Source organism: Capra hircus, chromosome 16 (genome assembly GCF_001704415.2).
Source record: "Capra hircus breed San Clemente chromosome 16, ASM170441v1, whole genome shotgun sequence".
In the NCBI taxonomy this organism is placed as follows: domain Eukaryota; kingdom Metazoa; phylum Chordata; class Mammalia; order Artiodactyla; family Bovidae; genus Capra; species Capra hircus.
The window spans coordinates 44,037,747-44,150,595 of NC_030823.1; the positions used below are offsets into that span (position 1 = coordinate 44,037,747).

At 43.2% G+C, this 112,849-nt stretch overlaps 2 protein-coding genes across 6 annotated transcripts; one reads left to right on the forward strand and one right to left on the reverse strand.

The window, feature by feature from the left end:
- Positions 32,252-38,829, forward strand: UTS2 (urotensin 2). Of its 2 annotated transcripts, XM_018060407.1 has the most exons (4): positions 32,252-32,870; positions 35,674-35,781; positions 36,574-36,615; positions 38,524-38,829. In XM_018060407.1, exons 1-4 carry the CDS (start codon positions 32,768-32,770, stop codon positions 38,643-38,645), a joined length of 375 nt encoding a protein of 124 aa, XP_017915896.1. In that variant the 5' UTR covers positions 32,252-32,767; the 3' UTR covers positions 38,646-38,829. The 2 variants fall into 2 exon arrangements, with proteins under 2 accessions (XP_017915896.1, XP_017915895.1); XM_018060406.1 differs by lacking the exons at positions 36,574-36,615; positions 38,524-38,829 and having other exon boundaries at positions 35,674-36,055.
- On the reverse strand, positions 41,971-111,641 carry PER3 (period circadian clock 3). 4 transcript variants are annotated; one of them, XR_001919294.1, is made up of 24 exons: positions 111,558-111,641; positions 110,914-111,300; positions 110,342-110,487; positions 109,193-109,308; positions 107,061-107,262; positions 102,299-102,350; positions 97,584-97,726; positions 92,059-92,137; positions 89,414-89,520; positions 88,784-88,940; positions 80,709-80,814; positions 78,935-79,063; positions 78,239-78,365; positions 68,309-68,441; positions 67,731-67,855; positions 66,977-67,144; positions 60,617-60,862; positions 59,279-59,934; positions 57,765-57,873; positions 47,228-47,411; positions 46,506-46,656; positions 44,731-45,091; positions 43,661-43,723; positions 41,971-43,346 (listed from the first exon to the last, which is right to left on the reverse strand). XR_001919294.1 is itself a non-coding variant. In XM_005690741.3 (21 exons), exons 1-21 carry the CDS (start codon positions 111,090-111,092, stop codon positions 44,939-44,941), a joined length of 3,468 nt encoding a protein of 1,155 aa, XP_005690798.2. In that variant the 5' UTR covers positions 111,093-111,634; the 3' UTR covers positions 44,160-44,938. The 4 variants fall into 4 exon arrangements, 1 of the variants encoding a protein (XP_005690798.2); XR_001296649.2 differs by having other exon boundaries at positions 80,772-80,814; positions 110,914-111,634; XR_001919295.1 differs by lacking the exon at positions 60,617-60,862 and having other exon boundaries at positions 110,914-111,634.

Below are 112,849 nucleotides of genomic sequence, written 5' to 3' on the forward strand. Positions count from 1 at the left end.
GGATGGGGTGGGGAGGGAAGTGGGGGGGGGGTTCAGGATGGGGAGACACATGTATACCTGTGACTGATTCATGTCAATCTATGGCAAAAACCACCACAATATTGTAAAGCAATTAGCCTCCAATTAAAATATATAAATTAATTTTTTTTAAGTCATGCCTAAATCTCTCACTTAACAAGTGGTCTAGTGAGGCAGAAGCACAGCACTTTCACCTCCTTCGTCTTAGACACTGAGTCTTGGGTGAGATGGCTGGGGGATTTTTAGCAGCCGGGTTGTCCTGTTGGCTCTGGCAGCTGATAAAAACCTTGGCGTAGAGACAGCGCTGAGAATGGAGAAGGGATGAAAAGAGGAGTACAGCCTTTTTCGGGAAGAGCTACCTCAACCTCGTTATTGAAAGAACAGAAGAGCAGTGACTCAGAGATGATGCATCAAAGGCCAAGGCTGGTCCCTATGGGTGGGGGTGGGGGCAGGGAACAGAACCTGCCGGAGGGTGGGGAGAAGGCCGTGGAGACTGCTGAGTGCTTTTCGGGAATTGCTGCATTTCAGAGGAAAGTTGTCTATGTGAAAGGGAACTGTGAGCTGGAAGTGTGGTTTAGGTGAAAAAAGTTATTAAAGAGATAGATGAGGATCACAAATACAGATGTATAAGTTAAGCTTCAAGGCTAGCCTGACAAAGCAATGAATGAATCCAAGAGTCAGGACTGTTTCGGGCTCTTCCTTCATTGGATGGAGAGAAGCGACTGTTTAACGTCTGAAGTCTTTAAATGTGCTCATTTCCTCATTGATCCCCTAAATTCCTAGGCCCCTTATGCTCAAGCCAGGGCAAGAATTCTCAGCATCTTCTTTCTACACGTCCACTTTAGGCTGCTCATGGCAGGTCATTTCTGCTTTTGAGCCTAGCTGCAGTCAAACCTATAAAATGTCAATCTAAATGGTTTCATGAATATCCCAATGAATATCCCAAGTTCACTTCTAATCTAATCTGTTTTAAATTTCAGGTATTTTTAAAGTAATGTGTTTCTTGCTGCAGATAAAGTTAATGCTTCCACTTGATGCCATGTGTGATCATATTCATTACCAGGAAGAAGAATTTTGTCCTTCTGCTTCCCCAGTCTCTGCTTTAGCAACCAGATTGTAAGTATGCCCCCAGTCCCAAAGGCAACGGAGAAGTCCTTCTGGACATTGGCACCCTACTATGTGAGACCCCACGCTATGGTGAGAAACACATTCTAGGGTGTGGCCATTATGAAAGGCCACTGCAGGGCCCCACAAATGGAAAAGGCCACTCCAGCAATTTAATTCCATTATGGAATCTCTTAAGAACTGGAAAAAAACAGAATGATGATTTTTGTGACATTACCATGGCCATGTTGATGGAATCATACCACCTGCTACTTGGCAGTCAAGAACAGGGACAGTTCAGAGAAAAAGAAATAAAAGCTGAAATACAGCCTGTAAGAATGGCCAAATTTGGACTTTAAAGCTGCAGAAGAGTTACTGTGTAATATAATGGCTGTATTGATGTATTGAACTGAAGCCCAAAGTGAGAGAAGGGCAAGAAAAAATGCCCGGTTTCCCTGGTGGCTCAGTGGTGAAAAATGCGCCTGCCAATGCAGGAGATGCAAGAGACACAGGTTCGATTCCTGGATTTCCATTTCCCTGAAAAGGAAATGGCAACGACTCCATTATTCCTGCATGGGAAATCCTATGGACAGAGGAGCCTGGCGGGCTATAGTCCATGGGGTCGCAAAAGAGTCTGACATGACTTAGCGACTAAACAACAACAAAGTTGTGTTGGTTTCTGCCATACAACAATGTGAATCAGTCATAAATATAAAAAATTATGAATTAAATAGAGTGAAGTAAGTCAGAAAGAGAAAAAAATATTGTATATCAATATAAACTAGAAAAACATCTACTTCTGCTTCATTGACTAAGCTAAAGCCTTTGACTGTGTGGATCACAACAAACTGAAAAACTCTTCAAGAGATGGGAAAGCAGACCACTTTACCTGTCTCCTGAGAAATCTGTATGCAGGTGACGAAGCAACAGTTAGAACTGGACATGGAATAATGGACTGGTTCAAAATTGGGAAAGGAGTAAGTCAAGACTGTATATTGTCACCCTGCTTATTTAACTTCTATGCAGAGCACATCATGTGAAATGCCAGGCTGAATGAAGCACAAGCTGGAATCAAGATTGCTGGGAGAAATGTCAATAACCTCAGATATGCAGATGACACCACCCTTATAGCAGAAAGTGAAGAACTAAAGAGCCTCTTGATGAAGGTGAAAGAGAAGTGAAAAAGCTGGCTTAAAACTCAATATTCAAAAAATGAAGATTATGGCATCTGGTCCCATCACTTCATGGCAAATAGATGGGGAAACAATGGAAACAGTGACAGACTTTATTTTCTTGGGCTCTAATATCACTGCAGCCATGAAATGAAAAGATGCTTTCTCCTTGGAAGAAAAGCTATGACCAACCTAGACAGCATATTAAAAAGCAGAGACATTATTTTGCCAACAAAGGTCTGTCTAGTCAAAGCTATGGTTTTTCCAGTAGTCATGTGTGGATGTGAGAGTTGGACCATAAAGAAGGATTAGCAACAAAGAATTGATGCTTTTGAACTGTGGTGTTGGAGAAGGCTCTTGGGAGTCCCTTAGAATGCCAAGAAATCAAACCAGTCCATCCTAAAGGAAATCAGTCCTGAATATTCATTGGAAGGACTTATGCTGAAGCTGAAGCTCCAATACTTTGGCCACCTGATGCAAAGAGCCACCTCACTGGAATAGACCCTGATGCTGGGAAAGACTGAGGAAGGAAGAGAAGGTGACGACAGAAGATGAGATGGTTGGATGGCATCACCTACTCAATGGATATGAGTTTGAGCAATCTCCAAGGGATGGTGAAGGACCTGGCATGGTGCAGTCCATGGGGTAGCAAAGAGTTGGACATGACTGAGCAACTGAACAACAGGAACAACAATTATCCTCTAAGTAAAGATAAAAAATAAAAATTTAAAAAAGCAAAAATACCCATTGGCAAAACAAAACAAACAAAAAAAGTTATGATGCTTTTTGTAAAGTGTTTGTTCTAAGCACATTAAATGTCTTTCAAGGGTTAAAAAATATAACATGTTCATGGATTACGGAATTCAGACAAGGGTGGCTTGTCCCTGCTCCACAAAGCCTTGACCTTTAGCTGGAGAGATCTGGTGCCTGGAAGCAACGCAATTGCTGGGGTTAGACTCACCCCAGAATCACCTTCACTGCCAGGCCGCGGTGGCGCCTGGTGGTTTGTGGAAACCCAGCTGGGGCCGTCAGTGAGAATGCCTATGCATGGCTCTCCTTGTGGTCTGGGTTTCTCATGATTTGGTGGCTTCAGGGCGGTAGCTGCTTACACAGTGACTTAGGTCTCCAGAGGTGAGTGTCCCAGTGAAGGATTACCTTCTATGACCTAACTGCAGAAACCACACAGGGTCTCTTCCCCACATTACGTCCGTTGCAAGTCACAAGGTGGAGGAGTTTTGTTTTATTTTGGATGCACCGAGTCTCTGTTGCGGTGCACAGGCTTCTCCAGTTGTGGCAAGCGGGCTTCGCTGCAGCATATGGGATCTTAGTTCCCCAACCAGGGATCAAACCTGGGCCCCTGCACTGGGAGTGCAGAGTTTCAGGGAAATCCCAGTAGTATTTTTTTTTTTTAAATAAAGCATTCCTTTTTAAAATTTTTTTAAATTATTTATTTTTGTCTGGGATGGATCTTCGATGGGCTTGCATGGGCTTTCTCTAGTTGCAGAGAGTGGGGTTACTCTTCCTTATGGTATGCGGGCTTCTCCTGTTTCGGAGTACAGACTTCAGGCACGCAGGCTTCCGTAGTAGCAGCAGGCAGGCTCCAGGGCATGCAGGCTCAGTAGTAGGGTTAGGGTTAGGGTTAGGGTTAGGGTTAGGGTTAGGGTTAGGGTTAGAGTTTGCCCAGCTCCGGAGCTTTAGCGCAGTAGTTGTGGTTCATGGGTTTAGTTGCCATGTGGCACATGGCATTTTCCCAGGCCAGGGATTGAACCCTGGCCCCCTGCATTGGGAATGCAGAGGCTTAACCACTGTACCACCAGGGAAGTCCCTAGATGCTATCTTGTTCACACAGTTTGTTCATACAGTTGGCTCTTGAGATTACTGAAGGGGAAGCTAAAGAAGGGATCTGGTGATCTCTTAGCTACTTATTCTTCATCTCTACTGCTTTGATCTAGGGAGAGAACCAAGGGGTTAGGCAAGATTATTGCTTAATCAAAAGATTTGAAAGGTGTGTTTTGGACCAGAGATGAGTAGAGCAAGGGGATGCCTGGTTTAAGGTCAGTGATAATATAACTTTGCCAAAGTGACAGGACAAAAGGGGACCTCTGCAGAGAAGTCTTTCCTGTAGAGAGCTCTCTCCTGTCCAAAACTGCTTATGAGAGGGACCACCCACCCCCTCACAAGATACATCAGACCCCAGAACCTGAGCTGCTACCACAATTCTATATTGAATTCTATATTTTCAATCCAAGTAAAACAAGTTCTGGTAGTCATGATTCTTAGAATGAAATAATGTCTCGACTTTCCTGGTGATCCAGTGGTTAAGAATCTATCTGCCAAAGAAGGGGACACGGGTCGATTCCCTGGTCCAGGAAGTTCCCACATGCCACAGGGCAACTAAGCCCGTGTACCACAACTACTAAACCCATGTGCCCTAGAGCCCCTGCTCCACAGCGAGAGAAGCCACCACAATGAGAAGCCCACGCACAGCTAGAGACCTTCATCCCTGCAAATAGAGAAAGCCTGCCTGCAGCAACAAAGACCCAGCACAACCAAACAGCAACAGAAGAATAGATCAATTAATTTAAAAAAAGAAACAATGTCTCAGAATATAAACGCTAGTTTATTAATGTGTGCCATACTAACAGTGGTAAAGAAGAGGAAGAGAGAGAATAAAGCCCAATATAATCAATTTCATAACAGGTTTAGCTCATCTTTCAGTAAAATGTATATAAAAAGATTCAGTCATAAATCAGTTTGAAGGACATTCTTTGAACTGTAAGACCTACCGACACGGAGAAACTTCCAGTCTCACTGACTAGGAAAGAAACCATCAAATTCCCTCAGCTACAATCTAACCTTTCAAATCAATGAAAACGACTTTCCCTTTAAAAACTGTGACCTTGCCAAATTAACAGAACTAATCTACCTACAGAGAGATCCAGAGGGTGAACCTCCAATCCTAACACTCACGTGATAGAGACTTTAAGACAGATCTCACGAAAGAGTAGAAGTTGTATTTAATGAAAATGGAATCTCCCATTGTAATGTAATTACACTCTACTGCTGGCAAAACGCTTTCTCTAAAATGCAATTCAGTTCACACTGATTAAGTTATACTGCCCCATATATTTAAGCCAACAAGATGAAGGGTACAGGATACAGACCAACCACGATACCAACCTTGTGAAGGTCAAAAGAACGACAGACACGCCCTCCAGGCTTAGTTTTTAAAAACTGTTCGCGTAACAGGCTTCTACTGAGGGCCTGAATCTGGTCTACAGTTCAGCAAAAGAGGATGAAGCTCTGGGTGGTGTATTCCCTGGTGTTTTGAATGCAAATGTTACCATTTAAAGATTGGCCTAAAGTGAGACATTGAGACATCTATGAAGGAAAAAGAAGGAAAAGAACAATCTGTAGCCTAAGTTGTGTTATTATTTAGTCAGAGTTTCAACTCCAGTGACAAGTCCTCCTGCTTTAAAAATCTTTTCATTTTATATTGGAGTATAATTGATTAACAATGTTGTGTTAGTTTCCGGTCTACAGGGGTTCAGTTACATATACATCTATTCTTTATAAAGGAGAGGGAAATGGCAACCCACTCCTGTACTCTTACCTGGAGTATCCCCAGAACAGAGGAGCCTGGTGGGTTGCCTTCCATGGGGTTGCACAGAGTTGGACACGACTGAAGGCACTGGCACCCCACTCCAGCACTCTTGCCTGGAAACTCCCATGGACGCAGGAGCCTGGTGGGCTGCAGTCCATGGGGTCGCTAAGAGTCGGACATGACTGAGCGACTTCCTTTTCACTTTAAACTTTCATGCATTGGAGAAGGAAATGGCAACCCACTCCAGTGTTCTTGCCTGGAGAATCCCAGGGACGGAGGAGCCTGATGGCCTGCCATCTATGGGGTCGCACAGAGTCGGACATGACTGAAGAGACTTAGCAGTAGCAGCAGAAGTGACTTAGCAGCAGCAGCAGCATTCTTTTTAAAATTCTTTTCCCATTTAGGTTGTTACATAATATTGAGCAGAGTTCTCTGTGCTATACAGTAGGTCTTTGTTGGTTATCTATTTTAAATGTAGCAGTGTGTATTGGTCAATTCCAAAATACCTAACTATCCCTCCCCTTCTTCCCCACCCCTCTGCCCTCCCCCCACCGCCCATAACCCTAAGTGTGTTCTCTAAGTCTGTGAGTCTGATCCTGTTTTGTAAATAAATTCATTGGTATCTTTTTTTTTTTTTAGATTCCCCATGTTTTTTCCTTTTTCTGACTTACTTCACTCAGTATGGTCATCTCTAGGTCCACTCACATTGCTGCCAATGGCATTATTTCATTCTCTTTCATAGCTGGGTAGTATTCCATTGCATATCTGTACCACATCTTCTTTATCCGTTCCTCTATTCACTGACATTTAGGTTGCTTCCATATCTCGGCTACTGTAAACAGCGCTGTAATGAACATTGGGGTACTTGTATCCCTTTGAACCATAGCAACCCATCTGGAAGGGAAGAAATCAAAGTATAAAGAGCAACTACTTGGGACCTCTGAGAAGTAAATGATAGATGAACTGGTAGGGAAATCAAACTTGAATGAGAGGTAGAAGATTTTCTGTTTTATTTCCCCCCCTTTTCTTTCTGATTTTAGGCCAAGGGAAGCCCCAATCACAGAATAGGTCAGAAAAGATCCCCTCTTTTTTGGGGGGAGTCAAAGAACCAAGAAAAGGGGCCTATATGAACCACAGCATAGAAGAATTCCTGTTTTGTTTTTCCTTTCTCTCTCTCTCTTTTTTCTCTCCAATCCCTGCCCTGAGACCCCCAGCAGCAGACCTATAAAGTGCCAAGGGAAAGCAGCTGGATTTCTAGCCGAAGGACTGAGAAAGGGACCCATGGGAATCAGCAGAGAGAGAAGAGAGTTGGAGAAGGGATCTTCTAAGTCTGTGTATGAATAAATGCTTGCCCTTGAACATTAATATATATATATATATATATATATATATATAGTTGCTGTTCGTTCATGAAGTCATGTCTGATTCTTTGTGACGCCTTTGGCTATAAACTGCCAGGCTCCTCTGTCCATGGGATTTTCCAGGCAAGAATACTGGAGTGGGTTGCCATTTCCTTATCCATGGAGTCTTCCCAACCCAGGGATCGAACCTGTGTCTTCTGCATTGGCAGGTTCTCTACCACTGATCCACCAGGGAAGCCCTGTATCACTTTGCTGTACTCTTGAAACCAGCACAGCACTGTACATCAGTTATACTTCAATAAGAAACAAATACCTCCCAGCTCTCCCCGCAACAAACAAATGAAATAGCAATCACACACACAGAGTCATTTCTATAGCACCACTAATACACTCCTTCTCCCAAGTGAAAAAATTTAGATCTGCACAAAATCTGCATGTTGGCATTCACAGCAGTGTTACTCATAATCACCAGAGACTGCTCTTCCAATAGCGGATGAATAAACAAATTGTGGAACACAAGTTAATGTAATACTTCAAGATAATGAAAAAACTGGAATATTGACTCAGATGAATCTCAAATGCTTTACGCTGAATGAAAGAAGCCAGAACCGAAAAGTTCTGTACTGCATGATTCTGTTGAGCGGACATTCGTGCAAAGGCACACTTTAGGGATGGGAAAAGGATTTCCAAGATGTGGGTGGGAAGAAGCACTGACCACAAAGGGTCCTGAGCTGTAGATAGAACTATTCTGCACCTTGATTATGGTGGTGGTTACATGGCTACATAACTATCAAATTGTCAAATCTCATAGAACTGTATAGCAAAGATCGTTCACTGCATACTAATTAAAAATCAGAGAAATGAAAAAATATAAAGAACTTTACATTTATCCAAGTGCAATCTGAGCTATCAGTCCAGTTTCAGAAGATGGTGGGGATTGCAAAAGAGAAGTTGTAAATCAATAAGGACATGGGAGAAAATCCCCTTTCATCATTGCTTTATTCTGATAAAATAAAGAAGGGAAATAAATGTTCTGTATCATATTATTAAAATACCAACATAGTCAACAACTGTCAATGGATTTTTTTAAAAGATGAGGATAGGGACTTCCCTGGTGCTCTATTGGTTAAAACAGCAGGCTTCCAATGGAGGGGGCATGGGTTTGATCCCTGGTGGGGGAACTAAGATTCCACATGCTGCCTGGAGAGGCCAAAAGAAAAAAAAGGCAGAATAAAATAGGATATTTCCTTTCAGAAGAAAAATATTCATGAGGTCAATAAAGCGATGTCAAGTTTCCTCAAATAACACGTATCATCGATTTCTCCCTCCAGAATGCACAAAACTTTGGATCATTCTGGCATTTTTTTCCCTTAATTTCAGGAGGGCTACTGAAATCCCTACATTCATTCCCTGCACCTGAAATAAAAATATAAAAAGCAAAATATAGGTCAAGTGCAAAAATAAAATTTCCTTATTGTCATACAACTCCATCTTCAGCAGGGAATGACAAACACATCAAAGCATATTTTAGCTGTTTTCTCTGAATGTCATGCTGTTGTTGGAGCAGCATTTTGTTTTGAAAACTATAGACTAGATTGATGTGCATCTCTTCAGGGGAGTGTCCTATATGTAAGGCTTCCCAGCAGGAATGACAATGAATTGGTCTGCAACTGTGTCCAGTTGTGTGTGAAAACATAAGCCCATTACATGGCTCAGAACATTAAGAACAAATATTTCTCAATACTTTGTAAATGGGAATATTTGTAAGTACTGCTGCTGCTGTTGCCGAGTCACTTCAGCGCAACTCCACAGACGGCAGCCCGTCGGGCTCCTCCAGCCCTGGGATTTTCCAGGCAAGAATACTGGAGTGGGTTGCCATGTCCTTCTCCATTGTAAGTACTGAATATTTTTAAAAATATGTTATAACAATGTCTTTTCAATGCCAAACAAAACCATGCAATTTTCTTCAGCAATTTCTCAAAAAGAATTTTTATTCCCATGTGGTGACTCAAAATCTTAATTAGGTGCAAAAACACAACTAAATATCAAGTTTAAAAATTCTTTCATAAGGTAAAAATACATCTTCCTATAATTCAGACTGTGAAATTAATCCATTTTATTAACCTTCAATTCCTGGAGCCATAGGGTATTCTTATGATCATACTTAACTTCTATTACAAAATCCAGAAATGGGCTTCAGAATTAACTTTCTAAATAATACTGATTTAATTCCTTTAAAAAAGTTTATTTGTGATAAAACTGTGGAGTTGTTTAAAATCTGATATAAGGAAGCTGTATTAGAACCCATTTCTTTTATTTTGGGCGTTCTTGTAAATGACAAGTCTGTTCAAAGCCCTCAATCTGATCCAGCATTTACTGATGCAGCTTGGGTTTGGAGCCTATGAATTAACATGGAAATAATTTCTGATACATTTCTTTAAAATTAACACTAGCTTGAAAGCATCTTGAGCATCTCTGTCTGAGTTGGATACAGCTACCTAGAAAGGGCAAAAAACCTTTCTTTTTTCAATTTGATAAATATTAGCCATTGGTGTCACAGGTGGCACTAGTGGTTAAAGAAGCCTCCTGTCAATACTGGAGATTTAGAGATGTGGGTTTGATCCCTGGGTCAGGAAGATCCCCTGTAGGGAGGGCATGATAACCACTCCAGTATTCTTGCCTGGAGAAGCCCATGGACAGAGAAGCCCAGGCTACAGTCACAAAGAGTCATATATGAGTGAAGCAACACAGCATGCATGCACACACAGCAATTGGTGTTATTTGGGGCAAACTGCCATCTGTTTCAGAGAAGGCAATGGCACCCCACTCCAGTACTCTTGCTTGGAAATCCATGGATGGAGGAGCCTGGTAGGCTGCAATCTATGGGGTCGCGAAGAGTAGGACACGGCTGAGTGACTTCACTTTCACTTTTCTCTTTCATGCGTTGGAGAGGGAAATGGCAACCACTCCAGTGTTCTTGCCTGGAGAATCCCAGGGACGGGGGAGCCTGGTGGGCTGCCGTCTATGGGGTCACACAGAGTCGGACACGGCTGAAGCGACTTAGCAGCAGCAGCAGCAGCAGCAGCAGCTGCAGTCATCTGTTTCCTCAGTCTGGAGGAACTCAGAGATGAGTTTGGACCATAGGAAAGGGTAGAAGCTTGAAAGTCTCTGGTTCCCAAAGAGCCAACGTGGGGATGAAGCACTCAGTGTCAAACCTGCACAGGGGGAGCTTGGCCTGCAGAAACAGAGACTTAACACCTGTGCACCTTATGCCTCAGAACAGGTGTGGGGCAGGTGACTCCTGATGGCCCGGGAGACAGACCCCTTGATCTCAGGGATGGGACGTGAAGCTGGGGCCCATCCAGCCTCACCAGTCAGGGGCTGTGATTTCACCATATCATCCCCAGCTCGGGCCTGACAAGCCCCCTGAGTTCCTAACCAGGAGTCTTTTTCTGCCCTCACAGTCCTGGGAGGCCTTGTCCAGCCTTGACTTGGTGCACCTAGCTCCTTCCCACCACAAAGACCATGCTCCCTTCCAGCCCTGCATTCAGTTCAGTTCAATCGCTCAGTCATGTCTGACTATTTGTGACCCCATGCACTGCAGCAGTTCCAGTCCAGGCTTCCTTGTCTATTACCAAGTCCAGAAGCTTGCTCAAACTCACATCCATCGAGCCGGTGATGCCATCCAACCATCTCCCCCTCTGTCAGCCCCTTCTCCTCCTGCCCTCAATCTTTCCCAGCATCACAGTCTTTTCTAGTGAGTTGGCTCTTTGCATCAGGTGGCCAAACTATTGGAGCTTCAGCCTCAGCATCAGTCCTTCCAATGAATACTCAGGACTGATTTCCTTTAGGATGAACTGGTTTGATCTTGCAGATCCAGGGACTCTCGAGGGTCTTCTCCAACACCACAGTTCTTAAAGCATCAATTCTTCGGTGCTCAGCTTTCTTTATAGTCCAACTCTTACATCCATACACGACTACTGGAAAAACCATAGCTTTGGTTAGATGGACCTGTGTTGGTAAAGTAATGTCTCTGCTTTTTAATATGCTGTCTAGATTTGTCATAGTTTTTCTTCCAAGGAGCAAGCATCTTTTCATTTCATGGCTGCAGTCACCATCTGAAGTGACTTTGGAGCCGAAGAAGATAAATTCTCTCACTGTTTCCATTGCTTCCCCATCTATTTGCCATGAAGTGATGGGACCAATGCCACAATCTTGGTTTTTTTGAATATTGAGTTTTAAGCCAGCCTTTTCACTCTCCTCTTTCACTTTCATCAAGAGGTTCTTTCGTTCGCTTTCTGCCATAAGGGTGGTGTCATCTGCATATCTGAGGTTATTGATATTTCTCCCAGCAATCTTGATTCCGGTTTGTGTTTATCCAGCCCAGCATTTCACATGATGTACTCTGCATATAAGTTAAATAAGCAGGGTGACAGTATACAGCCTTGACTTACTCCTTTCCCAATTTGGAAACAGTCTGTTGTTCCATGTTCAGTTCTAACTGTTGCTTTTTGACATGCATACAGATTTCTCAGGAGGCAGGGAATGTGGTCTGGAATCTCCATCTCTTTAAGAATTTTCCAGTTTGTTGTGATCCACACAGTCAAAGGCTTTGGTGTAGTCAATAAAGAAGTAGATGTCTTTCTGGAACTCTCTTGCTTTTTCCATGATCCAGTGGATGTTGGCAATTTGACCTCTGGTTCCTCTGCCTTTTCTAAATCCAACCTGAATATCTGGAAGTTCTCGGTTCGTGTACTGCTGAAGCCTTGCTTGGAGAATTTTGAGCAGTACTTTTCTAGCCTGCAGGATGAGTGCAATTGTGTGGTAGTTTGAGCATTCTTCGACATTGCCTTTCTTTGGAATTGGAATGAAAACTGACCTTTTCCAGACCTGTGACCACTGCAGCATTGACCCCACCTTTTTCGCCTGGGCTATGCCTCTCATCACACCATGCACCACTAACAGATCCTGCTGAGCCTTGGCCTCTTGGCCCAGTCGGGTCACTGCCCTCACCCTACCACTCCAGATGCCACCTAGACTTGGCCAGGTTTTGCCAGGCTCCACTACACTCACATACATCGACACGCCTCCAGACCGGCCTATTCCAGGCACTTCCCCACCCTGGCCTACAGAACTCCCGTGCCAAGGTGTTGGCTGCTGGTGCAGGTGGCAGCACCCTCCTGTGGACCCGAGTCTCCCTTCCCAGCTCTGCTCCCAAGGTTGCTCTATGCCTGGTCTTCTCCTGCACTTCCAGGACAAGAAGACCTCGTCCTTAGCAAGACTTGAGGGAAACCCAGTCTCACACCACCAGTGTCAGCTTCCCTGACCCACTGGCCCAGCCCAGGTGTTAACCAAACACTTGACAAAGGGACTGCCCAGGATGTGGACACACAGACAAGGAGGAAACAGAAAGAAAAACTTACCTTTGGGAAACTTTCCAAAGATATCCACTTTCTAAATAAAAATGATGTACAAACCCATAAAAGCTGGTGGTAGATGGATGGATGAAAATGTGAAACTTAAATAAAATAACTGACCAATTATTAAAGCAGACTCAAATTTAATTGGGAATAGTCTCCTAAGAAACCTGTATATGGGTCAAGAAGAAACAGAACCTGACATGGAACAGCTGACTAGAGTACATCAAGACTGCATATTGTCACCCAGCTTATTTAATTTACATGCAGAATATATCATGTGAATTGCTGGGCAAACGAAACACAAACTGGAATCAAGATTGCCAAGAGAAATGTCAACAACCTTGGATATGCCGATGATACCACTTTAATGTAAGAAAGCCAAGAGGAACTAAAGAAAAAGCCTCTTTTAAAAATTTTATTTATTTTAATTGGAGGCTAATTACAATATTGTAGTGGTTTTTAAGAAAGAGCCTCTTGATGAGGGTGAAAGAGGAGGGTGAGAAAGATGGCTTAAAACTCAAAATTCAAAATACAAAGACCATGGCATCCAGTCTCATCACTTCATGGCAAATAGATGGGGAAACAATGGAAACAGTGATAGACTTTATTTTCTTGCTCTCCAAAATCCCTGTGAATGGTGACTGCAGCCATAAAATTAAAAGACGCTTGCTCCTTGAAAGAAAAACTTTGACAAACCTGGACACCCTACTGAAAGGCAGAGACATCACTTTGCTAACAAATGTCTGTATAGTCAAAGCTATGTTTTTCCAGTAGTGACATACAGATGTGAGAGGTGGACCATAAGGCTGAGCCCCGAAGAATTGATGCTTTCAAATTGTGGTGCTGGAGAAGACTCTTGAGAGTCCCTAGGACTGCAAGGAGATCAAACGAGTCCATCTATAGGAAATCAACCCTGAATATTCACTGGAAGTACTGATGCTGAAGCTCCAGTACACTGGCCACCTGATGAAAAGAGTCAATGCATTAGAAAAGACCCTGATGCTAGCAAAGACTGAAGGCAAAAGGAGAAAGGGGCAGCAGAGGATGAGATGATTAGATAACATCACTGACTCAATGAATATGAATCTGAACGAACTCCAGGAGATAGTCAAGGATAGGGGAAGCCTGGCTTGCTGGGCAAAGAGTTGGACATGTTTTAATGACTCAACAACAACAATAATAAGTGGAAAAATTACAATTGGTGGCAAACAAGCTATGGCAAGCGGAGCCATAGAACAGTCTGAAGAGACAAAAGGAAGGTTAGCTTTTAATAAAACCTAATAGGTTTTAGGAGGAAATAGTGGAGGTTTGCTTTGAAAAACAGTTCACTGGAGAAAAACAAAAATTTGAGATTGTGAGGGTTTCTCATTGGCTGCAATTGGACTGGGGCAGGGAGGGATCTTCTTTCCTCTTCTTTAACAAGAGATGAAATTCCTGTGTGAAAATGTCGTTTCTTATCAAAATAACTCTTCGTCTGTCTTTCTTTTGGTTATGTGGTTTGCCATGAGTTGGTACCCATATGAGAGCTCTTCATTCAGGACTTCCTGACCCCATTTCAAATGAGGTAAATGAATGAATGAATGGTGAGTGGGTGGATAGATGGATTAATGGGTGAGTGGATGGGTGAATGGTAGATGAGTGGATGGTAAATGAATGGATAGTGGATGAGTGGATGGTGAAGAGATAAATAGATGAAGTGTAGATATATGTTTGGAATGTTGGATGAGTAGGTGGATGGAAAGATGAATAGAGAGGTAGATGGGTGGATGGGTGGGTAGGTGGGTGGATGGATGGCAGATGGATGGGTGAGTGGATGAATGGGTGGGTAAATGAATGGATAGATGATGGGTATGTGGGTGGATTAATGCTTGAAGTGTATATGGTTTGATGGTTTAATGGGTGGATGGATGATGGATGGATGGTGGATGGCAGCTATTCCTAATTGTCTTTTTAAATTTTTTATTTATTTTTAATTGAAGGATAATTGCTTTATAGAATTTTGTTGTTGTCTGTCAAACATCAAGATGAATCAACCATAGGTATACATGTGTCCCTTCCCGCTTGACCCTCCCTCCCATCTCCCTCCCCATCCCACCCCTCCAGGTTGATACAGAGCCCCTGTTTGAGTTCCCTCCATCATACAGCAAATTCCCATTGGCTGTCTGTTTTACACAGTAATGTAAGTTTCCATGTTACTCTCCAAACATCTCACCCTCTCCTCCCCGTCCCCCATGTCCATCAGTCTTTTCTCCATGCTGCCATGCAAATAAATTCATTGGTACCATCTTTCTAGATTCCATATATATGTGTTAGTATATGATATTTATCTTTCTCTTTCTGACTTACTTCACTCAGTATAGTAGGCTCTAGGTTCATCCACCTCACTAGAACTGACTCAAATGCGTTCCTTTTTATGACTGAGTAATATTCCATTGTGTATATGTACCACAACTTCTTTATTCACTCATGTCGATGGACATCTAGGTTGCTTCCACGTCCTAGCTATTGTAACTAGTCCTGCAATGAACATTGAGATACATGTGTCTTTTTCAATTTTGGTTTCCTCAGGGTATACGCCTAGGAGTGTGATTGCTGGGTCATATCCTAATTGTTTTTTGAAGAGTGGCCCCAGGGATCAGTGGAGCATACCATTAGGGAAAAAAAGGCGTGTTTTGGCCAGTCATGTCTTTATCATACAGATATGTGCTTTAACTAATGGCCAACAAATATTTATTGAGCACCTGTTATGTTCCAGGCAGTGAGAATACAGGAATGAACAAAATAGATAGCCCTGCCTTTTCATGGAGCTTACAGACACTAAATAAACCAGAAGTGAATAAAGCCCCCTGTTGGAGGGCTGTGGAGAATAGCCATCGTGGGGTGAGGGGAACAGGAGGTGAGGGAGGGTCCTAAGGCAGCCTTTGTTGAAATGCATTCCTGCTTATAAATCACTGAGTGTCCATTATAGAGAGAGCAACTGTATTACATGTTGGATGAAACGAGTACATGGATGAATGGCAGGAAGAAATGGACCATGGGGTAGCCTGGCCCTCACAGCTAGGCGCTGGTGTTCTTCCATTGAACACTGATGATTTCATGGGACACCATCAGACAAGGGTACCCTGTGTCCATGCTGGACCAAAGCAAAAACAAGAGCACTCCAAAGTCACATCTCCTCAAACAAAAGCAGGAATATTATGGGAACCACAAAAATGGTCCGATGTCTCTTATCCTGACTAATATAATAGATGGCTGCTGCTTTTCCAGTTATGAGTTGGTCTCCCAATCTTCTGGATAAGAATTAATAAAACATCAGGATTTCCCCACTGGTACAGTGGATAAGAATCCATCTTCCAATGCAGGGGACAGCAGTTCAATCCCTAGTCTGGGACGATCTCACAAGCCTCGGAGCAGCTAAGCCTGTGCACCACAGCTACTGAAGCCTGCGCGCTGTAGAGCCAGTGCTCCACAACAAGAGACGCCACCACAATGAGAAGCCTGCGCACCACAAGGAAGAGCAGCCTCCACTTGCTGCAACTAGAGAAAGCCTGTGCTCAGCACTGAAGACCCAGTACAGCCAAGAATAAAGCAGTAAAGGAATTAGAAAGATATCCAAACACAAAATCATCACTGCTTCTTGACAGCATCCAACCCCACGCAAAGCCTTGCCTCCTTGGACACCACCTCCCCATCACCCAACTCAGATCCTTAAAGTCCTTTCCAATTCCTCTTGTTTCTCATGATGTAGGGTTCTATGGAACAACTAAAATAACCCAACCTTTTCTGGCTGCAGGTGTGTTCTTGTTGGTTGTTGGAAAGAAGACATTGACAGTCAAGAAGCAACAAAATGAAATTATTTGAACTGAAACAACAATTCAATATTCTGTGGTTTTTGAAACTTGAGAGATCCTCTCCTGACCCCCACTCCCTACCGTTTTTACACTGGAGGACCTGAATAAGCTAAATTCTCTGATTTCAGAAAAAGCCTCCAGGAAACACAAGGAGAACTCTGGAAATCAAAGTTTAATTACTGTTCCAGGGAACAAGAGGGCTTTCTTGACTGAAAAATCCAGTACCCCTGTGAATCAGGGATTCTGATGACTTGTGCAAAATTTGGTTTTAATGATTAGATTTGAAATGCAATGGAAGTATGAACAGTATAGCTAGCCTTCTATTACATGTGAGTTAAGGATGGAAAGTAAAAATAATCATTAAATAAAGTCACCCAGTTGACCCAGCTCCTTTAGCACCAATTCTCTTCATCAATCCATCATCTGTGAATCTTTTCTGAACTTTTCATTTCTGTTCAACTTTACACCCTGCTCTCAGTCATGATTAATATTCTCCAGCTGAAATTCTCCTCTAATATCAGAAATATGACAAAAATGCTGGCGGAAGCTCTTTGGGCATCATTCAGGTGACACTTGAGTCATTCTCCTGAACCTCTCTGAAATGAGCTTCTTGTGTAATTGGATGAATCAAATCAATAAATAGAGCGGATATTTATCCATCACCCTCCCTCTTCCGCCATCACTTGTGGGGCGTGACGCATGCCCTCGTGGATTAAATCCAGACCCAGAGTGTTGTAACTTTGGCAGCTCATCCTTCTTTGAGAAATGGTTTTCTAGGTCACAGGCTGGAGATGGACGTCTCTGAAAGAAAAATGATGCCTGAAAGAGAAGCAGCAGCCCATCTGTCACTGCCCAGAAGGTCCCACAGAAATTCATCATTTTTCAGGCAAATGCATGGACTTGTTTTTCAAAGTACTTTACAAAAAAGTCTAGGCCTGTTGAATTGTGCTCTTGTCATTGGGAATATAGCCATTTTCTCATGTAGTCACCCCCGTTGCAGGGTAGGGGTGGGCAAGTCATACTAGTCCAATTCCATTAAGCCAGTTCTCTTGGGTACCCTGCAGTGGAGGGACTCCTGAGGCCCAGGGCTCCCTTAGAAAGAGGTTCTCCACATACTCACCACCTTCCAGCAATGTTGGGAGTGGGACATTCGAGGGGTGTTACATACAGAGAACCAGCTCAGCCCGATCTGGGTTCCCATGACAGGCACAGTGCTGACCAGCTGGGAACTTGGGCAGCCCCACTTCCATTATATGAAGAGCAGGAGTGTCGCTGTGGCTCTGTACCTCCTTCCTGGACACCTGGCCATGTGCTGCCCACAATTCACAGAGCCTGGGGCATCAGCATAAACCTTGGCATCATTTTTATTATCCCACTTATAGAGAAAGTGCCAAGCTTCCCTAGTCTGTTTGCAGAGATGTGGGCTTGCTGTCACTGGGAGGCTTGTCCCCAAGCCCGGGGACTCTGCTGGTCTGGCTAGGCCCTGGCTTCCCCCAGAGCAATGTCCACACTCCCATGATGGGACCAGGCACGCACATGCTGCTTCAACAGATGCTGGTGGAATAACATAAGATTTGCATCCTCTGAGTCTGGAAATTAGATGTACAAAGTTCAATATAATCCTCCTGCAACTGGATGGGGCTTCATTCCTGGGCCTGATAAAATGTGTGCCCACAAGGGAGAACCAGCTCCCCATCTGCAATAACTCAGTTGAGGGTATTAACATACTCAGTCTGCTGTAAAGTAGAGATGGGTACACATTAGGTGATGCTCAATCAGAAGCGTGCATGTATGTGCAGTCACTCCAATTGTGTCCAACTCTTTGTGACCCCATGGACCGTAGCCCACCAGGCTCCTCTGTCCATGGAATTCTCCTGGCAGGAATACTGGAGTAGGTTGTCATGCCCTCCTCCAGGGGATCTTTCTGATCCAGGGAGCAAACTCACAATTCCTGCTTTTCAGGCAGATTCTTTACCACTGAGCTATTGGGGAAGCCCCAGTCTGGAAGACCGCTTTGTTAATAAACCCACTAGAACTCAAAAAAGCATGAGGAAGATTACTCTTAGGAGACTAGTTGGCAGGTCTTTAAGTTTGTTTTCAGATCGTGGAAACTATTGTACTGGGAAGAAGCAAAATTTTGGACAGCTGGGTTATTTTGTGTTAATTTCTCTTCTAAATCTTTTTCCTGGGTATGATTCAATACATCTTTCCTATAATCAACCAATATCCACTTGTGTTAAGTTCTTCATATTTTAAGGGTCTCCCCATTTTTTCACAACAAGAATTGATGATGTGTTTTGAACTTCATCTGATCATTGCTGCCAGAACTCTGATTCTGAGTCTGGCACTGTGGTCAGCCCTGAAGATGAAGATAATCTGTGGGATTCAATGGGATGACACATGAAAGCTCTGGCAAGTGCCTGGCATGGTTGACCAATATCTTCCATACATGTCTAGGATGCCCTGGACTGGGTTGTTTAAACAACAGATGCTTATTTACAGTACTGGAGGCTGGAAATTTAAGAAGGATGCCAGTTTGGCCAGGTTCAGATGAGGGCTCTTTTCCTGATTTGCAGGCAGCCACCTTCTTGCTGTGTCCTTACATGATAGAGAGAGATCATCTCTCTCATGTTTCTTTTCAGAAGGGCACTAATTGCATTCACGAGAGCTCCATCCTAATGACCTAATCACCTCCCCAAAAGGTCCCACCTCCCAACACCATCACCTTGGAGGTTAGGGCTTCAAAATATGGATTTGGGGGGCACAAGTGTTCATGTCATAGGTGGGTACATTACTTGATACATCTTTTTCCCCTGGGCTCCCCGAGGAGGGGAGCAAGCACAGGGAGCCTTCAGGCTGGGTCTTGGGGATGAGTTCAATGTCTACAAGGCAAAGAGCATCATGAGCAAAGAAGAAACTTCAGAGACACGGGACGGTGTCCATCCAGAGGTCGGTCCTAAGGAGCTCATGCTGTGGGGAGGTGGTCCCAAGAGTTGGGGGAAAACCAGATTAGGAGCGGGCTGGAGCCTCCCTTGGAAGGGAAGGAGTGGACTTTCTCCTGAGAGCCCTATCCCACAAGCATTTGGCTTTCTGATTCTGTTCCTTTGCTCCTGGTGCTCCACCATGGCCAGAAATTCCTCCTGGGGGGCTGAGTGGAAGCACTTCTAAACCAGCCCCAAGTCTGATTTCCTGTCCACTCTGAGCTGAGAAGGGCTCTGGAGGCAGATGTCTTCTACATTGGGCAAGCAGACGGTGGCCAGTGTGGTAAGTGGGTAGACTGCAATAGTTCCTCTACTGAGAAGTGGGGTTTCTCTCTGCTCTTGCTACAGGTTGAATTATGTGCCTCCTCCCCACCCCCATATTTATAAGTTGAAGTCTTAAATCCAGGACCTTAGAATGTGATGTATTTGGAGCCAGAGCCTTTAAAGAGATGGTTAAATGAGGTCATATGGGTGGGTTCGAATCCAGTGGGACGTGTGTCCTTACAAGAAGAGATTAGGACACAGACCCACGCAGAGGAAAGGCCTTGTGAAGACACAGGGAGAAGGCAGATATCTACATGCCAAGGAGGGAGGCCTCAGACATAACCATCTCTGTGGACAACTTGAACTTCCAGCCTCCAGGACTGTGAAACAATAAATTTCTGTTGTGTAAACACCCCAGCAAACTATTACAGGACCCTTTGAAGCTAGGCTGGCTAGGCTTAGATGAAAGGAATTTGGTGTAAGTGACCTTAAGGGCTTCCAAGTTAGGTCGAGGTCTCAAGAGCCCCAGAGCTTTCACTCTTGCCCTTGTGCTGCCCTGAGACACTGTGTAAAGGCTTCAGGACCAGGTGGATGAGCACGTGGAGAGGGAGGCCTGGCTGCCAGCCAGTACCAGCCCCCAGCCAGATGGGTGAGGTCCTCTTAGAAGCCAGGGCAATGTGAGTGACCAGAACAACACCAGCACATTCCTTACCCTCTGTGAACAATGCAGTCCAAATTGCTGACCCCCATACTCAGGAGCCAATAAAATGGTGTTGTCTTAAGCTAATGGCGTTGTCTTAAGTTAAATTTTGGGGTGATTTCTTGCACAGTAACAAACGACTGAGACAATAAGCTTCACCTGGGATAATAAACACAGAGCTCATGAACCAGGTGAAAGGATTTCCAAAAATTCACTCATTTAGCAAATTGTGTTTGAGACCCAGTGTGTGCCAGCCTCTGTTCTAGGGACTTGGGATACATTGGTGAGCAAAACAGAGTCCTTGCCTTCATAATATTGCTAATAAATAGAATAAGTAAATAAGATATGATAAGTGAAAACACATTAAAGAGCCTTGGTAAGGGGATAGGAGACACAGGGGGAGGAAATGGCAGGGTTTCATTTTAAACAAAGATTGTCAAGCAGGACCCATGAGCAGAGGCAAAGTTTTGTTTGTTGTTTTTTTTTTTTTTTTGGCTGTGCACAGGTTTTCTCTAGTTGCAGCAAGCAGGGTTACTGTCTAGTTAAGGTTCAAGGGTACAGTAGTTGCAGCTCATGGCCTCTAGACGGAGGGGCTCAGTGATTGTGGCCCACGGGCTTAGTTGCCTGTGGCATGTGGAATCTTCCCATGGACTAGAGATTGAACCCATGTTCCCTGCATTGGCAGGCAGATTCTCAACCTCTGGACCACTGCTGCTGCTGCTGCTGCTAAGTCGCTTCAGTCGTGTCCGACTCTGTGACCCCATAGACAGCAGCCCACCAGGTTCCCCCAGCCCTGGGATTCTCTAGGCAAGAACACTGGAATGGATTGCCATTTCCTTCTCCAATGCATAAAAGTGAAAAGTCAAAATGAAGTTGCTCAGTCATGTCCAACTCTTAGCAACCCCATGGACTGCAGCCTACCAGGCTCCTCTGTCCATGGGATTTTCCAGGCAAGAGTACCAGAAGTCCAAATTTTTTAAATAATATCTTTTTAATCAGGCATAGGAAATGTTTTCTTTCTTCTGTTTTGAAAAAAATGCTCTTCCTTTTTTAAAGAGCTGTTATTATTCTGTTTATTTTTGGCTGGGCTGGGTCTTCATTGCTGCACAGGCTTTGCTCTAGTTGTAGCGAACAGGGGCTGCTCTAGTTGCAGAGTGTGGGCTTCTCATTGTGGTGGTTTTTCTCATTGTGGAGCATGGGCTCTAGGGCACACGGGTTCAGCAGTTGTGGTTCCCCAGCTCTAGGGCACAGGCTCAATAGTTGTGGTGTGTCAGTTTAGTTGCATGTGGGATCTTCCTGGATCAGGGATGGAACCCGTGTCCCTGGCATTGGCAGGCAAATTCTAGACACTGAGCTACCAGGGAAGTCCTCTGTTTTTTTAAAAAAACATTTATTTGGCTGTGTGGGGTCTCAAGTTTGGCATGTGGAATCTTAGTTCCCCAAGCAAGGATCAAACTCACATCCCTTGCTTTGCAAGGCAGGTACTTAACAACTGGACCACCAGGGAAGTCCCAGAGACTCAACCTTGATGAACGAGCTGGCCATGTAGATATCTGGGGTGAGCCTTCCAGGCAGAGGGAGCAGCCAGTGCCAAGTCCCTGAGGTGGAAGCCTGCTTGGAGGATAGCGAGCAAGGCAGAGAGAGGACCATAGGCGAGGAGGGATGGCCCACTGAGCCACTGTGAAGACTTTTCTCAGAATGGAGTGTTTTTTGTTTTTGTTTTTTAATAATAATAAACCAGTATGTGGGTGAGTGAGACCCAAGGGAAGCCTGAAGTGCAGAACTGGCTGCTTACCACCGAGAAGAACTGAACAACTCTTCTTGCTGTCAAAAGCTCTCCACACTCACACACCTGCTAGGAGCTGTGCACAGTCACGCCTGTGGGTCCTCCTGATTCTATCCCGTTCCCCAGGAAGGGGGCTTTGTGTGGCCAGTAGAGGTGGGATGGGGCAGTGGTCAGGCACCAGGTGCTCTGCTTTGCAGCCTAGGTCACCATGTGAAGACCCCATGTGAGGACCCCATGTGAGGTCATTGTCACCAAGAAGACCACCTGTGGCACCCCCTTCTCTAACCATTTGTCTCCTGACCTTGGGACCTTATCAGCTGCTGCTGCCATTTCTCTGCCCGCCCCTCCACCCCACCCCCGCCCCCACAGCAAGATTCCTTCAAAGAGCTCCTCATTCATGGGCTCTGCTTCTTTCCCTCATTCTTACTTGAACCCACTCCTATTGTCGTTTCAGCGCTATAAGCCACCAAAACTGCTCCAGTCAAAACTGCTAGACCTCTGTGTTGCTCCCTTGATCCCCTAGTCATTCCTCATCTGCGATCTTTGATGTGGTCTAATCCTCCCTCCTCCTAGAAACATTGACTTCATCAGGCCTCTTCCTTGATCTCTTCTCTCTCACTCCCCCTGCCCTCCATGGACCCTCTGCTAGCTCCTTCAGTCTCCCCGTGGGGCTCCTGGCCCCGAATCCTCCTCTCTTTTCTCCACCTTCACTTCCTTGGTGATTCATGCACCTGATGCCTTTAGATACCATCTGATGACCCCCATATTTTACCTGCAGCCCAGGTCTTCCCCCTGGACCCCACGTGCATCCAGACACCCTCCTGTCCTCTTCACTGGGAGTCTAAGAAGTACCCTCAAATTAACATATCCAAATCACTCTGGACATCCCCTGCAGACCTGCTCTTGCCTTTTAATTGCAGGTGACGTCACCCTTCCAGGTTCTCAGGCCAATAACTTTGGGGTCATCCTCAACGTATCCTCTCACCTCCACTTCACCAGCAAATCTCGTTGGCTCTTCCATCCAAATAGTTGCAGAGTCTGTTCTTTCTCACCATCCCTAGTTCCCATCTCTACTGAGTGGTCCCCACACACTTTTACCCTGCCCCCTTGCAGTCTCCTTCCCACACAGTGGCCAGAGTAAACCTTTTAAAAAGGAATTCACAGGGACTTCCCTGGTGGTACTGTGGTTAAGAATCTGCCTTGCAATGCAGGAGATGAGGGTTCAGTCCTTACTTGGGGGACTCAGATTCAACATGTGGCTGAGCGAATAAATCTACCTGCCACAACTAGAGAATCAGAGCACTGCCTCAGAAGGTCTTGCATGATGCAACAAAGACCCTGCCTGTGTGCCGCAACTAAGACCCGATGCAGCCAAATAAATAAACAAAATAATTACATTGTGCCATATTTTTGCTCCAAATGAGTTTCCTGTTCTACTCACTCTAAGTGGGACTTCCCTGGTGGCTCAGATGGTAAAAATGCAGGAGACCGAGATTTGATCCCTGGATTGGGAAGATTCCCCAGAGAACGGAATGGCTACCACTCCAGTATTCTTGCCTGGAGAATCCCATGGACAGAGCAGCCTGGTAGGCTATAGTCCATGGGGTCGAAAGCAGTAGGACACAACTGAAAACTAAACACTTTCACTCACTTTAAAACAGCAAGTCTTGAAGAGCCTAGATCTGTCCTACCATCCTTCTGTCCTCAACTCCCACTTTCTCCCCCTTGACCACTCTGCTTGAGCACTGAATTCCTGCATGTGGCTCAAACAGGCATAGCCCAGTCCTACCCCAGGGCCTTTACCCTTGCTATTCCCATGGCCTGGAACATTCTTGTTCTCAGATGGCCACATGATATGCGGCTCATGCCTTCTATGCTGACTACCTGTATGGAGTACATCTATATGTAGTCAGCATCACCCTCCAAAGCGTACTTCCTTTTTGATGGCACTTGTCATCACCTGGTGTAAACTGAGGCTTTGTTTATTTTTATATCACCAGTATCTTGACCAGTACCTGGCATATCCTAGGTGCTCAATAAATATTATTGAATGAACAAGGGAATGACATGACTCCCTTGTTTAAAGCCCTCATTGTGTCCTCATGGTTATTAAAGTGAAGTGAAGTGAAAGTCACTCAATCCTGTCCAACTCTTTGTGATCCTATGGGTTATACAGTCCATGGAATTCTCTAGGCCAGAATACTGGAGTGGGTAACCGTTCCCTTCTCCAGGGGATCTTCCTAACCCAGGGATTGAACCCAGGCCTCCCGCATTGCAGGTGGATTCTTTACCAGTTGAGCAACAAAGAAAGACCAAGAATGCTGGAGTGGGTAGCCTATCCCTTCTCCAGCAGATCTTCCCAGCCCAGGAATCAAACCAGGGTCTCTCGTGTTGCAGGAGGATTTTTTTTTATCAACTGAGCAATCAGGGTTACTAAAGGATAATCCAAATTCATTGATGTGGTGATGTGATCCATCCTGTTGATCTCTCTAGTCTTTGCTAGCTGTGTCCAGGTTTTGAAAACATGTGAGGCACATCCTCTAGGCCCTGGTTTAGGCTGGTCTCTCACCTGTGCCTTGCTCACCTCTCCTGCAAAGCCCTCCTGATTCCCCTGGGAGGCCTTTGATTCCCACAGGTTATTGTTGTGGAATTGACAAGGGAGGCATTCAGTAACTGTTTATAAGAAATGGCTGCCTGCATGCATCTGTGCTCAGTCGCTCAGTTGTGCCCTGCTCTTTGCAGCCCCATGGACTATAGCCTGCCCGGCTCCTCTGTACATGGGATTTTTTTCTTTTAACAGGCAGGAATACTGGTGTGTTTTGCCATTTCCTCCTCCAGGAGATTTCCCCACCAGGGACAGAACCTGCATCTCTTGCATCTCCTGCATTGGCTGGCAGATTCTTTACCACCATGCCACTTGGGAATATAAATTGTTGTTGCTGATGTTCAGTCACTAAATCACGTCTGACTCTGCAATCCCATGGACTGCAGCACATCAGGCTTCCATGTCTTTCACTATCTCCTGGAGTTTGCTCAAATTCGTGTCCACTGAGTCAGAGATACAGATTAAACCTACAACTAACATAGATGAGGGTAAATATAGAATTTTAATTAGAATAAAATTAATCTATCTCTGAGCATATGACACATTTTTTTTAACTTTTTATTGCTGTTTTTATTATTTTTACTTGGCTGCACCTCGAGGCATATAGGATTTTAGTTCCCCAACCAGAGATTGAGCCCATGCCCCTGCATTGAAAGCATGTCATCATAACTGCTGGACAACCAGGCAAGTCCTGACGTATGATTTGTACATAAATAGAAATAAGAGTGGACCCTATGACATCTGAAACATCAGATGGATGTCTGATTCTGAACTTCCACAAACCAACATAGGCCCAAAAAACAGCATGATATAGCAGTATTTGAAGGGCACAAGCACATTCCTATTGGATCATCCTAAATTAGGAGTTAGTCATCGCCAAGAAAGAACTGAACAGGCTTGAAACTTTTGGCAAAGTCACTTCCCATCAATTTCTCCTCATTGAGCTCTCACAACTGGGGACAGTCACTATAAATACTACATTCAAAAGTTCTGCTCACATTATAAAAAGGTAAAGATGGAGCAGAGAGGGTGAACTTAGATCAGCTTCAAAACAAGAACTAAAAGGAGGTTTTTGACTTGGTGCTCCATGGGCCCAAGTCACCCAAAACATGTCCTGTTAACTGTTTGCTTCTACGTGACACAAAAGCAACATCCTTCTGTTTAATAAAGGGGATTTGCAACTAACAGAAGCAGTCCCACTGGTGATGATCAAACCAGTCCATCCTAAAGGAAATCAACCCTGAATATTCATTGGAATGACTGATGCTGAAGTGGAAGCTCCAATACTTTGGCCACTTGATGTGAAGAGCTGACTCACTGGAAAAGACCCTGATGCTAGGAAAGATTGAGGACAGAAGGGAAGGGAGTGACAAAGGATGAGATGGTTTCACTGACTCAATGGACATGAGTTCGAGCGAGCTCTGGGAGATAATGGAGGACAGGAAAGCCTGGTGTGCTGCAGTCCATGAGGTCACAAAGAGCCAGACATGACTTAGCAACTGAACAACAACAACATGGGTTATGAAAGGTGGTCGTTGTTTATACGTGTTCATGAATGTGAAGTCGTGATGCCTAGCACAGGGACTGTTAGGACTGAATGACGCACTTGGGACATTTCTGGGACAAGGTGACATTGTCATTGACAGTCTGCTGAAGGAAAGAGGCTAATTTTCTTTTAAGCTTAAGCTTGAGTAGTAACTTAATTAGGCCAGGCTGTAAAAATCATCACTAATAACTGTCCGAAGTACCCCTGAGTCACCAGAGAATGACAAACTTGGCAGACGGCCTCCTCCACAGAGGAGAGGAACAGTCTGGTGTTTCCCCCTCTCTAAAAGCCCTCAGGGGGTGCCAGCAAGGCCCTAGTCTCAGCTTGAATGCTTCTCATCTCTTGAAAGGAATTTACTTCATGAGTTCCTACATGCACACACACATGCATGTAAGCACACACACATCACACATATATACTGTGTAATAGACATATACTATGTAATATATATATACTATATATACTTTTTACAAATATATTTTACATCTATGTGCAAAATAGCATTTTAAGAAAAGAAAAAAATCTTGTACCCTCACACAACTACTTTCAATTTTATATTATATATTTTTATATACATAACAGTTCTTATCCAGAGTCACCTTTTTTACATAGTGTCAGTCATCTTATATTCTAATTCTTTAAACTGGGAAAGGAGAACATCAAGGCTGTATTTTGTCACTAGGCAGAGTATATCATGCAAAATGCCAAGCTGGATGAAGCAGTAGCTGGAATCAAGATTGCTGGGAGAAATATCAATAACTTCAGATATACAGATGACACCACCCTTATGACAGAAAGCAAAAGAGAACTAAAGAGCCTCTTGATGAAGGTCAAAGAGGAAAATGAAAAAGCTGGCTTAAAACTCAGCATTCAAAAACTGAAGATCATGGCATCTGGTCTCATCACTTCATGGCAAGTAGATGGGGGAAACAGCGACAGACTTTATTTTCCTGGGCTCCAAAATCACTGCAGATGGTGACTGCAGCCATGAAATTAAAAGATGCTTTCTCCTTGGAAGAAAAGTTATGACAAACCTAGACTCAGGGGCTTAGTCGTGTCTGATTGTTTGTGACCCCATGAACTATACAGGCCATGGAATTCTCTAGGCCAGAATACTGGAGTGGGTAACCTCTCCCTTCTCTAGGGGATCTTCCCAACCCAGGGATCAAACCCAGGTCTCCCATATTTCAGGCAGATTCTTTACCAGCTGAGCCACAAAGGAAGCTCACAAACCTAGACAGCATATTAAAAAATAGAGACATTACTTGGCTGACAAAGGTCTGCCTAGTCAAAGCTTTGGTTATTCCAGTAGTCATATATGGATGTGAGAGTTGGACCATAAAGAAAGCTGAACACCAAAGAATTGATGCTTTTGAACTGTGGTGTTGGAGAAGACTCTTGAGAGTCCCTTGGACTGCAAGGAGATCAAACCAGTCAATCCTAAAGGAAATCAGTCCTGAAATATTCATTAGAAGGACTGATGCTGAAGCTGAAGCTCCAATACTTTGGCCACCTGATGCAAAGAACTGACTCACTGGGAAAGATCCTGATTGTGGGGAAAGATTGAAGGCAGGAGGAGAAGGGGATGACAGAGGATGAAATGGTTGGATGGCATCACCTACTCAACAGACATGAGTTTGAGCAGGCTCCGGGAGTTGGTGATGGACAGGGAAGCCTGGCATGCTGCAGTCCATGGGATAACAAAGAGTCGGACACAACTGAGCGACTGAACAACAATACTATTGTATTGCCCAAGTCCTATAATCTTTTAGTTACTATTTTAATGATTACTAAAATCTTATGTTTATAACCTCTTTCAGCTACTAACTCAGTCACTTGTGTTGGGCATTTGGGCCAGAAATGGGGTCATGCAGGTTGAGTTATGGGGCTTCCCTGCTGGCTCAGTGGTCGAGAACCCACCTGCCAACACAGGAGAAGCAGATTCGATTCCTGGGTCGGGAAGATCATCTGGAAGAGGAGATGGCAGCCCACTCCAGTCTTCTTACCTGGGAGATCCCATGGCTCCCTGAGAAGCCTGGAGGGCTACAGTCCATGGGGTTGCAAAAGAGTCGGACATGACTTAGTGACTGAACAACAACAGGTTGAGTTATGCTGTGGATATGTTTGCTTTGAAAAAGCAAACAAAAGTCCTAGCATTAGCTATGATTTGTGGTAGTTCTTGATTTTTGTTTTTCAAGATTTTAATTAGTTGCCAAGGGGAAATCATGGATCACCCTTAAAATCAGATTTATAACCTTTAAGCTTGGTCCCTAGCAGCTGCAGTCCACCCTCCTTTAGAGAGAACACATGTTCTCCACCTTGTTACAGATACCACCACTCCCTGTAGTCATTCTCCAAGCCAGCATCACTCATCTACATGATCACGTCTTGATTCCTAGATGCACTTGAGTTTGCAGCCTTTGGTTTAATCTCTTTCCCACTCTAGGCAATCGTTTGCTTCTGCTGTATTATTTCCTTAGGGTGTATCTCTGAAACAAGCTTCATGGGTACAAACACATTTTTACTCTTGCTATAATATACTCCATTTGGGATGTCTGTTGAGGTCACAGTCCTCTCTTTTGGGAATAACTCTCCTAGATCCTCTCCTGTAAGGTAGCTCAGCAAAAGCCCAGCTTTCCCACCATCCCCCACCCAGGGAGAGTCTGCTTCCTGCTCCTGCAAAGTTCTTTCTCATTCTGGAAGCTACCCTGTGACTTCCAAATACACTTTATTTTCTTAAGCTGGATCTAAGTGGTTTCTGGTGGCCCCATTCTGCATGTCAGTTTCTTTTTAAAAATACTTTATTCATTTATTTAGTTATGCTGGGCCTTGGTAGCAGCATGTAGAATCTTTAGTTTCGGCATGCAAACTCTTAGTTGTGGTATGTGGAATTTAGTTCCCTGACCAGGGGTCAAACCTGGGCCCCCTGCATTGGGAGCACGGAGTCTTAGCTTCTGGACCACCAGGGACGACCCTGCTGCTGCTGCTAAGTCACTTCAGTCATGTCCGACTCTGTGTGACCCCATAGACGGCAGCCCACCAGGCTCCCCCATCCCTGGGATTCTCCAGGCAAGAACACTGGAGTGGCTTGCCATTTCCTTCTCCAATGCAGGAAAGTGAAATGTGAAAGTGAAGTTGTTCAGTCGTGTCCGACTCTCAGTGATCCCATGGGCTGCAGCCTACCAGGTTCCTCCATCCATGGGATTTTCCAGGCAAGAGTACTGGTGCCATTGCCTTCTCCAGGAAGACCCTGAAATGTGCCCATTTTAAGTGTACAGTTTGATGAGTTTAGACCGATGTATGTATCCATGTAACCATTGCCTTGATCAAGATACAGAACAGTGTCATAGCCCCCAGAAGTTCCCTTGTCTCCTTAAGTCAATCCTCCATCTCCCACTGAACTCTTTTTTGTTTTGTTTTAAAAACTAATCTGTTGGTCAAATTCCTGTTTTTAAAATTTATTTTTCATTAGAGGATAATTACTTTACAATGTTGTGTTGGTTTCTGCTGTACAAAAGCAGAATCAACTATAAGTATACCTATTTTTTGATGCCACGAATTTGTTTTTGCCTGACCCAGAACTTCATTTAAATGGAATCGTGCAACATGCGCTCTTCTGGGTCTGGCCTGTTTCACTGGGCATGAAGTTTTTGCGATTCATCCGCCTTGTCGTTAGCAGTAGTTCCTTTGCATTGCTGAGTGGCAGTCCATCGTGTGATGCTGCTGTGGTCTCAGTCGTGGCTGACTCTGCAATCCCATAGACTGTAGCCCACCAGGTTCCTCTGTTCATGGAATTTTCTAGGCCAAAATACTGGAGTGGGTTGCCATTTTCTCCTCCAGGGGATCTTCCTCACCCAGGGATTGAACCCACGTCTCCTGCATTGCAGGTGGATTCTTAGCCGTCTGAGCCATCAGGGAAGCTGACTGTGTGATGTGGTACAGTTTATTTAACCAGGCTCCTGTTGACGGACATCTGGGTTATTTACAGGTATTAACAGCAGTGAACACTCGTATGCAAGTGTCTGTAGAATGTATGTTTTCATGTCACTTAGGTATACACCTCGGACAGGGATTTCTGTGTTGTGTAGTTTGTGCTCAGCCGCTCAGTTATGCTGACTCTTTGTGACCCCATGGACTGCAGCCCACCAGACTCCTCTGTCCATGGAATTCTCCAGGCAAGAACACTGTAGTGAGTTGCCATTTCCTCCTCCAGGGGATCTTCCCAACCCAGGGACTGAACCAGAGTCTCTTGGGTCTTCCTGCACTGGCAGGTGGATTATTTATCAGGTGGATTATTCACCAGGTGGATTATTCCACCACCTGAAAAGCCTTGTTTCATAGTGTAGTACATGTTTGACTTCACAAAGTCTCAAGTTGTTTTCCTGAGAGATTGCACCATTTTACATTCCAGTCCCTTATATGAGAGGCCCATGCTCTGTACCTTTGCAACACTTGGAATTATCAATCTTTTCGATTGCAGGAGTTGTGGTGGGTATGTAGTTGCATCTCATTGTGATTTTAATTTGCATTTCTCTTATAACTAACGATGCTGTTTTTTTCAAGTCCTAATTAGCAGCCTGAACAGAATATCTTCTCATGTGAAGAATCTGTTCATTTTGATTATTCTTTTATTTGGGTTGCTGGCTTATTGAGTCGTGGTTGTTTATACCATCTGGGAGAAGTCTTTGGTCTGGCATAGGTTTTGTGAATATGTTCTTGCAGCTGTGGCTGGCATTTTCATTTTCTTAACAGTATCTTTCAAAGAGCAGATGTTTCTAATTTTGATGATGTCCAATTCATCCTTTTTTTTTTTCTAATATGGCTGGTGTCACGTCTAGGAAATATTTGCCTGCCTTCAGTTTGTGAAGGTGTTCATGTGTTCTTTTCTCTAATAATTCCTTAGTTTTAACCTTATGTTCAGTCAATATAGGGTTTGGGGCTTAACAAAATTTTTTTTATTTATTTGGCTGTGCTAGGTCTTTGTTGTGAAACATGAGATCTGTGATCTTTGTTGCAACACGTGGGGTCTAGTTCCCTGACCAGGGATCAGACACGGGCCCCCTGCATTGGGAGCTCCAAGTCTTAGCTACTAGACCCCAGGGAAGTTCCCAGTACAGAGTTTTGAGCAAAGAGTTGGTATGACATAATGTATGTGTTAATAGCATCATTGAGCTGCTTTGAGATGAGACTGGTGGGCTGAATTTAGCCTTGAGGACATTAGCAAGGAGGATACTGCGATGATTCAAGCTGAGAGAAGCCAGGGAAAGTGGGGCTACAATGAAATACTGGGAATATAAGTGAGGTTTTCAGGCTTGTTCTTCATCTTCCTTAATGAATAATATCCAACTTTAAGGAAAGTTATTTCCCTTCTCTGAAGACCCCTGTGCTTGTAGCTTTACATGAGGCCAAGTGTATGGCCAAGTGTATTGCCTTGAGATTGAATTTTTGCTGTGAATTTATCTTCATTTTTTAAAAGTAAATAACTTGTTTTGACTTTAATTTCATGCATTGTCATTCTTCGGGCGTTGTTGTTCAGTCACTAAGTTGTGTCAGACTCTGCAGCCCTGTGGATTGCAGTACACCAGGCTTCCTGGTCCTTCATTATCTCCCTGAGTTTGCTCAAACTCATGTCCATTGAGTCAGTGATGCCATCCAACCATTTCATCCTCTGTCGCCCCCTTCTCCTCTTGCCCTCAATCTTTCCCAGCATCAGGGTCTTTTCCAGTGAGGTGGCTATTTGCATCAGGTGGCCAAAGTATTGGAGCTTCAGCTTCAGCATCAGTCCTCCCAGTGAATATTTAGGGCTGATTTCCTTTAGGAAATCTTCAGGCATGGCAGCCCCAAAGAAAATATGACAGTTCATCTATTCATTCACAAAAGATTAAAAAAGAAAATCAACTCATTTCACGCAGTGCTCCACAATACTTCTGCTGGGTAGGACTCATAAATCCATGTCCCTGTCTTGGACACTTCAACTCATGTCTGATCCTTTCTTTAACTCGAGATTTATTGCTCTCAATTACTCCTTTTTGCCAGATTTATAAACGTAACTGTTCTTTATTTAATACCTATTTTGTACACTAGGCAACAAGACAGTAAATTTATTGTCTATGAGTTGCTACTTTGAAAAATTACATCAATGCAAAGTGATTGCTTTTCAGCCTTCCTAGCCAATAAATTCATTTCTTTTTTTTTTTGTAGGGGATGATATGAGGTCATAGGATAATATATATAATCGCCGATCACAGAATTAGAAGAAGCAAGTTGCAGGCAACTGCTCTAACACTGGACTCTACCCCTGAGAAGGAGCAAGTTGAAAGAAGCTAAGAAGGAAGACATCTATCTCCTGCCAATCATGTATAAACTGGTCTCCTGCTGTTTGCTTTTCATAGGATCCTTAAATCCGCTCCTGTCTCTTCCTGTCCTTGACTCCAGGCAAGAGTCCCTGAAGTTCTTAGGTAAGATGATTTTTTTTCCCTTATGTTAGTCTTGAACAAGTCTTTAAGGGTCTTAAATGCAAAGTTAAAGATGAAATGAAAATTCTCTCTTAAACGAGTCTTGTTAATAGTCCCAGCTATGAAAAGAATTCTGAGGATTCTTAAGGCATGTCTCAGAGTCAAGAATGGATACAGTTTTTTCTTTTCTAAAATATAAAAGTAGAAGGGGAACATTGCTTATTTAACGTCACTTCTGTAATTCTGAGTTATTTTGGTCAGTCTTTTTTTTTCTGTTTTGAAAATGGCACTAAATTTAAAACATCATTACTTTTAGTCTTTATTTTAAGTGAACTGGTTGAATGCAGAACTGGTTGCTCCAATTATAGATTAAAGTATTTTGATTTTATCTTATATTATTTTAAGTTAAAAGGCAATCATCTGACATGTGTTACATGAAACAAAAATGTTTTTTAAAATATAAAAAAGTAACCAGCTGGGACTAGAGTAGACACAGATTTCCAAGTTCATTTATCTTTTCCTTTTGGTTTATATTTCATTCAGTTCAATTCTAAGTTGAATTTTTTAAAGTGTATCAGTCAAGGACATACTTATTGTGCTTTTAGCTCTTCATTTAATTTAAGAAATGAAAAGGTTGGGGAAAAAAGAAAAGAAAAAGTTGATGTTTGGGGATTGTGTTCATAATCATTTTAACTGGATTTTAATTGTGGGTACTTTCAGACATTTTTTAAATAAATGAAATAAAACTCTGGTAAGCCAGTAATTTTATAATTTCTAGTCCATAGGTTTCTCCCAAGCAGCTTTCTGATAATAGTCAAGCACTAATTCGTGCACTATTAATCACTTTCCAGAGTCACTGAACTCAGAAGTGGCAGTCATCTTAATGGTTAAAATGAGCATTAACTTTATCGAATCTCTGCTATTTAAAAAAAAAACTTTGAAAAGCATAAGGTGAAATGAAGAATGAATATTCAGATATTACTAACATCCTCAAAAAATTACATGTCATTATTATGATTTTTTAAAGACTTGAGTGAGTGTAGCATCCCCTTTCCAATTCTTAATAGGTAGCAGCTTACCTTAGCATTTTTGCCTGACTTTTTTCCTACTTACTTGTTTCTCCATAAATGATCCTTCCCTGGCAGCTGAGCAATGCAAGAGACTCTGGTTCAATCCCTGGGTTGGGAAGGTCCCCTGGAGAAAGAAACGGTAACTTGCTCCAGTATTCTTGCTTGAAAAATTCCATGGACAGAGGAGTCTGGTGGGTCGCAGAAGAGTCGGACATGACTTGGCAACTGTAAACAAACAACAACAAAACAAATGATCCTTCATGACAAAAATATTGATATGCAGCCAAACTTTGTAGACTTTCATTAACATTCTTCAGAAGTACCATGAAGCCTTCATGATGGCTTGCTTTCTATTCTCCAATCAAGGTTGGAGCTGAGGATTTGAAAGCCTTAGTGAAGCAGGCAGATTTTACAGGACTCCCTGGGGGTTCTGATCACCTCATGGCAGAAACTGGCCAAGAGAACAATCTGGACTCAGTATCACTCACCAGCCCTCACACTCACCTTTTGCACACCTGACACAAACTTACCAAGTATCTTCTATGCTACTAAGCTGACCAAATTACACACTGAAAATGTTGCTATCAACTTCTTCAAAGAAAATTGTAAAGCTGACTTGTTTCTGATCATTGTATCTAAATCTTAGAGGCCAGATAAGAAGTGATGTTATCCTATTTACTTTAGGTGTGTGTGAGTGAGTCACTCAGTTGTCTCCAACTGTTTGTCAACACCATGGGTATTAGCCCACCAGTCTCCTCTGTCCATGGGATTCTCCAGGCAAGAACACTGGAGTGGTTGCTATTCCCTTCTCCAGGGGATCTTCCTGACCCAGGGATCAAACCTGGGTCTTCTGCATTGCAGACAGATTCTTTACTGTCTGAACCACCAGGTCGGAAGAACATGAAAAGCCCGTCTTTTAGAAAACCACTCCTTTACTTTTCCTCTAACTCCAATTTTGCCACCCCTATATCTAAAGGCAAAAGGCAAATGATAGCAGTAGGTAAACAGAGACGAAGAAGAATCACTTTGTAAGTGGGAATGTTTTTTCACTCATCCTGTGGCTCAGCCTAATCCACTCTTTTTTTTAAAAAATTTTAAAATTTTTAATTTCTTTACTTTTTGGATTATGTGGGATCTTAGTTCCCTGACCAGGCATTGAATCCACACCCCCTGCAGTGGAAGTGCGAAGTCTTAACCACTGGACCACCAGGGCAGTCCCAGCCCTGCCTTCTTATTCAGGGTGGTGAGCGTCTAGCAAGGCTGTGCAGGCAGGAGGAGTCAGAATGAGACCCGCACCTCCTGATTTCCTGTTCTGTTGGCTTGCAAACTGGACTGTAGCGTTTCCACTTCGCTGTTCAAATACTGCTAATGACGAACCATGAACTCAGGATTTGAAATCTGTCTAGTATTAGCTTCCTGTTCCTGGTGCATGCTCATGCTCAGTCACTCAGTTGTGTCCCACTCTTTGTGACCCCATGAGCTATAGCCCACCAGCCTCCTCTGTCCATGGGATTTCCCAGGCAACAACACTGGAGTGGGTTGCCATTTCCTCCTCCAGGGGATCTTCCCAACCCAGAGATAGAACCTGTGTCTCCTGCATTACAGGCAAATTCTTAACCACTGAGCCCCCTGGAAGCCCCTCCCTGTCCCTGGTACCTCCCTAAAGACAATGGTTCTTTACTCCCTAAAGAACTGAAGCAGGAGCTGACACTAATATCAATCATTGCTCTGTGTAGCACCTGAAGATGTCAGATCAACTCTGGATGAGCTGGAAAGAGCGTCTCTTCTGCAGATGCTGCCAGAGATGTCAGGCGCAGAGACAGGAGAGGGTCTTAGGAACGCAGGTAAAATGACTCGTGCTTACAGGCTGTCTGATTTCTTTGCTACTGGATTTACTCTGAGTGGTCACACTCTCCCCTCCTGCATACAGTCTTCCTCTGCCATCTTCTGTCTCCTTTTTCTCAGCAACTCCTTGCAAGCATCCTTCTCTGCTTGGCCGCTCAGCATATTTGTTCTCTGTATGATTTTTGGGGTTGGGGGGGGGGGCTGCAAGGGGAGGGAAGAAGAGCATTATCCCAGTTTTCAATAAGTACAATTTACAATTTACTTCCCACTTAGGTTAGTTAATCTATCTGTATCTCAGTTTCTTAAACCAGTACACAGGAATGATTAAAAAAACAAAATCCCCATCTCATGGGGTTATTGAGAAGATTCGATGAGGAAATGCAAGTAAAATGTTCATCACAAACAAAATAACCCATAAAATGTCAGCTTTTACTGTTTTCTCAGTGACAGCATTCCTCCTAGCACAGATACAACTGCTCAGAACGTTCTGGAGTCTTTTAATAGCTTTGGTTTTGTAGAAAGAAATTCATTTGTAATAAAGTATTGTTGACAACTACCGAACTGCTAACTCACTGAGGAAGATGCAGTGCCCTTTGTGAACTCTGGAGGCTAGAAGAGAGCCAAGTGCTTGCCTATCCTCCTTCAAATAAATATCATTGCGGTGTGAAGAAAGGAAAACCAGGAACTAGACATGATTTAGTAATATTCTATTTTGTGTGTTTTAAATAAGACAAGGATAAAATGAAAATAATAGATCTGATAATGAATGGTTTCAAAATACTGTTTTCCAGATCCCATCACCAACATTTTTTACCCAAGAGGAAACATGAGAAAGGTAAGTAGGTCCTATATGAGAGCTAGGTTAAAAAAGGTGAACATTTCTATGCCTTGACTTTAGAGGAGCCTCAATACGAACCAGTCAAGCCTTCTCAGTACAAATCTTAACACCCAGTATTATTTCAAGGCATTATTTTTTTCCAAATTTTGATCCATGTAAAATGTGGATACAACAAGAACTTACCTAGTTCATCTCTGATAAATGATCATAACAAGTTTTAGAGAATCAGAAATAGATAAGTCCTTTCCCTCAAGTCTGTCATCCACTTGGGCTGTGTCATTGGTTATCTTCACTGGGTCCAAGGACCAGCAGTACTGGGGTCACTTGGAAGCTTCTGAGAGATGCAGACTCGCCCCACCCTCAGCACCTACTGAATCAAAGTCTGCATCTTAACAGGACTCCCCCGTATGGTTTGTATGCACAGTAAAGTTCGAAAAGCACTGTCATATTATATCTAAATGGAAGAAAGACAGGGTCAAAACACTGAGAGGGAATCTTTGTGGGAAAGGAGAATGTGAAGGAGATAATTTTGGGTGCAGGAGACAGACTACAGTAGGACATGATTAATGAAAATATTCAATGGTTAGAAATGGTGCACAATTAGTGGAGGACCTTAACCGCTAAAAGAGAAATCTGTTTTGATCATTATCAGCCCCTCAGACTAGACTGAGCTCAGTCGTTCAGTCATGTCTGACTCTTTGGAACCCCATGAACTGTAGCCCGCCAGGCTCGTCTGTCCATGGGATTTCCCAGGCAAGAATACTGGAGTGGGGTACCATTTCCTTTTCCAGGGAATCTTCCTGACCTAAGGATCAAACCTGCATCACTTGGGTTTCCTGGACTGGCAAGTGAATTTTTTACCACTAGCCCCACCTGGAAAGCCACCAGGGAAGTCCTAAAGCTAAGTTAGTGTTTCCTACAGGATCTTCTGTAAGGTCCTTTGAATGCCCGGTAACTCTTCTGGTAAAGAATCTGCCTGCAATACAGGAGAGCTGGGTTCGATTCCTGGGTCAGAAAGATCCCCTGGAGAAGAAAATGGCAACCCACTTCAGTATTCTTGCCTAGAGAATCCCATGGGTAGAAGAGCCTGGCAGGCTACAGTCTATGGGGTCGCAAGAGTCAGACACGACTTAGCGACTAAACCACCAAAGGATTTTCTGTGAATATCAGTCCCACAGAGCCAATCTACAAGGCTGCCCTGAATTCTAACCCCTCTCCTGTCCTGGCAATTTTTTGTGTATAAAGCCTCCAGGAAATGAGATAAATGTATTTAATTTTAATCAAGAATTTCCCAAATATTTTGACCAGAAACATCTTCTTTTGGTGTAGTGCCCCCTAACCTCCTTGTAAAAATATACCCTGAAAGCCCTCAATTCTGAAGATGGCATACACTGCCTGAGGTTCCCAGGTGGGGTAGACCACACAAAAGGGGAGGGTATGGCTTCCATTACATTAAAAGTTATCCGTCAGATATTTATATTCTTCTGAGTAGAAAGATTATGGTGAAAGACTCTAAAATCATAAAGGTGATTAGTAGAGATGCTCATAAAATCCTAGAGTAAAAAGAAAACAAAGGTCCATGATTAAAGTTAATTTCAAGACAAAGAAAAGATCTGATTTACACAGAAGACATTAAATATACAGAACATGTTACTGAGAGATGAAACGGAAATAGGTAAATGAAGGTTTAGGAAAATTCATGGCAGTCACAAGGCTAAATAGACTGGATGGACCACAGGCCGGGCACAAAGAGACCTTTCAGAGTCTACATACTGGGTGTTCATGGCAATTCTATCCCATGAAACAGAAAAAAAAAACCAAAAAACCCTTTTAAAGGTCCTGTATCTGAGTAAGGTTCATTTGTGTGTGGGTAGCACTCAATTAATTAATAATCTATTTTTTTAATTTCAGGCTTTTTCCGGGCAAGATCCTAAGCTTTTCCTGAGTGACCTTTTGTCCAGAATCAGGAAACAATCTAAGAAACGTGGACCTTCCTCTGAATGCTTCTGGAAATACTGTGTCTGAAGCAAAATGACCATCTACTAGTCACCCCCAAGACGACCATCTGAGAAAATGTAAAATAAAAATGCTTGATTTGAAAGCAGTATAGATGAAAAACTAGGCAAGCTAGACCCTGTTCGTTATTATTTGGAAAATAAATCCTCTATGTTTTGCAGATACTATGAGTGGTTGTTTAACTTAAAAACGTATCCTGAAAAAGAAGCAAACAAACAAAAAAGTACCCGGAAAATCTACACTTTTTCTTTTCTGAAATAATCTTATTTATTCTGGCTGTGCTCTCTAGTTGTGGTGCACAGGCTTGTCATTGTGGTGGCTTCTCTTGTTGCAGAACACGGACTCGGGGGCATGCGGGCTTCAGCTGCGGCTCCCGGGCTCTAGAGCACAGGTTCAGTGGTTGTGGCGCATAGGCTTAGCTTCTCCGCAGTATGAGGGATCTTCCTGGATCAGGGACCAATCCCATGTCCCCTGAACTGGCAGGTGAATTCTTTACCACTGAGCTACCAGGGAAGCCCCTATATTTTTTTCTATCGATTTATCCTTAAAGAATTATCCAAAAGTTGAAAAGTAAATGAATAAATGAACAGAAGCAAATACTAAGAAGTCATAACTGCAGATTTTACTTAAAATAGTAAAACTGCAAGTCATTTAAACTACATTATCTTAGCAATGATGTCCTCTCAACCCTTACAAATAACAGTGTAAGTTATCACTTAAAAAAAAATCTGTTCTAAGCTTGGAAAAAGCTCTACAGTAAAGGACTGAAAGACAAGGGCTGGAAACAGTCTGAATTCTCCTTAGTTTCTGATGGAAAATGTCCACATGCTCAGATCCCCTCTCCTTAGCTGGCCTGAGTATTGAACTCGTGAAAACTTTAATCTCTGAACACTGAAGTCTGTTCAATCTCAGTTGCTGTGAGCTCAAGGATCACAATACTAGGAAAAATACCTTCATAATCTGTTCCCTAGAGAAGAAAGCAGAGGTGGGATTTAAATTGTGGAATGGAAGAAATAGTCTGATTTGCTAAATTTTTAAAACCATGTGTGTGTATGCACATACTAACTTATCCTCTTAATACATTATATCCTCTTAATATACTGACGTAGCTCATCTCTGTATAGAGTATGGAGCATGCCCATGCCCATGCCCATGGGAGGAGTGCCTCTCCTGGGAAACTGGGGTTCCCCTCCTATGCTCTGCCAACCATACTCCCAACTCACAAGGAATGAAGGGTCAGGTCTGTGCCTAATAGCCACATAGTCAGTACTGATCTTAGCAACAGCCATCCAGAATCTCTTTTGAATGCAGGTCTGATAAATCTTCCCCTTCCTTATTTAAGGCATCAAGAACATATTGGCAGGGCAGGTTGTTTTCAACTTGAAGGATGGATGTGTGTCATCTCAGGACCATGCTGGCTGGGAGGATTGCTGTAGCATCTCTTGATGCTGAAGTTCAACTGAATTCAATCCCCTAAAAAAGCACTCTGGCACCACAGGCTACAAGAAGTTAATGACGCCAGGAAGAGGTCAGAATGGATTTCATCACTGCAGTAGAACCGGAAACCCCTCCTGTTTTGTGGCAGACACATGGCGACTGCTCTTACTGCCCGGGCTCTGAAGTCAGGTCCCTGTGGCCACACAGCTGTGAGCTCTCAAGCAGGTCATCCAACCCCCACGACCCCCGGGTCCTTCTCCGTCAAACGCGAGCAGTGACGCTGCGTATTTCATGGGTGGTTGCAAACATTAAATGAGATAATTCACAGGGAAGCACCAGAACAGTCCCTGTTGGAGAGCACACTCCATCAACACTGAGCTCTCTTCCCTTCCTGGTTTTTTTTTTTTTTTTGGTGACTGGAGATGCAGGTGGTTTGAAAGGGTTGATGTTTAACGAATCCTGTTGGCTTCAGGATCCCAATTCATATTTTAATTCCGAGACTGTTGCTGCCAGGGTTCCACAGTCAGATTTTGTGAAACACAGGTTCACTCTACAGAATCTGAAAGAGTAACTTTGATAGCTAAATTTTATAAATTAGGCATTAAAATACAAATGCACTCATTTAACATGCTAGCAATGTAGTGCTCAAAATCTTTCAAGCTAGGTGTCAGCAGTATGTGAACCAAAAACTTCCAGATGTACAAGCTGGATTTAGAAAAAATAGAGGAACCAGAGATCAAATTGCCAACACTTGTTGGAAGAAAGAGAAAGCAAAAGGATTCCAGAAAAACATCTACTTCTGTTTCACTGCCTACGCTAAAGCCTTTGACTGTGTGGATCACAATAAATTGAGGAAAATTATTAGAGATGGGATTACCAAGTCACCTTACCTATCTGCTGACCACCTGTCAAAAAGCAACAGTTAGAACTGGACATGGAACAACAGACTGGTTCAAAGTTGGGAAAGGAATACGTCAAGGCTGTATATTGTTACCCTGCTTATTTAACTTATATGCAGAGTACATCATGTGAAATGCTGGCCTCAATTAATCACAAGCTGGAACCAAGGTTGTGGGAGAAAGATCAACAACCTCCAGTATGCAGATGATACCACTCTAATGGCAGAAAGTAAAGAGAAACTAAAGAGCCTCCTGATAAAGATGAAAGAGGAGAGTGAAAAAGCTGGCTTAAAGCTCAACATTCAAAAAACTAAGTCTTAGTCTCATCACTTCATGGCAAATAGAAGGGGAAAACGTGGAAGCAGTGAGAGATTTTCTTTTATTGGGCTCCAAAACACTGCGGACAGTGACTACAGCCATGAAATTAAAAGATACTTGCTCCTTGGAAGGAAAGCTATGACAAACCTTGATACTGTATAAAAAGCAGAGACATCACTTTGCTGCCAAAGTCCATGGAGTGAAAGCTATGGCTTTCCAATAGTCATGTATGGATGTGAGAGTTGGACCATAAAGAAGGCTCAGTGCCAAAGAATTGATGCTTTTGAATTGTGGTGCTGGAGATGACTCTTGAGAGTCCCTTGGACAGCAAGGAGATCAAAACAGTCAACCCTAAAGGAAATCAACCCTGAACATTCATTGGAAAGCTGATGCTGAAGATGAAGCATCAATACTTTGGCGACCTGATGCAAACAGCCGACTCACTGGAAAAGACCCCGATGCTGGGAAAGACTGAGGGCAGGAGGGGAAGCAGGTGACAGAGGATAAGATGGTTGGATGGCATCACTGACTCGATGGACATGAGTATGAGCAAACTCCAGGAGACAGTGAAAGCCCAGTTCTGAAGGGAGGACCGAGTGTCGTGTTATCACTGGGAAGGAGCTCAGATGCAGTGACGACACAGACATGTGTACAGAATGACCCTAACGTGAGCACCCTGCAGTGTGTTTCAATCTCAGGAAATACTTCTCAATGATATAAGCGATTTATGTATTCGGGGCAAAGGTTTGTTCATGCAGTGCAAGAAAACTTCTCAAGCTTTACATGTTCACTGTTTATTGTTTTTAAAAAAGATACCCGATTAAAATATTAATAACCATTAAAAACAGGGAAATCCACAAAATGATAAACTTAGCTGGTACAAAATTTCCATTTGGATTAAATTTACCTTTCGAGTTATGATGAAGTTGTACTTAATTGTAAAATGATTCCATTCACACAGCATCTGTTGATAAATTCTGACCTCTTTTCCAAAAAAACACAGCCTTTTGGTAACATTTACGTAAACACGGAAACCTGTAGTACACATTTTTATTACTGATTTCCACAGGCATCAATACAAAAAGTTACTAAACTTCAATGATGGTTTATAGTTGGGTGGAGCCCCTGCGGTGGGGAGAAGCCAGCACTGTTGAGCCTTCTCTGCTCATCCCCAGAAGCAGAAGCATTATGGTCATTTTAAAATATACCAGCTCAGCTATTTACCAAAACACCAAAACTATAACTGGTTTTATAGATCTGCTTACAACAAGCACCAATTTTGCGCCTAAATGTGTAGTAACGCAAAGAAACAGTTAAATGTCAATAAAACAAACATCCAGAAAGAAATCTGAAAGAGGGCTTGTACTAGAGAAGGTCATGTTTAAAAAGTGCATACGGACATGCAGAATGGTCCTCTGATGGCTCCGTGTCATTTCTGATTTACACAGATTAAAACGGTCATCAGCACAGAAGGCTGCAATGATTCTATCCATGACAATATCCAGGCTGGTTCACTGTTTAAAATTTGATTTTTCACCAAGGGCAAAAATATCACACAACTTGACCAAAGCAATGAGGGCTTCAGAGATCATTTAACCATCAAGATGGATCAGAACAGGAGAGTTCTCTAAGCCTAAGATAGGAATATGGGCATGGAATGGCTTCAAGTGAGAAAATTCTAGAAAAGTCACAGTCATCGTTTCAAAGTGGTTCCGACAGTTATAAGAAAGAAGTACATTCTGGAAACTACAGCCGGCCCCTGTGATCGAGGTGGGAAGAGTTGGGGAGGGTAGAGAACTCTGGATGCAGAACCCACAGGTACAGAGGGCTGGCGAACCTTCCTGTTATAGAAGGGACGTTGAGTGTTCCTGGATTTCACCCTGCAGATACCAAGGGCCAACTGTTCTACTTTAGAAAGTAAATCTAAGCTGAGGGCTTGAGTCTCAGGTCAGGGTCCAGCAGCATCATGGATAGAAAGGTCGATTCTCCTGATTATGATTATATGATTATAGCATTTTATAAAAAGCTATAAAACTTGAAAGGGAGAAGCATTTTCCTAAAAAACACAACAAAAGAAGAGTAAGTTAGTTTGTTGCATGTTATTTAAACGAGAAAATGTTACTGGGGTCTTCATTTTCTTCTATTCCTGGTTCTGACCTGCACGGGTGTGAATTAGATACCATTTCAGGGTTGAGAAGGAATCATCAGCTCTCTAAGAAGAGGGCTGACTTATCAAGTGAACAACTCATGTGCTACTCAGGAGAACGACTATAACAGGCCCAGGAGGCCCTGATTTGTGGCAGACTTGGCATCCCCCTCGGCTAGGGCCCTTCCAGAGACCTCTCACCCCTACTTAAGGGCAACACTCACCTTTATTCAGGGGCAGAGAGAAGACAGTGGCCATCAGACCTCTGGCAGGGACGGAGAGACCTCCTTTTGCATAAATTGGTTGAAAAAGAAAGAGTGAATTGTTAGTTTTGATAGGATATTTAAACACACACGCGTAAGAACTTACATAACTTTAAAAATGTTTACAATCATTATTTAAAAATGTAAAAAGAGATGAGTCAGAAGGTGATTCAGCTAGAAGCTCTTTTGTTTTTAACATTACACATGCAAAACCTAATTTACACCCTTCAAGGAATCAGCCCACTGTAAGCTGACCGGTTTTTTTAGAATGTACATATATTCATTTATTTATGGCTGTGTGGGGTCTTGGTTGCTGCTCGGGCTCCTCTCTAGTCATGGTGAGCGGGGGCTACTCTCCAGCTGCGTGCATGGGCTTCTCATGTGGTGGCTTCTCTGGGTGCGCAGCACAGGCCCTGGGGCATGTGGGCCTCAGTAGCTGTGGCTGCCGGGCTCTAGAGCACAGGCTCAGTAGTTGTGGCGCACGAGCTTAGTTGCTCCACAGCATGTGGGGTCTTCCTGGATCAGGGATCAAACCCACGTCTCCTGCACTGGCAGGTGAATTCTTTACCACTGAGCCACCAGGGAAGCCCAAGCTCATCTACGTTTAAGAGAAGACTTCTGGGATCTCAGTGGAAGGCAGAAAATCAAAAAGAAAAGCATCTATAAGAATGAATGTCAAAGTTCAACCCTAAAAACCAGGAATTTCCAGGATACCAGTGAGCAATACGTTTTCATACTGGTAAATGCTGGAGTGACCTGTGTTGTGAGAACTCTGGAATGTTGGAGCTTAACTGTGGAGGCACGTGTCACCGTGCAACGACCAGGCGAGGGCAACACGGTTATGGAGACTGTCGGGAAAGGTGCGTGACCTCTAGTGGGGATTTCTTCAAGTCTCTACTGTGGGGCAGGAAATGATTCACGTAACAACAGAACAAAACCAATGAGGCTAACGTTTGGGCTTTTTCTTGCTATACTCCTAACTACAATTTATTTGGGCTGACACCTGAAATGAAGTTTGGCTGTTCACATACCTCTTTAGAGGCCATCCAGTCTCATTAGAGGACAGCTAATAAACTAGAAAAAGAGTCTATTCGCCAGTTTAAATACATTGGGAAAAAAGAGGAGTGAAAGAATCTATATACAATGTCTGCTTCAGGAAAAAGATGTCTGCTAAAAAAATCAAGAAGGGAAAGCCTTAACATTCAATGACAGCTTCCTGGTCACTTAAGCTGCAAGGGTTCAGAGAGAATCACAGGGAGGAGGAGCAGTCCAACAGGTCTGGGGAGGCAGTGCAGGTCCTTCAGAGTCACTCGGCTGCTGCTTCTGTTGGATCCGGACCATGGGGTCTGCAGCATCACCAGCTGAGTCTCTGTGTCCGCAGGTGACACAGCCCTCCAAAGGGGAACAAGAGTAGGTAGGTTAGTTGATGTCAAGTCATCTGCAAAGTTCTAAAGTCAGTAAAGTGCTGGCCTAGCAACCTATGTCTAATTCCCCCACATAATTTATTTAATAAGACTATCATTTATTTATTTACATTTATTTAACTAATTTATATAATTTCACTATATTTATCTAATAAGACTATTATACTTCATTCTTCATTATTAGAAGGTAAATGATGGTAATCATTTAAATACTTTTGCTTGAATTCTTTACATACTCTACCCACAGAAATCCTACCTCTGGTGTGAATCTAACATCTTGAGTTTGAACTCTTCTCAAACATGCATGTATATTTGACATGCAAATCTTATACTCTCCTCTCCAGTCAAGCATGGATCAAACCAGGTGTGTTTATTCCTAACTGGCCCATAACATTCCAACGGGTGGAAGAAAAAACCACTTGGAGTCAAAAAGACCTGTATTTAAAATCTGATGAACTGTGTGAACTTACACAGTTGTGTCTCAGTTTGTGCAGGGGGCTTGGCTCCAGAACCCTGAGGCTATGAAAATCTATGGATGCTCACGTCCTTACATAAAATGACATAGTCCAGTCAGCACTCAAGGGTTCCACATCCTTACTGGGACTGAAATTTGATCCATGATATACAAGGCCTCACTTTGTTGCTATTGGTAAAGTTGGGGTAATAACACATCCCACAGAGGAAGTTGTGAGAAGTAAGGTTTCCAGTGGAAAAATGCAATGCATGGTGGGCCTTCTGTATCTGCATGCTCCACATCCACAGATTCGACCAACCACAGATCCAAAACATTTGGGGATGAAAATTCCAAAAAGTTCTAAAAGGCAAAACTTGAATTTGCCATGCACTGGCAACTATTTACATAGCATGCACATTGAATTTACAACTATTTAAACAGCATTTACACTGGATTAGGTATTCTAAGTAATCTGCAGATGATTTAGGATGTATGGGAGGATTGCATAGTGAAGTAAAGTGAAAGTGTCGGTCGCCCAGTTGTGTCTGACTCTCTGTGACCCCAGGAACTGCAGCCCACCAGGCTCCTCTGTCCATGGAATTCTCCAGGCAAGAAAACTGGAGTGGGTAGCCATTCCCTTCTCTAGGGGCTCTTCCTGACCCAGGGACTGAACCCAGATCTTCTGCACTGCAGGGGGATTCTTTACTGTCTGAGTCACCAGGGAAGCCCCAAGGGGGACGTGCACAGGTTACGTGCACATACTATGCTGTTTAACACGAGGGGCTTAAACGTTCGTGGATTTTGGAAGCCGCCGGGAACCCTGAAACCAATCCCCTGCAGAAACCAAGGGACAAGGGTACAGCCAGAGCCCAGAACACTGCCCGGCACAAAGCCGTCAGCACACAACAGCTGTTATTACTGTGCTTACCTGGGTGTCTATTTCCCGGGGGATCGCCTGGCTGTGAATCCAAGAATGCACGTTGGCTATCTCCTCCCTTTGCCCTCGAGAAAACTGTGGCTGCTGCCGTCTCATGCTTTCCAGCTTCTCTAGGTCTTCTTTCAGTACAATTTCTTTAACCCTGAAAACAAACAAGTAGACAAACAAGCGCTTCACCGTCCTAAACAAGGCACAGGGTTCTTATCTTGTCATCCAAGACCAACATTCATTTTGGTTTGTAACATACTTCAAATCTCTCATTAAAGTATGACTTCATATCTCACATTGAAAAAAAAAAAAAAACCTGACTCATTTCTTTGTCAAGTTGGTAAAGCTAGACCTCTTTTTCTTGATGGAAAACACCTGCATAGAGTTTTAATGAGTCATATGGAAGAAACAGGTGTCCTTCAGGTCTGCTCTTCTTTTAGAATGAGAAAAAAATAAGTCCAGACTTTAATAATAGTTCAGGTACCGGTGAGCCATCTTGGTAGGCACTGCCTCTCTGTTTTCACCTTATGACATGTAACATTCGTATCCACTTCCACCACAACCATTGTTTTAAGAAATCATTCACCATTTGACTTCAAATCAATGAATCTGAAAATACATATCTCTGAGGATATGTATAAAAATGTTAAAATCACTTTGTATTAAAAAACACAAGAAACCACAGAACACTTGTATAAAGGTGGGTCCTCCGACGTGCTTCTTACCTCTCAGGCACCTGATACGTCATGAGAATGTGGTCAGGTGTCTGCTTTATCATTCTCCAGATGGACTCTTCAGCTAACTTAGGAAACGTTCCTTTTTCCTGTATGTCCTGAGATTGCTGCCCATTTTCAGAGATTTCTGAAGAATCATCACTAGGAGCAAAGTTTATACTGCTGCCACTGCTTCCTATCAAAAATCAGCAACAACAAAGAAAGCCAAATTAGAAAATACCCGTCAGGGGCTGATCTGCCAAGCTGGTCCTCATTCTTCACAGACCTGGGAGACTAGCTGGTAGTGTCCTTCACCACCCAGCCCAGCGTCATCGCAGGTCACCTCAGCCTTCCCGTTCCTCCATCTTTCCAAGATCTCCTTCTCAGTCTTCCTGAACTATCCGCTCCTCAAGGTCATACCGCCTTTCTCATCATCACCCATACCAGCTGCATCTCAGCTCCACTTTCTCCCCTGCTTGTTCGGTTGCTCCAACTACGAATCTGGAACAGAGCTTTAGCCATTCTGCTTAGAGCCCAAAGCCTGTCACTCAGTAACACTCTGCCATACCTGAGTCTTTTCCCCTTTCATTTCCCACAATATCAAAATGTCAACTCTGATTAAGCCACTTATTAATTCCATTCTTATCCGAATCCAAGTTGCCAAAAGCATAAAGTCACATGGAACAGGGTACGTTGGTTCTGCAGTAAATTCATCATCACCAAAGGACCATCAGAAAGCCTGTAATCCTGGTACAGTTCTCCGGTCAGTGCACTATTTCCAGCAGGATTATCTTCTGATCCCTATTTCCTTCCTCAGTCTCACACATAAGGAAAGAAAAGGAAGCTATGAGAAATGAAATTCATTACCCTGATGCCAAACACAAATTTACTCATACGCGCATTCTCTCTTCATTGCCCTCCTATTAAAACAGAGAAGCCACCCATCCATGCCAAGGCCCATCCCTTTACAGCTGCTACGGAGCCTCATAGATCATTCCTTTCCTGTCCTGCATCTAATTCTTCCAGGTCCTCCTCGTTTACTTTGGAACAATTAAAACAAAACAAAGTACCTAATTTTAAAAAAATAAGCATATGAGTAAATATAAAAGACATTTTTCCTCATTAGAAGAAAATCTCTTTGAAAGGTAATTATGTAAAGCCAAAAACAGCAACATTTTTACTGTGGGACTTGTAATACATGTTGAAATAAAATGTATGACACATTTTACTTAGCACAAAAGACAAGCGGACGAAATGGAAATAGTCTGTTTTAAAGTTCTAAGACAAAAAGTGAAAGAACAGTATAAACTGTGATAAGTAGAAGACATACGTATAAATCCTACAGCAATGACTAAAATAATTTTTTTAAAAAGGAAAAAAACAACAACAAAAAAGAATAGCTGAGAAGTCACCAATGGAGAGAAAATGGAGCTTTGGGGCTTCCCTGGTGGCTGAGATGGTAAAGAATCTGCCTGTAATGCAGGAGACCCAGGTTTGATCCCTGAGTTGAGAAAATCCCCTGAAGAGGGAATGGCTACCCACGCCAGCATTCTTGCCTGGAGAATTCCATGGACAGAGGAGCCTAGAGGGCTACAGTCCATGGGGCCATAAAAAACTGGTGTGACTGAGTGACTAACACTTTCATGTTCCTTCTATACCCATTTTAGAGAGTTTTTAAAATCACAGATATTGAATCTTGTCAAATGCCTTTACCACATCTATTGAGACGATTATTATCCTTCATCCTGTTTGCCACATTATTTCACCCTGATTGATCTATGGATGCTGAAACATCTTTCCTTCCCTGGAATAAATCCCACTTGGTCATAATGTGGTGGTGGTGGTGGTGGTTTAGTGACTAAGTCGTGTCCGACTCTTGGGACCCCATGGACTGTGTACCCTGCCAGAATACTGGAGTGATCATAATGTATGATCCTTTAAATGTATTTGCTAATATGTGGCTTAGCTGGTAAAGAATCTGCCTGCAGTGCAGGAGACCTGGGTTAGATCCCTGGGTTGGGAAGTTCCCCTGGAGAAGGAAAAGGCTACCCACTCCAGTATTCTGGTCTGGAGAATTCCCATGTATGTCCACGGGGTCACAAAGAGTCAGACATGACTGAGCGACTTCCACACTTGAGGATTAATGTTCATCAGAGGTAACTGGCCTGTCATCTCCTTTGTGTGTGTGTGTGCTGTCCTTGTCTGGTTTTGGCATCAGGTAATGACAGCCTTGTAAAATGAGCTGGAAAGTGTTTCCCCCTCTTCAATTCTTTGGAAGAGTTTGAAAAGTAGAGGTATTAAACCTTTGAATGCATGGCATAGAATTCACCTGAGAAGTTGTCTGGTCCTCGACTTCTGTTTCTTGGGACATCTTTGATACCTGTTTTACTCTCTCTACTAGTGACTGGTCCATCTGGCTGGTCTGATGGCAGTGGGTCACCATCTCTTCGTGATTTAGTGCTAGCAGGTTATGTGATTCTAAGAATTTCTTCATTTCTTCCAGGCTGTCCAGGTAACTGGCATATAGCTGTTCATAATATTCTCCTCTAATCCTTTGTATTTCTGTAGTATCACTGTATTTCTCTTCTTTCACTTCTGGTTTTATTTATCAGAGCTTTGTCATTTTTTCTTCTTAGTGAGCCTAGCTAAAGGTTTGTCAATTTTATCTCAATTTCATTTCTTCCCTCTCTGATTTTTATGTTGTTCCTCCTAATGACTTTGGGCTTCATTTAGTCTTCTTTTTCTAGTTCTTGTGGGTGTAGACTGATATTTTTCTTGTTTCCTGAGGTAGGCTTGGATTGCTATAAACTGTCCTCTTAGTATTGTTTTTCCTGCATCCCACAGGTTTTGATATGTTATATTTTCACTTCTCTTCAGGTAATTTTTAATGTCTTCTTTGATTTCTTGACTCAATAATCGTTTAGCAACATGTTGTTTGTGCTCAAGTCACTCAGTTATGTCTGACTCTTTGCAACCCTATGGACTGCAGACCACCAGGCTCCTCTGTCCATGGGATTCTCCAGGCAAGAACACTGGAGTGGATTGCCATTTCCTCCTCCAGGGGATCTTCGGACCCAGGGATCAAACCTGTGTCTGCCAGCATCTCCTGCACTGCGGGGAGATTCTTTACCTGCTGAGCCACCTCAGTCTCTGCATATTTGTGAGTTTTTCAGCTTTCTTCTCATAGTTAATTTCTACTTTCATAGCACTGTAACTGGGGGAAAAAGGCATGATATGATTTCCATCTTCTTTAATGCCTTGTGACTTGAACTATCCCTGAGAAAGTTCTATATGGACTTGAGAAGAATGAGTATTCTACTGCATTTGAATTGACCATATACATCCATCAATATATCCTTGCTGTCTGGATGATCTATTCATTGATGTAAGTGGAGTTTTAAAGTCCCCCTGGTAGCTCAAATGGTAAAGAATATGCCTGCAATGCAGGAAACCCAGGTTTGATCCCTGGGTTGGGAAGATCCCTTGGAGAAGGAAATGGCTACCCACTCCAGTAATCTTGACTGAGGAATCCCATGGACAGAGGAGCCTGGTGGGCTACAGTCCATGGGGTCGCAAAGAGTGCTCCTATTAACAACTGTTATGTCTTCCTGATGACTTGTCCCCTTTATCATTATATAACGTCCATCTTTGACCTCATTAGGTTTTTCTGGTTGAAGTCTACTTTGTGCGATACAGGTATGGCCACACAACTTTCTTTTGGGTGCCATCTGCTTGGAGGACCATTTTCCGTCCTGTCTTTTGTGTCTGTTTTTCTGTTGAGCTGAGACAGGTCTCTTGGAGGCAGCACATAATTGAGCCTGGCTTTGTAGTACTCCAACCACGCCATGTCTTTTGATTGACAAGTTCATTTACCCATATGGTGATTACTGGCAAATGCGGATTTAGTACTGCCTTTTAATCTTTTGTTTTCTGCGTGCTCTCTTCCCCCATTGTTTCTTTTTCCTTGTGTTTCTGTCTGCCATTTTGGTTTGGTGGTTTTCTATAATGTTTCTCTTAATTTCCCCTTTTTTTTTTGTTTCAGATTTCTGCTCTGGATTTTTGTGGTTACCATGAGGTTTGCATAAAATACCTCATAAATAAAATAGCCCTTTGCATGCTGATAGCATCTTACCTTCACTTACCCATACAGGTCTGTCCTTTTCCTCCTCCCCTTTCATGTTCTAGTTGTCTTAAATGATGCCCTTTCATGTTATGAGTCTGTTACCAAACTGAAGTAGCTTTAGTTGTTTTTACTGCTTTCTCTCCTTTTAACTTTTATGCTCCAACAGTGTGTCTAAAAATCTATTCTGACTGAGTTGGGATTTTCTGATTCTATTTATACCTCACTCAAGGTTTTGTGTACTTTGGCCTTTTCATTTCAGGCAGAAGAGCTTCTTTGAACATTTCTTTTAAGGCAGGTCTAGTGGTGATAAACTTCCTCAACTTTTGTTTGTCTGGGAAAGTATTTCTCTTTCATATCTGAAGGACAGCTTTGCTGGATATTCTTGGCTGACAGTTCTTACATTTCAGTATTTTGAGAATGTCATTCCACTTCCTCTTGGCCTACAGAGTTTCTGTTGAGAAAACTGCTGATCGCCAAATGGGGGTTTCTTTGTAGGTTATTATCCTTTGCCCATTGGTTGCCTTTAAAATTCTTTGCCATTGACTTTTGACAGTTTTAATATAATGTGTCTTGGAAAAGAAAGTATTTTTCCATTGAAGTAATTAGGTATTCTCTTAGCTTCATGGACTTTTATTAATATATTCAGTTCCTCTCCCATGTTTGGGAAGTCCCCAGCTATTCTTTCTTTATTTCTCTATTTATCATTAATTTTTGCTGTTTTAATTGCAATGTACCTTGGTGTGGTTCTCTTTAGGTAGATTCTGTTTGGGACTCTTTTCTTCCTGGACTTGTATATGTTTCCTTTCCCAGTAACCTGGGACGAGGTTAAAATGGGCTATTTTCAGCCATTATGTCCTAAAGTATATTCTGTGATCCTTTTTCTCTCCCTTTTCCTCTGGAACCTCTGTAATGGGAATATTAGTACTCCTGGGAGATGTCTCAGATGTCTCACACTGTCCTCACGTCTTTTTTTTCTATTCTGTTTTCTGTTCAGCTTCGGTGATTACCGCTACTCTGTCTTCCAGCTCACTGGCCACGTCCCCTGTCTCACTTGGTTTACTATTGAGTCCTTCTGGTGTATTTTTCATTTCAGTTATTATGTTCTTCATCTTTGTTTGGTTGTTCTTTATATTTTCTAATTCTTTGTTAAAAACTTTGAATTTTTCTGTTTATCCATTCTTCTTTCAGTTCTCTGATCATCTTTACAATCATTACTTTGAACTTTTTCTTGGGCAGATTGACTATCTCCACTTCACTTAGCTCTTCTGGGGTTTAAATCTTGTTCCTTTGCTTGGAGCATGTTTCTATGTCGCCTCATTTTGCCGAAATTGCTGTTTTCATGTCTACGTATCTGGTAGGTTGGTTACGTTTCCTGATCTTGGAGATGTGGCCTTTTGTAGGAGATGTCCTAGTGTCTCAGAAGCTCACTCCCCTCTGGTCATGAGAGCTGTATGCTTGCTCTAGGACTGACCCCTAGGTGAGTTGCTGGGATCCTTCTGTTGTGGTAGGCTAGCTACCACGGGTGGTCTGGTAGGATTGCTTATCCCCCCATCTGGTTGGTTCCTAGGCCTTCTCTTTCGCCAAGGCTGCAAGGACCACAAGGCACCTGGGGGCAGCACCCAGGGGCTGAGATGGGTGCATGGGGTGAGTGCTGACTCACTGGTGGGTGGAGTCAGTGTCCAGGAGATCCTGCCAGCCTGCTGGCAGGCAGAGATGTGTCCTGGAGTCTGGCTGTAGGACCCAGGGGTCCCAGAGCTGATGTCATACTGCCAGTGGGTGGGGCTGGTACCTGACACAGCTGGCTGCAGGGTCCAGGGTATCTTGAAGCTTGTGCTGGCCTGCTGGTGGACAGGGCCAGGGCCCACCCAGCTGGTCCTAATGTTGGTGCTGGCCTGCTCACATGAGAGCTAGGTCCACAGGCTGCAGGACTGCCTCTCTCCTGCACTGGTGCTTGTCTGCTGGTGGGTGAGGCTGGGCCTGCAGCTACAGCAGGCTTGCTGGTGGCTGAGGCAGGAGGTTCTGGGTCTGCTGCCTGCTGGTGGTGGGAGGAGCTGGATCCCAGAGTCTGTGTGTTTAGGGTCCTGGGTGTCCCAGGTCTAGTGCCTGCACATGGGTGTGTGGGGCCTGGCCCTTGGCCCCTCGGTGGGCAGTCATGCCCAGGGAAAGGTGTGAACTTAGGGGTCTTAAGGCAGACTGTCTGCTCCTGGGTGGGGCTGTGTCCCTGCCTAGTTAGTTGCTTGGCCTGAAATGTCCCAGCACTGGTGCCTAAGGCCATTGGATATGGTTGAGGCTGGGTTTGGAGGCTAATAAGCTGGAGGGAAGATTCTAAAAAGGCACTAGCCAGCAAGGCAGTCCATGTGGTAGAATGAGTGCCCCCAAGTGGCTGCCACCAGTGTTTACATCCTTGAGGGCGAGCTCCCTTTAACTGGCTCCTGCCTCTGGGGAGCTTCCTGGTGGCTCAGATTGTCCAGAATCTGCCAACAATGCAGGGAATCTGAGTTTGATCCCTGGGTCAGGGAGATCCCCTAGAGAAGGAACTGGCTTCCCAGGGGACTCTCCAACTTCAGCCTGTGGGTCTGATCCAGGCTCCTTTCTGATTATTGCTTCTTCCCTGGGTCCTATAGCATGTGAGAGTCCGTGTGCACCTTTTAAGAGTGGGGTCTCTCTTTCCCACACCCCTCTGACTCTCCCCAAAGTAAACCCTGCTGGGCTTCAAAGTCAAACATTCTGAGAGCTCATCTTCCTGGAGAAGGATGCCAAGGCTATGGGGACCAACATGGGGATCAGACCCCATGCTCACTGGGGACAGCCTTGCAATTGCGATTACTCTTTCATTCATCGGTCACCCACTGGGGAATATGCATCTTGACTATACTGTGACTCCCACCACCTACCCGTCTCATGGTCCCTTCTTTATATCATTAGTTGTTCAGTTCAGTTCAGTCGCTCAGTCGTGTCGGACTCTTTGCGACCCCATGAATCGCAGCACACCAGGCCTCCCTGTTCATCACCATCTCCTGGAGCTCACTCAGACTCATGTCCATCGAGTTTGTGATGCCATCCAGCCATCTCATCCTCGGTCGTCCCCTTCTCCTCCTGCCCCCAATCCCTCCCAGCATCAAAGTCTTTTCCAATGCGTCAACTCTTTGCATGAGGTGGCCAAAGTACTGGAGCTTCAGCTTTAGCATCATTCCGTCCAAAGAAATCCCAGGGTTGATCTCCTTCAGAATGGACTGGTTGGATCTCCTTGCAGTCCAAGGGACTCTCAAGAGTCTTTTCCAACACCACAGTTCAAAAGCATCAATTCTTTGGCACTCAGCCTTCTTCACAGTCCAACTCTCACATCCATACATGACCACGGGAAAAACCATAGCCTTGACTAGACAGACCTTAGTCGGCAAAGTAATGTCTCTGCTTTTGAATATGCTATCAAGGTTGGTCATAACTTTTCTTCCAAGGAGTAAGCATCTTTTAATTTCATGGCTGCAGTCACCATCTGCAGTGATTCTGGAGCCCAAAAAAATAAAGTCTGACACTGTCTCCCCATTTATTTCCCATGAAGTGATGGGACCGGATGCCATGATCTTCGTTTTCTGAATGTTGAGCTTTAAGCCAACTTTTTCGCTCTCCTCTTTCACTTTCATCAAGAAGCTTTTTAGCTCCTCTTCACTTTCTGCCATAAGGGTGGTGTCATCTGCATATCTGAGGTTATTGATATTTCTCCTGGCAATCTTGATTCCAGCTTGTGCTTCCTCCAGCCCAGTGTTTCTCATGACGTACTCTGCATATAAGTTAAATCAGCAGGGTGACAATATACAGCCTTGATGTACTCTTTTTCCTATTTGGAACCAGTCTGTTGTTCCATGTCCAGTTCTAACTGTTGCTTCCTGATCTGCATACAGATTTCTCAAGAGGAAGGTTAGGTGGTCTGGTATTCCCATCTCTTTCAGAATTTTCCACAGTTTATTGTGATCCACACAGTCAAAGGCTGTGGCATAGTCAAGAAAGCAGAAATAGATATTTTTCTTGATCTCTGTTGCTTTTTCCATGATCCAGCGGATGTTGGCAATTTGACCTCTGGTTCCTCTGCCTCTTCTAAAACCAGCTTGAACATCAGGGAGTTCATGGTTCACATATTGCTGAAGCCTGGCTTGGAGAATTTTGAGCATTACTTTACTAGCATGTGAGATGAATGCAATTGTGCGGTAGTTTGAGCATTCTTTGGCATTGCCTTTCTTTGGGATTGGAATGAAAACTGACCTTTTCCAGTCCTGTGGCCACTGCTGAGTTTTCCAAATTTGCTGGCATATTGAGTGCAGCACTTTAACAGCATTATCTTTCAGGATTTGAAATAGCTCAACTGGAATTCCATCACCTCCACTAGCTTTGTTCGTAGTGATGCTTTCTAAGGCCCACTTGACTTCACATTCCAAGATGTCTGGCTCTAGATGAGTGATCATATCATCATGATTATCTGGGTCGTGAAGATCTTTTTTGTGCAGTTCTTCCGTGTATTCTTGCCACCTCTTCTTAATATCTTCTGCTTCTGTTAGGTCCATACCATTTCTGTCCTTTATCTAAGCATCTGAATGCAGAGTTCCAAAGAATAGCAAGAAGAGATAAGAAAGCCTTCTTCAGCGACCAATGCAAAGAAATAGAGGAAAACAACAGAATGGGAAAGACTAGAGATCTCTTCAAGAAAATTAAGAGATACCAAGGGAATATTTCATGCAAAGATGGGCTCGATAAAGGACAGAAATGGTATCATTAGTTGTTGAAGATCTTTATTTTTTTGAAAAAAATTTTTTGGCTGCGCTGCTGCATGCGGGCTTCCTCTGGCTGCTGACAATGGGACTAGGCTCCAGTTGTGGCGCACAGGCTTCTCTTGTTGCGGAGCTCAGGCTCTACAGGGCAGGTGGGCTCAGCAGCAGCAGCTCGCGGGCTCTAGAGCATAGGCTCAGTAGCTGTGGCTCCCGGACTCAGCTGCCCCTCGGCATGTGGAATCTTCCTGGACCACGGATCGAACCTGTGTCCCATACGTTGGCAGGTGGATTGATTCATCTCTGAACCACCAGAGACGTCCAACAGAAGATGTAGGTTCTGATCTTTTTTATTGATAGGTGTTCTGGAAACAGCTGCAATTTTAGTTTGCCTGTGGAAGGAGGTGAGCTCACCTCATACATAAAAAGTAACTAAAAATGGACCACAGACTTAGCTATAAAAGCTTAACCTGTAGAATTTCCAAGAGAAAACAGGAGGCCATCTTAGTGACTTCAAGTTAGGCATGAACTTCTTTAAAAAGGATACAAAAAGCACAGCCTACGAAAGAAAAAGTTGATGAACTGAACTTCATCAAAACATTTGCTCTTTAAAATGAAGATAAAGATAAAAAATTGAACAAAAAGACAAGCCACACACAGGGAAGAGAAATGAGTGTTTGATAATAGACTTGTATCCAGAATACACACAGAAATCTTACTACTCAATAAAAAAAACCACAAGCCCCCCTCAAATGGGCAACAGATATGAACATATCTGGATGGCAAATGAATAGACAAGAAGGCAGCCAATAGCATGAATCAATAGTCAAATGAAAACTAAAACCACAGTGAGTTTTTCAGTACACATCTACTTGAATGGCTAAAATTTAAATGATGGACAATGTCCGGTGTTGGCCAGGATGTGTTGTAAACTGGAGTTTTTATATGTGGCTGACAGTGATGCAAACGGTATAGCCTCTTTGGAAAACAGTCTGCAGTTTCTTATAAAGTTAACTATAAACTTACCATGTGACCTAGCAATTTCGTTCCTAGGTATTTAACCAAGAAAAATGACAACATGTGTCCACAAGAAGACTCACACTTACATGTTCACAGCAGTGTTCTTCTTAATAGCCCCAAACTGGAAACAACTGAATAAACCATCAACTGGTGAATGGCTATTCATACAATGCAATTCCACTCGGCAATAGAAAGGAGCAAATTACTGATATGCACAAGATGAATGAATCTCAACAGCTCTCTGCTAACTCAAGAGAACCCTGACACAAAAGACTGCACACTAGATGATTCGATCTATGTGAAATTACAGAAAGAGCAGCGTTACAGTGACAGGAAGTGGATCAGTGCCTGCCAAGAGCCAGAGGATCAGGGACGGGCTCTGACTGCAATGAATCAAAGAAGAACGTTTCCAGGTGGTGGAAACTTCTGTATGGTGACTGTGGTGGTGGTTACACTGCTGTAAATCCTTGTCAGAACTCTTATTTTGTACCCCTAAATGTGGTGAATGTATCATATATAAATATACCTCAATACAGCTTAGAAAAAGCTTTACTTTACTTTCACCCCAGTGCCAACACCTGAAAGCCCGTTAAACAGTGACCTCCTAACCATGGGGTATGAGGACTATGTCATTTTGAGCTACTACCTGATGCTGCAGGGCCCGTTCCTGGCGGAGACACCGAGTGCAGTGATGCTATGGATGGTTTCTTGATAGTAAAACCATCTATCTCAGTCCCACTGCTGCCACGGACACCCTGCCAGAAAGTAAGAACACAAGGAAAGAGACTGAACATCTCAAGCGTCATATTACAGAATAACTGGCAGATCTTCAACTCACATGTTAAACAGAAAAAAAAAGTACATATCAACACATAACTGAGAAGTAAAACATTTTCAGCCTGTCCCCAAGGATATGGTCAAAGTTCCTTTGCATATAATGTTAAACATATGGCTTGTGTGTGTGTGTGTGTGTATATATGAAAAGGTGAAGTCGCTCAGTCGTGTCCGATTCTTTGCGACCCCATGGACTGTAGCCCAGCAGGCTCTTCAGTCCATGGGATTTTCCAGGCAAGAATACTGGAGTGGGTTGCCATTTCCTTCTCCAGGGGATCTTCCTGACCCAGGGATTGAACCTGGGTCTCCCGCATTATAAGCAGACGCTTTACTGTCTGAGCCACCAGGGAAGGGGATCTAGCTCACTGACCAAGGATCGAACCCAGACCTCCTGTAATAGAAGCATGGAATCTTAGCCTCTTGGCCACCAGGGAAGTTCACTACTGCTTTCTGAGCACATTCCAGGGCTTCTGCGGTGTCTCAGATAGTAAAGAATCTGCCTGCAATGCAGAAGACCCAGGTTCAATCCCTGGCTTGGGAAGAGATCTTGATCTAGATTCTTGATCTAGGTCATCAGATTCTGAACATTTGTTAAAAATGGTTATATCTTAAAGTGAGGACTGAAGAAAACCTTAGTGGAAATACTTATGCTTGTCTTGGATCCTATATCTAAATATAGGAAAGTCTTGCCCCGAAGTTTAAACTGACAAATCTGAGAAGGCCTTTTTACATAAAGAGGTGAAAAGTGAAAGGAAAGTGACAGAATTTTTTTCACATAAAATTGATATGTATCAGTATAAAACTATAAACTGCCTACTTTACTGATAAATAATGACAGAAAGGAGCTCTCCCCATACACACCTGCTATCCCACAATTATGTCTGAAAAAGTAAAACTGTTAAATTTATGTCTTGTCCCTACGGCTTGCTCCTAATCTAAATAGTCCATAACCCCAGTTGTAAGAGAACACATTTTTTCTAGGGAATGAACATTTAAGTTTAATACCTAGATATCACATTTTAAAGCAGAGGGGAAATCCAATTCACAAATAAAGTCTGAAAGATAGCACATGGGGGAAAACCTAGCAAAGTATGTAAGAATTCAGGAGATAGAAAATCCTTTCACTGCAGCTTTTTAAATGGAGTCAGGAGGGAATACCGTGTGTTTCTGTGGAACAAAGTCTTAACCTCAGCTGTAATGAAGGTTACCCTCAGCTGTAATGCAGACTAGGTCATTCATCTTGAGCTTCAGCACAAAAACCTTAATTTTAATAAGAGGATGCACAGTTACTTTCTCGTTCGTGTGTTGGAAGTTAGCATCACTTACACACACAGTTTCTGGGGATGCACAGGATCGGGGCCTGTCCTCCTGCAGGAGGTCAAGCTGGAGCATGGAGCTGCTCCCTGAGTTGATGAGGGGGTGTCCTTCATTCCGTGTCTCCCACTTCTCCTCTCTGCTCCTTGGGTTGATGGTTGAAGACAGTGGGCCCGGGTTTGGAGCCACTGCTGATACTGAAGAGAGTATTTCGGAAGAGGGTGCTGCTCCCAAGAAGGGATATGGGGAGAATGACAGTGACGAGAGGGGAGAGAGAGAGGGGTCATGCAGGAAGATGTTCACAAAAGTGTCGAAGTAAGCAGAAGGCAGAGCTGGGAAATACTGCAGGCTGCTAGGCAAAGGTGGCTCAGGCAGCCTTGGCAGTACAGTTATCAAGGCTTCATGTTCTCTGCCAAGGGAGGTCGTGGCTGGGAGGGGAAGAGCTGGGACGAGGCAAGGGGCTGGGCTGGGAACCATCACTGTAGCTGGGAGCGAGGGGCCAGAGGCATGGGGACAGGAGGCGGACGAGGGGCACCAGGGCTGTCCATCCTGGTGGGGACAGAAGTGATCCTTGGCGCTCCTGTCATCCGACCACACGAGAGGCTTCTTTCGCTTGTGTTTCCCCTTTTTGCAACCAGCTGATCGTGTCGGCCTGGAAGCAGAACCTCCTGCAAGATAAAGAGGGAGACGAGTTATAGAAAACTAACCCAGAACAGAAAGACTCCATTGACAGGTAGTGGTAAGCACATTACAAGGAATAAACATTGGTCAATAATAACCATGTCCACTGCAGGAATGACAGAAAGTAGACCTAGAAAGATGGACGAGATCCTGGATACAAGCTGTTGCTATAAAGTAAACCCCATTTCAGCATCTCTCAGCCATTTCCTTACAAGCAAACCTCCTACACTTCATGCCACATCTTCCAGGACTCATGTATGATTCCTAAACTTGATAACTCTGTTGATAAATGGAATATATATATATATTTAATTTTTTTGTAATTAGAGGATAATTGCTTTACAGTGTTGCATTGGTATCTGCTGTAAAACAATGCGAATCAGCCATAAGCATATGTATATCCCCTCCTTCTTGAACCCCCTCCCACACACTCCCACCCCACCCCTCTGGGCTGACACAGAGCACTAGGCTGAGCTTCCCACTAGCTGTCTGTTTTACACATGGTGGTGTATATGTTTCAACCCTACTGTCTTGATTTGTCTCCCCCTTCCTTCCTCCGTCCCATGTCCACAAGTCTGTATGTCTTCATCTGTACTGCTGCCCTGCAAATAGGTTTATCAGTACCATTTTCCAGGTTTATATGGAATATATTTTTTAAAATTTAACTACCTTGAACATACAAATATTTAGCTTTGCTTCTGCTTTCCTGCTGAAGATAGGAGCTATAGGGTGACGACAGAATCTTCTCCCGGAATTTATCTACATAGCTCTGCTCTTCCTTCTGTGTGTGGGCTGACAGCACAGCCTTTGTGAGCCCCGAGTGTTTAAACGCTTCTGCGGCCAGTGGAGCTGGGTGTGTGCTGAGAGTCCAGGGCTCACAGGCCAACGGTATGTGCTCTGCTGGAGTCAATTCCTCTGAAGTGGAAGAAGACAGATTTAATTTTAACTCCAATGGGTTATTTTGCATTTATTTACTTTCACTAATTTAACTCCCTTTCCCAATAAATTTTTACAGTCATTACAATGGCTGGAACATAAAACCTCCATCAATCCAGCAGGTACATTTTATTTTTCGGCCTTGTTTTACACTCTTTGCAAACTTATATATACATTTTGGGCTTCCCTTATGGCTCAGCTGGTAAAGAATCTGCCTGCAGTGTGGGAGACTTGGGTTTGATCCTGTATTGGAAAGAACTGCTGAAGAAGGGAACGGCTACCCACTCCAACATTCTGGCCTGGAGAATTCCATGGACTGTGCAGTCCATGGGGTCACAAAAAGTTGGACATGACTGAGCAACTTTCACTTACTTACATTTCAGAGTTGTAATGCTCAATGTGCACACATTTATTTAGATCCTGCTTTCACTGTAAATATTTTTTATCTCCATGAATTCTTTGAAAAATTATCTCTGGATTAATCTTTCAATGTGTAATATAAATATGTGGTCCAAAAATTAACATGTGTTAGACATTTAGTAGCTTCTCCCCAACCCTAACACCTGCCTGCTGCTGCTGCTAAGTCGCTTCATTCATGTCTGACTCTGTGCGACCCCATAGACGGCAGCCCACTAGGCTCCCCCATTCCTGGGATTCTCCAGGCAAGAACACTGGAGTGGGTTGCCATTTCCTTCTCCAATGCATGAAAGTGAAAAGTGAAAGTGAAGTCGCTCAGTCGTGTCCGACTCTTCGCAACTCCATGGACTGCAGCCTACCAGGCTCCTCCGTCCACGGGATTTTTCAGGCAAGAGTACTGCCTAGTTCTCATTTATTCTCCCCACAGAAATCCTTTTATTTGCTTATTTATCTACTTTCTTTAAGCATCTGTAAATAAGTACAGATAAAGATTCTTATCCCTCTTCCTATATACCCAAAAGGCATATAATCTTGTACACTAACCTGCAGTGTGTCTCTTCATTGAACAATATCCCTTTTATCAGTGCATCACATAGCATTCCACTTTGTGTGCATGCATGCCGCATGCTAAGTTGCTTCAGTTGTGTCTGACTTTTTGCGACCCCATGGACTGTGGCCTGCCAGCCTCCTCTGTCCATAGGATTCCCAGTCAAGAATACTGGAGTCTATTGCCATATCCTTCTCCAGGGGATCTTCCCAACCCAGGGATCAAACCCATGTCTCCTGCACTGGCAGGTGGGTTCTTTACTGATGAGCCACAGGGATGCCCATAACCACCTGTAGACAAACGCTAGGTTGCTTCTAAACATTACTTCTTCCAGGTACAAAAGATTTTACAGCAGACACTGGTGGGTCCTCCCAGCCTCCATTCCCCCTCTCCTCTGTGGTGTGGTACTGAGGTGTGGGTAGGCTTGGTCCCACTCCACTTCCAGAAACGGGCTCTGACTGATCTACGTCAACACACCGGACAGAGGGCTTTAGATTCTGGCCATGATGGAGGAACAGGGACTGGACTGATCTTCTCACCTGAAATAACTAGGAAGGGACAAAATATGTGAAACAATAATTTCTAAGACACAAAACATCCTAAGGGATTGAAAACAAGGTGAACCTCAGGAGCTGAGAGTATGGGGAGGTCACAGTGGCTGGAGATCAGGAAGATGAGTGGAGGGGACAACCACACGAGAGGCCTCCAGACAGCTGTAGAGAACCCCCAAGTCCTCAGCAGTTCATTCATGGGAGGAAAAAAAAATCACCTGAAAGGATCAGACTGAAGCTCACAGCAGGTGGAGAACAGGGCTCGGCCCCACGGCCAGACTAGAAGATCTCATAACCCATATGCACTGGGTAGAATACTCTTAAGGGTCTTGCCTCAGTAGTAGAGAAGAACTAGACCTCCCTACACTGCTCTGTTCCTGTCTAAGCAATTTTAAAAGCAAAGCCTGAGAAGATCCATCTGTTTCCATGAAGCTAAACTGGGTCCCAGAATAAAGCTCAACAATGTTAATAGGAGTATTTGGCACCCATTCACAGCATCTGCGATCCCATCAAAGACTACTTGGCATGCAAAGAAGCAGGAAGACACAGCCCACAAAAAGGAGAAAAATCAATCATGAAAAACCAACCCGGGGCGGCGAGAGAACTAGAACTGGAAGACAGAACGTTAATGGTTATACTGTATTTCACACAGTCACAGGGAAGATATTTTAATTATGCTATATAAGCACATACAAGATATTAAAAAGACTCAAATAGAACTTCTAGAAATGAAAACTATCATATGTGAGATGGAAAAGGTACTGAACGGAAATAATGACAGATTTTACAATAGAAAACACTAGTGAACCTGAAGACACAGCAATAGAGACTGTCCCAAAATGAAACAAAGACCTAAAAAAATGAAAAGGTTTAAATGAACAGAGCATCAGTGGACTGTGACACAACTTCAAGCAGCCTATATACATAGAACTTGAGTCCCAGAAAAAGGGGAAACAGAAAAAATATTTTAAAAATAAGGGAAGAAGTTTCTTCAATTTGATGGAAACAATAAAACTACAAATCCAAGAAGCCAAATAAACTCCAAGTATAAAAAACATGAAGAACACTACATCCTGGAACATTAAAATCAGACTGTCGAAATAAATGATGAGTAGAAAATCTTACATGCAGCCAGACGTGGCGTATAATATTATGCAAACAATATAGATGACAGAAGATTTCCTGTCAGAAACAATGCAAATGAGGATTCAGGAGAACAGCATCTCGAAGGTACTGAAAGATAAACACTGTCACCCTAGAATTCTATGATCTGTTAAAATGTGTTTAAAACATGAACCTGAAATAGAGACACTTTCAGATGCACAAAAATGTAAAGGATTCATCACTGGTAGACCTGTACTACAAGAGATAAAAGGAATGCCTTAGGCAGAAGAAGAATGATACCAGATAAATCTACATAAAGGAATGAAAAACACTGAGAGATGAGTAAAGGGGTAAACACTTAAATTTCTTTAAAAGATAATAATTACATAAAAATAATAACAACATAGGGTGGGATTTCTAACACATGTAGAAATATATGCCAATAGACAAAGACCAAGGTGGGTAAATGGGAGTACAGTATTTTAAGTTTTTTTATACATGAAGAGGTATAATATCTCTAGAAGACAGACTGTGAAAAATTAAATGCATACACCATAAACTCTAAAGCAACAACTAAAATAAACACCACTTTAAAAGTAAAAGGTTAGAAAATGATATAAGATTAATTAAAAAAAAGCTAGAGTGAATATATTAATACAGACAAAGTATATTTTAGAGGAAAGAAAATACAAGGGATAAAGAAAGACATTTCACAGTGATAAAAGGATCAATTAATCAAAAGGACAAAACAATTCTAAACAAGACCCTGATGCTGGGAAAGATTGAGGGCAGGAGGAGAAGGGGATGACAGAGGATGAGATGGTTGGATGGCACCACTGACTCAACAGACATGAGTTTGAGCAAACTCTGGGAGATGGTGGAGGACAGGGAAGCCTGGCGTGCTGCAGTCCATGGGGTTGCATAGCAATGAGTCAGACACAGCTTAGCGACTGAACAACAGCAGCATGCACAAATTAAGACAGCTTCAAAATGCACAAAGCAAAAACCAATAAAACAGCAATGAGAAACAGACAAACCCACAATTACGGCCAGAGGCTTCAACACCCCTTCTGAGATATAAGTATTCAGAAAATCAGTGGACAGAGAATAACTGAACAAACTATCAACCAACCTGACCTAGTTTACACACTGATAGAATATTCAACCCAACAGAGGCAAAATAAACATCCTTTTCAAGTGAATACACAACATTTACCAAGACAGACCATATTATAGACCATAAAACTAGTCTCAATAAATTTAGGAGTTCAAGTTTCGTATTTTCTCTGACCACAATGGGATTAAATTAGAAATCAATAAAGAAGTATGGAATATCTCTAAATGCTTCCTAAATAATATATGATGATACATATGAAAATATAAAATATCTCAAAGAAAATATTGAAAGGAATATTCGGCAGCATTTGAACATGATGAAAATGAAACAAAATACATCAAAATGTGTGAAATGCAGCTGAGAGTAAAAGGAAAGCTTATACTCAAATCCACTAAGGAGGAAAAATGTCTGAAATCAATGACTTCAGCTTCCATCTTAAGAAACTCAAAAAACAAAAGTAAGGTAAAACAAAAATAAGCAGGAATTTCCCTGGTGGTCCAGTGGTTAAGACTCTGCACACCCAATGCAAGAGGCCTGGGTCAATCCCTGGTCAGGGAACCACAGAATTGATATTATTTTTTCCTTAAATGTTTGCTCAAACCACTAGTAAAGCCATTTGGGCTTGGAGTTTTCTTGGAGAAGTTTTTATCAACAACTTCAGTTTTTTAAATAGATATGAGGTTATTCAGGCTTTCTACCTCTTGAGTGATTTTAGTGTATATCTCTCAAACAATTGGTCAATTTTGTCCAAGTTGTCAAGTTTATTGGGAAAACTTGTTTATAATGTTAAGTTGTTATTCTTTGGATATCTAACGATGGTAGGATCTCTAGGGATGTTTCCTCTATCATTTCTGAAATTGATAACTTATATCTTCCCTTTTTTTTTTTTTTTTCCTGATCAGGCTTACTAGAGTTTGATCAATTTCATTGCTCTTTGCAAAGAACCAGCTTAAAATTTTATTATTTTTCTCTATTAGTTTTCTGTTTTCTACTTAAAAATTTTTTACTCTGATTGTTATTATTCTCTTTCTTCTGCTTCATTTTTTAAAATTTGGCTGCACTGGGTGTCCCAACTCATCATCAGGATATGGTGTAAACCCCAGGAATATGGGCTTCCCAGAAAGCAAAAGACAGATGCAGCTTAAGACCACCTGGGCTCTGATTCTGCTTTCCCTCCTTAGAATAAAGAGGTGGACCTGCAGCTAAGACTGGTGTAAGATCAGGAGAAATGCTTATCAGTAAATACTGCTTATTCCTTAAATGAAAGCATACAGATTTCAGTATGAATTCTTTCAAAGCAGTATTAAGACCAAAATATACAGTCTTTTTTTGGCGCAGTCAAAAAAAGAGGTTTCTGTGTCAGGTAAGACCCCACCATGCATGGACTGACTGTGTCACTGACTGCTCCATACCCACATGGGTGTCCGAAGCATTAAGAACGCGTACACTAAAAGATATGCATCTGCTCTCATCCTGAGGGACTAGTTCAATTCCAATATAAGTCTACCTATGGCTAATTAGAAATAATAGAAAAATATGTAGAAATAAACTAATCTCACAATAGCTGTGTCTTTTTCTGGTCTTTTCCCACCATCCACAGTCCACTTGTCAATATAATGCTCCGCATCTCAAAGGGTGGCATGAGGATTAAGAGAATTAATTTATATGAAGAACTAAGGGCAGGGGATGGTATACAGTAACAGCTCAGCACATGTTCACTTATATTCCACTGAAGACTAGTAAAGATAAGTTAGACACAATCTGAAAACCTGATTGAACATGTTTATCACCATTTCCTTACCTACCAAATCCTTATGAAGAATGCAAAAGTCAAAAGGGCAGGTGAGAGCAAAACGGAGTAAAAAGGAGACATCAGAATAATTTACTAAGTCACTATGTTAAAGGAAGAAAGAGAGCTTCAAACATACACTCCTCATTTATAAGACTAATACAAAAATTTGAATGTGTTTATATGTATAATCCACCTAGTCACCATTGCAGTCCAAATTCAAAATGAACACACTCTTTCAAGGTCAGCAACAAAGTGGCCCAAGGCAGTCTCAACAATAATTGCATTAATAATGGTGAAGACTAATTGATGGCTTACTACTGCATACCAGGTACCATCCCAGGTGCTTCATGTGTGTCAGAAGAGATGACTGGCAAATGACCTAACCAGCAGATACAGTCCAAAATATGCTGACCATTATAAATGTGATGATATTTCCAAAAATACTTTACCTGGAACAAAATATCCATCCTAAACATCTTTACTAAGTAAATGGTATTAAAGACTGGTTCTTACAATGGTTGTACTTCACGGTGAGTGTATTCTAAAGTAAAGGCTACCAGGGTACCTGAGTCTGGTGGTGGGATGTCGACAAGGACACTGCTGGAGCTGCACTGGCTGGTGTCCAGGCTCAGAGTCACTGTGCTCAGGGTCCACGGAGCTCCTCCTTCAGCATCTGTGGACTGTCCCTTAGTGGGCATTTCTGATGCAGGTACAGCTGGGATCTGAGAAACAGCTGATGTAATAGTGAAAGGAAAAATTCTCAACAGGAAATTCATATTAAAAACCTGAACAGTTTACAGACGTTTATAACCAGTAAGTTGAAACCTATTGGCTATGTAGAGGCAATATGAAACTAGGATTGTTTGTGATTACAATGAAATTATTAAAGGCAAAAGATGAAAGAAAAACAGGGCTTCCCTGGTGGCTCTGTGGTTAAGAATCTACCTACCAATGCAGGGGACATGGGTTCGATCCCTGGTCTGGGAAGATCCCACATGCTGCAGAGCAGCTAAGCCCGTGAGCCACAACTACTGAGCCTGCGAGCTCTAGAGCCCGTGAGCTGCAACTACTGAAGCCGATGTGCCTGGGGCCTGTGCTCCGCAGCAAGAGAAACCACTGCAATGAGAAGCCCAAGCTCTGCAACAAAAGCCCCTACTCGCTGCAGCTAGAGAAAGCTCACGTGCACAGTGAAGACCCAGTGCAGCCTAAAGTAGTAAAACAAATACATTATTTAAAATGCCCCCGCCCCAAAAAAAAGACGAAAGAGAAACATAGAGGGGTGGCTCTCTTGATCCAACTATGGAAGACACCCCTCTCACCTTGCAGTGCCTGGATGTCATCTGCTCTGTGGCTTTGTCTGTCCTCTTCTGAGGATGAGGAAGTTGTATTTGTAGAGGAGATACACTTCCTCTTCAAAACTGGGATGTGGTAGCTCTTCAGGTACCTGCATATTAATAATTTGGCCATGTATTCCTACCTGCCCCCAATGTGGGCACCTCTCACCTCTCTGCTTTCCTTATGCCATTTCTGTTTGGGATATTTCACTGTCTTCTTGGGTGAAGTCTTCCCTGACCATCTGGGCCCCCATCAAGGGATTCTTATATATTCCCTTCTATGGTCCTGCACTGGTTTTCACAACTTAATTCTTATGAGCACAGGTCTTGTCTTCTCAACTATATTCAAAGAAGGGAAGCATCTTCTCACTTTCTGGATCCCCTGAACTGTTCAATTTATTATGCATTGTAGGTGGCATGTATCTACTGACCTATAGTGAAAAATCAAGACAATAGCTGGTGAAAAATCAAGACAACAGCTATTAAAAATTATATAAAGCCTCCATAGTGACAACACACACTTCTGGAAAAACTAACACGTTATCAAAGCTTGTGTCTCATACCTGATAACACTATCAATACAGTTTATCTGCTGATAGGATGGGCTACGCTGAACCTTTCTCAAATCCTCACAGGACTCAGTGTAGATGCTATTATTTTTCACTGTCTGGAAGGAAGAGGAGGTCTTCTGCTCATCTGAAATAGAATGAAAGGATGTCCAGTTAAAAATATATTCTTGAGAACATGTACTTATTTAGCAAAATTAAATCATGATATTTTGGGATTCTGAAGGAAATCAGTCCTGGGATTTCTTTGGAAGGAATGATGCTAAAGCTGAAACTCCAGTACTTTGGCCACCTCATGCAAAGAGTTGACTCATTGGAAAAGACTCTGACGCTGAGAGGGATTGGGGGCAGGAGGAGAAGGGGACGACAGAGGATGAGATGGCTGGATGGCATCACTGATTCGATGGACGTGAGTCTGAGTGAACTCTGGGAGGTGGCGGGGACAGGGAGGCCTGGCGTGCTGCGATTCATAGGGTCGCAAAGAGTTGGACACGGCTGAGCGACTGAACTGAACTGATATGGTACTTCAGAATAGACACGATCAATATTATATAGCTATTAAAACTGAGCTCAGATTGAAATGAGCAGATATAGAAAGATACCACACAGAACAGTTACATGAACAATCCCATTTGTACCTTTTAAAAAAGGAGTGAAACAAATGTTTCAGGCAAAGATTATCAAGGAACAAACACGTGAAAGGTGAAAGGCTGATGGGGACTTTTACAGTGTTACTACCTGTACAACTGATGGATCCTGGTATCACTAAGCAGGGGGTGACAGACGCAGTGCCTTCTTATGTGTGGTGACAGAAAGTGCATGGCACTGCCTGTGCTGAATTGGTATCCAACAGAACATTCTATGATGACAGAACTGTATTTTATCTATACTGTCCAACCTGGTAGCCATTAACACCACACCCAGCAACCAAGCACTTGCAGTGTGGCTACAACAAAAGAGGAACTACCTTTTACGTTTTATTTATTTGTAACTTAATTGGTTTTAAATTGCAAAATGTGGCTGCTGCTACTCTGACTTATTTCACACAGCACAGTTCTCCTAAAGTCCTTTTGCTGTCACAAGCAAAGAATTTCATTCTTTTTATGGCCAAGTAGTATTCTATTCTCTATATATACCAGTTCCTTTATCCATTCATCCATGGATACACACTTAGGTTGTTTCAATGTCTTGGTTATTGGAAATAATTCTGCAATGAACATAGTGATGCATATATCTTTTCAAATTAGTGTTTTCATTTTCTTCAGATAAATACTCATAAATGAGACTGCTGGATTATATGGTAGCTTCATTTTTAATTTTTTGAGGAACCGCCATACTTTTTTCCACAGTGGCTGCACCAATTTACATTCCCATCAATAGTATAAAAGGGTTCCCTTTCCTCCAGGTCCTCACCAACACTTGCTATTTCTTGTCCTTTTGATGGCCATTCTGATGGGTGTAAGGTGACATTTCATTGTGGTTTCGATATGCTGTGGTCTCCAACTATAGCTGTGGATTCGTTTATTTCTCCTTGAAGTTTTTATCAATTTTTGCTTCATAGTACATATTTTGAAGCTCTGGCATTAGGTGCATCAACAGGCTTGGTTTGTTCTCAGAGAATCAATTTCTTAGTCTTTATGCAATACTGCTCTGAAAGCCTCGTTCTAAAGGCTACTGTGTCTGACCTTAGTACAGTGCGTTACAGTTTTCTGACTCCTGTTAGCATGGCATATCTTTTCTAACCTTTAATATTCAAAATGGGTTTTGTTGACAATATACAGTTGCATCTTGCTTTTCCATCCAATTTGACAATTTGTCTTTTCACTGGTATATTGAGATCACTCACATATGATGTGACCAATGCTGTTGGATTAAACTGTACCCCTTTTCAAAAATTTTAGGAGGATAATTATAATATTGTGATGTTTTTTTGCCATACCTCTTGCTAGTTGTTTTCCATTTGTTCCATCTGGGTTTTTTGGTTTGTTTCTTTTTTCTTCCTTTTCTGTCTCACTTGGGTTAAGTGTTTTAAATTACATTTTACCAAGTCTACTGACATTATTTACACTTCTTTAAAAATTTTTACTAATAATTATCCTGAAGTTTATACACATATTGTAAGAAGTCAGTTTCTATCTCATCAATATACTCCAAATAATAAAATGTGGGAGGAATTTTACAACAGTATATTCCTAATACCTAGCTCCTGTTCTTTGCAGTATTTTTTACACACATTATAAATGCAAAATATTCTTTTTGCTTTAGTCAGTTACCTTTTAGAGCAACTAAAAATAAGTGAAAAATAATATGTATTTTATCTTAAGTGCATAAGTATTAGCCACCCATATCTGACTCTTTGTGACCCCATGGACTATAACCAGCCAGGCTCCTCCATCCACGGACTTCTCCAGGCAAAAATGCTAGAGTGGGTAGCCATTCCCTTCTCCAGAGGATCATTCTGACACAGGGATTGAACCCGGGTCTCCTGCATTGCAGGCAGATTCTTAACCATTTGAGCTACCAGGGAAGCCCTGGGCATTTCATCTTACTTTATTCCATTTCCAGAGCTCTTCATCTTCATGTGGATCCAAGTTTTATGTCTGGCATCATATTCCTTCTTCCTTTACAAATTCCTTCAGGACTCTTACAGAACAAATTTACTGCTGGCAGTAAATTCCTGTAGCTTTTGTTTGAGAAAAATCTTTATATCTCCATTTCTGAAAGATACTTCCCACTAGGTGTATAATTCTGCATTTATGGTCTGCTCCTTTGAAGATTTTACTGTCTTCTAACATTCATGGTTTCTGAAGAAATGTATACTGTAATTTTTATTCTTATCCTTCTTTCTCTGTTTATAATCTTTTTCTTTTGGCTACCTTCAATATATTCTCTTGGTTTTATTTTAGTTTGAATATGATATGCCCAAGCATTTTTATTTTTTTTTATTTATTTTTTTTTTTTGGTATCTATGCTACTTGATGTTCTTTGAATGTGGAAAATCTCAGCCATTATTTCAAGTATTCTTCCTGGGATTCCAATTACTCCTCCTAGATCATTTAATCCTGTCCTCAAATTCTTTTTTTTTTGGCTGAGCCACATGGCATGCAGGATCTTAGTTCCTCAATCAAGGATTGAACCCACACCTGCTGCACTGGAGTCAACCGCTGGGCAGCCAGGGAAGTACACCTAAATTCTTAAGAGGTTCTACCCTGTATGTCCTGTTCTCTGTTTCAGCTTGCGTCATTTTTATTTATCCACCTTCAAGTTCACTGATTCTCTTCTTAGTTGAGTGCCCATCAATGGCATTCACTTACCTCCAGCGTTGCTAGCATCTGCACTTGATCCTTCCTTTTATATCGCCTCTCTATGCTGCGATTCCTTATGTGGTTTTGCATGTTGCCTACCTTATCCTTTGGAGCCTGTATTCATTATTCAGTTATTTCCAGTGTCTGTGTCCTGCCTGACTCTTGTTCCGATGACTGTTTTGTCTCTTAGGAGGTTTTTTCCTTGCTTTTCATATGTTTCACAATTTGCTGAGCACTGAACATATTATATAAGACAGTAGGGACTGGGCATGGCTTCCCTTCCACTACATCAGAGTCAATCTAATTAAGCTTTAGGCCAGGCTAAAGGTCTGCTGTTGCTGTGATCTCATTCAGTGTACGGCAGCTTTCAGACCCCTCCAGTGTCACTCTGCCTCAGGCTGTGGCTGGTCTCCTGAGAGCTCCTCTTTTCCAACGTCTGCTCCACTTTCAGTCTTGGGCTTCCCTTTACACTGTGCCTCGGAGAAGGTCCGCCTCTTGCAGGTGACAAGATTCAGTTGGTTACAGGATCTAGCACTTAGTCCACTTCATGTAAGCATGTGCCTCTCCTCAGATTACAGGCCTGCTGGCTGTCCTGTACCCTCAGCACTCTGATGGGTTCAAGAAAGATCATGAACTTAATGCCTGTCTGGGCTTTTTCCCTGTTAAGTTTGGAATGAGTTAGTTCAGTTTATGAGTCATCTTTTACCTGGGCTTTGTGTCACCCCTGCAGCGGAACATTCAATTTCCCCTAATTTCCCCAATTGTCTGGCAGCAGGTTATTGATCAGTATGTACAGCTGATGAAGGGACTTTACATGTCTCTGTTGTTCTCTGTCCTGTCATAATACACTTAAAAGTTTCCCTTCTTAAGTGTGTCTGAGTGCTCAGTTGCGTCTGACTCTTTGCTACCCCATGGACTGTAGCCCACCAGGCTCTGCTGTCCATGGGGTTTCCCAGGCAAGAATGGTAGAGTGGATTGCCATTTCCTTCTTCAGGGGACCTTCCTTCTCCCAGGGATTGAACCCATGTCTCTTGTGTCTCCTGCATGGGCAGGTGGATTCTTTACCACTGTGCCACCTGGGATGCCCTATTATTCTTTCTTATTCTTTTCTAAAGCATGACCTGCCTTTACAAAAAGGGTCAACATGTATACTTAAAACCTTGCGTTCTTGTGTGCTGCAGCACCCTGTCTACAAAACATGCATACAATGACCATTATTTTCCTTTTCATTGGTGTATGTTTCTACTCAATTTCTAATACTGAAACTATAACATTTTCCATCTGTAAGTTGTATCCCTGTTCTCTTGAGTAATAAAGATTTTTTTTTTTAACTAGCTCTTTAAACTTGTAGGTCTTAAAATGTTAATAAAATCAAGATGCCCAAGTAATATCAGTTCTCTGAGGTTATTCCAAATGGCAACAGATTTTTCCCCAGAGTCACATCCCAGGTGTGCTCACTAAATCTAACACATATGTTAGAAAATGTGAGTTTCTAATAGGAACATAAGTACACAGAGTCACCTATAGCTTGAATTTTATAAAATAGTGAACAAAGTTCTGATGTCTGCTTAGATATACAGCTTCAAACAACAGTACTGGTGGTATTGCCAGGCCAATGGTAGATAATAAGAAGCTGGATAAAGCCGAAGCTTAGAAAGAATTTCTACTCTGAGAAGAAATTCCAGAGGTCAGGACACAAAAATCTCATGAACATGAGATCAGAGGTCAAGGCAGCAGCAGGTAGCACTACCTGGATCAGACAATGAAGAAAACGTTTAGAGATTTTAGATTTAAAATCTCCCCAAAGAATTTTTATCTGCCAGGACATGGGATAGTGATAAAGAGCAAAAAAGATATTTAAGATAAATCCTTTTGTGGAGGAGATCGGATGGTCTCAAGCGACAAAAAGTGTTGTCATTTCTATCTTGTGCCCTTACGTCTACAGCAAAAGAAACACACAGAAACATGAATCCTTCTGTCCAGGTGAAGAAAAAGTAAAAAAAACCCAAAGTAAAGGACTTTCTGTATCCAGAGGGCTTCCTATGGGCTCCCAGTGATACCACTCGTAGGAGCCACAGTTTGATATTTTTCTTGTGGAAATCATGTCAAGTCCCAAAAAACATAGCTACTTTATTATTACTGACTTTAGGTAAGATTTCACCCTATTGTGTAAAACACCCATTTGACAATGGTAGAGACTGTCAGTAACATTTAGGTGACCCAAATCTACAATAGCTTCCAACATTATATTAATATTTGGGGAGAAAAATTAGAAGAGAAATTTACGTAAGTAATGAAGTTATGAAACATATATATGTGAAGTGAGGTGAAGTGAAAGTCACTCAGTTATATCTGACTTTTTGTGACCACATGGACTGTAGCCTGCCAGGCTCTTCCATCCATGAAATTCTCCAGGCCAGAATACTGGAGTGGCTAGCTGTTCCCTCCTCCAGGGGATCTTTCCAGCCCAGGGTTCGAACCCAAGTCTCCCAGATTCTTTACCATCTGAGCCACCAGGGAAGCTCGTGTGTGTCTGTCTCTGTGTGTATAGATATATCAGTTTCGGGTGAGTCGCTCAGTCATGTCTGACTCTTTGCAACCCAATGAACTGTAGCATGCCAGGCCTCCTTGTCCATCACCAACTCCCGGAGTTCACCCAAACTCATGTCCATTGATCGGTGATGCCATCCAATCATCTCATCCCGTCATCCTCTTCTCTTCCTGCCCTCAATCTTTCCCAGCATCAGGGTCTTTTCAAATGAGTCGGCTCTTTGTGTCAGGTGGCCAAAGTATTGGAGTCTCAGCTTCAACATCAGTCCTTCCAATGAACACCCAGGACTGATCTCCTTTAGGATGGACTGGTTGAATCTCCTTGCAGTCCAAGGGACTCTCAAGAGTCTTCTCCAACACCACAGTTCAAAAACATCAATTCTTTGGCACTTAACTTTCTTTATAGTCCAACTCTCACATCCATACATGACTACTGGAAAAACCATAGCCTTGACTAGACAGACCTCTGTTTACAAAGTAATGTCTCTGCTTTTTAATATGCTGTCTAGGTTGGATTTCTCTGGTGGCTCAGGCAGTAAAGCATCTACCTAAAACGCGGGAGACCAGGGTTCGATCCCTAGGTCGGGAAGATCCCCTGGAGAAGGAAATGGCAACCCACTCCAGTATTCTTGCCTGGAAAATCCCATGGATGGAGGAGCCTGGTGGGCTACAGTCCATGGGGTCACTACGAGTCGGACACGACTGAGCGACTTCACTTTCACTTTCAGGTTGGTCATCTTTCCTTCCAAGGAGTAAGCGTCTTCTAATTTCATGGCTGCAGTCACCATCTGTAGTGATTTTGGAGCCCCCCAAAATAAAGTCAGCTACTGTTTTTCCGTCTATTTGCTATGAAGTGATGGGACCAGATGCCATGGTCTTAGTTTTCTGAATGCTGAGCTTTAAGACAACTTTTTCACTCTCCTCTTTCACTTTCATCAAGAGGCTTTTTAGCTCCTCTTCACTTTCTGCCATAAGGGTGGTGTCATCTGCATATCTGAGGTTATTGATATTTCTCCCGGCAATCTTCATTCCAGCTTGTGCTTCCTCCAGCCCAGCTCTTCTCATGATGTACTCTGCATGTAAGTTAAATAAGCAGGGTGACAATATACAGCCTTGACGGACTCCTTTTCCTATCTGGAACCAGTCTGTTGTTCCATGTCCAGTTTTAACTGTTGCTTCCTGACCTGCATATAGGTTTCTCAAGAGGCAGGTCAGGTGGTCTGGTATTCCCATCTCTTTCAGAATTTTCCACAGTTTATTATGATCCTGTACAAAGCCTCCTGTACAAAGGCTTTGGCATAGTCAAGAAAGCAGAAATAGATGTTTTTCTGGAACTCTTTTGCATTTTTGATGATCCAGTGGATGTTGGCAATTTGATCTCCAGTTCCTCTGCCTTTTCTAAAACCAGCTTGAACATCAGGGAGTTCATGGTTCACATATTGCTGAAGCCTGGCTTGGAGAATTTTGAGCACTACTTTACTAGCGTGAGATGAGTGCAATTGGGCGGTAGTTTGAGCATTCTTTGGCATTGCCTTTCTTTGGGATTGGAATGAAAACTGACCTTTTCCAGTCCTGTGGCCACTGCTGAGTTTTCCAAATTTGCTGACATATTGAGTGCAGCACTTTCACAACATCATCTTTTAGGATTTGAAATAGCTCAACTGGAATTTCATCACCTCCACCAGCTTTGTTCATAGTGATGCTTCCTAAGGCCCACTTGACTTCACATTCCAGGATGTCTGGCTCTAGGTGAGTGATCACACCACTGTGATTATTTGGGTTGTGAAGATCTTTTTTGTACAGTTCTTCTGTGTATTCTTGCCACCTCTTCTTAATATCTTCGGCTTCTGTTAGGTCCATTCCATTTCTGTCCTTTATTGAGCCCATCTTTGCGTGAAATGTTCCCTTGGTATCTCTAATTTTATTGAAGAGATCTCTAGTCTGTCCCATCCTATTGTTTTCCTCTATTTCTTTGCATTGATCGCTGAGGAAGGCTGTCTTATCTCTCCTTGCTGCTCTTTGGAACTCTGCATTCCGATGCTTATGTCTTTCCTTTTCTCCTTTGCTTTTCACTTCTCTTCTTTTCACAGCCATTTGTAAGGCCTCCTCAGACAGCCACTTTGCCTTTTTGCATTTCTTTTTCTTGAGGATGATCTTGATCCCTGTCTCCTGTACAATGTCACGAACTTTCATCCATAGTTCATCAGGCACTCTATCAGATCTAGTCCCTTAAATCTATTTCTCACTTCCACTGTATAATCATAAGGGATTTGATTTAGGTCATACCTGAATGGTCTAGTGGTTTTCTCCACTTTCTTCAATTTAAGTCTGAATTTGGCAATAAGGTTATGATTTGAGCCACAGTCAGCTCCCAGTCTTGTTCTTGCTGACTGTATAGAGCTTCTCCATCTTTGGCTGCAAAGAATATAATCAATCTGATTTCGGTGTTGACCATCTGATGATGTCCATGTGTAGAGTCTTCTCTTGTGTTGTTGGAAGAGGGTGTTTGCTGTGACCAGTGCGTTCTCTTGGCAAGACTCTATTAGCCTTTGCCCTGCTTCATTCTGTACTCCAAGGCCAAATTTGCCTGTTACCCCAGATGTTTCTTGACTTCTTACTTTTGCATTCCAGTCCCCTATAATGAAAAGGACATCTTTTTTTGGGTGTTAGTTCCAGAAGGTCTTGTAGGTCTGCATAGAAACGTTCAACGTCAGCTTTTCCAGCATTACTGGTCAGGGCATAGACTTGGATTACTGTGATATTGAATGGATTGCCTTGGAAATGAACAGAGATCATTCTGTCGTTTTTGAAATTGCATCCAAATACTGCATTTTGGACTCTTTTGTTGACTATGATGGCTACTCCATTTCTTCTAAGGGATTCCTGCCCACAGCAGTAGATATAATGGTCATCTGAGTTAAATTCACCCATTCCGGTCCATTTTAGTTCGCTGATTCCTAGAATGTCGACATTCACTCTTGCCATCTCCTGTTTGATCACTTCCAATTTGCCGTGATTCATGGACCTGACATTCCAGGTTCCTATACAATATTGCTCTTTACAGCATCAGACCTTGCTTCTATCACCAGTCACAAGCACAGCTGAGTGTTGTTTTTGCTCTGGCTTCATCTCTTCATTCTTTCTGGAGTTATTTCTCCACTGATCTCCAGTAGCATACTGGGCACCTGTGGATCTGGGGAGTTCATCTTTCAGTGTCCTATCTTTTTGCCTTTTCATACTGCTCATGGGGTTCTTAAGGCAAGAATACTGAAGTGGTTTGCCATTCCCTCCTACAGTGGACCTATAACGCATACAGACTAACTTCTCAAAATAATGTCAACTGTCATGATTGATCCAATTCTTCTGAAATGCTCCTTACCTCGTACTGAGAAAAGAAAAGCATGTAAGCAAGAAAAAGACCAAGTTTTTCATTCAATTTAGGTCACTGACATTCTCCATTTGTTTGAAATGATAGGAAGGGATTATCATTTTAATAATATTTGATTATCTGAAATCCATTCTAAAATCAACAAGTTTGGTTTATAAATTGCTCATACAGAGGAACTGTGGTGCTGGAGAGACCCTTGGATTCAAGGAGATCAAACCAGTTAATCTTAAAGGAAATCAACCCCGAGTGTTCATTGTAAGGACTGATGTTGAAGCTGAAGCTCCAATACTTTGGACACCTGGTGTAACAAGACAACTCACTGGAAAAGACCCTGATGCTGGTGAAGATTGATGCCAGGGGAAGAAGGGGACGAGACGGACAAATAGTTGGGTGGTATCACCAGAGTGCAGTCCATGAGGTCACAAAGAGTCAGATGTGATTTAGAGACTGAACAGCATATAGAGGAAATCAACAAATCAGTTGGAATTAGCAGAAAAGTCAATTCTTTAGTAGAAGTATTCTGTGACTACATTCTATCACCATTTAGCTTTCAGGATAGTATGTGCTGCTGCTGTTGTCATTATTATGATTACTATTACTTTTGTCATCTGGGTATGTAAACCTGAATAGCAACACCCAGGGGTCATGGCTTCACGAGAGTGGGGAACTGCCGTGATGACTCACCCCCAGGCCGTCGTGAGCCGGTTCCCAACACTGGCTTGTTTGCTGACTTGGTCCTTGACTCGACGTAGAGCTGCTGACCTAGATTCTTGACCTTGTTCACACTGGCACAGATCTGCTGCAAAGTCAACTTAGGGCAAAGAGTGATGACCAATGTTTCAAAGATTGTAACAATGTGCATCAAGAGATACATAAACCAAATACATGGAACTTTTGGTTCTCTGAGGATAGAATAACTGAAATCACCATTAACAGCATTAGTTCAGTCTTCCTCTGAGCCATAGCACAGGGGTACCAAGGAGGCTTTGCATCAACCTGTCCACAACATGCTAGTTTTTATTTTAATTTTATTTATTTATTTTTTTGGCTGTACCCTGTGGCCTGTGGGACCTTAGTTCCCAAACCAGGGATTGAACCCATGCCCTCTGCAGTGAAAGTGCTGAGTCTTAACCACTGGACTGCCAGGGAAGCCCCCAGGCTAATTTTTAGAAAGCACACAAGTAGCCCAAATGCCACCTTCTTAAAGGTGGTATTTTCTTTAAGTAGATCAGAAAGTCTACGACCAAATCAGGTCTTCAAGTCAAGAGCATATACTGAGAAGCCACACACGTCGAGGTTCAGAACCAGCGCTGACGCGTCATGGGTAGCAACACATGGAGAAAAGGCCATGGGCTCAGAAGTGCACTCGTGCCTGCTCACCGGTGCCTCCGGCACCTCATCCACGCCGTGCCCGCTGGACTCACTGGAGGACGCAAGGCTGACCTGAGGCTCCTGTGACCTGCTGCTCCCCAGGCTCCCGTAGCCGCCGGACTTGCTCCCGTGAACAGGCTGTGAGAGAGAGGGAGGCCCATGCAGCCTCGGGTTACACGGCAAGTTAGAGGGGAGACCTGCGTTACCTGGCCCTGTGCTCACCTGCAGTAATCACTAAATTAAAGCGAAAAATTTTGGAATCCTAATGGCGGCATGTGAAGGGTGATGCTGACATAGAGGACATTTCTCTCTCATCTCAGTGATTCTCAAGGGCAGAGTTTACTTTTCTAGTCTGGGGGGGGCGGTATTTAGAGCACAACGATTTTTTTAAAAGCTGTGGTTAATAAATTTAACACAACATGAAAATAAACTCTAGCTCTTGATGCTGAGTTTAAAACAGGCAGAACAAACAAAATACCAATACATACCATACTATCCCCCAAACCTAACAGATACTTCATGAACCCTAGAGATGGCTGGATAGCTTCATTGACTCAAAGGACATGAGTTGGAGCAAAGTCTGGAAGACAGTGAAGGACAAGGAAGCCTGGTGTGCTGTAGTCCATGGGGTTGCAAAGAGTCGGACACGACTTAGCAACTGAACAACAGAGATTTTATGAAAAACCTTTTGAAAATTACTGACCAACAGTTTTAGTGGTACCACTGTTGTGGCCAAACGCTCTGGGAAGCTAACTCACTCAGAAGGACAGTGTAAATAGTGGAGTTGCAGTTTATTACATCAGCGGGTCCAAGGCAGAGTTTCGTCTTGACCCAGAGGTTCTGACCGATTTTTGTGACAACCTTGTATATCCAAAGTGTAGGTACCCAAGCCCATATCCCCAAATTCTTTAAAACCCACTCTGGACAATGTTATTTAATGTTATTAAACCTGTTATTAACAATCAGGTTACAGCCATAAATTCACATTCTAAAGCTATCTGGACATACAGCTTGGCCAACAGCAATAGGTATTATTAAGATTATAGATAGTGATTAATTACATAGGGGACACTGCATTCCTTCTGGCTCTGGGGGGTCTAGCTAGGTATGGGGTCTGCCTGGCCTGGTTTTTATCCGTCCGGGAGGCCTACTCGGCTGCTGGTATTTTATCTCCATGGCCTCCTAGATACACAGTCCAAAAGTTCGCCAAGACTGTAAGATGGAGTCCCTTTTGTTTTAAAAATGGAGTCAGTCCAGTGAGGGCAACCTGCTCCTCTCCTCTCCTCTTTCACCATCAATAAGCACTCAACAAGGTTACTGATTCAATCTCTAGGAGAAATCCTTTTGGTACTTGTTTTCAACAGGTGGTTGTTTTTCACACTTATGCCTCATAATGATTAGAGATAGTGAGACCCGCCACTCCTCCCTCAACTTTTAAAATTAATTATTTCAAAGAATAGCAAAGCTAAAACACTGGCAGCGTTTGAAAGACCAGAATTCTCCCGTTTAGAAATGACTTCTTTGTCTAATTGCTTCCTGTGACTCCTTATGCTGTCTTCAAAAAGTTTCTTACAAAAATGTCCTGTGTATTTAACACAGATAAAGGAAAACAAGATTAATGAAATTTAACTTAAAAACAAAAAGAAGAAGACAAAAATTTCTGGAATGTAGAGGGTAAGGCTGGCAGTTTATTTCTGTGAAATGACTTTACTAAGACTGAATGTTAAAATTAAACACAACTATGAGAATTTTGTGTTTTGTTTTTTTTAATCTCTCACTTTACCTGTAAGAGAAGTTTTTGAATCTGTTCTTGTAATTCTGTGGTGTCTTTGTCATCATTGCTCACCTTTTTCACTCTGGTGGCAAAAACATCCTTGTTTGGTGGACTCCTACAAAATGCCAAGGGAAAGACTGAGTCAAGCAATTTAAGATTCATTCACAATGAAGTCTAAAGTGATCTTTAATAGAATATTCAAACAATAAAGCTATATCTTTACAAAGTAACTCTTCAACTCCAAATACAGAAAATATAAAGCTCATATTCTATTTATGGAAGCAGAGAAAATCCTAAGAAACAGGGGAGACGTTAACAGATTTTAGTTTACTCTCTTCATAGCTCTGATCTTTCCATAATCATTTCAGCACTGTATCTGCATAAATTTAAAACAGTGACAAGTAACCTCCTCAGCTACTGAAGCATGTTCAACAACTACTGGTCTCAAAATTTAACCTGAACTGAGTAACCTACTGGTTCTGTAACTGAGGCCTTCCTTGGTGGTTCAGACAGTAAAGAATCCGCCTTCAATGAAAGAGACCTGGATTTGATCCCTGGGTCAGGAAGATTCCCTTGAGGAGGAAATGGCAACCCACTCCAGTATTCTTGCCTGGAGAATCCCATGAACAGAGGAGCCTGGAGTCGCAGAGTCAGATATGACTGAGTAACTAACAATTTCACTTTTCACTTTTTTTCTAAGAAATTTTAAGACCTTAAGTTTGTCAAACAACATTCAATGCTTAATGTATCTAATCACTTGAGCTACGTAATAAAGATGACTCTGCTCCCATCCTCATGGTGAACATGTGGCTGTCACAAAACCTTCAGTCTTCTTCATATTCAAATTCTAGAGCATCTGAAATCTACTAGCTGAATATCAACAAAGAGAAGGAACTGACAATGACTCAGGACCCTCTATGTGACAGGAAGTAGCCTTGCTTCAAGACATACATCAAGAATAAGCCTCATTTTCTAAACTCTCACAATATGTGAGCGCCATTTCAACTGCTCCACCACGTCCCCCTCCCCCTGCCCCATGCACCATGAGCCTGAGTGTCATCCAGAGGTGCCTGGGCTGCTGGTCAAGTGCAAGTTCGAGTGAAAATAGGACGCCCAGCTTTGTGCAATGAGACTGGGGTATTCCCGGTGGGACCCTTTCTACAAAACGGAGTCGTACATTTAATCACCAATTACATTACTCAAAGGATTTACATGAGAGGATTCCCTGCTGGTCTAGCCATGAGGACTCAGAGCTTTCACTGCCAAGAGCTCAGGTTCAACCCCTGGCCAAGGAACTGAGGCTTCCTCGGTGGCTCAGTGGTAAAGAATCTGTCTGCAGTGTAAGAGATGCAGGAGATTCAGGTTTGACCCCTGGGATGGGAAGATCCCCTGGAGAAGGGAATGCAACCCACTCCGGTATGCTTGCCTGGAGAATCCCATGGACACAGCAGCCTGGTGGGCTTCAGTCCATAGGATCGCCAAGAGGCAGATATGACTGAGCATGCACCTGTAAGGAACTAAGATCAACTACAATACCACAAACTGCATCACTCGGCAAAAAAAAAAAAAAAAAAAAATTCACGTCGCAAGAGTGACACCACTTTCAACAAATGCTATCAATTCAGCAAGAAGAGTCGGCTGTGGTGCTCGTCAGGAAATTGGTTGAGGGCTAAGGAAGGAAATTTGGTTTTCATCTCCTTTTTGCAACTTCCACCCTCAGAGATCGCTGAGAAAGTGACTCTTTCACCGAATGTGGATTTTTTTTCCTTCTGTAATGTGAGAGGTAACAAGCACCTAGCATTCCTCCCCACAGAGCTGCTTAATACCAAAGAGATAATTAAGGTTAGGGTCCCTCACTGAACACTCTCACGGCCCCCCTCCCACCTCAACAGTCACCTTTCCAAAACTCTACTCTTGTGTCACAGCACATGAGTAGTTTCTGTTTTCCCGTGCGTGCTGGGCTACATGGAGGCAAAGAGAATGTCTGTTCTGTTTACAACCTCATCCTCAGGGTCCAGCACAACGCCTGACTCAGCAGGTACTTCATTAATACTTATTGAAGGAATAGATGCATTAAAGTAACTACACAAACGTAACAGATGATTATTATTCTGTGGGAGGTTAATTCCTGCCGCTGCTGCTGCTGAGTCGCTTCAGTCGTGTCCGACTCTGCTCCCCACCAGGCTCCCCTGTCCCTGGGATTCTCCAGGCAAGAACGCTACCTGCTGCTGCTGCTGCTGCTGCTGCTAAGTTGCTTCAGTCGTGTCCGACTCTGTGCGACCCCACAGACGACAGCCCACCAGGCTCCCCTGTCCCTGGGATTCTCCAGGCAAGAACACTGGAGTGGGGTGCCATTTCCTTCTCCAGTGCATGAAAGTGAGAAGTGAAAGTGAAGTCACTCAGTCATGTCTGACTCTTAGCGACCTCATGGACTGCAGCCCACCAGGTCCCTCCGTCCATGGGATTTTCCAGGCAAGAGTACTGGAGTGGGGTGCCATTGCCTTCTCCAAGAACACTACCTACTAGACTCTAAATGCTTTCCCTCACATAATCCTGCATGTGGAGATGCAAATATTGGCATAATCTTAAAAAAACACTGAAAACACTGTAAGTATTAATATGTATTTTTAAGATTTTTTTTTAATGTGGACCATTTTCAACGTCTTTATTGAATTTGCTACAATACTGTTTCTGTTTTATGTGTTGGCTTTTTAGCCTCAATGTATGTGGGGTCTTAGCTACCCAACCGGGGATCACACCTGTACCCTCTGCAATGGAACTCGAATTTTTAACCACTGGACCACCAGGGAAGTCCCTACTCCATATATATATTTTTTAAAGTAATTCTTTCCTCTTTCCTTTTTATAAATTATGAAAGTATGGTATTTACAGAAGACTTGGAAAATAGAGGAGAGTTACATATAGCTCCACTATATATATATATATATATATATAATTTTTTTAAGTATATAAATTAAGATTCTTAGTTGAGGTTTCAATATCAAAGGGTTTCTCTGGTGGCTCAGATGGTAAAGAACCTGCCTACAGTGCAGGAGACCTGGGTTCAATTCCTGGGTTGGGAAGATCCTCTGGAGAAGGAAATGGCTACCCACTCCAATTTTCTTGCCTGAAGAATTTCATGGACTGAGGAGCCTAGCTACCTATAGTCCATGGGGGTCACAAAGAGTCAGGCACAACTGAGTGACTAACATACACACACTCAATATCAAACTCTCAAAAATTAGTAGAATGAATATACAGAGAAGTAGAAGGATATAGTAAACCTGAGAAGCACTGTGAACCAATTCAACATAATTAAGATTTATACAGTTTTCACACAACAGTAGGATCCAAATTCTATTCAAGCTCCCACAGAGTCTAAACTAGGAGACACTGGAACATATCCAGGGACATGAAACAAGGTGCAAAAATTCCATGGTCTAAAGGTACTGAAATCCTGCAAAGTCTGTTCTCTTAACACTTTGGAACTATGCTAGAAATCAGTATCAAAAGATATTTGAAAATAACTCACATATTTTCAAGTGCAATGTGACATATACCAAGAGAGATTTTTGACTTATTAGCCATTGAAAGTCCCTATTCCATACATTTTTAAATCAAAGAACAGAGATAGTTGGAGAAAAAAATCTAGGACATTCCTCTGGTACTGATGGGGAGGTGCTCAGACCAGTCAACAGACACCCAGATGGACACCTCATCAGAGGAAGTGGAGTTTCCTATATTCTTTCTAAGCAACCATCTAATTTTATCTTCATTTTCCAACAGGTTTCCCTATTGGGCTGATCAACATGAATAGCTCTTCTTTGGCAGTCATATTAGCTACCTTAATTACCAGATTAGTCCTCTACCACAAATCAGTCTTATGAGTCAGGGCTGCAGGGAGCCTGATGCTTCCACTAAGGCTGCAGACTCTGCTGAGAGGCTGAACCCTGGAGCACAGTCAGGTCAGAGCAACCTGAGGCCTATCTCACCATGGTCCAGTATCACTCCAGCACAATATTAACACAGGATAGAATAAGCCTGACTGGGAGATCTACTGTTCTTAGTTGCATAAAAAAATACAGAAGACAATTTATCAACCAGTTTTTTCCAGTGTTCGTGTACAGATGTGAGACTTAGACCATAAGGAGGGCTGAGTGTTTTTGACCTGATGCTTTCGAACTGTGGTGTTGGAGAAGACTTTCGAGAGTCCCTTGGACTGCAAGGAGATCAAACCAGTCAATCCTAAAGGAAATCAACCCTGAATAGCCATTGGAAGGACTGATACTGAAGCTGAAGCTCCAATACTTTGGCCAACTGATGCAAAGAGCTCACTCATTGGAAATGAAGCTGATACTGGGAAAAATTGAAGGCAAAAGGAGAAGGGGACTGCAGAGGATGAGATTATTAGATAGAATCGCCATCTCAACAGAAACTGACAAACCCTGGGAGAAAGTGGAAGACACAGAAGTCTGGCCTGCTGTAGTCCAGGGGGTTGCTAAGAATTGGATACAATTTAGCAGCTGAAAAAGAACAGCAGCAGCAGCATAATACTGAAGTTCAGTTCAGTCGCTCAGTCCTGTCTGACTTTGTAACCCCATGACCCACAACATGCCAGGCCTCCCTGTCCATCATCAACTCCTGGAGTTTACCCAAACTCATGTCCATTGAGTCAGTGATGCCATCCAACCATCTCATCCTCTGTCGTCCCCTTCTCCTCCTGCCCTCAATTTTTCCCAGCATCAGGGTCTTTTCCAATGAGTCACCTCTGCGCATCAGGTGGCCACAATATTGGAGTCTCAGCTTCAACATCAGTCCTTCCAATGAACACCCAGGACTGATCTCCTTTAGGATGGACTGGTTGGATCTCCTTGCAGTCCAAGGGACTCTCAAGAGTCTTCTCCAATACCACAGTTCAAAAGTATCAGTTCTTTGGCGCTAAGCTTTCTTTATAGTCCAACTCTCACATCCATACATGACTATTGGAATAACCATAGCCTTGACTAGACAGACCTTTGTTGGCAAATTAATGTCTCTGCTTTTTAATATGCTGTCTAGGTTATTCATAACTTTCCTTCCAAGGAGTAAGTATCTTTTAATTTCATGGCTGCAATCACCATCTGCAGTGATTTTGGAGCACCCAAAGATAAAGTCAGCCATTGTTTCCACTGTTTCCCCATCTATTTGCTATGAAGTGATGGGACTGGATGCCATGATCTTAGTTTTCTGAATGTTGAGCTCTAAGCCAACTTTTTCACTCTCCTCTTTCACTTTCATCAAGAGGAACTTGAGTTCTTCACTTTCTGCCATAAGGGTGGTGTCATCTGCATATCTGAGGTTATTGATATTTCTCCTGGCAATCTTAATTCCAGCTTATGCTTCCTCCAGCCCAGTGTTTCTCATGATGCACTCTACATATAAGTTAAATAAGCAGGGTGACAATATGCAGCCTTGACGTACTCCTTTTCCTATTTGGAACCAGTCAGTTGTTCCATGTCCAGTTCTAACTGTTGCTTCCTGACCTGCATACAGGTTTCTCAAGAGGCAGGTCAGGTGGTCTGGTATTCCCATCTCTTTCAGAATTTTCCACAGTTTTTTGTGATCCACAGAGTCAAAGGCTTTGGCATAGTCAAGAAAGCAGAAATAGACATTTTTCTGGAACTCTCTTGCTTTTTCGATGATCCAGCAGATGTTGGCAATTTGATCTCCAGTTCCTCTGCCTTTTCTAAAACCAGCTTGATATTCATGGTTCACGTATTGCTGAAGGCTGTCTTGGAGAATTTTGAGTATTACTTTACTAGTGTGTGAGATGAATGCAATTGTGTGGAACTTCCCTGGTGGCTCAGACAGTAGAGCATCTGCCTACAATGTGGGAGACCCGGTTTCAATCCCTGGGTGGTGAAGATCCCCTGGAGAAGGAAATGGCAACCCACTCCAGTATTCTTGCCTGGAAAATCCCATGGGGTCACAAAGAGTCAGACATGACTGAGCGACTTCACTTCACTTCACTTTGAGCATTCTTTGGCATCACCTTTCTTTGGGATTGGAATGAAAACTGACCTTTTCCAGTCCCATGGCCACTGCTGGATTTTCCAAATTTGCTGACATATTGAGTGCAACATTTTCACAGCATCATCTTTTAGGATTTGAAATAGCTCAACTGGAATTCCATCACCTCCACTAGCTTTGTTCATAGTGATGCTTCTTAACGCCCACTTGACTTTGCATTCCAGGATGTCTGGCTCTAGGCCATTGATCACACCATCATGATTATCAGGGTCATGAAGATCTTTTTTGTACAGTTCTTCTGTGTATTCTTGCCACTTCTTCTTAATATCTTCTGCTTCTGTTAGGTCCATTCCATTTTTGTCCTTTATTGAGCCCATCTTTGCATAAAATGTTCCCTTGGTATCTCTAATTTTCTTGAAGAGATCTCTAGTCTTTCCCATCCTATTGTTTTCCTCTATTTCTTTGCATTGATCGCTGAGGAAGGCTTTCTTATCTCTTCTTGCTATTCTTTGGAACTCTGCATTCAGAGGCTTACATCTTTCCTTTTCTCCTTTGCTTTTCGCTTCTCTTCTTTTCACAGCCATTTGTAAAGCCTCCTCAGGCAGCCATTTTGCTTTTTTGCATTACTTTTTCTTGGGAATGGTCTTGATCCCTGTCTCCTGTACAATGTCACGAACCTCCATCCATAGTTCATCAGGCACTCTGTCTATCAGATCTAGTCCCTTAAATCTATTTCTCACTTCCACTGTATAATCATAAGGAATTTGATTTAGGTCATACCTGAATGGTCTAGTGGTTTTCCCCACTTTCTTCAATTTAATACTGAAGAGTTAGATATAATTCCCATTCCAAATAGAAACAGACATCAAAGGGAAACTTATGGGCTGGCTGAGAAACCTTCAGGTCAATTTTATATGGACCACAAAGCACAGAGACCAACAGGATATCAGACTATAAGAACAATGGTGCAGGTTGCTTGGGATTCATTTGTAAGGTTGCTACACAGACAGGAAACAATAATGAAGCAGGCGTGAATTAGAAGTGCCGGCAGGCAAATAAATATGAAAGAATCTACAAAAAATAAACATGTACCAAAATTGCGACAAATAAGTGGAATTCGACAGTAGAAGAAAAGAAAAAAAGTAGAAAAAAGAAAAAAAAATCTGATAGGCTCATTAAAGAGAATGTTAAAGTTGAGAAAAGGAAAAGAAGAGAAAAAAAAACCCTTACTCCAAATCCACTATCCACACATAATCAAAATTTATATTTTATTTCTTTCTAATCTTTTTCCTATTTCATAGTGTTTGTTTTAAACATAATTAGGCTGTATAAAAACTCTGCAGGCTGCTTTTCCTATCACCTAATATATCAATTTCCCATGATACATACTTTCTATACAAATTTTCATTGGATCAATATAATAACATGTCAAACAAATATTTCAGAAGTTCCTTAATGATGACATTAAAGCTAGTATTAGTCAATCCTAAAGGAAATCAACCCTGAATATTCATTGGAAGGACTAATGTGAAGCTGAAGCTCCAATATTTTGGCCATCTGATGCAAAGAGCTGACTCACTGGAAAAGATGCTGATGCTAGGAACGACTGAAGGCAGAAGGAGAAGGGGAAAGCAGAGGATGAGATGATTAGAGAGTATCATTGACTCAATGTACAAGAGTGTGAGCAAATTCTAGGAGGCAGTGAAGGACAGAAAAGCCTGGTGTGTTGCAATCCACGGGATCAAGAAGTATCTGACATGACTTAGGCATTGAACAACAACAATAAGCTATCACAATTAAATAACATTGCAGAATCTGTCTTTTCTTTACAAAGCTCTCTGTATTTAGACATTTCTTTAGAATATTCCCATAACAGAGTTACTAGGCCAAGGAAGTAGAAGTAGAAATATTATGAGGCTCTTAATATTTAAAGGCCAAACTGTCTTCCAGAAGCACTGTCAAAAACCTGTTTTTTGTTGAGTTCATGTGTCAACTGATTCAAAGGGGAGTCAATGGGCCTGAGAATATTATTTGAAAAAACATTTTTTAGAAAATATGAAAACTGATTGACTTACGTTCGCACTATATGGCGACCAATGATGAAAGAAACCTGCCGGCTCCATGGGTTCACGAAGCTGGACCAACTGGAGTCCAGTATGACGTAATCCCCATTTTGACAACAAAATCTAATGGGCAGGTGCTCAAAGGGAGGATGGCCTGCATACTTCAAGACTACACAAAGCAATAAGAGAGAATTTATTTAACATGAATGTTTATTACAAATGCCTCTCTTAAGGCACTTATTTGTAAATGTTTTACAATATCAAAATAGAAAAAAATATTGTTTCAATGGTTTGAATGCACTGCTTTCTTGATTAAAGGTAACACTCTAATGATTAAGGGGCTCCCCGGGTGGCACTAGCAGCACTGCTTGCCAGTGCATGAGAGATGGGTTTGATTCCTGGGTCGGGAAGATCACCTGGGGGATCCCCTGGGGGAGGAAATGGCAACCCACTCCAGCATTCCTGCCTGGAAAAATTCCATGGGGGTGGGCTGCAGTCCAGGGGCTGCACAGGGTGGAGTGACTGAGCACTTCCAATGATTACAGCTTGAGAGAAGCTCTAGTGAGAAATGGAATGAAAAATTTAAGAAGATCAGTGAAAAAAAGAAAAGAAAAGCCCTCCTGTAAAGAAGCAGGTGCTTACCTTTTTGGTGCACGGCAAGCATCAGAGGGCGATCTTCTGGGTGCAGGTATGCTAGGATGGATGTCCCGATCAGGTCCTGAGGTAGGTAACCCAGGAAAGGCACGGCCCTGAGCACAGACACAGCACAGGCAGCACATCACTCGCACCGAGTGCCTGTTGCACCTCACACACTCTCAACAGTACTTTTCAGATAAACTCTAAATATGAAGAAAAGGTATGCAGAGATGTTCATTACAGCATTTATAAAAGCAGCAAGCAACCCGAGTGCCTACACTGTGGGGAAAGAGCTAACATAATCTAAGAAGCGTTGGTCACTGGAGGTGTTGCATCAGAATCACCTGCCAAACTTCCAAAGGCCAGATTTGCAGGCTCACTGCTTCCTAAATCAGCGTTTCTGGGGAGAGACTAGGAGTCTATACTTTTCCCCAAGTTCTGTAGAGGTCTCAGAGGGCGTCCCTGGTGGTCAGACAGTAAAGAACCCGCCTGCAACGCAGGAGAACTGGGTTTGGTCCCTGGGTCGGGAAGATCCCCTGAAGAAGGGAATGGCAGCCCACTCTGGTATTCTTGCCTGGAGAGTCCCCATGGACAGAGGAGTGGTGGGCTACAGTCCATGGGGTCACAAAGAGTCAGACACGACTGAGCAACTAACATTTTTCATTTTTTCAGAGGTCTCTTGAGACCCTCAATTGCACTGCCTTTTAAAAAGTCTACAAAGATCATATAATAACATAGACGAATGCTTATGGTGTTAAATGAAGAAAGCAGGCTACAAATTTATACAGAGTATTTAAAAATATACAAAAACAATGTCTCTCAAACAGTAATATCAAATAGAGGACCAGTCACAAAGATATTTGTAGGATAAATGTTCGTAAGAAAATTCTAATGACCAGACATTCAAGATAACTTAGGAAAAAAACTCACTCTGTAAACATTTTCTATGTGTACAAATTCACAAATAGTTTCTTTTTTTCATGTATATATAAGAAAGAAAGAAAATGAAGTTGCTCAGTCGTGTTCAACTCTTTGCAACCCCATGGACTGTAGCCTGCCAGGCTCCTCCATCCATGGGATTTTCCAGGCAAGAGTACTGGAGTAGGTTGCCATTTCCTTTTCCAAGGGATCTTCCGGACCCAAGGATCGAACCCAGGTCTTCGGCATTGCAGGCAGACGCTTTACCGTCTGAACTACCAGGGAAGCTCATGTATATATAATCTTTGTTATTTTCTGCCACATCCTCATGATATTCAGGATCTTAAGTTTCTCATCCAGGGATCGAATCCACACTCCCTGCAGTGGAAGCCTGGAGTCTTAACCATACTTTCTAATGCAATAAACTTAAGCTATTTTTAGAATATCTCTAGCTAAATTTTCCTACCTTGTACAGATTATATTATACAAAGTAACTCACTATTACTGTTTAGTTTCATGATAACTAAATGGTAATAAATGGGTACTAAATCCATTTCCAGATGTTAAAAAAACTTTTTAAAAAGCCTTCTTTGTTTTGGCCTCAATGCACAGTCTGTGGGATCTTAGTTTCCTGATCAGAGACTGAACCCAGGCTCTCAGCAGTGGAAGTGCTGAGTCCTAACCACTGGATCACCAGGGAATTCCCTGGATGTCAAAAAAATCTTAAAAACCAAAATTAATACCTATCGTAACTGTGTCAGATTTTTTCACATTTTTGCTTTATGCTCACCTATAATATGATTGATGTATTAGTTCTCAGATTTTCAGATTTCACAAATAAAGTAAAATTTTTACACAAGCGTGGGGGAAGATGAAGGGTACAATCAGGGGATAACAATGTTTGATTTTTCCAAATAAAGGTATAAAAAAACAACAATAAGCAATGATGACTATCTACTATCACTACTTGTTAAATAACAAAGACTATTTTGATAACTAAAAAAAGTAGGTAGGACATAAGTTCAAAACAAGTAACAATTCTTTAAATTAAATAAACTTAGCTTTACAAAAAAAGAAACCTGCCTTATTTTTCTTGCTCCTTTCCCCCTTCACTTCAAACGAATAAAAATTCATCATAAACTGGGAAGCACTTGCCTAGAGCAGGCAATGCATGTGCACAGGGCTCAGAGGCCAGCGTCTAGGTCTCATTTTGACCATAATTATACACTATGGGGGCTTCCCTGGTGCCGCAGATGGTAAATACAACGCAGGAGACCCGGCTTCAATCCCTGGGTCAAGAAGATCCCCAAGAGAAGGGAATGGCTACCCACTTCAATAGTCTTGCCTGGAGAATCCCACTGACAGTGGAGCCTGGCGGGCTATATATAGTCCATGAGATTGCAAAGAGCTGGACACAATTCGGGGACTAACACTGACAGTCTGTGTTAGTCTTGGATACTGTGTGTCCAAGGTTCACTGTCCTCTTGGGCAGCACAGAAAAATAATTTCTGACCTACCTAAAGCTTTGAAATAAAACATGATAACTTGTAAATCTTAGAAGTATAACAAGCAAGATACGTTAAAATTTTAGACAACACAAATTTCAAACTAACAAACATCAAATGGGCTAATGGACAGATGTCATTACGTAGATGTTATATTAAACATAAAGTTTTAAATATTTCAATTTATTTTCCAAAACAAATTTCTTTTAGGCTTAAAGAAGTACTTACCTTTCATCTATTTCAAGAAAAACACAACCAGGAGTATGTGTTGTGGTAAAAATTCTTCTATCTGCTGGGATTTGAGGAGCTATGAAGAATAGAAAGACTTGTTTTAGAGGCAAATATCTAATTAATTATCCACTTAACATATTAAAAAGGCAACAAACTCTATATGATATGGCAGAAATCTCACTTAAGGGGCAGGCCTTTGAGCAGCCAAATCTAATACTTTTCATTATTAACTACATTTTAATTAGGTCAAAAGGTAAAACCCATGGGCTTCTCTGATGGCCCAGAGGTTGCGAATCTGCCTTAAGTTCAGGGGACACGGGTTTAACTGCTGGTCCAGGAAGAGCCCATATGCTTCAGAGCAACTAAACCCAGGAGCCATAACTACTGAGCCCTCACTTGAGAGCCAGCCCATGTGCTACAACTGCTGAAGCCCACTCACCTGGAGCCTATGTTCCGCAGCAAGAAACCACCAGAATGAGAAGCCCTCTCACCGCAACTAGAGAGGAGCCCCACTTGCCAAAACCAGAGAAAGCCCTCACAGCAACAGAGACCCAGTGAAGCCAAAAATAATGATTTTTAAAAAGTAATACATACTCAAGTTAAATACAGAGAAAGTCTGTGTACATTGACTACTTTATTCATCCCAAGTAATCCAATGGTCAAACCCACAGTAATTTAGAATTCAGGATGGAAATGTTTTATTATACTTAGAGGTTGCAAAATGTGGTCCACTGGAGAAGGGAATGGCAAACCACTTCAGTATTCTTGCCTTGAGAACCCCATGAACAGTATAAAAAAGCAAAAAGATAGGACACTGAAAGATGAACTCCCCAGGTCGGAAGATGCCCGATATGCTACTGGAGATCAGTGGAGAAATAACTCCAGAAAGAATGAAGAGATGGAGTTAAAGCAAAAACAACACCCAGTTGTGCTTGAGACTGGTGATAGAGGCAAGGTCCAATGCTGTAATATTGCATAGGAACCTGGAATGTTAGGTCCATGAATCAAGGCAAATTGGAAGTGGTCAAACAGAAGATGCAGGAGTGAACATTGACATTCTAGGAATCAGCAAACTAAAACGGACTGGAATGGGTGAATTTAACTCAGATGACCATTATATCTACTACTGTGGGCAGGAATCCCTTAGAAGAAAGGAGTAGCCATCATAGTCAACAAAAGAGTCTAAAATGCAGTACTTGGATGCAATCTCAAAAATGACAGAATGATCTCTCTTCATTTCCAAGACAAACCATTCAATATCACAGTAATCCAAGTCTATGCCCCGACCAGTAACACTGAAGAAGCTGAAGCTGAATGGTTCTATGAACACCTACAAGATCTTTTAGAACTAACACCCAAAAAAGATGTCCTTTTCATTATAGGGGACTGGAATGTAAAAGGAGGAAGTCAAGAAACACCTGGGGTAGCAGGCAAATTTGGCCTTGGAGTACAGAATGAAGCAGGGCAAAGGCTAATAGAGTTTTGCCAAGAGAACGCACTGGTCATAGCAAACACCCTCTTCCAACAACACAAGAGAAGATTCTACATATGGACATCACCAGATGGCCAACACCGAAATCAGACTGATTATATTCTTTGCAGCTCTATGTCAGTAAAAACAAGACCAGCAGCTGACTGTGGCTCAGATCATGAACTCCTTATTGCCAAATTCAGACTTAAATTGAAGAAAGTAGGGAAGACCACTAGACCATTCAGGTATGACCTAAATCAAATTCCTTATGATTATACAGTGGAAGTGAGAAATAGATTTAAGGGACTAGATGTGATAGAGTGCCTGATGAACTATGGATGGAGGTTCATGACATTGTACAGGAGACAGGGATCAAGACCATCCCCATGGAAAAGAAATGCAAAAAAGCAAAATGGCTGTCTGAGGAGGCCTTACAAATAGCTGTGAAAAGAAGAGAAGTGAAAAGCAAAGGAGAAAAGGAAAGATATAAGCATCTGAATGCAGAGTTCCAAAGAACAGCAAGGAGAGATAAGAAAGCCTTCCTCAGCGATCAATGCAAAGAAATAGAGGAAAACAATAGGATGGGACAGACTAGAGATCTCTTCAAGAAAATTAGAGATACCAAGGGAAGATTTCACACAAAGTTGGGCTCAATAAAGGACAGAAATGATATGGACCTAACAGAAGCAGAAGATATTAAGAAGAAGTGGCAAGAATACACAGAAGAACTGTACAAAAAAGATCTTCACAACCCAGATAATCACGATGGTGTGATCACTCACCTAGAGCCAGACATCCTAGAATGTGAAGTCAAGTGGGCCTTAGGAAGTATCACTACGAACAAAGCTAGTGGAGGTGATGAATTCCAGTTGAGCTATTTCAAATCCTAAAAGATGATGTTGTGAAAGTGCTGCACTCAATATGTCAGCAAATTTGGAAAACTCAGCAGTGGCCACAGGACTGGAAAAGGTCAGTTTTCATTCCAATCCCAAAGAAAGGCAATGCCAAGAATGCTCAATTCTACCACACAATTGCACACATCTCACATGCTAGTAGTGCTCAAAATTCTCCAAGCCAGGCTTCAGCAATATATGAACCATGAACTTGCAGATGTTCAAGCTGGTTTTAGAAAAGGCAGGGGAACCGGAGATCAAATTGCCAACATCTGCCGGATCATGGAAAAAGCAAGAGAGTTCCAGAAAAACATCTATTTCTGCTTTCTTGACTATGCCAAAGTCTTTGACTGTGTGGATCATAATAAACTGGAAAATTCTACCTCTTGAGAAACCTGTATGCAGGTCAGGATGCAACAGTTAGAACTGGACATGGAACAACTGACTGGTTCCAAACAGGAAAAGGAGCACGTCAAGGCTGCATATTGTCACCCTGCTTATTTAACTTATATGCAGAGTACATCATGAGCAATGCTGGGCTGAAGGAAGCACAGGCTGGAATCAAGATTGCCACGAGAAATATCAATAACCTCAGATATGCAGATGACACCACCCTTATGGCAGAAAGTGAAGAAGAACTCAAGAGCCTCTTGATGAAAGTGAAAGTGGAGAGTGAAAAAGTCGGCTTAAAGCTCAACATTCAGAAAACTAAGATCATGGCATCCAGTCCCATCACTTCATAGCAAATAGATGGGGAAACAGTAGCTGACTTTATTTTGGGGGGCTACAAAATCACTGCAGATGGTGACTGCAGCCATGAAATTAAAAGACGCTTACTCCTTGGAAGGAAAGTTATGACCAACCTAGGTAGTATATTCAAAAGCAGAGATATTACTTTGTCAACAAGGTCCATCTAGTCAAGGCTATGGTTTTTCCAACAGTCATGTATAGATGTGAGAGTTGGACTATAAAGAAAGCTTAGCGCCAAAGAACTGATACTTTTGAACTGTGGTATTGGAGAAGACTCTTGAGAGTCCCTTGGACTGCAAGGAGATCCAGCCAGTCCATCCTAAAGGAGATCAGTCCTGGGTGTTCATTGGAAGGACTGATGTTGAAGCTGAGACTCCAATATTGTGGCCACCTGATGCGCAGAGGTGACACATTTGAAAAGACCTTGATGTTGGGAAAGATTGAAGGCAGGAGGAGAAGGGGACGACAGAGGATGAGATGGTTGGATGGCATCACCGACTCAATGGATATGAGTTTGGGTAAACTCCGGGAGTTGGTGATGGACAGGGAGGCCTGGCATGCTGCTGTCCATGGGGTTACAGAGAGTCGGACATGACTGAGCGACTGAACTGAGAGGTTGCATGTAACTAAGCCAACAAATAGGATGTAGATTGAGAGAGATAATTCTTAGGTAGATTGACAAGGAGTCTGCCTCTCTCCAGCCCCCAGCACGAGAAAGGAGTCCAGGGCCCTTGAAGAAGAGAAAGGGACAAACATTTTTCTCTACACTGCTTTGTCTTAGTCACATAAGATGTTTTTTCTTAAATTCTGAGTTGTTATGACAACAGTCTTTAAGACTAACTTTCCTCAAGCCCAGAGCTATTTATTAATTACACAACAAAACAACTCGTCTTGCTTATGGGTAGGTCTTTCCTTAAATTCTGTACTAATAATTATAGAACAACAATGTGTCTTGCTCCACGACATGTTCCTCCTTCTTAACAAGCACCTTTTGACTAATCTCGTTATCTTAAGACGTATGTTCTATGAGTGGGTCTGGTAAGACCTTTCTATTGTTCCGATCTTATTAATTTAAGATGTATGCTGTGGGATTGGGTCTGGTAAAAGCACTTAAGGCCTTGGTAAGTCTAGCAAGTGGAGCACTCTCTGATGTCTACGTCATCTCTTCTGATGTCTATGTCAGAAGCTTTCTCTGTCCTTTTTCACTGTAACAAAGCTTCTGCTACATAAAAGTTCCTGATCCCTGCTACACAAAAGCCTGGTCTCTGTTCCTGAAGCAAAATCTTCTTTGGAGATCACAAATCTGACATTGCTAACCATAAGTTATCAAGATATCAGTACAACATGGACATTTTTAATCTGTAATAAGGTTGGCGTGGTCAGTTCTGCCATTGCCCTCTGGGAAAATGCAGTGGTAAACCATTAGGGAATGATTTGGGCATGCTGCAATCTGCATGTGCTTAGGCACAGTTTCATTTTAAGGAACACAGAGTGAATGTAGACAACAGCACCTAGTTGAATGGAGTTATTCAGGAACACAGAGAAACATGCACACACTTGAAGTATCTAGCTGCTGCCTCTGTGCACCACGTGTGCCTTCAGCCACGCCTGTCCAACCTGGTGATGGAACTTTCTGTCTGATTTCAGATGACTTCCGTTCTAGCACTCATGGTAATGCACAAGCTGTGGCCCTTGCAACACCTGTGTCCACAGCAAACTGCAAGGCTCTTCCATGGTGAAGAGCTGCATTTACTGTGACATCTGTGCATTTCTTAGTCATTTATTATGTAATGCTGTGTTATCATCTTATGAGACTCCCATCGTATTTTGTTTTTAAATTTTTAATGTGTTGAGTGTTGTGCCCCTAAACTCATAGGACTTTTCCCTAAGTCCTGTGATTTGTGTGAATTTTTTTGCACAAGATAATAAATTCCAAAAAGCATGTGTCACGTTACAAGCAGAATCGACTATAATTTCAAAATATAATGAACGGAAACTGCTTCTATGCTGATATGTGAATTTATCAATGTAGTTACGCCATCAGAAAACAAACTACACTGTTTACTCGGGGTGGGGGGGGGCTTTCAAAACACTTAAAAAACCTAAACTCATTCTTGTGACTTCTCTGTGCAACAGTTTCAGTGCTCCTATGTCACACAAGACAGAAGCGAAAGTCCACAGGATGGTCATCAGCAGAGAAAGGACAGAAGTCTGTGTATCTGTGGCCAAGTCTATGCTTGGACCCGGTGGCCCTGCTGTCCTTGAAGGAGACACCAGCACCAGAAGTCAAGGCCGGCAGACAGTGATGTCAGGGAGACCGGGCTCAGGGAAGAGGCGGGCTTTCACGGGCTCCTTTCTGATGCACGGACGCGTCACATCTGAGCTGAACGCAGATACTCCGGACTTACCTTGGTAACCCGAGTGAATCTTCTCCGCCAGCAAGAGACAGCAGGGCTCAGGCTCCATGAGGGCCGAGCTGTGCACGTGAATCAAGTTGGGGGTGATCCGGAATGGGCAGTAAGGCCGCTGCGGCTCCCCAGCTTCACCTCCGCTGAAGAAGAGAAAAGTGGTTAGTGCTGGTCATGAAGCGTCACTTAGTCTAAGGTGAAACAAGGCCAGGGAAAATGTTCAGAAATTTTCAAGGGAGACACGTCCAAGTCTAAAATGTCTAAACATATTTATTTACTTTTTAAAACTTTTATTTTGTAGTCGGGTATAGCTGATTAACAATGTTGTGACAGACAGTTTCAGGTGAACAGCAAAGGGACTTGGCCACACACATACATGTGTCCACTCTCCCCCAAACTCCTCTCCCATCCAGGCTGCCCCACAACACTGAGCAGCGCTCCCTGTTCTATACAGTAGGGCCTTCTTGGTATATCCATTAGAAACACAGCAGTGTTAAACATATTTTTAAAAGAAGGGAAATGTTAGTTTAAACGTTTAGTACCCTAGGCAATGATACTTGTTTGTTATTTGATGAGTAAGAGGTTTTCTGGAGACGTGGCTCATCACTCTGAGCGTGAACTGGTCACTGATTCCAGCGTGACTGTCCACTAATACTGGGAAGAGGGACAGGCAGAGCCGCCCATCTCATTTCATGTGTCTAAACCAAGCATCATTTAACAGGGTCCCTTGGGACCAGTGCCCCCAAGCCAGCCCCCAGGAACCCCCTCCTTTCTACATTCTTATTCAAAGGACAGATCCAGCAGCACCACTTAAAGTTGCTCCCCTGCCGGGTGCAGGCCTGGGATTCGGCTCAGCAACACCCACAGTGCCTGGCGGGTGACAGCACAACCCCCTCCGCCACCCAGCACGGAGGCTCCTGCGGGCGGGGAGGCTCTACAAACAACCCCCGAGAGGTCCATCCGGTTTGATTGCCCAGCTACCGGGAAGAGGTTTCCACCTGGTTCTGACCAAACATCGCAGACTGAGGTTCACGCTGTTTCTGTCATCATGCCTCTCCTCTCTGACCATCATGAGGCCGGATGCTCAGGCCGGGTATCTGCTTGTCCAGCAGACCCACCCCCTCGTGCGCTCCGCTCTCCTCAAACTCCAGCATCTCCTGCCACCTCTCTACTCAGTCGTGACCCTGCTTCCTAGGTCACCGCTCAGAAGAGCGCCCTCTGCTGACACGGACCTGCCAGCACCCGTACTTCTGCAGGTGGCTCTCCTGCGAGCACCACTTCTGTGAGCGCTTTTCCGGGGTCATCTGGTTCTGGGCTTCTCATCACCAGGGATACATCGATGACCTGTACATCTGTCTCTAGCCCGGCCTTCTCCCCTGAATCCCAGGCTCCTGGACTGACACCTTGGCAGCATCACAGGGCAGATTTCTAGTCGACATTACACACTCATCCACAACTCATCACATGTTCCCCCCGCTCCAATTCTCCAGGCAGCTGCTCATCCTGCAATTTCCTTCACCTCATAATGGCACTTTGAGCCAAAGACCCCCACATCTCCTTAACTCTCTGTCTCACACCCCAAACTAACCCATCAGCATACACTGTTTCTGTAGCCTCCCCTACAGAAACATCCAGGAGATCCACAGTAACTCCACATCCACCCGCACTGCCTGGTCCGGGACCCACCACCTCCTGGCTATACCACTTCTGCAAACCCCCTGCTCCAACCCCCACCCAGCACAGCACCTATCACAAGCCTTTCATACCATCAACAATATTTCCTTCTAAGAAATGAAAATGCCCTGTCTCTACCCACTGGACATTCCTGAAGCACTGGTGACCCTGCAGCAGCCACTGCCCAAGGACCTGGATCTGGAGAGCAACCATCTCTGCTGAGCCTGGGATGACAAGTCTGCCAAAAAGGAAGTGTCAAAACCACTGGGGACTCGCCGGGCCAGGAGCTAACTTCGTTAGCCTAGTTAACCAGCAGCTCCTGCTGGCCACAGAGGAACAGCAGGAACACCTGGAGGCTTGACACGTACCTTACTGTTGGGATGAGACTCTGAAATAACAATGAAGGAAAGGATAAAGAGAGCTGAGATCTGGTTCAAAATAACAGGGAGAGGGGCATGAGGTGGAACAGAGGACACGGGCCTGGCCACAGTTAAAGTTATTTATGCCAAATGATCAGTACATATCAGTTCATTATACTAGTTTTTATATTATTTTGAAAATTCTTGGAGTTTTAAAAATAATTAAGTGGCTTCCCTGAACAAATGTTTCATCCAGCAGTCAGCGTGCCCTATGGTCTCTGCCCCTGCTTCCCTGTCTTCTCCACCCTCCCCATCCCTATCCTCCCCGGAGCCAGGTGTGCTCTGCCCAGGGCCTCTGTACTCGCCCAGAATGTCTTCTCTCAAACATGCTGCTTCCTCACCTCCTTCAGGGCTCTGGCCAGTTAGGCTTCGAACTAGAGAAGAGTTCCTTGACCACCGTGGATACACTGGCAACCTCTCCACTGCCCGGAACCCCCTTACTCAGCTCACGGTTCTACACGGAACTTACTACAACTGACACATGTCTATTTACACAGCTGTTTACTATTAGCTCCCATCCCTATAGAACACAAAGTCCATGAGGGCAGAACTTTGTTTTGATCCTAGCACCACAGTGCTCAGCTCAGAAAAACCACCTGAAAGGCACCTGTCTGTTACTAGAGTAACAAACACATACAACGCTTACTATTTGGCAGGCACCGCTCTCAGATCTTCAAGAACAACTCAGCGTTGAGTGACAAAAGGAACAGGCATGGGCCTTCTCCCCTCCACCATTCCAGGCTATCCCACCCCAAACATGCAAATACTATCAGCTCAGGTCTCCCCACAAGTCCATGGAGTGTCTGAATGATCTATTACAAGCATTTCTCTTATCTAAATATCAAGGCTAATTATTAATAGTAACTTCAACACTAATGTTGGTGATTGCAATGTCATTTTAAAATGTTTTTTTATTTTACTATGAAGGGCTCTCCCAGCGGCTCAGTGGCAAAGAATCTGCCTGCCAATGCAGGAGACACGGGTTTGATCTCTGGGAAGGGAAGATGCCTTGCACGAGGAAATGGCAACCCACCCCAGTATTCTTGCCTGGAAAATCCCACAGACAGAAGAGCTGGTGGGCTGCAGTCCATGGGGTGGCAAAAGAGTCAGACACAACTCTCATCAAACAACAACAAACATCAACATGTCATAGTAAACTTAGAGCAGAAAAAAACCACTAATAAATTCTCCCAGAAATCAATTACAATTACACTTTTGATCTCTTCTTTCCCTACTTCTCTGTCTCTGGACCTTTTAGTGAAAGTTGCTCAGTCGTGTCTGACTCTTTGTGACCCCACGGACTATACAGTCTATGGAATTCTCCAGGCCAGAATCCTGGAGTGGGGTAGCTGTTCCATACTCCAAGAGATCTTCCCAACCCAGGGATCGAACCCAGGTCTCCCGCATTGCAGGTGGATTCTTTACCAGCTGAGCCACTAGGGAAGTCTTTAAGTCTTCTCATAAATATACCTATCTTACTTTAAGGTTGTTCAAAGTTGCAAAAATTGATTTTAAATGTGGCTGAAAAACAAAAACCAAACAAAACAAAAAAAGCCCCAGACAACAGTGGGCTTCAGACCCGAGTGATCTTTCTGGTTTTTTCTCCTATTGCGTTACTATCTATTTTTCTCACAGGCACATGTATCTTCTCAGTCAAAACATAAGAACTCCTTGTAGCAAGAACCAGGTCTTGTCTTTTGTATCCATGGAAGTCCTAGCTGAATACAGAAGAATCAAAATAAGTGCTAAATAAAATCAGAGGGGTAAACTTGGAATTTGGGATTAACAGATACAGACGACTATATATAAAACAGATAAACAACAAAGACCTCCTACACAGCACAAGGAGCTATATTCAATTATCATGTAATAACCAGTACTGAAAAAGAATCTGGAAAAGAATATATATGTGAATAGTGGCGCTAGTGGTAAAGAAACCGACTGCCAAGGCAGGAGACACAGGAGATGGGGGTTGGATCCTTGGGTGGGGGAGATCTCGGGAGGAAGGCATGGCAACCCACTCCAGAATTCTTGTCTGGGGAACCCCATGGACAGAGGAGCCTGGCGGGCTACAGTTAGGGTCGCAGAGAGTCAAACACGACTGGAGCGACTTAGCACCAGCATGCACATGTGAACGATGGCACGAGGGGTAAAGCACTCACCTGCCAATGCAGGACATCTAGGAGACAAGAGTTTGGTCCCTGGGTCAGAAGATCCCCTAGAGGACGGCATGGCAACCCACTCGTTATCCTTGCCTGGAGAATCCATGGAGGGAGGAGCCTGAAGGGCTACAGTCCACAGGGTTGCAAAGAGTCTGACACAACTGAAGTGACTTAGCATGCATGTATATAACTGAATCACTTTGCTGCACACCTGAAACACTGTAAATCAGCTATTGTTTTTTCATGTGCGTGTTCATGTCTTTGTGATGCCATGGACTGTATGTAGCCCACCAGGCTCCTCTGTCCATGAGATTCTCCAGGCAAGAATACTGGAGTGGGTTGCCATTTCCTACTCCAGGCAATCTTCCCAACCCAGGGACAAGCTATACGTCAAGAAAAAATTAAAATATAATCAGAGCCTAACCCACTGCTCCTGGCCTCGGGGAGCCCCCATACTCACCCGATCCTGCAGAAGAAGGACTTCACTGGTGCCAATTCGTACTGTGAGGCCTCTAGAAACAAAGACGCCCATCAGTGTCCTGCCCTGGGTGGCTCCCCCTCAAAGCATCACTAACCGAACAGGACACTCTTAAGAGACAGAGCTACTCAAAATGGGACTCCTCTCCCCTTCACCAAGATCTCATCCCATCCAGGATTTACCCGGGCTTTCCTGCTGATCAGCAGCCCTCAGGAGAGGCCCTGAGAGCCACTGATGACGGCCTTTCCCTGTCATCTCCTGCAGTTCTGTGTTTCTACACCTGCCCGCACTCACTGCTTTAAACGTTGACATAGTCACCCTGTGACACAAGTATTTTGCTGGTGATATTCCATGCCATGCTAATAGTTTGGACACGTCTCAAAAACTTGGAATTTAGACTACATAGAGCCTTTGGGTGTAGGATATATAATAGATTTTTTTTCATTGTGTTTTCTTTCCTTGGATAAATTTCCCAGAGCTGTGTACCTAAGCGATATGATCATTTCATGACTCTCATAATATGTTGGCAAGCTAAGTTCCAGAAAGTGCTACCAATTCAGTGTCATTAATAACATTTTCTCGGGATTTCCCTGGTGATCCAGGGGTTGAGAATCCGGTTTCCAATGCAGGGGAGTTGGGTTTGATCCCTGGTCAGGGAAATAGGATTCTATTCGCTGCAAATACTGAGCCCATGTGCTCTAGAGCCTGTGCTCTGGACTAGAGAGCCTTCGAGCCACAACGAGGACCCAGCACGATGGAAAGAAAGAAAGAAATTTTTTCCCTCACAACTCTCATGCCAAAGGTGCTGCTTCAGTTTTATAAACTTTTGCCTTTGTTTTCCTGATTTACAAGGGGGTAAACTTGCCCACCTTAGGACACAGTAGGACACTCAGTCTATTCTCAAGTATTTCTGATTGCTTTTGCCTGGTGAGTCTCCCTAGTTATCTATCTTGAACATCTGTTCACTGAACAGTCCCCAGTTATAGAACCAAGGAAATGTTTTTTTTTTTTTTAAATACACTGAAGGAGCATTTACAATGAGAGTTCTAAAGACCCAAAATACCAAATATAGTCCAGGCGTTTATATCCCTGAGGGAAGGATCATTAGCCAGAGTCAGAAACTGGACTTCCGAATAATCAAGAAAAATGTTTATGACTTTAAAAAAAACCTCCAGTTTAAAAGTAAATGGACCAATGACCAAACTATCATAATTCATGAAACTATAAGAGTTGCAGTCCCAGAATTCTGAAACCAGAAGTTGTTACAGAACATCCATGAGAAATAAATGAAAGAACTTGACAAAGTGAGCTGCCCGGATGGCTCAGAGGTAAAGAATCTGCCTGTGATGCAAGAGACAAGACGCGGATTCGATCCCTGGGTCGGGAAGATCCCCTGGAGAAGGGAATGGCTACCCACTCCAGTATTCCTGCCTGGAGAATTCCATGAACAGAGGAACCTGGCGGGCAACAGTTAAAAGCGTCGCAGAGTCGGACACAACTGAGCACAGCGAGAGAAAGAAGTGAAAATAATAAGGTAAAGAAATTCATTTCTCTAAGATGTCCTGTTGTCTCAACATAAAAACTGTTTCACTCAAGGTTCATATAAATCATGGAGGAATTAAGGCAAGAGAAGGATGTTTCAAAAACATCCTTAGTTTTCTGATCTGACTTTCAGATCAGATGGGGGGAGCCAGGCTCAGATGGGAGCCATCCCATGGGGCCACTTTCAAGTGCTTAGCTTTGTCTGGGGTGAGGCTTCCTGCTTTCAGGTGCAGTCCCAGCAGCCAAGCTGTCAAAGGGGCTCTGGATTCACGCTGCCAAGGTGGAAGGCCAGCTCCATACTGACAGGCAGTGTGACACTGGCACCTCCGTGACCGTGGCAGCTCAGAAACAGCTCAGCTCTTGACTGTGGGGGACCTGATTGCCACCCAAATCCCCAGATCGTGCACTGAGGGGCTCTAAGATAGGACCACTCCATCCAGATGCCAGGATCCTCTAGCGTGTGGAGCTTGGACCCCCTTTAGGTGCCTGGCCCAGCTCTCTAAGCTGCACTGCAGCCCAAGCTCCTGCCCCCAGCCCTCCTTTGGCTGTGCTCCTTTTGGCCAGGCCCATGTTGCAGGTTGAGGGCTCCTCTCAACCCCTACTCCATAATCGTAAGTGCCCTGCTTCTAAGGAGACCTAAATCTACACAGTTACTGTGTCGGTCCACCGGAGAAGTCTTTGTGAAGGTTAACTGGGTTACTCCACTAAAGCATCAAGAAGGGATCCTGACAACCAGTAACCACTCAATAGATGATAGCAGTAAAGATAAGCCTTTATGCTGTGGATGCTCCAAACACCCCCAGGGCTTCACTTACCCACGGACTGCTAGGTCCTCTCGGCAACCCTGTATTAACAGGCACATCAGAAACTAAGATTCTCATTTTATGATGGACATTAGTTTGAGCAAACTCCGGGATATCGTGAAGGACAGGGAAGCCTGGCATGCTGCAGTCCATGCAGTAACAAAGAGTAGGATGTGACTGAGCAAATGAACAACAACAAAACAGGAGAGAAGGAGCTGGAAGAAAAGCAGGGGTGACAGGTGTCTTTTCCGAAGTGTCTACAAAACGTGTACAGAGGACAGAGAGAGGGTCTGTGGTTAAAAAAAAAAAAAAGCCTGTAAAACTGATCTTCACTGGGCTGGGCAGTGGACTGAAAACCAGAAAAAAGTACAGAAATCTAGATCTGCAGGATGAAGTTCTGGGGACCCACCACACAACAGTGTGAAAGGACTTCACGCAGCTGAACCGTACACTCAAAACGGCTGTTGTTCAGTTGTTAAGTCATGTCTGACTCTGCAATTCCATGGACTGCAGCATGCCAGGCTTCCCTGTCCTTACCATCTCCTGGAGTTTGTTCAAACTCATGTCCATAAAGTCAGTGATGCCATCCAACCATCTCATCCTCTGCCACCCACTTCTCCTCCTGACTTCAATCTTTTCCAGCCTTTAGGGTCTTTCCTAATGAGTCAGCTCTTATGATGGTAAATTTTGTGAATGTGTTTTTTTCAACCATAATAAAATAATCAAAACGAGAGAAAAGGGTTTGGGATCAAAAAGAAAACGGATCTATACTAAAATTTTTAAAAGATGTTTTATGAAAAGTATGAAATAAGATATAAAGGGTAACTTGAGAAAGGATTTCTGTCAGTTCCAGAAAAAACATCTACTTCTGCTTTATTGACTATGCCAAAGCCTTTGACTGCATGGATCACAAAAAACTGTGGGAAATTCTTCAAGAGATAGGAATTCCAGACCACCTTACCTGCCTCTTGAGAGTCCCTTAGACTGCAAGGAGATCAAGCCAGTCAATCCTAAAGGAAATCAGTCCTGAATATTCATTGGAAGGACTGATGCTGAAGCTGAAACTCCAATACTTTGACCACCTAATGCAAAGAACTGACTCATTGGAAAAGACCCTGATGCTGGGAAAGACTGAGGGCAGGAGGAGAAGGGGAGAACACAGGATGAGATGGTTGGATAGCATCACCGACTTGATGGACATGAGCTTGAACTAGCTCTGGGAATTGGTGATGGACAGGGAAGCCTGGTGTACTGCAGTCCATGGGGTCAGAGAGAGTCAAACATGGCTGAGCAACTGAACTGAACTTACCTCCCTCCTGAGAAATCTGTATGCAGATCAAGAAGCAACAGTTAGAACCGGATGTATATTGTCACTCTGCTTATTTAAGTTATATGCAGAATACATCATGCGAAATGCTGGGCTGGGTGAAGCACAAGCTGGAATCAAGACTGCTGGGAGAAGTGTCTGTAACCTCAGATATGCAGAAGACACCACCCTTATGGCAGAAAGAGAAGAGGAACTGAAGAGCCTCTTGATGAAAGTCAAAGAGGAGAGTGAAAAAGTTGGCTTAAAACTCAACATTCGAAAACTAATGTGAAGCTAAAGCCCCAATATTTTGGGCACCTGATGTGAAGAACTGACTCACTGGAAAAGACCCTGATGCTGGGAAAGACTGAAGGCAGGAGGAGAAGGGGAGAACACAGGATGAGATGGTTGGGTGGCATCACTGACTTGACAGACATAAGTTTGAGCAAGCTCAGGGAGACAGTGAAGGACAGGGAAGTCTGGCGTGCTGCAGTCCATGGGGCCACAGAGAGTCAGACCTGACGGAGGGACTGAACTAACTAACTGAGAAAGGATGAGTGAATGCATGGAATACTCATGACATGGGATAGAAGATCACAGAGAAAGTTTCCAGTAGGAATCCATCCCCCGTCCCCCAGTGCAGGCAAAGCAGCATTTCCAAAGGAAAACAAAATGATGGGAATCAAAACTTCTAAGGAGGAGAAAAACTGGAAAGGGATCTAACTTTGAGAAGCTCATCTCTAGAGAGAGAGATAATGAAGTCAGTGTAAGAGGAAAAACACAACTGTATTCACGTGAAGGAAACAGAGCCTTTGTAGCAATTAACCTGCTATATAGCATGCTGTCATCGAACCATATTTATAGCATATAATCTGTGAAATTAAGTTGACTGAATGAAAGCAAATTTATTGGACCTTTATGTCATTAGAAGCATTTAAAATGTGATTTTCATCACACTTTGCCTTTTAAAAATAAGTAAGAAAAACCATATAATTTGCATTGCTGAGTAATGCATCCACTTGTGTACTATTTCTGGTAGAATGAAACTGATCTTAACCAGGCGAGACAAACATCTGAATATTGGTCCCATTACCTCTTTGTGTCCAGTTGTTCCAGAACGGAAGCTGAGCATGGGCAGTGTGCGTGTAGAACACCCTCATGTCTTGGGGGGCAAGCAGTTCAACAAAATGACAAGACTCCAAGAACTCTTTCTGACAATTCAGGATCGAAGGAGCCTGTTCAGAAATGTGCACTAACCTTCCAGAGAGAAATGAAAACACTGCCACAAAGGTACCCTATGAAAAACATTCAAAATAAATGCACAGTGTTGAGATATGACTAGCAACATTTCCTGAATAAATTTCATCTAGATGTCTACTATGATCCATTACTTAAAACGTACACACACATACATCTGGCAAAGGTAACAAAACTCTCCAACATACTTCTTAGTTAGCACTGTAAAACCGGAATTTTTCCTCCTGAAGTAAGTTCTGCCAAATGATACACCAGCTCATTCTATACCTGTTAAACAGTGAATCCCTGGTGGCTCAGACAGTAAAGAGTCTGTCTGCAATGCAGGAGACCTGAGTTCAATCCTTGGGTCAGGAAGATCCCCTGGAAAAGGGAATGGCAACCCACTCCAGTATTCTTGCTTGGAGAATTCCATGGAGAATTCCTAGCGGGCTACAGTCCATGGGGTCAGAAAGAGTTGGATATGACTGAGAGTGACTAACAGTTTCACTTTCACACTACAGACTGTGTTCACTTGATTCCTTCTTCGCAAACTGTGCTGTATACCTCACAGGACGGTCTTCCCTTTGTCTGTGCATATCTAGGCTTCAAGATCAAGCTCTAGATTTACTCGCTCCAAGATGCTGTCTTTGACATACCTCGTAAGAATCATTTCTCTAATTCGTTTCATCAGACATAAACATAATCTACTTATAATCAGTCACGGTTCGTACTGTCTAGCACTGGCATATGTTTTCCTCTCTAGTGTTAATTTGAAGATCTTAACAGGAAAATGTTTTTCTAAAGCTTTTTTTCTTAAATCTCCATAGCACTTACTACAATACTGTAAACACTCTAGTTATTAATAGTAAAACAAGCATGTAACGTTAGGGATATCTCATTCTCCAGTATTATAAAATCTTTAAAGTTACAATTATGTTGTTCAGTTCAGTCGCTCAGTTGTGTCCAACTCTTTGCAACCCCATGGGCTGCAGCATGCCAGGCTTTCCTGTCCATCAACAACACCCAGAGCTTGTTCAAACTCTTGTACTCAGTGATGCCATCCAACCATCTCATCCTCTGTTGTCCCCTTTTCCTCCTGCCCTCAGTCCTTCTCAGAATCAGGGTCTTTTCCAGTGAGTCAGTTCTTCACATCAGGTGGCCAAAGTATTGGCGCTTCAGCATTGGTCCTTCCAATGAGTATTCAGGACTGATTATGCTGAGGTCTACACAAAAATTGGGCTTCCCAGATGGTGCCAGTGGTAAAGAACCTGACGGCCAACGCAAGAGACATAAGAGATGCAGGTTCACTCCCTGGATCAGGAAGATTCCCTGGAGAAGGGCATGGCAATCCACTCCAGCATTCTTGACTGGAGATCCCCATGGGTAGAGGAGCCTGGTGGGCTACAATCCATCAGGTCACAAAGAGTCGGACTGAAGCGACTTAGCATGCACGCACTACACATAAATTAAGTAATCTCCATCATGTCAGCAAAACATGAACCTCAATTATTCTGTCCACATGAAGAAAAGATAAATACTACTCTTTCAAAATTTTACAGAAGATGACATCATCTCAACTCACCTGCTCTATAAAATCCAGTTGTTACAACCTGGAGTAGTAGGTATTGGAACTAAGAATGATATAAATAGAAATCAACATTTGGAGATTAGAATTCGATGCAGGAAATTACTCTGCAGTGTTGCTTTTTTTCTTTTTCTTAATTTGGGAGAACTCAGGGTTGCTAGGAGAGAGAGGTACCCCAGAACCAAAGCAAAGCCGACTAACACTCGTGCTGCTTCCTGTTTTCAGATGGTTTCTTTGTCAAGGGCAGGAGAAACTCAAGATGCCTCATTAGCAGTTTTCTCCAGTTGTTTACCTCAAACTGTGGTTACTGAAATGCTCAGTTGTCACTTTTAAGAATCTACATCAAGATAAGGTCCCTAAGAAAAACCACCCCGGCTGATATGGCAAAATCGGTGAATTCTTACTGTGGTTTTGGAAGTGTGACCTGAAGCAATAGTGGCCAGCTCCTCCAGACTGCACAAGGTCACATCACCTTGAGGTGCTCCGTTCTGACTGAGAATCTGGGAAGACTCATTGTTTGCTAAGAAACACAGGAAAATAGATAGGTAGTCTGTTTCACAACGGTATCTTTAGGAAGTCATTTTCATCACGATTACAGTTGGCTAATTTTTTTAGGATAAGGGCACCTCGGAATATTTTCCTTGAAAGATCAGTTTTTTCTTTCACCTAAACACTGACAGTTGTATATACTTAAGATTTTGAATTTATGAATTTGGCATGTTCTGGTTCATAGGGAACGAGATAAATTTAAAGTACCAAAACAAGGTATCAAAACCAAAAATTCTCAACATACACAGAGGGGATTTGTATGGCAGAAACATTACTCCAGTATTCAGGAATTAGATATCATCTATGAAGCCACAGAGGTTTGTGCTGCAGAATGTGCACTTTTAAAATCCTTTGAGAAGAAAGTTGTCAAAAGAGAAAGTGTTTACACCCATTCCATTTTAATTTGGTAAATTCCTGACATGACATGATGGCATTTAAAAAATATGTCTATGACAGGGAAATGTAAATGTATCTAGTCCAACTATTCCCCCCACCAATAATCATAGAAAGACAATATTCCTTTAAAAAGTGAATCTCCAAAATGTGGTATGCCAAACTCTTACTCTCCTGAGATAAAGGTGCAAAATATTGCAACAAAAATACTAAACTATTACACAAATAGGGCTTTCTAGATGGCTCTGTGGTAAAGAATCCACCTGCCAAGCAGGAGACGCAGATTCGATGCGGGGGTTGGGAAGATTCCCTGGAGATGGGCATGGCAACCCAATCCAGTATTCTTGCCTAGAGAATCCCATGGACAGAGGCGCCTGGCAGAGGCACGAGGAATTGCAAAGAATCAGACACGACTGAAGCGCATGCACACAGTGCTACTTTGAAAAACTAAGATGCCAATGGCATCGGTGTAGATTTACTCATCTCACATAGAACTGCATAAAAAACAGAACATTTCTGTGCCTAAAACCAGGCAGACAATGCTTCTGGCCTGGCTGCCGTTTACGAGCAGTGATGTGTGTGCAAGACTGTATGTTCTGGGCACCATTTACCTTGTACACTGTGTACGCAGAGAAGGGCATAGTTAAGGGCATCCAGTGTGTTTGGTTTACCATGTCTTTCCGATGGGAAGTATTTTTTCATTTCTTGGACAACCATTATAAGTTCTTCAGAAACTCTGTTTCGATTCTGCTGTTCACTGTTAAGATTAAAAAAAAAAAATTCTAAATTCACATTTTGGATTACAATAGGTCAACTTTCACTGAACGGTGTATTTCCGGGCCATGCCTGCTTTCTGAGCACTTAACATGAATCAGGTCATTCAGTTCACAGATTTATTATCCCCTTTTTACATGTGGGGTATCACAGGTCAAGAAACTGGTAAACATCAAACCTTTTCTACTGTTTGATTCCCACTTCAGCCTAGAGTCAGCAATTCCCTAACCACTTTTTCCTACTTATATGGTTAATTTCCTTCAGTGTCTCCAGGGTATTTCATTCCAAGCTGCTGGAAACTCCCAGTAAACTTTTTCCTAGGCTTATAAACAAAATGCAAAAAGATGGAAGCCCGTCTTTCCCTTCTACTGCCCCAGCAAAGAACAACAAACACATCAGGTCATTTCACCTGTTGGTGGTCTGCACGAATTTGCTCCGCAGCTCGCATTTCTGGCTCCATAGCTCAGCAGCATCATTCTCGGGGGCCTCAGGACCACTGGCCTGTTGTCCTTCAAGTTCATGACGCTGGTTCACCCTGGGGTTCTCAGATTTACCACTGGACCTTTCTACATCTTCACAGGGATCCATCTTTCGCCCAGCAGCCCTCAGTCAGTCGCCTGCTCTTTGCTACTTTGTAATCGGCGACCGAACCGTATTTCTCATTGTGGTCCATGCCAATGCCTTACAGATGTCAGTCATCATTAGCGGACAATTACTGACCCTGCTCCTCCGGGGGGACTTTTCTCCCCAGTATTTCCCTGCAATTTGGGATGTCTCCGCTCACCGGAGATCCACCCTGGAGGGGGAGGGTAGAAATAAAAGTGACAAGTGTCAAGAGAAACACAATTCGATTGCGGAAGCCTGGCTGTGGCTCCTGGGGTGGGCAGCCCTGGGGGAGACCCCGGCCCCGGCAGCCCCAATGATCGCGGCGCACTCAGGAACAGGACCGAGCAAGAAGCCACTTGAAGCACAAACTTCCCACAGCGCAGTACAGGCTTGAGGCGACCGCGGGCGGCGGGCTCCGAGCCCACCCTGCCCGGGACGAGCACTCACCCGCCGCCGCCGGCGCTGCTCAGCCCAGAAGCCCGGACCCCGCGCGGTCTCGAGGCCCGCCGCGTGCCAGGCGACCGCCGGCACCACGCCCCCCGCGCGCCACGTGACACGGCTCCGCCCCCGGGGCGCGCGATTGCCCGCCGCCGCCAGCTCTACGGGTCCCCATTGGCCCGGGGGCGGGGTCCGCGCCGGACGCCCGGGTTACATAAGGGGAGGGGAGGGAGCGAGGGCAAAGGCCCCAGAGTCCGTTACGTAACGCCGGGGATTCGGCCTGAGGACTGCACATGACTAATCCTACTGGTCGGCGCCTAAACAGGGGGCGGAGGGACCCTGAGGAGGCCCTAGTCCCCGCCCCTTTATGGCGTCGGGGGATGGGCCACGGGGGACGCTGGAGCGAGCGCGGCAGTGATAGGGCGCCGGAGCCACCAATCACGAGGGGGCGGGCCCCGAGCGGCAGGGTGGGCGGGATCGGCCCAGCCTCCATGTGATTGGCAGCGGCACCCCACTCCAGTACTCTTCCCTGGAAAATCCCATGGACGGAGGAGCCTGGTAGGCTGCAGTCCATTGTATCGCTAAGAGTCGGACACGACTGAGCGACTTCACTTTCACTTTTCACTTTCCTGCATTGGAGAAGGAAATGGCAACCCACTTGCCTCGATAATCCCAGGGACGGCGGAGCCTGGTGGGCTGCCGTCTATGGGGTCGCAGAGTCGGACACGACCGAAGCGACTTAGCAGCAGCAGCAACCAGGGAGCGCCAGGAGGTGTCCGGGAGGGTGGAGCCGGCGGGTTGGGCATCCGGAGGAGGGCGCTGGACGTCCTAGCGCAGCGCTTTCTTTATGTCTTCTCCAGTTCCCGTCGTTTCCATCTTTGTTAACGACCTTCTTTCTCTCACTCCCGCCCGACACGAAGTGAGCGGCTGGGCGGACCCAGGCCGTGTAGTCGACCTGGGAAGATCAAACCTGGTTTTCAGAAGTGGAATTCTCACAACTTGAAACATTTCCCTCGTCTTCCTAAAGTTAAAGATTTCATTTAGCAACTGGAGAAAGACAAGTGTTTGTAAAAGACACTATTTTGTAAAAGAAAGTGTTCAGTTCAGTTCAGTTCAGTCGCTCAGTCGTGTCCGACTCTTCGCGACCCCATGAATCGCAGCACGCCAGGCCTCCCTGTCCACCACCAACTCCCGGAGTTCACTCAGACTCACGTCCATCGAGTCAGTGATGCCGTCCAGCCATCTCATCCTCTGTCGTCCCCTTCTCCTCCTGCTTCCAATCCCTCCCAGCATCAGAGTCT

Bases quoted from the DNA above. Each gene is read 5' to 3' on its own strand.
- UTS2 (XM_018060406.1), top strand. From the start codon at position 32,768: ATGTATAAACTGGTCTCCTGCTGTTTGCTTTTCATAGGATCCTTAAAT. The intron at 32,871-35,673 runs GTAAGATGATTT...TGCTCTGTGTAG, and splicing joins AGAGTCCCTGAAGTTCTTAG to CACCTGAAGATGTCAGATCA.
- PER3 (XM_005690741.3), bottom strand. From the start codon at position 111,092: ATGGATCCCTGTGAAGATGTAGAAAGGTCCAGTGGTAAATCTGAGAAC. The intron at 109,309-110,341 runs GTAAATGGTGCC...TGTGTTTCTTAG, and splicing joins CTGCGTACACAGTGTACAAG to CAAACAATGAGTCTTCCCAG. The intron at 89,521-92,058 runs GTAAGTACTTCT...GTCTGTGCTCAG, and splicing joins TTTCTTGAAATAGATGAAAG to GGCCGTGCCTTTCCTGGGTT.